The sequence below is a fragment of the Scleropages formosus genome, chromosome 23 (assembly GCF_900964775.1).
Source record: "Scleropages formosus chromosome 23, fSclFor1.1, whole genome shotgun sequence".
Taxonomy (NCBI): Eukaryota; Metazoa; Chordata; class Actinopteri; order Osteoglossiformes; family Osteoglossidae; genus Scleropages; species Scleropages formosus.
Window position 1 is genome coordinate 16196276 of NC_041828.1, and position 144179 is coordinate 16340454.

At 46.1% G+C, this 144179-nt stretch overlaps 1 protein-coding gene across 3 annotated transcripts; it reads right to left on the bottom strand.

Annotated features, from left to right (window-relative positions):
* Positions 1-4572: 4572 nt before the first annotated feature.
* Positions 4573-64615, bottom strand: runx1t1 (RUNX1 partner transcriptional co-repressor 1). Of its 3 annotated transcripts, none has more exons than XM_029248370.1 (11): positions 64242-64615; positions 26415-26552; positions 24703-24944; positions 23003-23092; positions 18286-18467; positions 15055-15305; positions 14254-14339; positions 13175-13391; positions 12572-12640; positions 9493-9683; positions 4573-6837 (listed from the first exon to the last, which is right to left on the bottom strand). In XM_029248370.1, the coding sequence occupies exons 1-11, from the start codon at positions 64267-64269 to the stop codon at positions 6559-6561; spliced, it is 1773 nt and encodes a 590-aa protein (XP_029104203.1). In that variant the 5' UTR covers positions 64270-64615; the 3' UTR covers positions 4573-6558. The 3 variants fall into 3 exon arrangements, with proteins under 3 accessions (XP_029104203.1, XP_029104202.1, XP_018582750.2); XM_029248369.1 differs by having other exon boundaries at positions 14245-14339; XM_018727234.2 differs by lacking the exons at positions 4573-6837; positions 9493-9683 and having other exon boundaries at positions 12352-12640; positions 14245-14339.
* Between the last annotated feature and the right edge of the window lie 79564 nt (positions 64616-144179).

Sequence of the window (144179 nt, forward strand, 5' to 3'; positions counted from 1 at the left end):
CATCAATTGCTTGTGTGTTGAGGTAAAATAAACACCTACCGACCCTGTGGGACCCCAGGACCAGGAGTGAAGACACAGGCTGTAAGCTATTGCAGGTACACTGTAGCACAAAGAACCTGAAGCTTATCAAAAGCTCTGCAAGTTCACTTCAGTGTCATTGTAATTTAATATTTTTGTGCATATTAATTTCCAATTCCATGTGGTTGGTGGTATTTGTACTCTGTTTACCACATGAAAATGCTAAGCTTGCTTGCCCTAATAAGGACCAGCACAAAATTAATGGCACACAATGAACTGCTACAGTACATAATGTTAGTAGGTTTGATTAAAAAAACATTAAAATCAATAATGATATAAAAAGGGGCAAATTTTATAATAACACAAATTTTGAGAGCTGGCAGTTCCTCAGTATTCTGGCAAAACAAAATTAATTGGTATCGGACTCCCAGTGATGTTTTAGTTTCAAATACACTTGTATTAATTCAGAATTATATTATTATAAACTTAGCTGACACCTTTGTCCAAGGTCACTTACAATACTGGGTTTTTACCGCAAGCTTCTTATGATCATGACAGCAGGGTTTTCTTACTGTGCCATTTCAGGATGAATATGTTGCTCAAAGGTCCTACAGCAGGAGGGAGATTCGCACCAACACCTTTGGTTTGCGAGGCGAGACATTTTTGGACATTTTTAGCCGGAGCACAAATCACTAAAGCTATTTACATCCCACTCATCACCAGATCCACGGCTGACTGGAGTAAACGTCTATGATTTCCTGTGCACTTTCATTACAGTTGTTCTCCCAACATGTGACAACTTGACACGTTGATGGAGCTCCTGAAAGGGTTGCCGGTCTAATGAGACGCATCAGTTGATGCAACCCGATGAGCCTGCAATGGAGCATTAACTTTGTGTGCTTCGTGACCTCAGTTCACCCACCAGCACCACAAGAGTTACTCAAAGCTATCGCCCTATCCATACCCTTCAGTAGCTTTATCCCAGAGAGCTTTCAGCAGCTCCACCTTTTCCTTCTAACTCTTGGCATTCAATGGAAACAGCCTATCTGAATGAGGTGAACAGCTCTGACTGGACACAGCAACAGCATAAACCATTGTACTTTTAAACGAGATATTTGTATGTAACATATATCAGGTTTGCTGTAAAGACATCTACATATACAGTATATACATATTTACGCACGCATCATCTGAAACCACTTGTCCCATACAGGGTCGTGGGGAGCCGGCGCCTAACCCGGCAACACAGGGTGAAAGGGTCGAGGGGGAGGGGACACACGCAGGATGGGACGCCAGTCCGTCGTAAGGCACCCGAAGCGGGACTCGAACCCCAGACCCACCGGAGGGCAGGACCCAGTCCAACCCACTGTGCCATCGCACACCGCATAAAAATAAATATATATATATATTTATACATATATACATATTTTTTAAAATTTCTTTCCACACTTCATGAGTAAAATACGTGGTGTCAACCAGTGACAAATTCTTAATGCAATGAAATCCTTTTGATTTTTTTGAGTGGCAAAATGCGATCACTGTACAGAGCTGTGCAGACATCAGGACGCACCGGAGAATGTGAGCTATTGCTGCCGCCGATGTGAAATGGTAAATAAGAGTCAAGAAATGTAGTGTTCCCTTAACAATTTAAAAATAAAAACGCTTTCATCATTCCTTTGACTCTTTATTCTGTATCTCCACAGTGCCGCAGAACTAGCAATACACTCGTTTTACTCCCATCTCCTTCTCCATGCAAAATGAGGGTGGTTTCAGACCACAGAGAACCAGAAAAAATTGTAATTCGTGTTTTTATCAGCTCTTCAGCTGGATGGCAAACTGAAATGATAGTATCTACTTTACGGCATTATGAGCTTACATTATTTTTGAGGCCTGGAACTTCTACAGCTGATCAAAAGCAAATGGTAACCCTCTCACTGCACACCTCAGCGACCTTCTGAAAGGCTCTTGCTTTCATCGTGATAACCTGGGAAGTAAATGGTGTATTTCAAAGCAGGGCTGAGATGAGCATGCCTTGGTCAGCCAGTGGAATTGACCATAATCAGGAAAAAGCACAAATAAAAACAGGCCTTTGGTAATGGTACGTAGGAAAACAATATAAGCTACAAATGAAAACTTCATGCAAGTTTAAGAAAAAAAATTAAAATATTGAGACGCTAGTGATTTTGAAAGAGTTGCATCCTGGTATCAGGCAAATCTTCCACATCCTGCATCTAAATGATGTGTTTTGCCAGTACATTCTCAGATGAGTAAAAATGGTTTGAACTACATTAAACAACAAATTGTCTGAGACCTCTAATCCTTTCCAGCCCAAACGAGTGCGAAATTTAACATGTATTATTCAGTTAAGGGGATGGATACAATAGATGAAAATGCACATTTTTCCATTGGAAAGACTTCGGCTGACTTGGGGGGCATTTTGTTTTCTTAGCAGAACTGCAGCGAACAGTGGGTTCACCACACCAAAGATATGATTTCTTGAGAAATGGAAATGAAAACGTGCGAAACATCAAAGGGCTTTGTTTGAAGTTTTTGGGGCTCACCAGATTATCCAGACTTCCCACACAATGGAGAGATGGCTGACCTATATAAAAGCCATTTCACTGTAACAAAAAGAGTGCCAAATCCAAGACTGCAGGAAAAAAAAAAAATCACAGGGAACAGAACGTGAGACTCCAGAGAATGCAGGTATTATTAACATATTTATTACACAGTAAGGAGTACAACAATACCAGAATAAACTTCAAAGATTCACAGGTTGACAGACCATACATTACAGTCCAACTAAAGAAAAAAAAAGAAACCAAAACGAAAACAAACAAACAAAAAAAAGAAGAATAAACAGGAAACCACAGTTCCGACAAATTAGACTTAAAAGCTCAAGAGTATGCCAACAAAGCGAGACGCAGGCCCACCCCGTGTCAGTCTACTCTCCACTTGTGGCACATGTCTGTATTCAGTATTGCACAACCACTTCAATTCCTTAGTTTTGTTTTGTTCACTATAGAAATTTCAGGACTCCCCCCCCGCCCAAAAAAAAAAAAAAAAAAAAAATCACAAAAACAGTCTGCATTATAACCTCGTCAAAAATGCAGTCCACTCCCCCCCCCCCCCCCCCCCCCAACCCTTTATTGTACTGTCAAAACAGGCATGTGTCGTTGACTGGCAATATTTATTTTTTTCAGTCCCCTAGACATGAACCTTAACAACACAGAAAGGCGGCCCAGAAGGTCAGAGAAAAGAAAGCGTGAGAAAATGAGGACGCCATACTTTTTGTCAGCGCTCACCGATTGGACAATATTAAAACGGAGTCAACGCATCCCTTGAAAATCGTTGCTGTTTCCGCGACGTGTCGTACAAATTATACCTCAATGCAGTTCGTATAAGTGACAAGCATAAAGGAACGTAACAAACAAGTTTTTTTTCTTTTTATTCTATTCATTTAGGTTTATGAGGTCTGCATTGTTACCAAGTAGTGATATGGTTTCGCAGCTGTATGAGCTTCAACTTTTGGTTTTCCTGTTTTTCTCGTGCCCATTTGGTTTGACTAGACCAGCGTCTGTTCAGCAACTGGTGCTAAAAATGTGCTGTCAGAGGTAGAGTGAGACTTTTGCCACTGAGGAAGGTTGTAGCAAAACAGGAGTAGAGAGAGGAGATAGAGCGTCGGTTTTTTTTAAAGTCTATTTATTCACTTTTTCTCATTTTATTTTACCCAGGTTGCCCTGAAACGTACTAACGACATACTAATCCTTTTATTTAGTATTTTTTTTTCAAATACAATACACTAGTGTTAAAACAGCTTTGCTGTCTCACATATAATCACAGCTTCTGAGGAAACATTAAATGGGTGTCAGACACCTTTTTGGATTATTTAACCCTTTAGAGTCTCGAACGTTGGCTTATAAAAGCAGGAGTGGAGAAGAATCCCACCATTCAGACTGCCCACAGCCCTGATCAGGCCATCTCCGTGAGGTTGAACGTCAAATACATAGCACCATTATCTTCTGGGCGAAGAACGTTCTGTGTGTATCTGAGTTAAGTGCTTGGAAACTCCCTGTTCCTTCAATCTGATCAGAACGTGTTACTATTAAAACTGAACGAGCGGTGTTTTCCTTTCGGCACTGCCAATGTAATTACAGGGTAAAATATGGTGGCGTTCCACAGATCACGGATGTCAAAGTGCAACTCTACTCTTGAAGGTACTATCAGAAACTGAGGAATGCTGAGATGAAAGCGAGACTTAAGACATAAATTAACGAAAATGGGTAACAAATGGGGTAATCTTCCTTGTGAGTAACAACTGAACGCAACGCTTTGAAACTGCACACTAATGCTACCTTTGACATTATTGCTCATATTTTTTTACGAAGAAGCAACAGTCTGAAACAAAACGACATATTTCATTCAACACAATTTCCCCCAAGCCTGATGAGTGGTGCTTGAACTGGTTCTGGACAGCAAAGGGTTAAAGATTTTCATTAAAATGTTGCTGAAAGTAGCTTCACCTGACGATAGCTTGGATAAAAACGAAAAAAAAAAAAAAAAAAAAAATAGTCGTGCACTTGAGCATCTATTTTTTTTTTTTTTTTTGAGTTGAATAAAATCCGATTTTGGTCCTTCATGTCCGTCTTTGGCTGACTTCCGTGTTTTAGGTCATTTGTAATACTGTATTACCTGGCGTTCAGCACTGTTAAAGCTGTCTATCTACACCTCTGCATTTGGAACCTTCGTTTCTTTGTGTTTTTTTTTTTCTTTTTTTTTTTAAACTTTTTTTGAAAAACAACAATACTTAGGAAACGTTCAGCAATGTCCATGCACTGTCCTTAATTTAAAAAAAAGAAAGAAAAGAAAAACAAAAAAATGTAAAAACCTTATGCGGTGTTAAATTCCAAACATTACTACAGTGGGGTTGTTATATATTTTTTTTTCTTTTTCCAGGGAAAAAAAAAAAAAAAATCACAGATACACAAACTACAGGTAAAATTAAGTGAGAAATGGCTCTATACCGAAAGTTTGCTAAAAGAAGCATGCTTAGATAGTCATTGTGACAGTGCAAATACATTTATGTACATCCCTTGTACAAAACATGTATGTTAGCATTCCATGAAGCATGCCGATGCTCAGAAACAATCCGAGAGGAGAGTCATAGCAGCGCTGAGATAGCTTGTGTCTTTTGAGTACAACAAAAAAAAAAAAAAAAAAAACAAAAAAAATCCTCCTTTTTGTACTACAAGAGAACTAATCACTAATACATACAAATATAAAAGCAGCTCGCAAAGACTCAAGATTTCGCTTTGCACCGACTAGGAATGAGGAGGCTAAAGTGGTGGCCGTGAATAAACTACAATGTATCATCACAACTGTCCAACACTTATACAATAAATCACTATTGGAAACGGCACAGGACAAAAAAGTGTGATTACACACTGAGAACTAGCTGGTGGGGGGGGGAGGAAAGGAAATGGGCAGAGGGTCGGCCGGGCGCGAGTCGGAGGGGGGCCTTGAGTTTGAACCCGAGAATTGTCGGGTTCCTCTGCGACGTTCCGGCCCTGCGGGTTCGACTCGATGCGAAAGCAAGGATGCTATAGCCTCACCTGGTCAGGCAGATGTACAGGCGCAGCTGAAAGGGGACAGATGGTTGGCCGACACCCCCCACCCCCCGCGCCCCTTCTCGGCTGTGCCGGGAGCAGAAAATATTACATATAACATCGTAGCTTCCCCCGTCCGGCGCCGCCGTCCTCGGCGAGCTCGCGTCCCGCTGCGAAACAGCTTTCGCCCCTCAATCCATTGACCTGGATATTATTACGCTCCTCTCGCAAATGAAGAGAGGAGGAACATCTGCGTTTCTTTCCAATCTGGTGCACATCTGCACGGCATGTCGAGGGCCTTCCGAGTTCAGTCAGTAACCCAAGGATGCCATTCATCTTCCTGGTAAAAAAAAATGTCTGCGCTCCATCCCGCATTGTGCCCTTGAGGGCGTTTTTTTTTTTTTTCCTTCCTTCCAAAGTTGTTATTCTTTAAAATTTTCTGCTCTCCCCCCGCCCCCCATTCATATTGTTCAAAACAAACGTGTCTTTTTTATCACATGAAACATTACCAGTTTTTTCTTCAACAGCAATTAATTATCCCTTGACTTGCTGTTGGGTAAAGCATCTATTAATGAGGTCGACTAGTTTCACATCTCAGCTACTGGAAAAGAAGAACAACGGGGGAGGGTCAAATGTACTCATTTGCAATTCTCGGCTGTCTTCAGTTTGTTTCCTTGTATTTACAGGCATTAAAATAGCAACGACGACGACAATGGCAACAACAGTTAATATCGAGAGTAACAATAAAGACATTAATAACAAAAACAAAGAATATCTTTGTGTTCTTAATCATGGCAAGTCAATATGACCCGTTATTGGCCTTCTGCCGTAGTCTCTACTCCAAGACCAGTCATCTCTCTTCGTAGCATCAGTTTCAAATCTTTGATCGATCGAGGGAGGCGAAGCAGTCCTGCCGGGCGTGGCTCGTGCCCACCTAGCGCGCGGTCGCATCTATGGTGGCCGGCGTGCCCGGGGTGGCAGATCGGGGCGTGGCGGCGGGCGGAGTGTCCACGGGGCTGCTGACCCCGCTGCTGGGCGTGGCGGAGGAGCTGACGGCCACGGACGCTTCGCTCTGCGCCTGGGCCTGCAGCGTCTGACCGCACACGTGGTGATGCTTCTCCCAGTCCTTGTGCTGGCAGAAGGAGCCGCAGTAACGCGCCGTGTTGCAGCCGCTGCACGTCTCGCTGGCCTTGCGCCCGCAGTTCCAGCAACTCTACGTGGGGGGCAGCAGAGAGACAGCGTTGACCGTATAACCGGCACCCTCCTTCGTCCGAGCCGATCGCAATATTAACCTGCATTCTGGAAGGCTCTCGCGCAGTCCGCTGCCTCCAGTTTGGCAAAAACCCATTTTTAAGACAGAACATTAGGGGGTAGCAGGTACAGTAGCAATTAGAGCAAACCCCCTTTGGACTTAAAGGACCTGGGCTTGAATCCCACCTCCTGCTGTAGTACATTTGATCAAGGAACTCGCCCAGAACCAATAAAGTAAAAATTACCGAGCTGTAAAAATGAGTTTATCAGCGTGAGTAGCTCAATACCGTCATTCGATTTTGAGAAAAGCACGAGCTAAATGAATTAAAGCACTCCCGCTTGTCCAGCTTCCCTCTCGCCTCCCTTGTCTTGACCCGTTCCTCACACCTCCTTTCCATGTCCGTCCAAACACGCCGTTTCATATTTCCATGTTCTTTTGCATTATTTCAACTTTCATTTCTGCTGCACTGTCAGCCGTTCTGCTCCCCTGCAGAATCCCCCAGACGATTTCCATCTCCGCCAATATCTGACTCTCGCCGTGTCCTTCTCATCTTTCACCTCAGTGGTGTATGGATTCAGTCATCGCTCTGAGATTTCTGAAGTTAGCTACATTACCTTAAATCGTTTTTCATCATGCAATTGGCACAATTTGTTAACCCCACTCCCCTTTTAATGCCTATGTTCATAGTGGTTAGAGCTACTGCCTTTGGACCCAAAAGTTGCAGGTATGAGTCCCACCTTCAGCATGTAGTACCTTTGAGCAAGGTACTTACCCTGAATTGTGCTAATAAAAATACCCAGCTGCATAAATGGGTGAATAATTGTAAGCTGCTTTGGAAAAAAGCATCAGCTAAATACGTAAATGTAACCCATGTGATATTTCTAATGTAGTCGTACACTGATAAAATGCACATCTGAGGCTGTGACAATTGGACTTTGAGGGGCTTCATTCAAAACCCCTAGGAAGGAGAAAAGAAAGATGTAGCAGAGAGACCTATAGATGTGCCTTGGGAAAGGAGAACAGCTGCTGTTGGGAGGCATCCGAAAATTGGCTTTTGTAAATATAAAGCGAGAAGAAGCCAACATGCAGGTCTTCTTTACAGGTATAGCTTGGCTCACACCGCCCTAAGTTCTCACCCTCCATTAGCCCCCGTCTGCTAAATTCACCGGTGATAATCTCAGTGGTCATAGCCCCCGTTTGGACTGTCCAAACCATGTCCGCTTGTTTGATGAGTGCGACTCATGTGCATCGTTTCACTGATTTCTTTTTCCTTTACCATTCTGTTTTTGTTAACCTTTAAGGCTGAATGCATAAACACAGAGTATCATATACAGAGTACATTGCGAGTGTTTGTTAATCGTACCGTGTGTAACGGCTAGGGAAAAGCCGAACGAGCGCAAGCAGGCAGCCGTGCAGTATAACAGAGTAAATAATGAAGGGAAGCTGCACTGTTATGTTGTGTTAGGATAATTATTGCTAACTACTGAAATAAATGTGTCTATTTTATGGGATTTGGTGATAATATAGCAAAATGGTTATAAATTTTTGCTGGCTCGGGAACACTTCAAAATTTTTACCAGTGAAACTAATGGTACCTGTGTCTTTGATTTGTGAGAAATCACCTTACGAAGGGTTCCTCAGTAAAAAATTACCTCTGTACGACAGAACTAGACTAATATTGCAAACCCCCTTTACATTTCTCTTCTCTGGTGCTTTTCTCGTTCCTCTTTTTTTTTTTTTTTTTAAATAAAGTGAGAAGTGCTAAATTCCGGGTTATAGACACTTTCTTTATGCAGATCTGCCAGGAGAAAGATCTAGCATAAGAGACCTAGACGTGTTCCTTGGGGAAGGAGACCTGCACCTTACCGGTGATGGGAGGCAGCTCTGTTGGGAGGGAGGGAGGGAGGCAGGCAGGCAAACACGGCCTGTGCAATTACTCATATGTGAGCCCAGCTCAGAGCCAGTTGATTAAACCCAGTGTTCCCCTGCAGAGATGAGACTCTGGTGCCCCTCTTCCAATTTCCCTGCTGCTGAGGCGACATCTCCTAAGGCGGCTAACATCCAAGCCAAGCAGAGGTGGTCTTTATATTCGACCGACACAGGGACGATCCAAAGGAGAAGAAACATCTACCCGTTTTCACCTCTGATGACAAAACTCCATGTAAATTTCCCAATGGATAGACTTTGGCCAAATTTATAAAAATTCAAAAAAAAAAAAAATCAGGAACACTGCTTGGCCCAAAAAAATACAAATCTGCATCTTAAACACTGCTGTGCGCCCTAACTTTGGATACTTTCTGCTTACAAGAGTCTTTGCTATTTATAAGTGTATCGAAAAAAAAGTCTAATTAGCTTACAAGCCAACTTTAAATTTCATGCTTGAGATTAATCTTGCATCATTCGCACCATTACAGGGTAATCCAGTTTAGCTTGATAGGTTGTTAGGGTTATGGGCTCGTGCACCTCAAAGCACAACGCCTCATTAAAAGCACCGCTCTACAGTTGGCCAATACGGCAGCCAGTAGTGATTGCGCCGATGTGCAAAATGAACCAATCGATCAATCGGTATCGATCTCATCAACAGTTACAGAGCACATCCCACTCATTTTTGCTTACTTCGCTGGAGTCCTCCTGCTGATTGATGACGGAAAGCGCGTCCTCGGCCGCCTGCCGCTTTGCCTCGGCCACCGTGCGCTCCATCTTGGCACGCTCCGTGGTGATCAACTCATGGGCCTTGCGCTCCGCCTCCGACACGGCCTTCTGCAGCTCCGACATGGCCTGCCTCTTCACCTCGTTCACGGCCTCCTCTGAGGAAGAAGAAGGGAACATGGCGTTCTGAGCGAGAGGTTCCCGCATGGCGGCACAGAGCGCTATGGACCACCCTGCCTTTCCACCTCGTAGAGATGGGATCTCCATCTAGCAGTGCCTTGGGTTCTCGGTTCCAAATGCGTTTGGACATAAAACCCGGTGTTCCCGCACCCTGCCGAAGGCCCATTTGGTTGTTCAGTCGTCTTGCTTGCTCCCCAAAAAAATCAGGAACTCGATGAAGACGACCGCTCCTCCGAATTGCACGAGCGGTCGTAATACCGCACACGTGCCTATGTATGAACTTATCCTGCAGCACGGCCTCCTCTCATCCGTGCACCCACTTAGACTCGCCTCTAGAGCGAGGTGTCCCCACGCGACGTAGACAGACAATGCCTCTGAGCCCTACGACAAATGTTAAAGCAGCGGGAGGAGGAGAGGAGACAACTGCCTATAATGATGTTTTTGAAAAAGCTTTCTCACTATTCTCTCAGATTTTTTTAAGGTCTACATTTGGAATAGAGGCAAGAACAATAAATATTATTTTTTTACATTATATTTCGTACGTAACTTTTTCATTCCACTTTTACAGATTGAGAAATTAGTTAAACCTGGGAGAAGCTAAACCGTCATCTCATAGAGGGGTTGCGGTGGCACAGCGGGTTTGGCCGGGTCCTGCTCTCTGATGGGTCTGGGGTTCGAGTCCTGGTTGGGGTGTCCTGTCCAAGGTGTGTCCCAGTGTTACCGGGTTAGACTCTGGCTTGCTGCGACCCCCACTCGGGACAAGCAGTTTTTTTGTTTGTGTTATTTTATAGCTGCTATTATTAGAGTGTGAGCTTTTTGCTGAAATTTCATCTTTGTAGGGAACCCCTGCAAACATGAAGAGTCAGGCGTATTTTTGAAAAAGCCAAACGGCCAGTGCCTTGGTACAGAAAGGTGTCAATTTTACACCTGTTTGCAGTCACTGGGCACCTCCTCTCAGTGCAATGCACTGATACACGATACACTTACAACACAGAAGAAACAGAGAAGTGTTGAACTGCTGAGACAAAAATAAAATTAGCTGTGTTAAAGTACAGCATTAATTTCAAAAACATTGAATAATTGACATAAACAAAATAGCAGCCTACCGAAAAGGAAAAAAAAAAAATCTATACGTAATCAATTTACTTATCCTTTCCATTCATCTGTGGATAAAAGAGCAAATTAAGGAAATTAATATACAACTAAATAGGTAGCAATTATTAACTTGGCAAATACAGTCCCAAATTAAGGCCCTTTTAAAAACTAATTGCAGCGTGTTTCATTGAAGTGTATAAAGAAAACAGATGATTTAATCCACTTTAAAGCGTTTTCAACACGTTTTAGGTTTAATTACAAACAAGCATTTCTAATTAAAGAATAAATTGGATCACTGCCTACCTTTTGTTTCAGACAGGTAAAGAGGGAAATCAAAACATTTTTTCATGGAATTTTTTTTAAAGTGCGCAAGCCAAACATAATTTGTTTACACGAAGCTGCTTTTTTCCATGCCGAATGTATAAAACTAATATCATTAAGTCACGTCTGCATCCTTACACCTCACATCCTTTAAAAAAAAAATACAACCTGAATCCATTTTGCTTTGAATTTTAAATCAAGGTGAATTAGAATTCCATCAAAATGGCAAGAGGACAACACTTTTGTGCTCTGATCAAGGCTGCAGCTTGACTAATTGTATATGTAAATAAGGCAATTTATATTCAAATTATGCATTTCTATTGTGGTCCCAAAGGCACACGCAGATCAGTAAATGAGAACTGGTAGGACATTGTGCAAGGTGCTTGAATATTTATCACCAACTGTAAACACTGTACAATGGCTAGGATATTTTTTTCCTCTCCTGGTGAAAGTTTTTTTGCGGCGCTCATTAGGAGACAGGGAAGAGAATTAGGCAGCGTCGAACCTTCCCTGCACTTGCAATAAATAACGCTGAACTTGATAATTTATGCATGCAGAACAATATATTGTAATGTCAGACATTTCAGACCAAATAAACCATCTTTATTGGTTTTCACCTAAAATTATTAAAACCTTGTGTGTTTCTGCATTTATAGCTTAAACTCAAGTAGCACACAGAACCCACAGATGATCCCCAGAAGGAGCATGTGCCCGTATACAGATACAGCCAGAACTAGAATAACTACTTTCATGTGGGATCCTTTGATTTCCATTCTTGGTCTATGTATGTGGTTGTTTTTATTATTATTATTATTATTATTACACATACATAGAATACAAAGGATCCTGCATATTATTATACATAATAAGAATATTACTAATACTACTACTAATAATAATAATAATAATAAGAATGTCTCCTGCAAATATATGATACTTCCCAACTGATGTCCCTTTTCAGTCCTTGGGATAACAACAACGACATTACGATCACATCAGTTAATCGGCATGTTGCGCTCTCCAAAATCCCTTCTGGAGTATTACGTTCCATAAGCAGAGCAAAACTGCATCCAGGAGTCTAAATGATTTAAACGCTGTCTTATCTTCCAAGCAAAGCAAACCATTTTACCGTCTGACTTCATATTCTGATGCGAGCAACTGTTTTCGGCAAAAGGTTATTTGTCGCCTACCACACATTTCATGCAATCATTTCAAGTGCCGCCTCCCGTCTGCTGTAGCACACAGATGTCAAGGTGACTGGCCCAGGTTTTAAAAGCTTGTTTTATTCAAAGGCAGCACAAAGCGTGCGCTTCAATTACATTCTCCTCGATTTTCCATTTCCCTGCACCCACGGGCCACTCCGCACACGACTCGCGCTGGATGGCGCCGCACCCGCCAGCGGACCTGCCCGTTCCCGATAAAGCAGCCTGCTGAGAATGGCAGACCTTACCGGCTTTTTTCCAGATCTCCTCGGGCATGTATCCCGACAGCGGTCTGTGGAGCAGCTCCCGGTGGATCTCTGGAGGACATCGGAATGTGTGTCATTTAAACTCCCAACTGCACCGCACAAGGTCAATAAAGCCATTATCTGGGCATCCCACAGTCCTTGTCTTAGCGAAGTCTAACGCTAAATAAATTCACGTGTTCCCGGCCGCTGAGGACACCGTGGTACCGAGAGGCCGTGCGCCATACGGATGTAATGGATGGCCTGCACGTGTCAAGTTCCAGCAGCTCTGCCTCTGGACCCCCGGACAGAAGCCGTTAATGTTCCTCTGTTCCTGGAGACTGAACTACATGGTCTTCGTGGGACCAGAATGGTGATCATTATTAATACATGCTTAACAGATGCTTTTGCCCAAAGCAATGGAATTTAGGTAAGGTTCCAGTTTCCAGTTATATATACAGCGTAACAGCTGTTCCTGGGATTTGAACACACAAACAGCTGTTCGCAAGCCCAGTTCCTCAGCTACTAGGTCTGCAGTGATGTCAGTCCAGATTTCCCTGAGAAGTTCCTGTTTCAGAGCCCCGGTCAGGAGGGGGCGCCGGCGGGTACCTGGAGCGGGGGTGTCTTGGCTGGCCGGGCTCTGCTGCCGGGACTGACTGCTGCTGCTGCTGCCGCCGCCGCCGCCGCTACCCTTCTTGAGGTCCTCGGCATCGCTGTAGCGACGGATCCAGTAGTTGAGCTCCTCGCGGTCGGCCTCCTGGCAGCGGCGCAGCACCGTGAGCGAGCGGCGCGTCTTCTCCACCATGTCCATGATGCAGTTCAGCAGCTGTGGGCAAAAGATGGGGTAAGCGGGCAGGCGGACAGACAGGGGCTGTGACACCAGGGTCTCAGAGCACAGGGGCAGCAGTAGCCAGACAGAAGTTGGATCAGTAGATTTAGAAGCATTCCATCTAAACACTATAAATCCATTCTTAATGAAGACCATTGAACATGCATATATGCACACACAAACATTAACAAAAAACAAAAAATCTAATCGGAAAATGCTAATGTGGTAATCATATTTACATACACATTTATGATTGGCTCATGGTCTCATTAAACCTCTGCATATTCATTCCTCAGGGGTTCCTTCATCCCTGAGCCCTGGAGGCTTCATCCCTTTTATTTCAAAACCATATCCTTCACCTAAATTTAACATTAACTTCATTTTGCAGGTTTAGCATAAACCCGCTGTTTAGAATAGATTCCCATATTAAATCAAATCCCACCTCCAGCGCAGCTCCGGCTCTGCACACACGACACCCTACAGTTGAGTTCAGAGAAAATGCAGATGGAGAACCAAATTTCGGAGCCTTATTTGCATTGTAACCTTGAACTGCTCTTTGGCAAAATTCACCATCCCTGTGGTTTGCGTTGTTGACACCTTTGAAAATGAACCTTTACAAACAAATCTAAAAATCTATTTGAAATTTGCATCTGTATTAATCATAGCACAGGAGCTGCTATGATACATCTGGGATGTTCCTGATGCTGGTCCAGTTCATGAATATATTGACCAGTTCGGTTTCCTGTTAGAACTCTTAAATTGTCTCCTTACTCTAGATATACTTCACCCCCCTCAAACACACAAAGACAAACACACAGACATACATTCTTAGTAATAAAAATGTTATTACTTTTCTTACATGGTCAAGGTGCTTCCACTCCTCTGCCCACTCTCTGTCGGTGAGCCTGTGGTCGATGACCTCCTCCTGTCGTGTGCCGTGCATCCCTGTGCAGGACGGGAGGACAAACGCATTCAGAGCATGACACCCCCCCCCCCCCCCCCCCCCGTCACTGCATCTGTGCTGGGGTTCCAACCCTGAACTGCACCCTAGGCCAAAGCAGCCCAACCATCTATACACAGAACACTTCCATTCAACCAACCACACCTGACTGCTTGTAAGCACAATCTAGAGCTCCCCATTCTCCCAATAGCACCCTGACCCCTCCCACACTCCCCTCAATCACACCCTAACCCCATCACCCCATCCACACCCAGAATACTCCTATCTAAAAATAACACTTTGACCCCTCCCATCCCCAACCCCACCTGGACCACTCAGTAAACTTCCAACCCCCCATACACATCCTCTACATCTTGGCTTCTTCATCCACAATTTAACACCTCCCATTCCCCCAACCGCACCAGTGTCCCCAATCGGTTTGAAAGCCAACAGTTTGAATCCCAGCTTTGTGTGTACTCTCTTGTATTAATTATGTCAGCGGGCAACATGCTACTCTGATATGAATTCGACACCCTTCAGGACTTGGCATTTAAAACTCTTATAAGCAACTCTAGCACCTCCCTTTGATACCACTGATACGCTGCGCCTGAACACCTTCAAAATTTCCACATGTATAGAGCATGATGGCGGCGATGCTACTGCTCCACACCAAGGTGTCACTTGTCAACCCGTTTGCCCACATCGCACCACTTTCCTCACCCAGCGGCCTGGCGCGCTCCCTCAGCTCCCGCGAGTTGGGGTGTCTGTAGGAGTCCCTGTAGTGGTGTGCAATGGCCATGTCGTCCAGGCGGTAGTGCTGTGGTGGCGGTGGCGTCGGGTGCGGCAGCCCGTTGGGCTGGTAGGACAACCCGTTGCTGGGGCTGTAGCGCTGCCCGGGGCTTATCGTGCAGGGCCTCTTGCTCGGGTGCTCCGGGTGCAGCGGCTCGCGGTCAAAGCCGTTCTCTTTGGTTCTGCAGTGGTGCGAGAGGACAAGGTGAAGGAGGTCACTATGCAGAGCACACTGACACCACAGGATGGCAAGTCGGGAGGATCGGGAAGACCCAGCAGGAAGCGAGCCAATAATAGCGGCGAACAAGGTCTATTTTTACATTTACTTTTATTTGTTTAGCAGATGCTTTTCTTCAAAGTGACGTGCAACTCAGAGTAAACAAAAGTTCAACAACCGACAGGGAAGTAGAGCTAAAGATGTGATTCTCAAGAGAGAGCCAGTCTAACAGAACCGTTTTTGCTAGCACAGATTACAATAGCTATATATACAGTAGCTGCTATATACAGTAGCTATTCATAGTAGGTCTATATATAGTAGCGATAGCTGTATCTATTCACTCATTTCCAATAACTGCTTGTCCCGATCCGTGATGCGGTGATCTGGAGCCTAACCAAGAAGCATTGGCAAGGTTGGGGGGGGGGGGGTACACCCTGAATGGGACGCCAGTCCACCGGAAGGTTAGCTGCAAACTGTAACTTTACACATTGTAACTATACAGAGTAGCTATTGCTTTATATACAGTAGCTGCACTGCATGTGGATTTTTATTTTAAACCAATAATGTAGTTCGTGTTTACGGAGCAGATAGAGGATCGAGAGAAATGGGTCCGCGACACATGCGTCGAGGTCCGTCTCGAACGTACAGCAATGACAGTGCCCATCTTGTGCACGTGGAGCAAGGCTGCCAGCGGTCCCCCCAAGACCTTCACGGAACATCTATGCATCGAACCACACGGTTAATACCGGAAACACAATCCTACACGTTTCCAGTCTCTGGCACACACAATAGAGGCGTCCTTCTGCCGTTGATATTAATCAGAGTGCTGAGACGCCGCATTGTGCTCTATGATTAAGACTAGTTGCTTCCAGTTGAAATTCTTGCGTTGGAGTTTTTGCTCGTAACAAAGCAAAGCCCAGCTAAGCAGAAACAGAAGAGCTTAGCTTGGCGGATCGGCAAGGCGCCTCATCAGTATGTGCTCACTCCCGCGTCCCCAGGCTCGCTCCGGGTGAATTTCAGGTGTCAGAAATATGCAGAAATCACAGAAAAGGGATCACGCACAGGGTACCCGCAGCCTGAGACGATCCTCATTAACACCATGTACTTTTTACACATTTTTTTTTTTTTCCTGGAGAGATGATGCAGGTTTTGCTCAGCCCCATCGGACCAAAGCGGTTCAGTTTTTGCAGCCCTGCTCTCCTTTGCTGTGATTTACACCCCGGGTACAGCAGCAAACGACAAGCACTTTGTGTGATTATTTTCAGCATAACCTGGGGTAAAACAGGTGTATCTAAGTGAGCTCTAGACACATGCGCATATTCGAAATAAAGCCGTAAAAGGAAGCAATAAAAACCGACTGTACATTAAATGGGAAAATTAATGGTGTTTCTGCTAAAAATTATTCAATGACGCACTTCGAAAGTTTTCTGGAAATACATTTACGCTTATTTTTTGAGATGATGCTTCTCTCCTAAGTGACTTGCAATATTTATCTACTTACACTGATTTACCCATTTATACAGATGAGTAATTTTTTTCGTATCAATTCAGGGTAAGTACCTTGATCATGACAACTACAGCGAGAAGTGGGATTCAAACCCGGACCCTTCGAATGTAAAACAGCAGCTGTAACCACCAGAACTGGATTACCCATTAGAGATTGTAGGCACAGTGCTCTACAAAATATTAGCTCCTAAAAGGAGAGGAAAAAATTTAATAAGCAGAAAAATAAGGGAAAAAAATGGGGATAAAGACTTGAGTCAAATTTAATGCAACTATAACTTCAAAACTTCATTTTAAAAACATTGCTTCAGAATTTCAAAGTGTTTCTTCCTTCGGCTTCTCCATCAGTTAGGCGATATAGCATTAAAATAGCTTTAAGTGCATCCACACGGTCAATCCACGTAATTCAGTTGGTGTTTACCCTGTTTTGGCACATGTATAAAGTTCCCAGCACTACAGACCCCTAATCCAGGCCCGCTAACCACTACGCCACATGACACGCTATAGCAGCATAATGCCAAAGGCCAGTCCCTCCTTATCATCCACACTCGGCCCACAATTCCCCAGAAGCATCCCGTTCTGCCCTATTAGGGAGTCTCTCCACAGAAGGCAACGGGCCGCAACATGGAGACACGGAGCAGGTAATGATGCGCATGCTGCCGGCGCTCCTTCTTCCCGGGGAGTCGCTGTCTGCAGTTGATATGGCAACAGCCACTTGAGAAGATGGGTATTTTTTTTTTTAAAAAAAGGGGAGCACAAAGAAGGGACTGTTTGCTAACATGGGCCTTGGTAGGAAGGGGAACCACAGGGAGCAAATTGTGAGCTGCGGACAGGAGGAAGCCAGTGGTGACCCTGTAGACAAACGTGACGTTCCGCCGTGAGACACGGGGCTCGTACCAGAGTATAATATTACCACTGGGCTTTAGAGGACAGCCAGAGAGGTAACATATTCCTCAAACAAATTTACAGTTTCTAATAATCCATCACCCTCGTAAACTAATCCAGTATACCCAAAATAAATGATAAGTTTTTAATTATGATTATATTGAGCTGTAGGTGGCATACTGGTTATTGCACATACCGCCTTCCAGTCGAAGGTCCCAGGTCTGAGTGCTGTACTACCCTTGATTAAAGCATTTACCCTGAATTGATACAGTATAAGTCATCCAGCTGTATAATTGGGTAAATCACTGCAAGTACCTTAACAATGTAGGTTGCCTTGGAGAAGCAGCTGGAGAAGTAAATGTAATTAAGCAGCCAGAATGTTACAGAATAATGAATGTATTTGTAGGTGCAAAATGCCACTAAACAGCTCAGCTGACAAGTTGCAAAAGGTTCAATAGAAAAAAAAACACAAATGGTGATGATGTGCACACCCACCACTTCCATCAACCTATAGGTGGGAGAGAGAAACCCCCCATGAGGAGCAGCACCCAGCTCACCTGTCGGGGGTCCTCCTCTTGCCGTTCTCGTTGACGTCCAGCAGCAGCTCCGAGGAGTCGACGGGTGAGGTGGTGCTGGTGTCGAGCAGCAGCTGCTCGTGCTGGGCCAGGTACTGGGCCGGGTTCTGCTTGGCCAGCCGGGCGCAGTGCAACAGCTCCCTCTGCAGGAGGGGCAGGTTGGCCTGTGGTAGAAGGCAGGTAGGATTCACTTATGGGCTGTTCCAACAGCGCCACCTTAGCCCGCTTCACACCTCAAAACAATTTGTAGCCACAGGATGAATTATTAGATTGTCCTCGACTTACAACACATGCGACTTACAAACAGCTGGACTTGTGACGGCCGTCCCAGTAACAATATTGTATTTGAGTCCCGAAATTTGTTCGTACGGATGAGCGCTCCATCTCTTGTACGATAACATCGGCTGTTATTCTTTGGGTCTCAGCCAGTATTTGTGTGACCAGCGGCGACTTTGTTTTGTTTACAAAACTTTTCATTTGCGACTCCGTTCAAGTTGTTTCCTATTTACAGTGACTAGCAAGAGAAAAAGTGAGTGTTCTGCTGGTGCAGAAAAGGAAGAGCAAAAGAAAACAGATTTAGAGATGAAAGTGAAAACAGCAGCGGGGATATAATAATAAAACTGCACTGTATTTACATTGCTGTTCTTCTGTATCGGTGTTATTTTACCATGAATAATGCGTAAAATTAGTGGAAAAAATATAACAAATCCCTGTTATACAAAGTATCATTCACGCATGTTAACTGTTTACAAATCCCTATGGCTCATATAACAAAAAGCTTTCTTTTTCAGCTTTTGATGGAGTCGACATACGACGAGGTCGTCGGAACAAAGCGTTGTAAGTCGAGTACCCCCTGCATTATTATTTTTTAGGAAAATCTCTAAAAAAAAAGTTCCGTACCTCCTATTTTACTCGTCAGCTGAACACACATGCCTATTCCTAATGTTATGCTTCATCTTCCTTCCATCCCTGCTCACCTCTCTGTATTTCCCCGCGTTTCGAGCGGCGACACCAACAGCGCACGCGCGTCCAGCCCGAGCGCCCCGAGACCCTTCCCGCACAGCGCCACCTACAGGCGGGAACACGGCGTCCGGCTAGAGGCGGGGCGCGCGCGCCGTCTCCTTCTCCACCAGAAGGAGGTAACTGTGTGTAAACACTCGCGGGCGAGACGCTGGAGTGCACGAATTCAAAGCAATTCCATCAAGCGCTTTACAGCGGCATGAAAGCTTTTCATTATTCCGTCCAGGGACATCCACGCTATTACCGAACCCTTAATGGTACGGGATGCCACCGGAGCCGTCCAGAGCCGAGGCCTTCGGAGAGGCTTCGATAAAAGCTCTCGAGGCCCTCGACCGCACTCGAGCGAAGCTCCTCGCCGCTGCTGCTTCTCCGGGCCGCTGTCTGCAGAGCTGCAAACCATCAAACCGTTTTCACACTTTGAATAAGGCACGGAAACCCGGGGGATGTTCAAACCGATACGCGAACGGATCCTTCCGGGGCCAAACAACATTTTGCGCGCGATCAGGATCAGCGTGTCGGGCATCTCGAACCCGATGATGTGAACGCAATTGATTCGGTAGGCCGTTTACACTGACGTTTATTCATTTAGCAGACGCTTTCCTCCAAAGAGACGTACATCTCGGAGAACAATGCAAAAGTGTCTTACATCAGCAAAAGGTGCTGCTAGGCCTGGCGTCACTGCGAAAACATGAGCGATATCTACATTTATTACACTGTTCTCCAAGGTAACTTACAATGCTAAGCTACTTGCTCAAGGGTTCTACGGCTGAAGGGGGGATTTGAACCCGTCCACTTTCAGTTGAAAGGAAGTGGCTCTGACCACTATGCTACCAGCTGCCCCTACGCCTTTAATAAATTTCTGATTATGATTTTTGTTGGGCTGCAGCTGGTGTATTGATTAGAGCTACTTTGTTCAAGTCAAAGGTCCTGGGTTCAAAGCCCACCTCCTGCTGTAGTACCCTTGACGAAGGTACTTGCTCTGAGCTGCTACAGTAAAATCTTTCCAGCTGTGGAGGTTAGAGCAGCTGCCTTTGGACCCAAAGGTCACAGGTTCAAATCTCACCTCCAGCTGTAGTACCCTTGAGCAAGGTACTTATACTACATTGCTCCAGTAAAATAACCCAGCTGTATAAATGAGTAAACAACTGTAAATAGATTAACACCGTAAGCCGCTTTGGAGAAAAGCGTCAGCTAAATGAATAAATGTAAATAGGCAAATCACTAAGTAGCCTCATGATGTGGTCATGATCATGTTAATGTATAAAAGGCATTTCAACGCACACGTATAACAGGAGTCTTTATTTAAAAAGGTTAAAATGCTTTAATCCACATTATATCAAATAATTACTATCCAAAAGATCTGTGGAGTTAGGAAATATACGCTCCTTCTATCATGAACCACGCTGCCTAACTTAACGGCCCGTTAACGGTTTACAGTGCAAATTATACAACAATAAAGCACAAGAGGCATGATGAACGATCATAAAATTTTTCCGGCAAAAATCGGCACGCTGCTGATCGGATGGAAGGAACGTTCGCTCACGGCTCACTTGGGGTTAACGGAGCGGAGCGTGCAGGGGAAAGCGCGATCGAATTCGGGGGCCGACACACCGACGCTGCCCAACATCTCCAAGAAATCTTTTAATATTTTACCGTAGAGTGTCCGCTGCTCTCCATTTACCGGTCTGTCCACATATTCCAGTTAAATGACGTAGAGTGTGTAACATTTTGTCGAGGGGGTGCGGTGGCACAGTGGGTTGGACCGGGTCCTGCTCTCCAGTGGGTCTGGGGTTCGAGTCCCGCTTGGGGTGCCTTGCGACGGACTGGCGTCCCGTCCTGGGTGTGTCCCCTCCCCCTCCTGTGTTGTCGGGTAGGCTCTGGTTCCCCGTGTGGGACAAGCGGTTTGGAAAGTGTGTGTGTGTGTAACATTTCCCATCTCTATTGTGCTGATTGTTTCCCCAGCTAGGCTGTTGACTCTTATGTATGTTATGCGGATGCAGACACTGACACGATGGCAAAAAATACACTGATGCTGCTGCAAGGACGCCCCTGTCCTCGGAGAAGACTGACATTGCAGGCATCAGAGAGCGTGTGTCGGCGCGCGTGGGGTTTTTCTTTTTCCCGCCAGCAAATCCACCAAATGTTCTCTTTTTGCAAGAGCGTTTTGTGCATTTGATTTGTTCTGCTGGAGGTCCTGTGCCCGTGCTTCTGACGCACAACAATACAAATTAAGAAGCTTTTGAAACAAATCAGCTTAATTTACTCACGCCACACAAGCAAAAATTTTTCCAGTGTGTTGGGAGGGGGGGGGGGGGGGGGACGGAGAGCGACACAAAGCAGGCGTCTCGGCTCCTATTCGGAAAGCGGACCGAACCATCGCCATTGTTGGTAGCACTGGCGCAGTAAATGTTCCTCTGCGGACGGGGGCACGGGGGGGGACGGGGACGAGGGCCGGGGTGGGGATGCGGCATGAGCCTGAAGGAAAGAGCAGTGTGACGCGTGCGCCATCGCAGCTGCGTTCCAACACACTCACACAGGGCCTCTTCTGCTTCCATATGGACGCTGTCATTACAAGGTCCCTTTGAGGGAGAAACACCAGAAGAAGAAAAAAGGAAAAGGAGAAAAGCTGTGTTTTCCTTGTCAGGCATCCCGCTTCCCATGTAGAGCTCCCATATGGTGGACAGCGGTGAACACTCCGCGTGGGACGCCCGCCCACCCCCCGAGCAATCGTCGGTTCTCCGTGAACCGTTGGAACCCCTGAGGAGCTGTGAGGGCCCGAGTCGGCGTATGACTTGGCGACGAGGGTACGAGAAGAGGAAGGACCGATACACGGGCTCATTTAGGGGTATAGGTGCCACTGCTGTGTATTAGCGGTGTAACCATTGCATACATTGAGGAAAAAAAGGATTTACATTGTTACTATTTTCAAGTAGCACAAAACATTTGAAGTTCAAAATAAATGATAAATTTCAACTTCAAAAGTTAAATGTCAACCAAAATAAAACTACCCAACAAGCCAAAATATTAGAAGAAAAGGCATAGGTTTAATTATAAACCTATGCACATAATTTAAAATTATAAACAGACATACCATAAATGCAAAACTGTCAGTTGAGGAAAAATATATATTTAAAATGGTGTATAACTAAGAAGTAATTAGAACTGAATTAATGTTACATCGAAATCTTCTATTAAAAAAAAAAAAATCTGATGATGCAGAAGTATTTGGAAAATCTGTCCTAAGTTAACGGCATATTTTGGACACGTAGTTTAAAATTAATTTGAAATCCAAATTGCACATTTTAAGTCACAATGCATAACTTGAAGTACGCTAAACGTCCGCACGATGGAAATATGCACGGTTGAAAGAATTTCATGTCGCTCTCGAAAATGTAACTTGGCCACATAGCACTGAAAAGAGCGGGGAGCCAATTTAATTGTACTCCTGCACAACAGACCGACGAACCTCTACTTGTTGCAAGGGTTTTAGCCGCTTTTTTCCCTGTCCAAAAAAAAAAAAAAATCACAGGAAATTCAGTGGGTCTTGTAAAACCATGCACTTTTTTCTCCTGCCTCCTTTCTTCCACACGCTCCTAAAAGGCCCGAGAAATCGCGCACATCTGCGCCGCGGCTCCGCGGACTCTTTAAATAGCTTCCAGACCATCGGCTTGCGCAATACCTTGAGAAAGGGGATGACGAAGGGTCGGAGCGGGAAGTTCGTCGCTTCTTGCAGCTTGGAGTGGAATTCCTCTATGGTTAACGTAGAGTTCTGAAAGGGGAGGAGGGAAAGAAAAACAGAAAAGCAGAGAGATGCATAAATGCATGTGGAACAAATTATGGGATAATATTGCTTATTCGAAGGCAAAATTGCATCCTGCTGGAGACTGAGGACTTCAGGATGTCGCAGCTTAATGGGGAGCACATGGAGCTTCATGCCCTCATGGTTCTTCCTTCCAAATCCATACAAACATCAACTGTGTATGTTTTCATTTCAGCTTTGAGTACCAGCACTCAAAGTTACAAGTACAGTTGGGTACAAAACCGTAGTGAAGCCAGCATAGCGTCCATATAGCGCACACGCATCCGCGCGTGTGTGTGTGTGTGTGTGTGTGTGTGTGTGTCAGAGACACTTACTGTATACTGTTTGTTCGAGAGGTTTTGATCCAATAGCGTGCGACCGATATAGCTGTGACACTAAACAGGGTTAGCAGTCGAAGGACCTGGGTTCAAATCCCTGCTCCTGCTGTAGTACCCTTGATCAATACTTACCCTGAATTGATACAGTAAAAATTACCCAGCTGTTTAAATGGATATATTATTGTAGCCTTGGACAAAGGTGTTTAGTACATAATGGGTAATATTCTTCTTTTTCTTCTTTATTATTATTATTATTATTATTATTATTATTAGACCTCCTTTCAGGTGGGCCAGAACATATCTACCCCGGTGCTGGCCCGACTTCCACATCGTTTAGCATCTAAATGAGGACATTTTTTTCAAAGTCTGTCCCCAGCTTGTCTTATTTAAATCGACAGGCGGGACGGTGACACTCTTTTTCAGTTTCGGATTGATATTTTCAAAATCCACAGCCTCCGTCCTATTTCCCAGACCTGAATTTTGTTACATTAGTCTTACATCTGTTCGCCCAGATTGCGGAGGCCTGTTTTGACAGCGCAGCAGCCCCCTGAGCCTTTCCTTTCGCTTTGCCAGTGCTAATTAAGTGTGTCACTCTTTTCAATAAAGCGGGGAGGGGAGAGAATTAAAGACAAGGAGGGATGGTGAGGGTGCTCTGCACAGCCTTCACAAAGCGACATGAGTGTGACAAGTGAGCAAGGTGGTGAAGGAATTAAAATTATGAAATAATGTAGAAAAAAAAAACGAAAAATAAAGAACGATTCCTAAAGTGATACCTGCTTAGTATTCGCTGTTGCTTTGCAATCTGAACGTTAGGGCTCCGAACGCCACCTCCAGCTGTAGTACCTTTGATCAAGGTACTTGCCCTGAATTGATACAGTAAAAATAACCCTGCTGTATATATAGGTAAATCCTGGGAAGATGCTTTGATGAAAAGTATCTCTAAAATGAATAAGCGTAAGAGTAATTTATTTGAAATGTGGACTCAGCTGAAAACTTAGTTCAACCTGAAACACATGCCTTTGGACCGTGGGAGGAAACCAGAGCACCCGGAAGGCGGCACATGCCGACTCGGCACAAACTGAGCCGGATTCAAACCCGAGCCCAATCCCACAGCCCAGGTGAAGGAGCCAATTCTACTTCTACTTCTCGTCTTTTCGGTCTGCCGACATCGGGGGGCATTTCGGCTCTCGCTTTCATTCATCCAGGCAATGCTACACGGGTACGTCGTGCTCCCCCGCTTACCACGAGACCCAGCACGAGGGTGCGAACCCGCTCGCCGATCTCGGGGGAGATGTCGTTGCCGAACTGCTGCAGCGTGGTCAGGAAGCGCTTCAGCTTGCTGAGCTGTCGGGCGCCACAGGCCGGCGGCAGCTGCTGGTTGGCCAGCGAGGAGGAAGAGGAGGAGGACGGGCCGTTGCTGAAGCCGTTGGGCGGGGAGGGGGCGCCGTTGAGCGCCGTCGGAGAGAGGCTGGTGCCGTTGGTCACTGCGGAGGGAAGCGATGGGAAAACATGTAATGCATTTCCACGTAGAAACGTCATGGAGCAGGACTTGTTTTGTACGGTTGGGATGTTGACAACTAAATACATATCGCAGAGTGTGGAGGGTAAAAACTACAGTCGCGCATATAAGGATGCGAAACGTAACGGCATCCTTAATGAGATTAGGCCATGTGTGCGGCTCCCTTCCCCCCCCCCCCCCCGGCTCTCCCCAGAAACAGGACACTGAAAATACCTCCGCTGCATCTGGTAACAATTACATGGAGGAAAATCAAAGCGCTTGCTTTGTTAAACCTTCAGAATTTATAATTAGAGCCTGTTTTCGAAGAGCGCTCATCGCCGCGCCGCCAGATCCGGGGAGCTGCCGAGTCCCGAGGACCTATTTTAGGGATCTGGCGTCGGTGGCAACGAGCAATTAGAGCTGCTGTCAGCGCACCGCTGCGCGCTTCCGCTTCCAGACAGTCCGCATTTCATATCAACGGCCGTACACACGCGACGTACATCGCGCTCTGCCGTAGCGGCGCCTGTGCTCTTATTTAGAGATACAGGTGCGGTAAAAATGGGGAGTAAACAAAACAGCAGTGGCGCTGTTCCGCAGTGGATTTCCAGCATTTATCTTTATTTATGGGACAAGCGGTTCCGAAAATGTGTGTGTGTGTATTTATAAATATACAAATAGACCTACAATTATTCTACTGTGAGCCTAACTTGCACATGTCGACATTTATTATTTGTCATACTTTGATATTCTATTTATTCATTTATCTGACGCTTTTCTCCAAAGTGATGTACGGTGTTAAGATACTTACAGCTATTCACCCATTTATACAGCTGGGTAATTTTACCGAAGCAGTTTTAGGGTAAGTACCTTGTTCAAGGGTACTACAGCTGGAGGTGGGATTTGAACCCGTGACCTTCAGATTCAAAGGCAGCACTGTACCCACTAACTGCTGTTTATTATTTATGTTGTTACTTTTGTCAGATTTACTTTGCCTTTTATTGTTTAGCCATTAATTTTGTTACTATTTGTTTATTATTTTGCCTGTTTACTTTATTAGTGTCTAGTCTGTTTATTTTATTACTATTTTGTCACTATAACAGCGCACTTTATTATACATCATGTTGAGCTGCTGTGTGTGAATTTCCCTGCAGAGATTAATCAAATACTATCATGTGTTTATTATTCTATAACATCAGCCATCTATTTACCTTTATCTAAGTGATGCTTCTCTCCAAAGCAAATTACGGTGTTAAGATACCTAGAGCATATTACCAATTCTGAAAGCTGGGTAATTTTTTACCGGAGCGATTCGGGGTACGTACCTTGCTCAAGGGTACTGTACCAAGAGGTGGGATTCGAACCTGGGTCCTTCAACTCCAAAGGCAGCCGCTCTAACCACCACGCCCCCTAATGTCCCTGCACGAAGCCACGTGCTCCTCTGTGGAGGCTCACTCACGTGTGGTCGGGGTGAAGGAGCTTGTCCTGGGGGCTCCCTGTGTGGTCGGAGGAGGCGGCATTGTGGGCGGCGTCAACCTGGATTGTGTTTTTACATCCGCAGGTGAGTCGGGCATGGTGGAGCGCTTCTCAGTGCGATCTGTGGAGAGAGCAAGAGAGACGTACAGTTACACAGAATATCTTACACACACACACACACACACACACACACACACACACACACACACACACACACCCCTCCACAGCAACTTACTGTGTTAAGCTACTTACAGCAACTTACCCATTTATACACCTGGGTAATTACTGTTTTAATTCTGGGTAAGTACATTCATCTAGGATACTACAATAATAGATGGGATTCGAACTCAAGCCCTTCAGGGTAAGGCAGCAGTTCTAACCACTACACCACCTGCTTACCCCAAGTACCCTTTGCCAGCCTATAAAAACCCCTAGAGAATCTGTACTTCCCAGTCTCCTCGTCCCACTGGACGCTACAGGTCAAGAGGTTCCAGACCCTGTCTTGCTGGTTCAGTTCCCACAACCAGACCCTCCCGCTCTTATCAAATGGGTGGACAGTAACAGCAGTTCACAGTGCAATCTCTCGCGATACCCAACACAAACATCAAAAGCGTTTCAACCTAGGCGTGACCGCAGCGCTGCCCGGGCGAGACGGCACACGGCGCTTCGTCTCCCAGTCGACGGCACGCAGGTTCTGCGCCATGCCGCATGGCTATCTGACCGCGGCGAGATACGGGAAGGGCAGGACTTAGGGTGGCAGACGGGAAGGGATGGAATCCTACAGAAACAGCAGCGATCGGCCAGTGGGAATCTGGCGACCTCTGAATGTGTGTGTTTGTGTGGGACCTTAAAACTATCACCTTATGGAGCGAAAACCACAGCACCAGCCCACTGTACCTTAAGTCATGGATCACCATAGCCGGCTCTCCATTTTCCTAGTTAACTTCACGCACGCAGCCCCCGAGGCCAGACATACAGCCCCAGCAACTGGAAGCAGGGGCCGTAGTGGTGAGAGCTGGTGCCTTTGGACTCAAAAGACCCAAGATCAAATCCCATCTCCTGCTGTAGCACCCTTGATCAGGGTACTTCCCCCTAAAAATGACCCCGCTGCACAAATGGGCAAATAATGCTGAGTACACACTCACCGCCTATAACTGCTCGACCCAAGCGGGGTTGCGGCGAGCCGGAGCCTTGCCCGGCAGTGCAGGGGCGCGGGGCTGAGCGGGGGAGGGGACACACCCAGGACGGGATGCCAGTCCTTTGCAAGGCACCCCAAGCAGGGCTCAACCTCCAGACCCGCCACACACTGTACACTGGTAAAACCCACCGCGCCACCGCACCCCCTCAACGGTAAGTAGTTGAACACTGTTTGTTTGGAAAAAAGCATCAGCTACAATGAATAAATGTAACTGTAGAAGGGAAAGTCAAAAAGTATCCGCAATAATATGCTGTCAAATGATCCTTAACTGCGGATGTTTTTGAGAGCCTAGCAAATGCCATCGAGGGACCTGGCATGAAGAGCAACTAGGACCAGTCTGATGAGCAGGTGGAGAAGAAGCATCAGCGACGTGAACAACAGCAGGAATTACACACATGGGACCAGCAGTTATGCACAAGTTTTATATCTTCTTTTCACTTTTTCCAGACCGTTTTTGCGGAAAGTACATCGGGTCCAAACGTCTATAAACCATTTTTTCCTGGCTTAGCAGTAGATTACACAGGTGAGTGTATTGACTGCTATAACGAATGGACATATTACATTAAAAATATTTTATGTAACAACAAATACATACTGCCCCTTGCTGATACTACAGCCTTTTAGCTCAAAACAGTCAACATCATGAGCTCTCTATGAAGACAGAAGAACATCAGAGGGACTAAGGTCTTTCTCTTGGACAATGAGACAGGTCTGTCCATCCCAGCCTTTGGTCAAATGGTTCAGGAGGGTGACAATGGGCACAACAAACCCAAGACTCACCAGCTGATGGGTCATGCACTCTGAGGGTCATCATCAGAGTTTGTTGGGAGGGTGGACTATAAACGGGCTTCTGTTCCTCAACCGGAAAGACTTATTTGGGAAGAGCTGAAAATTTACTTTATTATGTAGAGACAAGAGGAACCCTGTAAGGGGCACAGTGTTGGTTCAACACCGCTTCTTTCACAAAGATTGTAATCATCACTGAAAGCCCACGTCACTTACAGATTCTCTTGCTGTTGGTTTAATGAGGTCTCTCTATGTTCTGCAGGTTGCAGGTTCGAATCCCACCAATTGCTGTAACACTCTCAATCAAGGTACTTACCCTCGATTGCTCCCTTAAAATTTCCCAGCCGTATAAATGGGTAAATCACAGTAAGTGTCTTTGGAGAGTAGGGTCAACAAAATGAATAAATGTAAATGTGATGTGTGGAAAAAATCCATCCTGACAGCGACACATGGAGGCAGGCCATGATGTCAACCTGTCTTGACCGCTGCTGCTGACTGGCTGCACCGTCACAAGAAATGGTTCTGGGGTTGTGGACAGTCCACATCATAAAGGCGACAGAACACCTTGCCTGAGCCAAAGCGCAGCGCAAACCTACCTCAAATCAAAGTGTGTTTACCCCCAACAGCCCCCTTCAAAGGAGAAGCTCCTGCAGGTACCTGGTTTATTACCTGGGATTTACAGTCTGACCGAATGTTATGGTTCAGTTCCAGTCCAGGGTGTGGATGTGAGGACCACGACCCCACAGCATCTGTAACTCATCCGTGGCTCCGCAGTGACGGAGATGGATGATAAAGTAATGAATTTATCCATTACTCTGTAAACACACACACACACACACACACACACACACACACACACACACACCCACCAAGAGCCTACAGGCCCTCCCCCAGCTTGTGGACCACAGGACTGTAGATAAATTCAGTCAAGATGGCCCAGCGCGCCACTATCGCCCTGTTCGGGTTTCATTACTCGGCTCGCCGCCGCTCCCCGCGCTCTCCAGCAGCATCCCCACACACGCCATTTATTAGTGCCAAGATGAAACGGCTCTGGTTACAAGCGTGAACTTGTGTCCCGATAAAATTGAATCATCACTAGAATTGCTTTTTTAATAAACAAACGGGGGCAGGACATAATAAAATGGCGGGAAAAATCGAAAGCTCTTGACACAAACGCTCTCTCATTCCAGGGTAGCTGAACCGCAGGGCTACGGCAGAAATTAAAAAAGGCGCGTGTGTGGACAGTATACTGTATTATATACATTTCATATATACTGTGCATGTGCATGGGACCGTATAACAAATATGCAGTATATGTGAAATACATAGTGTATATATTTTATAATATGTCAAGCATAGTTTTATACTGATAGTATATTACAGAACACGACATCTAGACAATTATATACTATACAACTGATGTAAAGTATAAAATGCACGCACTATTTATATATATATCATACTATACAGTGAACATACAAACGGTATATACTAAGCGGAACATATATTGTGTGTGTACATTTTACACTATATGTTAGTTACTTCTATTGTACCGTAAGAATGCTACGTAACAGTGTGTGTGTGTGTGTGTGTGTGTGTATATATTATATATATATACACACACACACTTACATACAGTATATGTAAACGATTATATCTATTTTTGTAATACAATATACAATTATTAAATTATCGTATGTAAAAATGATCTATTTACATCCACTTGTTCTACGGTGCACTGCGACCGATCATTGGGGGATAATAAATACATGCAACCAAACACAGCAACGTGAACGGACTATAGGAAGCTGCCTCGTAAGTTAATCAAAATATTAAGCACTTTAAAATAACAACTTAAGCTTTGAACAGCAGAGGACACATCTTCAGAATTAATGCCCAAAATACATTTATCTGGCAGCTGCTTCACCTTTAAGACAGCTAAATTAATGTAATGGCAATATGATGTGGAACCAAGAGCAGAATAAATAAATACTCTGTGGGTCAGGACTGATATTGAAATGCAAAGCGATTTACTGGTACTCAAAGAAAGGAACGTGAAGTGCTTTCAATTTGCCGCGCAGAAAGATTTCTTTTAATACATTCTGAAATGTGCGGGGGCAATATGGATTGCCATTCAGTGAGGGCATTGAGCTGCCAATTTTGAGCAGAAAAGACCTTAACTTCACTTCTCTCCTAATGCATTTCATTACCTGCAGGAACATTACTGATTGGCTTTTTACGCACGGGATTAAAGGATCAAACGTTTATTCCCCGGTGACGCTGGACCTCGGCGGCTCAGCCCTGGGCCCGATGGCCTCTGCCGCTCCTCGCCCCAGCTGCGGCTGCCGCTCCTAGAGGAGCATCGCGTCGCACTTCGCCGACTCATGAAAGTCAATCCGGGGGATCGATGGCGGGCCCCTAATGAAGATAAATCCTCTTTTGCCAGCCTCCTTCCTCAAAGGGCTCAAGGATCCTCTCTCTGCCTTTCAAAAAGGCCCAGCACCACCCAAGGAGCTGGGTTGTGCACCGGCAGACCTATACCGAAACGCGGCATCCTTAAATGGCGACAATGACGCGTCTGCGCCTATCTTTCTTTCCCTTTACCCTCCTAGGTAAAAATGGCTCAAATAAACAAACAAACAAACGGATAAATAGGGGCTCTAGTTGGCAACAGCAAAACTCATTCAATGCCCACAATGGCAAACATTTTCTGCATGTCAAAAACGCTAATTTTTCGAGACAACAAACACGTCGACATGCGTTGAGCAGCAGAAAGGTTGTGATGCTGCACATCTCTTAGTTTTGGGTGTGGAGACGTGCGACGGGCGTGGACGGGGAGGATGGGCACGTTTCCCCCCATTAAATGGCTCAGCTGTTACCATGGCAACCTGCCAAAAAAGCTGCGAGGCTGCGGCTCGTAGGTGTCTGAGCGTCGCTATCGAGAGCTCCGCAACGCAGGACCACGAAGTGTAGTTTATTCATGAGAAAGTTTGTTCAAATTCCCAGAGGGGGGCAATCAAAGAGGCAACTTGACGATGCACTTACGAGCGCTAATGCCACCATATGATTCAGAAATCACAGATTTTTGAAGAACCGTAGCGTTCGTTTAATTTGATAATGGAGCAAAATGGCAGTTCAAATTGTGCCAAATAGTTTGCTTCTTAAAATGAAAGAGAGAAAATTGTTCAGGAGCAAAATCTTTATATTAAAAAAATTTTTTTAAAAAAAAGAGTCAACTAATGATGTAGAAAATGGCCAAAATAAATAATTAAATGGGGAAAATTCATTTAAAAGGCATCAAAGTAACAACTGAAACATCTTTTGCTTTTTTTCTCCATTTGTTTTGCTGGATGCAAATGCTTTAGTTTAATAATTCATAGGATTCTGCTTTATGAACGTGGATGAGAGAGCGACTGTTGTTGTGTCTTTTATGGCTGCAGGGAAATAACTGCTCATCGATCTTCCCCTTGCGGTCCGACCCCCGGCAGAGGAGCCGCGTAAGAAGCACGCTGCTGGTCCAACACGGTTTACATCACACAACACCAAACAAGCATGCAGTCCTGCTGATCTCAAACCATGAAATTATGATTCCGATGATCTATTTCACTTTTATTTCTTTAGGCCACTTTAAAAGCTTGCAATCGAACGGCCACGTTCACACGCAGGCATTATTGCGCACTGCCAGAATGATGCGGCCCCCTCTTACAATTCAGGTTGAGATATCCTCTCTAAAGTGATCCCAACTTGACACAAAGAGAACAAATGATATTTCGTACGTAATGCAATGGCCAGGCATTATCAACAGCGAACATATGGTTTTCGTTTTAACCGCTGTATGGTGTCAGCGCTCGAGCTGCGAACGGGGCTCGGGTCGACAGTACTAACGGGGGGGAAACACATTAATAATGCTCTCCCGGAGGAAAGAGAGATGCGCAAATATGAAAACACTCATTAGTTAAAACCAGTCTGAAAAGTCCAGTATAAACCAGTTGGCTGATACTGTATGAAGGGAGTATGTGTGATAACTGGCTGGTACCGAATCATGTAAAATGTGGTGGTACATGACCAGTTCCAAACACAAAAACCTTGCGGAGACCTTGGCTTCATCCTGGGGTTTCGATGTTTGCATTTCGACTGGGAAGCGATGTGTGGCTGAGCTCAGAACATCTGCTGTCCAGCACTAACACGCTTGGGTTCGAGACAACGTGTATCAAATGGAATAAATATTTGCCCATGAAATATTAACCCAAAATATATTGCCTGGGAAGGAGGCTTCGCTTCTGGGCTCCGCCGCGGATCGAGCCGAAAGAACACGGAAGCGCGGCAACGGAAACGGGCGCCAAGGTAACGGCGCGCCAATGTGAGCCGTGCACCGAGACCCCCCGGTGGAGACAGCCATTCCCCAGTGACTCACACATGGGAGACAGAGAACATGATGCCATGTAAGCAACAATCAAACTGAATGAGGGAAATTTTCATATTCACGTCAACGTGCAAGACGTGTTTTTCTTTTTTAAAAAAAAAAAAGCCCAAGAATGCGGGGGAAAAAAAAAACATTGCTGTAACAGCTAAAGCGGCACTGATAGCAGGTGTGCGCCTGTGCGCTCGCGAGGGAGGGAGGGAGGGAGAATGATTAAAATTCCCGTTTAGTTCGGAGCGATCGGGCCGCTCCATTGGTATGCAAGGCGCCGGAGCGCAGGAATACATTATGAACTCCCCGCGCACTAATACGCCACGCAGTCATCAGCGCCAGATGGAACAGTAAGTAGTACATGTCCCATCAAAGCCCTTCTGCTTGTCAAGACGATGTATTAATGGCCCTTTCCCGGGGTTTACTCCCTCCCCTCCTGCCCACGCTTATTTGTTTCCCCAGCAGACACCCCTGTCCCTCTGTCCCCTAATACAACCCCATCTCTGTCTGGGACCCTGGCCCTCGAGGTCCCAGCGGGGTCCTTGGTGGCTGCGGCCATGTGGTGTTCCATTGTCCCCTTCCCTATTACTTAGCAGAGTAGGGTTCGAGGCCTCAAACCCATGTTCGCTACTGGGCTCCAAAACGGGCAGCGGTCAGTAAGATGGGCATCCCTTGGCTTTGGGAGACTGCACCCATGCCCCGTGTTCGCGTGGAAAGCTCGGGATAACGCGAGCCATCGAGTACAGTTCCGCAAGCTACCGGCGCGAGGCTTTAATCAACTGCTCATGAGGGATAAACCCCTCGACTTGATTTCAACACGCAAGTATTTAGTCATCGTGTAAATGGATTACGCGTGCGGAAGCGTGATGCATAAACTCAGCAAGGTTAAGAACCTCTCTTGCATCCGAAGGTTGCTGATTTCAATCCTACTCCTGCTGCAGTACTTTATCAAGGTACTTTTCCTGAGTTGCTCCAGTAGAAAATAAACTGTATAAACAGGTAAAATCAGTGGAAAGTTGATTATCCATCACTGTATGTCAACTCGAAGATGTCACCTAAAAAAAAGGTTGTGGTAATAATAATAATAATAATAATAATAACATAATTTGAAAAAAAAAACAATAATCACACACACACACACACACACACACACGTTTTCTGAACCGCTCGTCCCATACAGGGTCGCGGGGAACAATAATCACAATAATAATAATTCAGTTTATGTCAGCAAAGAGGAGCCTTGAGAACAGGGTTTTGCTCCAGAATGGAGAGAGCAGATAGCGGATTAAACCCCATATCCTACTGACTGGTTTTGACTTTCTCAACTCAGCACAGTAGCGCCGACTTACTTAAGTAGTATTTCCATCCATATACAATATTACCAGCTTCAGTGAGCATAACAAATATGCAGGAGTAAGAGAACAATATTAGACACTGTGCCCCTGTTCTGGGTTCGTAATCTGAAATATTACAGTATAATGGAAGTGAATTGATACATATAATGGTGTAAAAAATGTGCCTCTTCTGTTATGAATTTGAAGGTTTGCGGGTGATTTCATACACCTGAGAACAATCTGCGTACGCTTCAAAGTAAGGTAGCGAGTGCACGCACGCACACACGCGCACACACTCTCTCTTCCCGAAGACCAATAAGACAAATGGCACCTTTCAGAAAGCACGGCTCCCTCTCTCCACAGAAATGGATTTATAGTAATGTCTGTTTTAGCCATCTGTTGTGATGATGCCTTCCTGACACGGAGAGGGAGAAAGCGGGAGCCCAGGAACAATAACGGTGATTCACGGTTCAGCGGCGTCTCAATGCACTGTCATTGAAAGCTTTACGATTCCTGCCTGCTTTTTTGTTGAGAGGCAAGGGGGGGAAAAAAGTTATTGGCAAAAAAAAAAAAAAAAAAAAAAAAACTACACCACAACAGTAAGTACTGCCTTACACAATTGATGGATCACCGCGAAAAAATTCATAATTTTGCATTTACTCAGATTTTTGAATATAGGATACTTTACCTGCATGTACAATTGCCTTAACAACTTGTAAAATTGGCCCCTTCTCAAATAGATGCAATTGTCGGCAGAAGGATATTGAAAAATGAAAAGGCGGGGTGTGCTTATGATATCACCACGTTTCAGTCCCTCATTACTACTGAGCTCGGGGTTCGAGTCCGAAGTGCAAGGGCCACCGGTGGTCACCATGTTGCTGAGGGAGGTGTGGGACAAACACAGGCCACTTGGCACCACGGGGATTCGGTACCTGAGAGGGGGGGGCCCCAGGGGCCCCTGAACCCCGTGGCCACACCGGTGTATTCACTGCCACCAGTGAACCTCCTTCACCCACTTCCAACCCATCGCTATAAGCGACAAACTCATTTCCAACAGACAACAACAGGTTTTAGCTTTCCCTTTCGCCACGGCAACCAAAAAACATACAACCCCACTAACTGGAAACACCGACACAAGCAAAGAACAAGAATGAACCCGAAAGGGGGGATAAGGCAGCGGGATGGACCGACCCTTCTACAGAGGACTCCATCTGCAAGCGTTTAGACAGGATCACATGACCGAGACCATGTGTTAAAAATTATAGCCAGTTAAGTTCCCTGCTCAGAAAAATATGTAGACAATTTATGAAATGTGGTTCGGGATGGCGATTTCCTGAGTGGAACCAGATTCAGAAAACAGCCTCTTCTCTTTTTGCTGCATCGTCCCTAAAACCACTTTAAAAAAATAAATATATATATATATATATATATATATATATATATATATATATACACATTTTTTTTTTAAAAAAAAAAAAGAAAAAAAGAGGGTCTTAGTCACATCTGGCAAGCAGGACATGCCGAAAGTGGCGCCGTGACCTGATCGGAGGGCATTTCAGACAGGCACAATTGGCGGGTTGCAGTACCTGCGGCCGCTAATGGCTTTGAGTGTGGGGCGGGGGGCGAGGGGGGGTCTCGGGGGCCCCGTCAGGCAGCGAGCACAAGGTCGCCGGCCACTCACAGGAGCGGACGTCAGGACCTGGTGCATTAATGCCTCCGTATGCTCTTCAGACTTACCTCTAATGCGGGGCCTTCGCAAGCACTGCTATGGCTGAGCAAATAAAAGGCAAGTTCTCTTCAACATATTGCTGTATAATGCCATTATGCGATGAATCTTAAATGGCTTCTTTCAGGGGTCTGACCTGCAGAATTTATGTGGGGTTCTTGGGCTGGATGAGAGGTTTTGGTTTCAGACAGACATCTCTGTGTCAGTGGCCATGAGATCAGCAGGTGGGTTAGGGTCAGAGCTGCCACCTCTGTAGTTGGCGGTTGCTGGTTCTGGTCCTGTCTCCTACTGCGGGGCCCTTGAGCTGGGAAATCACACCAGCTGTATGAATGGGTAAATCGGTGTAATTAACAGCAGCTAGAATGAATAAATGTACAAGGGGACGGTCAAAAAGTACCCGCAACAGTACGTTTTCAAAAAAACGCCGCTTACTATGGATGCTTTTTGTCCGGCCCTTGCGAACGCCATCGAGAGGCCTAGGCTTGATGGCCCCCTCAGGGGCGATTACAGGATTTTTTTAAATAAGGTAGCACGGGGGGTCAAGAACTAGTCGGGGGGCGGCACGGGAAGTCTGCCGAAGTTACGTTAGCTAAGCTAACTAACTAGCTTCGTAATCTTATAATGGGACTCTTGGGAGCTTTTGAAGCTGTTATACCCGCGAGGGTCGTCTTTCGTAGGCCAACGGAGGCTTCAGTAGCTACTGTCGCTGTTATCCGGAGTTCAGCTATGCATATTCTTGCAGCAGAGAACAACAGAACAGCACCCCAGTCCACATGCTGCATTTGAAAATATATAACCGAATGTGTTCATAGCATGAAGAGAAACGTGGTCTCTGGTCGAGTCGAGAATCTCCTGTTTGAAAAACGTGGTACCGTGATTCCGCATCGTAAATCGAGCAGCTACGGACAGCGCTCCGATCCAACGGAGCTGGGCGTTGTCAAATTGACAGTACTCTACCCCAGGGCGTTGGGGGGGGGGGGGGGCGTGCCACCCCGTGCCACCCCTTTAGACACGTCCCTCGACCCACTTAAGGTGGATGTACGAAGGACCAGTCTGTTCAGCAGGTGGAGAGGAAGCAAAACGGCATCAGCTGAATCCACAGAGGACCCTCGTGCACAGCAAATGGTAAATACTTCTAAATAAATAAATAAATAAACATTCCCGTGGGAATTCCATATTCATATTCTGCAATGTTCTGTTCAGGAGCGTGGAGGGAAAACACATGTTGAAATATGCATTCGACATTCGTTACGATAAAAAAAATCACACACAGGGCTAAGGTGAGCCACTCTATTGTTGGGAACGCACGACCCCCTCTGGACAGCCCACGGGGCCCCGAACCCCTGCAGGGGTCTGAACTCTTCTATGTGGAGCACATCTAGTGCTGATTGAATGTTGGAGGAACACCACCGTATGTGGTCTACACCACCTACCCCACGTGCCCACCCACCCACACGGCCACCTGCAGAGCTACACACGGAAGCTGTTACGCACCCCCACGGAAATGACACAGCACACGTTACAGCACGTTCATCATACAGAGTGGCACACACTCTTGGAGTGGTGCGGCTCGCAAGCTAACTAGTGCCGAGGAACAAGAGGGTCACCACGTGTCTTTGAGTAGAAGAGTCACCAACACACAGAAACACAGAGACATACAGTAAGTAAGACAGCAGGGCAAACCCCAATTATTGAGCTGGGAAACTACAAATGATCACACTATAAGTGCATAGAAATCACACCTGTTCTCATAACAGGGTTAACCTGTTTAGTAAAAATCACCCCATTAGGTACAGTCCCATTGTGGGGGGCAGAGGGAGGATGTCTCCTAAAATTAATGAAACTACCAAAATAAATGGTAAATATAAGAGAACATATTTAATATTTTATATTAAAAAATATTTCTACCTTGTCTTTCAATGTTATTGACTAATGACAGTCTGTCCAGTGCAAGGTTCTCGAGGTCCTGAGTCCATCCTGGAAGCATGGGGTGTGAGACAAGGTATAGCTTGGATGGAAACTTTTTTGATAATTTGGCTGTAGTACCCTTGATCATGGTATTAACCTTAATTAACAATGTAAAATTACCCTTTTGTATAAATGGATTAGTCATTGCAGGTACCTTAACACAGGTCTGGGCTTTGAGTCCTGCTTGGGGTGCCAAGCGGTTTCAGACAATGTGTGTGTGTGTGTGTTTGTGTGTGAGGTACCTTAACACTATAAGTCACTCTGGAGAATTGCATCGGCTAAATCAATAATATTAATATTATGTCTGCTGTTTCACTTGTGACATTAGATTATAATTATCAGTTGTGACTGGTTGAAACTATCAATGTGAAAGGAAGTAGAAAGTATGTATTTGGTCTTGTTATGGAAGAAATGTCACCACAGTAATAAACTGATGGAAAACCGGGAGACTCACACCACAGGGGAACAATCTTGTTGATTTGAGGTCCTGAGTGTGTCTCTTGCTCCCGAATCTGAGGACCAATATCTGATTCTAACCAGTGTTCAGAATAAAGCACTCGCTGTAAAAGCCAAATGACCTCACAATAAGCAAAAATGCTGTTGTACTGAATAATGAGGCTGTTGTATGAAGAAGGCGGTATATATGGTATATCCCCATAAGTCGTCATGGTAGTGTTTTGTTGTACAAGACCACATTATACGAGGCTTCAGCGTGTATTAACACTTGCTATGCATGCATCACTTGTTTACCCTTTAGTGCAGTTATAGCATGGTACAGTATTGAGTCACAGTGTAAAAATAACCCCTGGAACTCAGTCACTGTTGTGCCTGATGGCTTAACATGGTGTTGCCATTAATCCCCTCAACATCCTTTTCTGTCCTCCACTGTCCATAGGATCAGCACCTGCGGCTCAGATGGCACTGGCGGCGGCCCAACCGTAAACACTCTCTCTCTCTCTCTCTCTCTCTCTCACACACACACACACAATGCACCCAGGAGAGCCAGCAGAGCCTGTTCCACAACACCATCTGTGAGGTCCCTCCACTTGTCCTCAGCTGACTACTGTTGGTATGACCAAAGAAAAGCCTCACCCCCGGAACTACCATGCGCTTCCCTCCCCTTTACCCTTGACCTTTGACCCCTATTAGCCCTAACTTCCAAACAGTTCAGGGTATAGGAGAGGAGTGGTGGCTGGCAAGTACCCATGTCTTTTGATGAAAACACCAGTGGAGGACATACAACTATTTAGCGATGCTTCTGGTGTTAATCTCTCGCGCGCGCGCGCACACACACACACACACACACACGCACACACACACACACACACACACACACACACACACACACACAAAGCCCCCGAACTGCAGCTCACCTGGTATCCTGAAATGTGGGAGGATTACTGGGGCAGCAAGGTGACCGCTTCAGTCTAGAGCCAAGCTGTCATCTTCACCCAACAGACACACACACACACACACACACACACACACACACACACACACACACACACACACACTCCTAGTCAGCACTCCGTGCTCCGCGGTGTGCTTTGGGCACAAGGGCTGGCGTCTGCCATTCTAGGCCAAGCGGGGACAGATGGAGAATTGCCACTGGGTACTGTGCTGTGCTCAGAGCTCACAGAGGAGATGTGAGGGGTGGGGGGGAACTGGAGGGGTGGGGAGGGGGGGGGGGGGGGGGGGCGTGTGTCCTCCTCAAGCAGAAAAATGACAGAGAGATGCATCATCTCAGGCACCCGCAGACCTCAGGCCAGCTGACACACAGCAGCCACACGTTTCCACGCATAGAACGGAAGTGGTGGTGTGTTGGGGTGGGTGGGGGTGCCAGCTGTGGTCAATCAGAGGTCCGTTCGTCTGCGGTTCATCATGTGACTCAACAACAACCTTGATGGCACAGCACAGCTGCCACACCAACAGACGACACGCGGTCGCTAACTATACCTCTAGGGTACTGAGGTTCACACACACGCAGTTTGGATTTTTTTGTCTTGATAGCCCTTATGACAGTAGGTGGCGCAGTGGTTAGAACCTCCCTGGTTTCTCAAACTCAAACACCCAGGTTCAAATTCCGCATCCTGCTGTAGTACCCTTGAGCAAGGTACTTACCCTGAATTGGTACAGTAAAAGTTGCTCAGCTGTATAAATGGGTGAATCAGTGTAAATAGCAGAGTATATAATAGTAACACTGAGTCACATTGAAGAAACACACACACACCGTCTGAAACCGCTTGTCCTGAGCAGGGTCGCGGCACACCGGAGCCTCAACCGGCAACACAGGGTGTAAGGCTGGAGGAGGGGGGGGACACCCAGGATGGGATGCCAGTCCACCACAGGGCACCCCAAGCGGGACTCGAACCCCAGACCCGCCAGAGAGCAGGACCCAGCCAAACTCGCCCCCCACGTAGTTTATTCATCTATTTGCTATTATCTTTACTTCTCCACTGTGCATAGTACATATGTCTGTCTGCATAGATGTCGTATAGTGTGTGATACTGCAGCCAAGCACAGTTTAGCCCTCTGGGATTTGTTTCATTATTAGTAATTCGTGGCATTTTTTACTAGAATAATGTGGGGTAAGTGCCCCGATCAAGGGTACTACAGCAGAAGTTGGGGATTCAAACCATCTGTCCTTTGAGCGCAAGTCAGCAGCTCTAACCACTACGCCACCTGCCGATCCCAATATTAATAACATATAAACAAGGTTGCGACTAATTTCTGCCACATTCGGTTCTATGACTATTTGAAATGCGGCGAGGAGAGCAGATGCTGGGACTCCGTCTGGGCGTTGTGTCGCGCGGGCGCCATCGATCGGGCCCGTCGGCGACACGACCGGCAGCGGCGGCCCTGGCAGCTTTGTGGCTTCGTCAAAAACAAAAGGGGAGGGGAAAAAAAAAATCAATTTAGAGAGTCCTAACAAAGGAAATCCTTCCCCACCCCCCTCCTGCTGCAGCGTCTCTGGAGCAGCCCCCCACGGCCCCCCCGGCCGCCATCAGTGCATGTGATTAACATATGTCTGGCTTTTCGGTCGCTGTCAGCTTGAAGGCATCTCTCCATGCAGCCGCCGTCGACGGCAGATGAATTCCATGTGGGAAAATGGTGTGGAGAAAAAGGAAGGTCCCTCCCATTGCCGTGTTTCCATAATAACAGCCTCACACACACTCCTCCCATCACACACCGCTGGTGGAACAGCATGTGGCGACATTTCAAAAAAAAAAAAAGAAAAAAAAAAGATGTCAGTACGCAAACACTTTGGTGGCAATAGCCTGAGAGCCACACCTAGCGCTGCTGGGCTTGTTTCTGTGTGTGTGTGTGTGTGTGTGTGTGTGTGTGGTCTATGGAACTTGTCTCTCACCGCCACCCCCAGGGAGCAAGCCTCTTCAGTCTCTCAGACAGCGACAATCAGGAGTGCTGCTCGCTTCTGCATTATGCTTTTAGCGTGCGCACGAACACACACACACACACACACACACACACGTGCTTGCACAGTAATAAAGCACAGGCATAAAGTGACTTTTGTTAACCATCACAGCAATACAGCATCCCAGTTGTACATACAGTACATACAGTATGTATGTATGTATGTATGTGCACACTTATGAACAATGACAAAAGGAAAAATCATGTTGATGTTCATAGAATTTTATGCATATAAGTTGTCGTATTACACGTCACAAGTAGTATTACTGATGTAGATCTATACTATTCTACATCATGCGCCATCAGCATGATTATATAGTTTTTTCCCCATTAATTAGCATTATCATCATCATTCATTCATGTAACTGACACTTCTCCAATGTAATGCACACACACACACACACACACACACACACACACACACACACACACACACACACACCACCTGAAACCGCTTGTCCCATACAGGGTCGCAGGAGCCTAACCCGGCAGGACAGGGCGAAAGGCTGGAGGGGGAGGAGACACACCCAGGACGGGATGCCAGTCCACCACAGGGCACCCCAAGCGGGACTAGAACCTCAGACCCCCATGGACAGCAGGACTCGGTCCAACCCACTGCACCCCCCTCCAACGCAACGTATACTGTTAAGTTTATACAGTAATTTACTCAGGTGAGTAATATTTGCTGTAGGAGAGGGATTCAAACCCTTGTCCTATTAACAGACAGTGTGAACCTTTGTCAAGAGGCCATGTCAGGATTATGAATTATTTTTTGCTGTTATGCTTCTGCTCCCCTGTCCACCTCCTAACCACTGACCCATGGCAACCAGCAGGGGGCGGCGGTGGACTTGGGGCTCCTCTGACCTGCAACCACCTCCAACCCCCAGCAACCCCGACATGCACCCCTCAGTCAGGACCACCTGCCCCCGAACCACAAGTGGGCGAGACGCTTGTGAGAACCCTGCCGCTGCATTTCCTGGAAACTCAGAGGAATACCGTGGTATCTGCCCACACTTCCATTTACATCACATTTACATTCATTTAGCCGAAAACGACTAACGGCGTTCAGCTATTTACGCAGCTGGGTAATTTTTACTGTTTCAGTTGAGGGAAACTACCTGTATCAAGGGTACTTTAGCAGGAGGTGTAGTGGATTCAAACTTGGGTCCTTCCTTTGGCTCTAACCGCTACACCACCTACTGGCCTTTGCTGAAACCACAACACATTGACTCATACTGGTCAGCATCATGAGCTCTCCACAAACACAAGAGAACATCAGGAGGACTAGTCATACCCCGAGACACTGAGCATGGAAAGCGTCATCACTAACCACTATGCCCCCTACTGCCCTGAATGGGTGTTGGTCATGGTATGGAGAAGCTGAGCCTGAAAGTCAGACTAACGGGTAAAAATAAGCAATGAAACACCAACGGGATGTTTACACCTGTGTACACAACACAGGAAACACACACACACACACACACACACACTCTACTCCTGACAACATATTTATCATTTATTTTTACACACTGCAGCGGTTTACAGCTTCACCCCTTCATCAGGCCGCGCAATGGCAGTGCCCTCTTGGGATTTAAACCAACAAATGCACGATTCCGTACGGGGGCCTCGATCACAAGACGACCTGTTGCCCCCCGCCTCCCACCCCCCCAACCGTACAGCCAAGTCCATTACAGACAGTCTTCCTCCGCATGCTGGATAATGGGAGCCATATTTCCAGAGTTAACGCCTATGCATATTTAAAAAGAGAGAGCTGAAAAGAAAACACATCATAACCACACGCACTTAAACCATCACTTATCATCAGTTGGCGAGGCCTGAGTAGGCGTACCGGTGCGCCACAGCATCTGCACACACTAGGAGGGGGGGACAGTTCGCTCCGCATTTACCCCCCGCAGATCCCTTCCGGTGGGAGCTGAACGGCTCCAGCCGAAAGCCACGAGACCCAACTGGTTATTATCATTTTTATTATTAATACAGGTGGGCCTTAGAACATATGTGACTTACGAACACCTCAACTTACAACAGCCACCCCATTAACCTTACCGTATTATTTTCGAGCTCCGACATTGGGTCGTGTCGCCTAAGGATGACCCTGCATCCATTGTACGAGAGCATGGACTTACAGCAGGCGAAAAAGTTCTGGTGGTGCCGAAGAGGAAAAGTAGGGAAACTAATAGCGCAGCATGAAAATACTGTAATATATTTATACATGTTATCATTCTATATTTGTATTATGTTAGCATGACTAATGTATGAGACGTGAGAAATTATAACAAAGCCCTATTATACAATGTAGCAATCCCGTATGTTAGCTGTTTATATATCTTTATGGATTATACAGCAGATTTTTGACATATGTCAGGTGAACAAGAGAACCCTGTTGTAACCAGAAGACCAGCAGTATTCTTCTTCTTCTTATTATTATTATTATTATTATTATATCCAAGGTGACTTAGTGTTAGATACAGTAAACTCCAAGACATCAATGTACAGCAGAGCAGTGTAATACACACACACGCACACACACACAGACACACACATAAAAATAGCAATTCAGACTTCCCAATTCACCTCAACTCCATCTCTTTATGGCAGCAGGAAACCAGAGCACCCAGGAAAGGTCCACTCGAATACTGGGAGAACATGCACACTAACCCTCAGTGGTGTTACTGGGCAGCAAGGCCACTAACCAGCACTCCATCTCGTGACCTCCTCCACACCCCCGTCCTGCCTCGCCTCGCCGACACACACACACACCGTCTTCCCAGTATTACGCAAAGTGTTTGAAACGATGCGCTGAGCACAGGCAAACTGTACGAGCTGTATGCAGGAAGGACCTCCATCGGGAACTGCCACCGCGTTATTGGGACAAAGACACGTCTCACACACACAGGCAGAGACAAAAGCACCGGGCTAACGGGGGTTCCGATGGACCCTGAACTACAGCACCCACCTCTGCACAGTGCAACAGCATCTCTTCTTGGCTCGGCACCCAACGACAGGCCACGCCCCCATCCAGCCTCCGGCCCCTCTCCCTGCCGCTGGCGAACGGGGGTGCCCGGTCGCGTCCAGGCGGCCCCTCCTTGCTTTCAGGCTGCTGACCGCCAATCGGGTCTGACGCAGGGTTGGGGGGTGTGCTTTGTGGCCCACTGGGGCAGAACAAAGAAGGCGAATTAGCGCAGCTTCCCCGTGCCGCCACTCCCCGCACTGCACCCGAGAGGCCCGATTTTCCACACAGCTGGAAGCTATTAGCGTTTTGCTCCAGCGACCCACGGGAAAGTGAGGCCGAGGGAAGGCGGCGTCGGAGGGGGTGCGCGAGGGTTATTGCGCGGAGAAGCGGACCTGGGTCGGCCTGTGTGTCCACACCCCCCCGTTCGAACCCGAAAAGCTGTAAGTGCCAATTAAGGCCATGGAGAACAGCGAGAGAAGGAATTGATCACAACTCTAGGAGAAGAACCCCACACCGGCAAGGCGAGCTCCCGGAGTAGCTCCGCCCACAAGACCACGAGTGACGGGTTCCAACCCCGCAAAGTGGACAGGGATGGGACAACAGCAGCCTTTGACAGAGAGTCAAACTGCCCAAGCAACAACCTCAAAGCACCACTTCCTACAAAACGCAAAGCGAGGCTCCAAAACACCCACAAAATCGTCCTTTAAAGGGGTTTAAACATGACCCCCCCCCCCCTTCCCCAGATCTGCTGGGAATCTATTACATCCCAACATTTTATTTGGGTCACGGGACAGAAAAAGAAACCCTCCACGCACATTGTGAAGAATGGCGGCGATATTAGGAACGTTTGCCATCGGAGGTGTCCGCGCACAGCCCCAGGACTCCTCTTCACAGGACAGGATAAACGGCGCCGCTTAAGAGACATCGTTTACACGTGGCGACAAAGGCAGAGGCGGAATAATCCCATTTTCCCCACGCTGTAGAGGAACGCTCTTTACTGTACTTCCCCGGCTTAGCGAGAGCATCCATGCGACGCTCTACGAGGGCCCTAATTGGCTTAACAGGTGCTGCGCGGCAGATAAAACACGGCATCCCAGCGGCGCGGGGACGACTCGCGGCACAACGCCGCGGCGATCGCTCCGCCGAACCCGAGGCCGAACACAGCTGACCATCGGGGCTGCCCTCGGGGTTTCGGATCCCCGGGGTAAGAATCGGGCCGGAACCCTTTAGACTTCCTGCCTCTAAATTAACGCACATACAAACATATACTATATGAAATATGTACGTATCTTACATGTAAGATATAAGACTATAACCTTGCACTAGAAGGAGTGTTGATGACCGGATAAACCTTTACGCAGCTACTCCTGTAATGTAACGTAAATGTTTTTATATGTATTTTTTAAAAAATTACTAGGAAGGTGATTGGAAATGTGTGGGGGGTGTTGATGGGGCAGCGGGGGGTTTGGCCTGTGCCTGCTCTCTGGTAGGTCTGGGGTTCAAGTCCCGCTTGGGGTGCCTTGTGATGGACTGGCGTCCCATCCTGGGTGTGTCCCCTCCCCCTCCAGCCTTACGCCCTGAGTTGCCGGGTTAGGCTCCGGTTCCCCGCGACCCCGTATGGGACAAGCGGTTCAGAAGATGTGTGTGTGTGAGAGATTTGAAATTTTTGATATTCAGATAAAGTTTCATGCAGCTACTTGCGTGATAAACGTCGGTTCATATAGTGGAAAGTAACTAACTGTACTTAAGACACTTTGTATCTTCTATGAGACGTACGTCACTTTGGAGAAAAGCGTCTACTAAGTGAATAAATGTAAATGTATGTAGATACAGACCACGAAAGATGAAAAGTCACTTTGAATTTATGTTTTTGGAGTTATTTCTTCATGAATTATAACACATACGTGAAATTGCACAGGACACAAAGTTATGGAGTAACGGCTGAAAAGGAAATATTTTAAAGACTGGTTGGTTAAGGGAACTAGTAGCGATACGCTGTTTAGTGCAGGGAGCGACGGTTTGTTCCATAGGAAACGTCTCCTACAAAGATTCACATTTCAAAGACATGGGCAGCAATACCTTATACAGCGTTTCCGTCATACTGTATAAGGCAGCACATCTTCAATGTTCTAATAAAACTTTATCATTATGCAAGGCTTTCATTGATGTTTCCCCAAAATTACCATTTATTTTTGATTTTTGTCGCAAATTTTGGAGCTCCGAAATTTCAGGGCCTCTAGGCGGTTCTCTAGGTTCACCTAATTATGAAACCGGCCTTGTTGGCCAACACACATTTTTTTTAAAAAACTGTTGGCTGCTGGGCAAAGCTGCACTTTGTGATCTGGACTCATTTGTGGGGGACCTATGTATCACCGCTGGTGTCCTCATGGCAATAAACTAATGAGACAAAACAAATGGCAGTGGCTCATGGGCAGGGAAGCGCGGGGGGGGGGGGGGGTGGTCCACCCAGCTACACACGCACACTCAGACAGACACACTGCTGCTCACAGCCTGTGATCGTGTCCATCAGAGGAGCACGATGCAGCCGGTCGCTGTTAAAGACGCGTGAGACAAGTGGCTCGTTTGGGATTCTGTGCTCAAAGGGGTGTGCGGCAGAGTGGAGCAGAGGCAGTGCTGGTGCCTCACGACACCTGAAACGTGGCCTTAATCCCCACTCAGGCTACGTGGAATCTGCTTGTTCCCCACATGTTTGCGTGGATTTTCTGCAGGTGCTCTGGTTTCCTCCCACACTTCAGAGACATGCATTTCAGGTAAACTGGTCGCTCTGAATTGCCTATAGAGTGTGCGTGTGTAAGGGGGCGCGGTGGCGCAGTGGGTTGCACCGGGTCCTGCTCTCCGGTGGGTCTGGGGTTCAAGCCCCACTTGGGGTGCCTTGCGATGGACTGGCGTCCCGTCCTGGGTGTGTCCCCTCCCCCTCCGGCCTTACGCCCTGAGTTGTCAGGTTAGGCTCCGGTTCCCCGCAACCCCGTATGGGACAAACGGTTCAGAAAGTGTGTGTGTGTGTGTGTGCGTGCGTGCGTGCGTGTATCAGTGTGCAGCAGTTGCTCTCCAGCGCTTAGCTCAAGGACCAAAGTCAGAGCAGCACAGACCTTTACAAGAAAGGGGTGTGTTCCACTCCCCCCCATTACAGTTACTCACTTAGCAGAGTTGTCTTCAAAATGTCTAACCATGATTTACTCATTTTTGCAGCTGGGCAATTTTTACTGCATCATTACAGGGTAAAAACCTTGATCGAGGACTAGAGCACCAGGTCCTTCAAGCACAAGGCAGTGGCTCTGACCACTGTGCTACTTGCTAGTAGACGCTTTTCTCCAAAGCAATGTACATCTCAGAGTAAACACAAGCATTATGCCAAGAGACACAGAGATGACCGTATCTATAACTTCTTGGATGACTGACCACCATCTACAGCTCAGTCTCTCCAAGGCCGAAATCCTTCACCTCCCGGCTGCTCCGTCCACCTGTCAAACTAGACAGAGATCATCTCGCTTGCTTCATGGCTGTGTAAGTAACAATCGACTCCTGTCTATCCTCCCCTCAACACACTGCTGTCACAACTCAGCCCTGCAGATAATCCTGCACAACATCCCAGGATCTCACAACAAACTACACAACTCCTGGTTCAGGCCATGGTGGGCCATATCACATCGGGGCTACTGCAGCTCTCTCCCACCTTGTCTTCTGGCCTCCACCATCAGCTGATCCCGAATACCATAGTACGAACCTACCAAGGAGTTCCCATGCATACCCCCTCCTCGTCTCTCTCTCCTTCGGCTTCCTGTAGCTGCTCAAGATCATGTGTCCGACACGTCAAAGCCACGAATCGTTTATGAAGAGCAAACCTCCTGCTGACGTTGACCACCAAAGCGAAGGAAGAGACCTCCTACCACCTGGCAACCGGAGAAGAGCAGCCATGAAGCCGGGGCCGGAGCAGTGCGCGTCCGCTTCACCGCTTGGGCGTGAGAATACACGAAGAGCCACAGAAAAACATTTCATCCCGGTGCGAAACACGGAGTCGGACAGCGGCGATGGCACCCCGGCACCGGTACACCGTGGGTTCGTACGGCACAGCGCCGCCCAGCCCCGTCTCTGCGCAACAGCCCTGGGGGAAAGCACAGCTGGTCCGAGCCGGTCACAGCTGGCCGGTGGCGCGACTGACGTTTGATCGCCCCGTCCGTCACCCCCGACCCCCCGTGTGTTTCTGCGTCCTCCTCAGAGGAGGGAAAAAAAAGAAACACAAACCCACAACAAAAACAAGAGAAATCTGTCAGCGAGGCTGGAGCTGGCGGGGCTAGAGCGCAACCACGACAGGAACCCCGGGTTCCTGGTCCAGCCCTGCTCAACACAATGCCTGGAGAATAGAAGGAACCGGAGCCCGGCAGAGATAGGCGGCTGTCAGGAACCGGCCGTGACGCCGCAGGACGGACAGTGCCCTGCCCCCGAGCAGGATGCGAGAGCCGCGGCCTGCGGCAGCCAGATATCCCGCGTTCACACACCCTCCTCCGGGATGTTTTGCTCCTCAGGTAATTAGCGTCGGAAGCCCGCCGGGGGGGCCCGGCGGCACTGGGGTATGACTTTGCGGTCGCGGTTCTGCTGCTCGTCCTATCTGACTTCCGCAAGCGCTGCCCAGGGCATCGCCGGGCCACGGCTGCCTCCGCTTGGCCTTGTTACCGTAGACAAATAAATAAACGAAATTTTTAGAAATCCCAGGAGCTGGGACCAGGGTTCATATGTCTATTTTTTTTATTTTAACAATGACATATTACTTGAAAACATTTTATGAATAAAACTCGACGCTGCTGCTCTGCCCCTATTTACTCAACGCTGTGGCCGAAAGCGAGAGGCGACCCTCTTGCGAACGCGCACTGCGGCACTGGATGGACAGCAGTGTGGTCAGGGCCGGAGGACGGTGCCCTGCGCCGTCTGACCATCTGACAGTGATTTACGTGCCCCCTTCCGCCCTTTGTTTGTATGGCAACGGCCCGGCGACAGCACTCATCACTTCGCGCCAAACGGTGCCGGTTCTCGCTGCCCTGCCTGACGGCGCGGTTTCAGGGGACGGCGTTAAACAGGCGGACCCCCACCCCACCTGCTCCAGCTGAACCCGGGCAGTCTTCTGGCCTCAACGCTATACTTCTGGAGCATGGAGATAGATGCGGGGGGGGGGGTAATCGACTGGTTGGGTCCACTGCTGTTTCCATGGCAACAGGTACTGCAGCTATGCTGTCTACGGCCCTCCAAGCTGTGAGCACTCAGGCGGAGCGCACATTATGTGTGTGCAATATGCTAAATAAAGTTACTGTCACCACTGGGGGAAAAGAGGAGAGCAGGAAAAGGGGAGGGGGGGGCTGAGGGGGTTAGAGGAAGAGACGGAGAAAAGGATGGAGAACGAGCAACATTTCCATTAATAATATATAGCGGCATGCGCTGAGGGATAAGTTATGTCCAATGCTGCCCGAATCAGAATCGCCCCATGTCTCAGTCGTAAAATGAAATACTCTCCTGGAGCAGATGTGGACCATTAGCTCCGAGCCCACGGGTACAAAAAAAGCTCTCAGCCACTAAATCAAACCCCGGCGGCAAGGGACAGCCAGGGGACGAAGAGGAGCCGGACGGAGGACCGCGGTCGCTCCCACGGCAGGAGCCACGGGCCGCGGTTCACTTCCGGTCACCCGCAAGGCGAGCTGAAACCACCCGGGAGCCTTCTCCCGCCGCTATAAGGATGTTTCCTGAAACCCACCGCTGGTGATTTACGACTTGCTCTCTGCAGCCTGGAAAATACCATGGTAAATCAGGTACAAATCAGCAGGAGACCACAAGCTGTCCTTTTTACATACACACTTTTTACTTACCTGATTCTTTTCTCCAGGGTGACTTACAACAGCAAGATACTTCCAGTCGTCTACCCGATTTATCCAGCAAGGTAATTTTTACTGTATCAGTTCAGGATGAGCACCTTGATCAAAGGAACTACAGCAGGAGGTGGGATTCAAACCTGTGTCTTTTTATTTTAAGGTAGCAGCTCCAAGCACGAGGCCACCTGGACACCATCCCTCCTGGACAAGCGCAAAGACAACCCGAATGAGAACGTGTGACTCTCATCCAGGATGTTTGGGCTCGGAATCGATCGATTTACCCCACTGACCCGAGCGGAGAGCAGAGCACTCTCCCTTTCACTCACACACACACACACACACACACACACACACACACACACACACACACACACGCAGACACACAGAGTTTCGTGTGAGGCTGGGTTGTACACACACCACATCGCTGTCCCCATCGAATTTCCACTGGAAACAACAAGAGCCAACGAAGAGCGAAACGCGGAGCGGCGCCCTAAATGGATGCAGACACAAGGAAAAGTAATTTGGCCCCGCAGAACGGAGCGGCTTATATTGTCACCAAGAATTACTGTCAAGTTCCAACAGAAAAAAAAAAAAAAAAATGCCTTACGACTCCATCCGTCACAGTTCGCTGCACTAAACACATAGCGAACATAAGGAGCCTTATGAAAATACACACATGTAAGTTTATAGGGTTGCTGGTATTTAAGAATAAATCATGCTTCTCTTATGGGGACATCTCCCCGTACCTTCGCTGCACTGGACAAATTATTCGGTTAGAAAAAATTTCCAGTCTAACACCGCACGCACTCACCTCACTTATCTGGCTCCTACTTTGAACGTTGCTGTGTATTACTTTTCCCGCCACCGACATGAGCCTCAACGCAAAACACCCCATTTGAATCGATCCCGTCCGTTTCCTCCGCAAGCTGCGAAAGTTTCCCGTTTAACGCTCGGCTTTCCGGAATAAGGAGGAAAATACCCTTTCCCTCTGAAGAGAAGAGTAAAGCCGAAAGGGTGCGGGGAAAAAAAAAAAAAAAAAAACTGATATGTACAAACACCCTCAGAAGCACGACGACTTAACGCTGAAGGTCAACGCTTGGCCAGAAATGTTAGAAGTTATACACAGTGTAATTCAATATATTCACACTGAAGAGCAGAGTCCTGAACTGCGAAGGCTGCAGACCTGCCCTTTACCACTTTGGAAATATGAGAAACTTTGCGTCGTTTGCCGCGCGCTCAGTTTCGCACTTATGGCGACAGATCGGGGAGCGACGCGGGCGCAACGTTCCTGCTACTGTTTTGGCGTCGCGCTGCTCCGTCTCTGGCCGCTCTCGTTTCCGGAATGTTCCGGCGGCCCGTTCGCGTTTGGCCCTACCCCTTGCGGGAACGGAGGCCCCTATCCGCCGCCGACAGGGACGTTAAACTGGCCAAACAGATTAACCTGATGCCATTGCCATCTTGCGTACAGGTGGTTTCTTTTTTTTCTTTCTTTCCCTTAGCTTTGTTTTCCTTAAGTGCACACGACCATGCAATCAGCATTAAATGACTTCTCGAAAGAGGCAATTTCACAGTGGCACACACTACGTCCAGAGGGCTGAAAAATATATCACTGCATTAAAGCCAGTGAGAGCCGCAGCCCTGCACTGAAACGAAAAATAACACCTCCTATTCATCAAACGCAGAGATATACACACACACACATACAGTATGTATATATACACACACACAATGAACTATATATACACACACACACACATCATATATATGACGTTTATATAGTTCAGTACATACTACGGTTCAGTATGCGCACTAATTTATATACAGATGCTCCTCAACTTGCTATTTTTTCGACTTTACGATGGTGAGCTGGCAATAGACATTCAGTAGAAACCATACTTTGAATTTTGAATTTTCACAGGCAAGTGATATGCGGTGCAATACTCTCTCGTGATGCTGGGCAGCAGCAACAATCTGCATCTCCCAGTCTGTCACGCAGAGGTGTGTATTAAACGCATTTTCGACTTACGATGAATTTCGCGGAACATAACCCCATCGTAAGTCGGAGACCATCTGTATATACATTTACATTTACTCATTTAGCAGATGCTTTTCTCCAAAGCGATGTCCATGTCATAGAAAATACAATGTGTTCATAACATTAGCAGAAAGAGGGACTTAGACGTAGACGCGTGATTCTTAAGCACACTTAGTTTGTTTCTTTCCGCCATATGAACCAATGTTCGTTACACAAAAAAAAAAAAATATATATAAACATTTAAATTTGCATTTATTCATTTAGCAGACGCTTTTGTCCAAAGTGACGTACATCTCAGCAAAAGTACAATTTATGCATTACATTAAGAGAAGATGTTACATTACAGGAGTAGCTGCGTGAAGATTGATCCATTGTTTTATATATGTATATATGTGTGTGTGTGTGTGTGTGTGTGTGTGTGTGCGCATACTGAACTGCAGCACACCCTGATAGAAATATCTCCTGCTCAGATGTAAAGTTGGCTGCTGCACCATTTATTCATTTTCCTGATTTACTTGGCAATGCTAAGTTACTTACACTGATTTACCCATTTACTATTACTATTTACCCATTTATACAGCACGTGGCTTTTGCTGTATCAATTTATTTTAAGCACTTTTTTTAAGCATACTAGAGCTGGAGGTGAATTATGAACCCTGGCTCTTTGAGTGCAAAGGCAGAAGCTGTAACTGCTATCCCACCTGCCACTAGTTGCTCTTCTCCTTTGGGATTTTTTCCAGGGCGCACCGTGACTACACCTGTGCCCAAGGCACTTGCACCCGCCGCCTGTCCTACTCCTCTCCACAGCAGCCTCAGCGTGCAACAGGGCCGTAGTGACCTTTACCATGAATCAACATGTATAAATTCCCCAAACTGGTCAGTTAATAGCAAAATGGTTACAACTACTGCCTTTGGACCTAAAGGTTGCAGGTTTGAATCTCACCTACCTCTGTAGTACCGCTGAACAAGATACTAACCCTAAATTGCCTCCATAAAAATTACCCAGCTGTATAAATGGTTAAATTGCTGTAAATATCTTAACACTATACGCCGCCTTGATGAAACGTGTCGGATAAACGATAAATATAAATGAGATATGGAGAGCGATCTATGAGATATGGAGAGACAGCTCTATATAACGGCGCAAGGGCCTGAGCCATTAGGGCCAACTGATTGATGCGGCCCCGTTTCAGGCCAGTTCCATGATCGATTCGCCGCTGACCCCCATAAATGATCCAGTGTGATGTTAAATGCCGCTCCGTTTCATCTCCCCCTCAACGCGTACCCGCGCGGCGCTGCTCCTCGGCGCAGGGTCCGTGTGACGGCAGGCGGGCCCTGCAGCGGCGAGAGCCTCCTAATGCGGCGTGTGAAACTTAGAGCGCAATTGAGTAATTGAAAACAAGTGCGGGGATTTGCATGACTATAAGCTCTCTTTCATATGTTAATCAGGAACAAAACAGTTGTTTGGAATAAAACCCATTCTCTACGCTAGAAATCCTATGAAGAGGCGAATATGGTGTGAATCGGCAATAAAGCGGCAGCTCCTTTTGTAGGAGTAATCCGCAGCTCGTCGGCGCCCCCTCCGTGTGTGTCCGATCGGTGTGTGTCCGCAGCGTAAGCCCCAACGCAGCACCTCTCGCACTATGCGTAGAGCCGTCCCCAAGCCCACGGGGGGACCTGACGTCCCAAACGTTACCTTTCCCCACCTGGGTGTGATGAGGCCCTTCAAGTAACGCCCACCACTGTCTCAAGTTCAAATTCGAGTTCATCTGCAGAAACATCCCGAAGCGAAGCACGACTCGCTCCTCGTCCACGAACGGCCGTGACCCGAGTTCTCGGAAAAAGACGGCGAACTTCCCGCTGAAACGGGCTTTCCGGAAGCTTTTGCGCAGCACCGACGATTAGAAAACGAGATAATGGCAAACCTTTAACTCACCCCTGTATTGCGTTGCACTCCAGTTCTGCGTATTCAGTCTGATCCAGGAACGAATTGGCCGTTGCTCAGCAGTGCCAGAACTCAGCACCGCACTGTATAAATGGGTAAACCACTGTACCTTAAGTACCTTAGAAAACGGATCTAAATTCTATGGCTCCTTGGAGAAAATTGCCACATGGACGAATTTATTTTTTCAGGTGATTCTTTCCTCCAAAGCAACTTACAGTGATTCACCCATTTATACAACACGTTATTTTTACTTATCAGTTCAGAGTGAGTATCTTGATCACGGGTACTACGGGAGGCTGTATTCAAACGCAAGTCTTGGGTCCAAAGGTGGAGGTTCTGACCATTAATCCTCAGCTGTCCTAGTTCTAAAACTACATATTGCTGCAGTGATTGCAACGGAACACTTCTGTTTGATTTTATTTATCCAGGATGGGACTCTGGAGAGGGAGAGATGGGCAGCAGTTATTGGATGGTATCAAGATGGGCCAGCAACAGGTGAGGAGAGGAAAACAAAAAAAAAAAGAAAAAAAAAAAAGAAAACGCAGCTCCAAGGGAGTGGAAGAAAATAAACTTGTCGATGGCCCGAGTTCCAGTGGCTGCCCACCCCTCCTTGTGGGCAGGAGCTCATTCACTCCAGTACACCAGCAGGAGAGGTAAAAGTGGGGCCCGTACATTTATGATGCGATGTATATCCATGTAATGTTACAAAGTAAAAGCCGGAATCACACGATTCTCAGATGGATTCGGCCCGACTGCAAATTGCCAGAGTTTCCCCATATGGTGTCGAGAGTAAAAGTAAGGGGGAGGGAGGGGAGAAAAAAAAACAGTTTAACTTAAATTCACAAACATAAAATTGCAGCTGCACCATTACATGTGATCCCTGTGCAGCTGTGAAGTATTATGTGCACAATTTAATACTGCCAAAGAGGAAATGGCAGATTAAGATCATATCTTTGTAACTGTGCCAAATAGCGCACGCATTCCCAAATGCAGCAGTAGAGAGGGGACTGGCTTGCCACCGACGCATCCCTAACCCTCCACCCCCCCCCCCCCCACCCACCACACCAGAGTGCCCGGTGGGATGACGGACTGGCGCTCCCCTAGGACTCAGAGGAACATGTGCTGCTTCGGGTGGCCTGGTCTGCGGGCTCTGCATTTCGCCGAAGAGCCTCCAAAAACAGCGACGAGCGAGAAGGGGAGAGGGAGCCTGCAATTTGTCCAGCCACTGGGAGAACATTAAAAACAGACCCCCCGTTTTTTTTTTTCTTACAGTCATGGAAAAAGTGAAAAACACGCTTTTCTCGAAATGTTATTACATTTTATAAATGGTATGGGGGTAATGGCAAGCACATGTGAATATCTGGACTCCAAGTGGTAGCCAAGGCTGGGCTAACGGCAGAAACAGACGACGGGGCCCTTGTCATATAAAGGATACTTGTTGCTGAACTTCGGCAGAGGAAAAAAAAAAACAGATGTTGATAAAAAGACATAAAGGCAGATGGAAAAGAGATTACTGGCAGGCACAAAACATCTTAAAAAAACATTTTTAACCTTATATGGCAACGCAGATTTATACTCCCTACCATTTATTGTTTTGTAAGAGGAACTGCGTTTTTTCTTTTTTTTTTTTTTGCACACCGTAGTTACTGTCTCCACTGAATTGATCAGAACCTCCTGGGAACATCAGCCGAAATCCATGCTTCAGCGGAACGGGAAAGCGCAGAAACTGCACATGAATGCTGGGGCGATCGGATTCTGCAAAGTACCCGCTTCATGTGGAAGTGGGAGGAGGCCCCACGTGGGGCGTGAGTTTGCTCGCCCACTCGACACATGTGGCTGTCAGTGAAAGTCAGTTGCGTGTCCAGAGCTGGACGCTGGCACAGGTCACTGGGAATTCTGTGCCTCAGATGGGAGGCTGATGCTCAGGCCTGGAACACCCCCGCCCCCTTCTTTGCCCAAGGCTCATCCTCCAAGTTCACAGCTAGCAGCTGGGATGCGCCAGCTGTGGTCCTGGTTTCACGTCTGGCTAAATGCTGAGCCAGAGAGAAGACCGCGGGCCACGCACAGCTGTCTGACACTCCGAAAGTCACACGGATGTGCTGGTGCTACCGCACAGCGGGAGACCGGGGGTCCGCGTTCGGTCCTCAAACACTGCAGATCCATACCAGCGGCCTCAGAGGGACGGGACAGCAGGTGGCGGGATGCTTAGAGCCACCACCTCTGGAGTCTGAGGTCCATGGTTTAGACCCACCTCCTGTTGTCTGAATCCCACCTCCACCCTTGATAAAAGTACTTAACCTGAACTGATACAGTATAAATTACCTTCCTGTATAAATGGATAAATCACTAAGTAGCTTAAGGTGGTAAGTCACTTGGGAGAAAAGCATCAGCTGCATGAATAAAGTTAAAGGAAATCACTGTCACATGTGATGAGCTTTGCTCTCGTATCCAGGGATGCAGGGAGCAGGAGCTCAGCCAATGGCAAGGGGAGATGGTAGCCTCTCAGTTGTGCACTGTATGTACCTCTTAGGTTCGCATCCTTTACATTGGAGGAAAAGCTCTACGGAAAGCACCTTGCCAAAGGTAATGTCAGCGGTCAAGGGCCCTTGCTGAAGGCTAGAGCAAGGAAAAGCCCCCCGTGGTCCTCAGACGCTATCTGCTGACTTAGAGCTTCTCCTTACTTTGGACTCATAGACAAAGTTCATCCTCTCATGTCTGAACTAATAATGTTAGGGGGTCCAGTCATATTACTTAAGTAACCCTAATCTATACGATACATTAGATTTTTAAAAATTGTTTTTAAGTGACAGTGCAGCAAGTGATTTCTCTAAACAATCTGGGCTTCATTTTGCCCTATTGGAAGACGGCAAGAGTTTCACACTTTATTTTTGTAACATTACACAGCTGTATAAATGGGTAAATAATTGTAAGTAACGTAACACTAAGTTGCTTTAGAGAAAAGTGTCAGCTAAATGAATAAATGTAAATATACATAATATGCAAGTGTCTGTCTATCAAAAGCATAATATAGAAAGTGCAGAAATTATGTCAAAATAAAATATTTCTCCAAACATAGGATATACGGTGATCTTGGCACCTTTTCAGGCTGTTTCCGTCTACCTCATGGCCGAGCTGTAATGACACGTAACATCAGCCCACTGGAAAAGGCTTCCCGTGCTTCAGCGCTGCAGACCATCAAGTGTTATTGTCCAGCACGGCTAAATCCAGCAGTTGCGACTGAGCACATGCAGCAGCAGTTTAACAAAATGGCTCTTTTATCTGAAGCCCTTGCAGAAAGACACTCCCCCACCAATCTGGCTCCTTCTTCTCCCAACACCACTCTGCGGCACTCTTCTACGTTTTAGAAATAGCCCCCCCGGCAATAATTGACACTGGCCATTTATCTCTGGGGCGCCTGCTGATTGTTCTGAAACACAACAATTTTCCTCCAGTACACTCAGGGACCCCACTATCCCAGCGGTGTGTCTCTGACACTAATGGCCGACAGCAGGATGACCCTGTTCTTCCAAGCTGCAATTTCGACCAATCGGGCACAGGAGCCTGCTATAAAAGACCAATCTGGAATGGGGCCTGCTGTAAAGGAGCAGCCAATGGAGCACAGGGGTCTGCTTTGAAGGACCAACCAATGGGGCAAAGGAGCCTGCTTTAAAGGAGCAACCAATGGGGCAAAGGAGCCTGCTTTAAAGGAGCAACCAATGGGGCAAAGGGGCTCTGTTTTAAAGGACCAATCTGGAATGGGGACCTGTTTTAAAGGACAAACCAATGGGGCAAAGGGGCCTGCTTTAAAGGAGCAACCAATGGGGCGCGAGGGTCTGCTTTAAAGGACCAATCTGGAATGGGGACCTGTTTTAAAGGACCAACCAATGGGGCAGAGGGGCCTGCTTTAAGGGACCAATCTGGAACAGGGGCCTGCTTTCAAGGACCAATCTGGAACAGGGGCCTGCTTTCAAGGACCAATCTGGATTGGGGACCTGCTTTAAAGGACCAACCAATGGGGCACAGGGGCCTGCTTTAAGGGACCAATCTGGAACAGGGGCCTGCTTTCAAGGACCAATCTGGAATGGGGACCTGCTTTAAAGGACCAACCAATGGGGCACAGGGGCTTGCTTTAAAGCACCAACCAATGGGGTGCAGGGGTCTGCTTTAAAGGACCAATCTGGATTGGGGACCTGCTTTAAAGGACCAACCAATAGGGCACAGGAGCCTGCTTTAAAGGACCCACCAGTGGGGCATGGGGGCCTGCTTCGAACTACTAATTGGGCAGTAAAGACCCAGGCAATAATATCTCTCCTTGGTACTACCCATTTTTGAAACAGCAGGTAGTCCACTGTTTAGCGCAGCCACTTTTGGATTCAAAGAACTCAGGTTCGAATCCCACGTCCAGCCATATTACTCTTGATCAAGGCCCTTAACCAAACATTTCTCCAGCATGAACTACGCAGTGTTTAAAGGGGTAAATCACTGTAAGCAGCAAAACACTGCGAGTCACTTTAGAGAAAAGCATCAGCTAAGTGAATAAATGTAAATGACAACAGGTTACTGTTGCCTTTTGATTGTGATTGCAAAGAATGGTGAGATTTTACTTCATCCTGGGTTCCTTCTGATGCCAACATGCACATAACTAACAATTAAGCCCTTCAGGAGGAGCCGCTTGTCTCTTCTGAGATCTGGCTAATGACTGCCACCTCTGCATGACCGGCTCCCCAAACAATAACTGACACATCGATACATGCAGTCAAAACAGAAGGGGCCCATTGCCTTGAACCTATTGATCGCGACTTTTGGCAGGGTCTCCCTGGTGAGCCGAAGGCATATTTTAATTGCACTCCTCTTTATTGCGCTGCTGTGGCTTCATTTTAGTTGGTGGTATTTTAAGTAATTAACATAGATATAAAATACGGAAAAATCAGGATCGTTTGTGAAGCACAGAACAATTGTTCAGTTTTCCTTGACAAACACACTTTTTTTGAATTCTGAGTAGATTTCAAACCGAATGACGCAAGATAAATTAAAACCATAACCCTAGCTTAACATCATATTTCTCTTATGGTACAAAATCATTAATGAGATAAAACTTTTTTCATTGTTTTTTTAAATTTAAACTAAAGACAAACTGGCCGACACAAGAAAGATTTCAGCATTCAACCCATGCAGTTGATGCATGTCTGTCACAAAGACAAAAAAAGCTCCAACGTAAAGAAATAATACCCTGGGGAGCACAGACCTGCTGAATACGTTAAATTTAAGAGGGAAAAAAAAAAAATTGAAATCAATCACAGCAATACACCTCATCAATCACATTTATCTAGATATGTCAGTGGCCAATACTTGCCATCATCCATTGTATCATCTACTCAGTCAAAGCTTCTTCAAATCCATAGACTGAACTCAATTACAGATAACTATGCGGCAAAATTGATGGTCAAAAAGAAACGGTCGACATAAGGAGAGATGCTGCAGCAGTGAGGCCAGGACCGAAGGCCATGAGAGGGAAGACAATGCTTTTCCTTCTGCCGCAGGCCAGCCCTCGACCGCCACCAGTCCACCCCCCCACCCAGCCAAAAGCACCTTCAACCACCCTGAATCCTTTACCCTTTTACAGCTTATCTTTAAATGTAAATTCTGTGACAGGAAAATAGAGGAGGCGCAAGATAACAGGTTACATCTTCACTCCTGCACCGTTATCGAGTTCTGCATCACTGAAAAGCACCTATTCAATAAGATTACCTTCTGGCAGAGAGCAGGGCGACACACAACGGCTTTGTATTCATTAAACACACATCCCCGGCTTATCTGAAATAAAAAAAAAGGCTTGTCAGGATGGCACATTGTGTGTGTGTCTGAGGGGAAGGCAGTGTGCGTTAGGGCGATTACAATATCAGCCCGGTCCAGATGGAGGCAGGAAAATAAACACTGAGTGAGAGGGTGTGTGACTGAGTGTGTGTCTGCGTGTGTGGGAGAGACAGAGAGTTTGCATGTGTCTGCACGTGAGTGAAATAAAGCAACAGAGAGGAGTTAATTGGCAAGTCAATTTGGAATTAAAAGGAGATGCTTCTGTGGGCAGGGTGTTGGGGGTGGGGGGGGGGGGTCAGGTCAAACCCCTGGAAAATGGGGTTCTTTTCCACTGACCACGGCGACTCTACAGCTTTCTCAGGGAGAGAGCAGCAAGGAAAGGTGCAGACTGTAGAGAGCACTGCGAGGAAAGTGATGCTTAAGAGCGTTAAAGAAATCACTCTAAACTACGGCGACGAAGAAATGGCACCAGTATAATGTAGACCAGAATACCACGGTGCTGTATATCTCCGGACGCAGCACACAAGACTGAGCATCCTTTGAAACGCATGAACGCAATACTGAAGAACCATTGCCTGTTAGAAGCAAAAAAAAAAAAAAACGTGTCATATCTGGACGTTCTCCAGATACTTTTCTCCAAAAGGAAAACTACAGCTTTACGCTCTTCATGAATACTTTATGAATAGAAGCCACTTTGTTCCATCAAAAACGCGTTATGGCGAAACATGTCCTTTATCCTGCCCATTATTAGTCTTATGATTCGCTGTGTAAAAGTGAACAAGCTTAATAAATCTTGTTTCTGGAGTTTAAATATTTTCTTTTGAATTATACAAGACCTTGTAAATTCCGGCACTGCAACAGAATAAAGATCCCCCTCATCGTCTCCATCGCATTATACTTTCATGAGCGATGTAATTCAATAACCGCTGAGCCGAATCCCTCTCACGGATAAATTTGTAACTATCAATGCCCGCCTATTGATTTTAAGCCTATACTCTGGGAGATACAGCACCTCCATCAATAATTCATCTTCTGCTCTCTGTGGGGACCGATGCCGAGATGAGTCAAAGGGACTCTGCCTCTCCTAGCGCACAGCTCCGCAACCGTGAACGACCGTTCGCTGACATCCAGGGTCGGGGTAAAGGGAGCCTTCGGCCGGTAACAACTGGGGCTCACTGAAAGGCCCATTCGGAAAATCATTAAGCTCTCTGTGGGCACAGCTGTCTCTCGTAGCCACCAGATGAGGAGTCCTCACCTTCCGTGGCTTTTAAGCCTTGTACTGCACTTGCCCAACAAGTTACCCATTTGACAGTGCCTCATATGAACATGCACACAATCAATATCAGGAAAAATTATGGAGAGACCACATACAAAAGGTGGTCAGGGAGAAGAGGAAAAAGTCAGAAATAAGCTTAAGGTGGCAGGAGGTAGCATGGTGGACTCCTAGGATCCAGGTTCAAATCCCACTTTCTGCTGTAGTACCCTTGATTAAGGGACTTAAACTAAGGTGATACAGTAAAAATTACCCAGCTATATACAGTAAATGGGTAAATCACTGTACGCAGCTAAACACTAAGTCCCTTTGTAGAAAGGCGTCAGATAAATACATAAGTGTAATGTAAATGCGCGGTAAGCTAGGAGAAACTTTAAATGCCATGCAAAACAGCTATAATTTTTCCGAGTCAGTGAAAAGATGTTTGATATTTAAATGTCACGTCCTTCAGACCAATGAAAAGGGTCTTCCACCTGTTCTAAAGCCAGATGACGCATAAGGTCCAATTCACGTGATGCCCCCCACGTACCCCGAGCACGGTGGGTCCGTGGTGCGAGTGTGCAGCAGACTGCCTGCTGTGTAGACAGCCTACACCCCCCCCCACCCCCCCATTTAAACAACCACACCGATAACCTGCGCAGCACTTATTGCATACAATTACCTCCCACGACCCCTGCTAATGTTTGCTTTAATGAAATCGCCACCGCTACCACTCTGTGTAGATGCTGTTGGATGTTCCTGCTTATGGCAAAACAGAGCACCGGTGGCGGCGGAGGGTGCGCACTGATGCCCAGTTAATGGTATGTAGATTAGAGGGGGAGTCCTAAAAGCACAGCTGCTGCCAGTGTTTATGGTTCCCTGTCCATCGCTGGCTTCCGTGGGGACAGACCAACGGACCTGCGCCTCACGTCGCTCCGCACACACGCTCATGATTTTTCTGCTTCCGTTTATTTCGTCGCTGCGAGATAAGGCCAGCTGTCTCAGTCGCACGAAGGCAAGTAAAGTCACAGAAAGGATGAATATATGGGTGCATTCCCTTTTTTGCAAACACACAATAGTCCACATCTCCCTTTGGGGGGGGAATCAAAAGGCTTGACATTTTTTTTCTCCTGGATTTTTACATGTTCGGGTTTTTTCTAAAGTTACAAAAATATGTGAAGCCTTGTTGACACTCGGTGTGATGAGTCAAAGGTTTCTCACGGCTTTCAGGCAGGGGTTTAGTCACTCGACCCAATCTGTGAGAAATGGTACCAAGGACAGGACCCACCCTGCCCGAGCCTGGTCCTCTCAAGGCTAAAAAGGCAGGAGAATCACCAGAGAGAGGTCTCACAGCAAAAAATAACATCACCCCCTTCATTTCAATCTGAGTTCCAACCCCCATGCCCCAAAAACATTTCAACTTCAATTTCAGCCTCACTTCTTTTTTTTTTTTTTTTTTTTCCTAAAGTCATGTGAAGATTTGTCCACGACAAAGTCACAGCAGGGAAAAGAAATAAACATCAAGATGGATTGAGGAGATGCGTTTGACAATTGTGACTGGGTTAGGTTTTTCAAATGCAAAGTCCCCAGATGCTAACCTTTCAGGAGAGCCCAACCCCTGGGAGGAAGCAGGCGCTAAGAGGCTCCGCGAAGCGGCCCCAACACCGGGCGCCTGTCAGCCGATGTTTCCCTCTAATGGGAGGGGGAAAATCTGATCCGACAGATCAGAACCGGGTGAGAAAGAACAAACAGGCCGGCAGACGATGAGCTTTGGTCCGCACCCCTGGTACGGGCCTTTCTGACGGGCTCCCCGAGACCCTGCTTTCGCCATGAATTAATACATTTCTTGAATCCGGGCAGACAGCTGACATGTATATTGTAATTCAATAGTGCACTCAGCTTTTTATGGGAATTGATTTTAATTCAAAGAAGCTAATTGTGCACAGAACAGAAGAGATTTTTTTTTATTCCCTCCATAACTCTTCATTTGGGGGAAAAAACTGAATACCCCCCAGGGCTCACTTTTTGTCCCTTTCTTTCACATACATCATCTTAATTACAGCAGTCCAAATTAACACACAGCCAGTCTCAGTTCATCAGCCACCTTTAGTGAAGAGAACTTTTTTTTTGCCTTGAATTGCAATGGAGGGAATTTCACTTTAAACGTGGTTTCATGTAAATTTTATGCATCACAAAGCTACACCTTAAGCCTGCTAATCAGTGAAAAAAGCCTTTTATAATGTAAATTTGCTACAGAAATTATCCCGAATTAGGACGAAAAAGTGCATTTTACAGCCAAACAACGTATAACGGGGACCATGATCTGCACATAACGTTTTAACAGCACGGCGGAGCTTCTTAATATAATTGCAGTAACAATAAGTGCAAACGCGCGCGAGCGCGCGCCTTTCATTAATAACATTCGCGTAAAAGAGAGAGAGAGAGAGAAAAATAAGAAAACAAAACAAAACATGATCCAAAAGAAACGAAAGCCAAGATGCCAAACATGATGATGGGGCAGATCTCCTCGCGAGCTGCCCACCTCCCGCAGCGCGACTCCGCGCGCCCCGCATTCCGCCGCATTTCCATCCAAATTCATCGGTCGAATTTAAAACCCAGAGCAGCGCGAGCGAAGGCTGCGCTTTCTCACTCCACGCCACGGGTCAGTGTGTGAAGGGAGGGTCACTTTTGTACTGAATTGCAGACCAGTGATCAAGTTCCTCGCCGCAGCAAAACAGGCTTTCTAATAATAATAATAATAATAATAATAATAATAATAATAATAACGTTGCTGTGTTGTCATTCTTAGCGGAAACAATCGCCGTGCGTGCCAACAATGTGCTCCACATTTCCAACAACATGATGATGTACTATAGTCTATGCTGCCATGGATCGACGCTGTCCGTTCCGTCCGCTACAATACACTCCAGTGTAACGGGTCACTCCGTGAGCGCGTGCACGGCGAAGGCACGCACAAAAGTGGCGTCTGTAACAGCGCGTCCTGCCCCCCCCATGCACTGAGGAGCAAAACGGGAACAAATAAAATGAAGAACGGCACTTACACTGGAAGGGGGTAGAAATTCCCACCATGCGCTTTGTGCTTCTGAAGGCAAAATTAATGTCCAGTCCGAGGCTCGGATCGGATCGTCGGATCGGAGCGGAGCGGAGCGGAGCGCAGCGGCGATACACGTCCACAGAGCGGCGGAGTCCGGCAGCAGGCTGGAGGCAGACGGAGACGCGGGCGGACGGACGGACGGAGCCGGTCCTCGGCACACGGCGGACTCTGGAGGCGCTCGCCTGCTTCGATCGCTCGGGATTTATTTATATTCTCAGTGAGCGCGGCTCTCCGGCGAGCGGCAATAAAGCGGCTTCCAGCGGGAAAAGAAGCAGGAGGCGCGGAAGGAAGGGAGGGAGGGATGGACGGACGGTTCGCTCGCTCGCTCGCTCGCTCGCTCGTTCGTTCGTTCGCTCGTTCGCTCGCCCGCCTTCGCTGCGCTGCGCTGCGTTGCGCTGTGTGTCTCCGCTCGGCTGCGCTCTGCTACCCCAGGTACGGAGTGGGCGGGGCCGAGCGGTGGGAGGCGACTGGCGCGGCGGGCATCTGTGAGCGAGCGCAGCGAACAGGTTGGACGGGTCAAGTACGTGCGAACAATGGGCGCGATCTCGTTCTTGCGGACAACTGGACGGATTTCAGTCTCTCTCTCTCTCTCTCTCTCTCTCTCTCTGTGTATGTGTGTGTGTGTGTTTGCGCGTGAGCGGGTGTGGGCGTGTACGCGCCCGCGCCTGTTCCGCAGGCTGTGCCCTGTGCGAACCCGCGGCCATCTGGAGCTCATGGCATCCCCGAGCCCGGTGTCACAGAGAAGCGGGAGCGGCTCCTTTTCCAGCTCAAACAAACAAATACATCGCTCAAAAAAGAAGGGCTCTGCTGCTGCCAGTTGCGTTGTTCCAGTTTTGTTGTTTGGTACCCACATTCTTCCATCCTTTTAAAAAAAAATCTGCACACTGCTGAACAGAGGGATCCAACTGTTGTGTTCAGTGATGTTGTGAGCAGCAGGTGGCGTAGTGGTTAGAGCTGCCACATCTGAGTGGTCACTGGTTCAAATCCCACCTCCTCCTCCAGTACCCTTGATCATTACATTACATTACTTCATTTAGCAGACACTTTTTTCCAAAGTGACTTCCAATGAACTCTATGCAGTGTTATCAGCCCACACACCTTATTCACCGTGGTGACTTACACTGCTAGATACACTCCTTACACTGGGTCACTCATCCATACATCAGTGGAACACACTCTCTGTCACTCACACACTATGGGTGAGTCACCAATTCACCTGAGCAGCATGTCTTCTAACATGTCTTTGATGAAGTTATTTACTCTGGATTGGTACAGTAAAATTGCCCAACTGTAAACCATTGTATGTTGCTTGGGAGAAAAGTGTCGACCAAATGAATAAATATAATTAAGGTAATTCTGTGTTTTCATTTTAAAAACGTAAATGTCACTGGCGCAAGAGTCCTCAGGGCAATTGAACATGCTGCTTCACAGACTTTTGAGCCATGCTGAACCATTCCAGCACTTTCCATGGTGTCTGAGTGTAATGTTTCAGCACCCAACAGATCTGACCACACTGGTCAGGGTTGTTACAGTGAAACGGACAATTAAATAAACAGAGAAACCGCTCGCTTTGCCCCTGCCCTTTTTACATTTATTTATTTATTTAGCAGTCGCTTTTCTCCAAAGCGACTTCCAATGAACTCTACGTAGTGTTATCAGCCCACACACCTTATTCACCCCGGTGACTTACACTGTTAGATACACTACTTACTGTACACTGGGTCACTCATCCATACATCAGTGGAACACACTGTGTCACTCACACACTATGGGGAACCTGAACAACATGTCTTTGGACTGTGGGAGGAAACCAGAGCACCTGGAGGAAACCCACGCAGACACATGGAGAACATGCAAACTCCTCACAGTTTTTAGAACCTGCTCTAGAACACACGCCACTGCCCTTTAGTCCATCAGAGAGACAAGCCTGTTCTGAAAGCACCAGAACAAGTACCAAATGTATGTTGAATATACAAACTACGTATCAAATCATTTTAACCCTTTGGTTGTGTTCAAGACCACTTTCTGTTTTTGGTGCTCCTGTCCATAACTGGGTGGCCCTTTGTAATTGTTTATGAAGTATATTTACAACATCGACAATCACCTATTGTTGTGTTACACCTTTTAACTAACTCCATGAGTATTACACTTTTTGGAAATTATGGTCTATAGACCTTTGTAACCTGAAATGATACCACTTGTGTATGTGAGTATGTGTGTGACTGTGCACTCCTGAATTTAGCATTTATCACTCTTTGCTCTTTATTATAGTGTCAGTGTCTGACTGCACACACCGTATGTGTACAATATGACAATAAAACTCATTAAATTCAAGGAAACTGGTCATCATTAAGTTTACATGTTCAGATGCCTGGTGTGGAGGATGTCATAAAGCCTTATGGCAGCCAGGTGAAAGAAACCATATTTCTGATACATAAAAGTTGTAAATGGATCACATTTGACTGTAACACAACATAAGGGTGAAATTATTTCATATGAAAACTTGGTAGATGTCTTTGTTGTTATGTCAGAATAATCCAATGGATTCGCTTTCTTCAGCCGACAGCTAGCGGTGGTCTCAGCTGTTTCCCAAGACGTGTGAATGTGGCTTTACCATTATGGCAGTGATCTAAACAGCGGATCTTTGGTGCTACATCTCACAGACCGCTTACTGAAGCAAGGCTGTTGGCCCATAATTTGGTGCATTTTATATTGATTGGCAACAGCAACAACAGCGGGTCACGGCAACACATAAACAGCAACGCAGAGATTCTGAATACATCCACATATATAAAAAAAAGACAAAAAACTGCCATACTTCAAGTGTGATCAAGCGCCATTGTCCAAACAGTCCGCTGTCCAAAGACATCCAGAGTTCGTACGAGTTATCATACAGATCAAAGATTAATTTTTCTTCTAGCAGAAGAATATTCTTCACTTGGGTCATCCATGTACTGTTTTTACAAATGGAACTTCACTTGTAGACCACAACAACAAAATATTAATACCGAATTATTAATGCTGAAAGAAGTAAATGTAACACAGGTCCTTAAAATGTGGTGCTTCTACTGCTCGTAGCCTGTGGTCTTAGGCAGCCCAGTGAGTTGCCATGACTCCGCACAGTTTACATCACATCAGCAGAGCTGTTACTGGTAACCCATCGCTGTTACCCTGGTACTAAAAGTCTCAATCCAGAATGTGGCTACCAGATGACACCAGTCCTCTGTTCCAGTTTTCCAGGAGTGCAGGAGGCAGGAGCTCTTTGTACAAGATGTGTATGACCATTAGTGAATCTGTCGGTATGGCGACTTCGCCAACAATAATCAGCACTACAGCAGTCCGACCGCACTCCTGCCGGCGGTTCCAGAACAGCCCATCAGTGCTTTCTCCAGCCGTTGCTGGGCTCAAGAACCAATGCTTTCAAAATCACCTGGACGGAAATTTAATTTTGCAACTAAACATCGCTAGATGGGCGTTGTCGAACAGTCTGAACATGAGGTGTGCAGTCCTTTAGCAGACACTTTCTCCAAAGCGACGTGAAACCCAGAGAACCAATAGATACAAAAGTCCAGAAGAAGTGTGTTTTTAGACACTGCTTGAAAGATGAGTAGGATTCAGCAGTTCTGAGGAGGAGAGGGAGATTATTCCACCGCCTTGGAACTAGAACCATTTTGTCGCACGGACTCCTTTGAACAGAACATGTTCCAGCACGGAAACGTGAATACTGAGCGGGGTGATTCCTCAGGAGTTCTTACTCTGTCGCTTGGGCCATTTGGTTCTGCTACAAGAACACCTCGGCAAATACCCCCTTAATCAACGAGAGTGTGTGGAATGGTCGGCTCTGAAAATCGCTCACGCACACAAGTGGACAGACAGGAGGTGAATAGAAGCAGAGCCAGGAGACCCAGTAGGAGATGATCCCTTACTCTTAGTGAGTTGGAAGTGTGTGTGTGTGTGTGTGTGTGTGTGTGTGTGTGTGTGTGTGTGTGTGTGTGTGTGTCTGCACACGCATGCATGTTTAGGGCCTTCCTTTGACAATCAGACAAGAACATCTTGTTGCCACAGGCACCGAGACGGCCGCTTTAGGAAGAGCAGGTCCTGGGCACGTCTCGCTGCCTGCTCCTAACGGTACACAGAGCCAGGAAACAGTCGGACTTGTTTTGCCCCGGCGGTTCCTGAAAGCCACCGGCTTCTGTGCACGCCGTGACTCGCGTACCGGATACCTCGCCCGAGCGAGGGAAAACCGCCGGGGCCGACACGCACGGACGCACACACTTCCTCCACTTCCCTTAGCCCCCCCTGCCCCCCAGCTGCTGCCCAAAACATTCCCCCCAACAAGTATCCACCTGCAAGGAACAAACACGCAGGGCTGTGGCTTTCATTGATTTTCATTTTAACAGTGTGGTAGAGGAGGGGTGGGGTGGGGGGGGGGGCACAAGTATTGCAACCCCATAAAAAATGTAGGAAATTTTAGAGGCCAGCTGTTTCTATAAGATTTATACATTAATAAGGATCCTTTCACCCTCCACAGCATTACCGTGCTCAAAAGTGACTCTATTGTCTGGAAATTTAGAAGTAGCTACTGAGTAAGGGCTGCAGACATGGTCTTATTAATAAGAAATATGGTTATAAAAACAATTTTCAGATAAAATATAGCAGAAAAGGCACTGGTACAGAACTAATAACATTTCTCCCATAGTTTGAACATTAATTTGCATGGAATTGGCACACTGTCAAAGGGTTTTACAGATGCATTAATACAAACAAATATTAATTATTCCAGGACACAGAAAAAGCCCTCTGTACGAAACCCATTTTTCATAATATTTTGTCTCTCACTGGCAACTTTTATTTATATGTATTGTATTTGAATACAATAAATCATCCTGCTATGGGACAATAGTTCTGTGCATTTTTTTTCGTGAACATACCTGCTTCATTCGAAGAAATAATTTATCACCAAGCGCAGCATTATAATAAGTGAGGTATCAAAGCCCTTGGATTGGGCAGGTCTGTAGAATCTGCAGACCAAACTCATGAGATACAAACTGAACAAACTAAGGGAGGCACGGTGGTGCAGAGGGATTGGCTGAGGCCTGCTCTGGCTGGGTCTGGGGTTTGAGTCCTGCTTGGGGTGCCTTGCAATGGACTGGCGTCCTGTCCTGAGTACGTCCCCTCCCCCTCCAGCCTTGCGCCCTGTGTTGCTGGGTTTGGCTCCAGTTTGCTGTGTGTGTGTGTGTGTGTGTGTGTGTGTGTGTGTGTGTGTGTTATGCCTTTATAAGAAAACCTTTGGAACTACCAGAATGGTGAGTAGAAACATGGCAAAATGGGCAGGATTTGTCAATATCTTTATCAATAACCATGTGACTGGCTGGCAGGATGTACCCGGCTTAGGCCCTGTGCTTCCAGGATAGGCTCCGGACTGTCGCGACCCTGACTTGGACAAGCGGTTAAGGAAAAGCAAGCGAGAAATGTATCAATAAAACATTTAATATTCAAACTGCGGAATTGTTTTAAAGGTATTCTATGTAAAAAGTGTTTTTGTTGTTATAATCCACTGGCTTGGGTTTCTTCAGTCTGCAAGCAGTGCAAGTAACGTCCACACAGTGTGCCTGTGTCATGACTGTAGGGAGAGTAAATAAACAGGGCAAAACCTCCTGGCGATTCGTGTGTGGTCACTCCAGAAGCGCTTTTTTTGAAAGCACACCTTAAAAACAAATAAAAAGCAACAAAAAGAAAGAAAGAAAGAAAAAAAAAAAAAAACACCCACGAAACGTCTGACAAATAACGGGTAAGCACCCTTGCAAAAAACACACACGCAGCACATAAAACAGCAATTTGCGAAACAAGACACAGCGAGAGGTAACCCCACTGCGCGCCATCAGCCGGGAGACGCAAGAATAAAACGTGAAATAATCCTCAAAATGCTGCGGTGAATAAGAGCCGCCAGAGCTGGAGTACTTAGAGCGAGAACTGAATGATGGGATATCATCTCCGATTCACTATTTATACAGATATCAAGTCTGCTGGGAGATCACATCAGTCTTTGGGGTATTATTGAATTTGAGCGCCGTATGGTACCTTCCTCTTTACCGACTAAAGGGGAAAAGCTAAGTGGGGGGAAATTGACAACCGTCCCTGCATCTATGATAATGCAATTAGTCCCCACCTCTCCAGAGCCTTTGTTAATTCACAAAACAGCTTCTGTCGGCACGTCGTAAATATATTATCATTTTTCACACTTTGCTACGCCATCGTGCCTCGGCGCGTATCAATAAATCACCGAGCCGTTCACCCTTCCCCCTCGCGTTCACCTGACATTTCGCGCAATAATATATCAGCCAGGCTTTTCTTTGTGCGCCGACAGTAAGGAGGGAGAGAAAAGGGTAACATTTCCCCTCGGATCTGCCGTAAGTAGATCAGCGCACGGTGGCAGATGTACGAGTCTCTCGCAGGCGGCGCTCTGAGGGCTTGCGGTCCTCCGGGTGCCCGAGTTCACAGACCCCTTTGAAGTACACGCATGCGAAAAGCCCATCTCCCCCGCTTCTTGCCACCGCAGGCCCCCCCAGCCCACCGAGCCGCGCGGCGACGAAACTGACAGACAGGGGACGTCATGTGCGACATCGCCTCGTCTGCCAGTCAGATGCAATAGTTTTACGGCGGGCGCCCCCAAATACGTGCCATTAGTCAACATCAGACGCAGGGCTGCGAATTCATTTTCCACCAGGCGCTTGTGCTGTAACAGTTGGAGCCGCGCCGCTCCCAGATGTGCGTGCGGCACGTCTCGGGAAACGAGCGAGTCCGGGATGCAGGCAAATTGTAAGCGAGAAAGAGGCACGGCAACATTGTTTATGCTGGCGAAGGGACGTTGGTTCGTCCGCTTGGAGAGGCCGGCTTTGGCAGCGCAGGGAACGGGGCAGACATAGTCACATACCGGGGCCCCGAGCGGCTTAAGAGCAAGTGCCAAAGTGCCAAACAAATGATATGATATGGCAAACAAATAAATTTGTGTGTGTGTGTGTGCAGGGAACGATAAAGTAAAGTTGCACAGATGAGTCTGAAAGCCGGAAAACGCGAGTCTTCAGATTAGCAATGAAACGCCGGCACCTTCCGTAGATATGACGTCGGGTCCTAACTGTGAGCCGCACGCAACAACCGCACCGGCCCCGCACACACACACACACACACACACACACACACACACACACACACGCTAATCAGCTATGCTTGTCTCCAACCCTTCTTCCCCGTAGGCCTGCTACTCACGAGCTGAGCGGCGTTGCAAACATCTACAGTGCAAGCGTCCAGTCGTAGAGGAGAAAAACAAAATGAGAATTAAATTGTACCGACCGTCGCAAATTACTGCTTGAAAAGCGTCTCTCCGGTGGTGTTAATTATTGTCATCGATATTATGCGATATGTGGCGCGCCTTAAAGTGGAACATTTCTTAAAAAGTCGTGCGGAGAGTTTCATTAACCGCGGCGTTCAGTTTTCCGACAAAGACCAAAACCGCACAGAAAGGGTGACGCGATCGAGATGCACCTCTGGAGGCCGTGTAGGCTGTAAAGAATTAAGTGTGATTTTACCAGAGGGACACGGTTACCCTGTTAACGTTGGGGGAAAAAAGGCAACACAAGAGCAAGGAAGATATGGAGTTGGGGTTGGAAGGAATGAAAAGGAGAGAGAGGGAGAGAGAGGGAGGGAGAGAGAGAGGGAGGGAGAGCGAGCACAACCCGCGCAGAGGTCATGCAGCTTGGCAACGGTCCTTCTTGCCATTCATCAAGCAAGCTCAGGCTTCCCAAATCATCTACCAGATGGGGCGGGTTCCTCACTTTAAACACCTGATGTGAAGCCATCCGTCATCCAGTAACGTGGTGGCTAGGAGCCTACAGCTGGTCCCCCGCCCCCCCCCCCCCACTCCCCTGCCCCTCGATCGGCCGAGCCTGACTGCATCCGTGATGGACTGGGGACGGCGCGGCAGCGTGCCCCCTCTCTGATAGGTTTCGCAGCCCTCCACTGGACCGTGGAACAGGTGGAGGTGGGGGGGGGGAGGAGAGTGAGAGAGATAGAGAGAGAGAGGGAGGCGGGGGGAGAGAGGGAGGAAGCAGCCATGTGCTGAGGGGATTAGGAGCCTGCCGCTGGCCCCGTCCCATGAATACCAATGATAGCGCAACCTTGACAGCGCCACGCAGCTCCTGCGATGAACCCCTCCACCAGAGAGCACCTCTTTATGCGGTCGTCGATGCCAAATCTGGCAGGGCGAGGCACTCAGAACCTGCAGCCTGCAGGTTGGAGGCTTGGGAGGAAATGTTTCACACTCCGCTGAAAGAGCCACTTGTATTTTGCAGAATTTCTCCACTCGTTGTTTGCTTGCAGTTTTGGCGGTACGTCTTTACTGTTGCGCGCACACACACACACACATACACACACACACACACGCTGTCAGTGTTGACTGCGACTCCAGCCCCAAGCAGGCATTAAGCGCTAATTCGTCCGCTAAACAGTTAGGGGAGACTGATCCGTTGCATTATTTTTAATGAGTACAGTCAGGTCACTCCTCTCAAAGTGGTGCCAGGTAAAGGTCGCCATGGTGACACACGACTGCTGTCTCCTTTCTTTCACCCACCTGAAAGGTGCTCTGCAGATATACGGTGACCGTATTTTTGGTAGGATTCATAAGGACTTTTGACTGTGTCAGAAGTCACAGTCCGATGTGGTTCCATGAGGCCTCTGGATCACCGGCAAGCTCATCCAAGTTCTACATAACTCCCTACATAAAATCAGTAAACGACATAAGGATGTCCGAAGTACTGAAAGTATTTGAACATTTAAACGTATTTTTCACTTTTCTCCGAAGCAACTCCACTAAGCTACCTGCAGTGATTTGCCCTTTTATACAGCTGAGTAATTTTTACTGTACCAGGTGAGGGTAGGGTACCTTCCTCAAAGGTACTACAGCAGAAAGTGGGATTCGAACCCCGGTCCTTCAAGTGCGAGGCTGCAGCTCTAACCACCACCCAGCTTGTTTCAAAACTTAATTAAGCTCATAAAAAATAATAAGAAAGCATCACATTCAACTAACTAGCTAAGCAACACGCATTTGACTAAAAAGAGCAGCTAATTTTAACGGCGATGTAAGACATTCGGAATATTTGACTGCAGATCCTAGTCTTTCTGCGCTGCAGCACATCAGCTATGAGCAGAAGATGTGTACGGAGACGATGCATGGAGCTGAGATGGAGCGACGCAAGGGCAATACGAGTCCGTACGATCGCAGGAGTTCATATTTCATATTTTATGCCATTTTGACTGTACATCAGATAACTGGGAGTTGCGTCAAAATGTAATTTCCAGTCACAGATATTCAAGTGCATACAAGCACAAATATAGCTGATAATTCGTGGGATACATGCAGACATGTGCTCGCTTAGACCATTTTCGAAGAGCTTAGTTCCTACTTGTCTGAATCCTCAGTTCCAACGAAAATTGATTTTCTTGACATATCTGCACACAGTAAACACACACTGTAAATGCACACAGTAAAATTGTCTGGGTTAAATCGAGGGAACGTGTTTATATTGTTCCTGCGCGGTCAGCATTATCTTCCCACAGAGTCGGCATAACTCTCTCAGAGTTCATTTAACACTGGTGATTGTACTGTGAAGCGTTTTTACAGCCCTTGTTGATTGTTTAACTAATTTCGGGATTTAATGGGTGTTAAGAGTTTTTTCCTTTAATGTTATTGCTTAACTCCTGCAGTTCAAGTCATGTATATGTGCGATGTTTTTGTTGCTGTTGCTCACTGAGGTTATATAGTTGTTATTCCCAACCAATTTCCATGTTTATCAGGAACCTCTGAACAGCATTTGAAAGAAGATGTAAAGAGGTGGTGTTGCGTGTGCCAGTGTTGCTTCCACACGCCTTTGCCGTGCTGCATGTCAAAAATAATAATAAAAAAATAAAAAAGACGGACAGTTAAAGAATACAGATGCTCCCCGACTTACGGCGGTTCAACTTACGATTTTTCCGACTTTACGATGGTGAGCTGGCGATAGACATTCAATAGAAACCGTACTTCGGATTTCGAATTTTGATTTTTTTCCCGGGCAAGCGATATGCGGTGCGATACTCTCCAGTGTATTAGGTGCGTTAAATGCATTTTCGACTTACGATATTTTCGACCTACGATGGGTTTCGCAGGGCGGAACCCCATTGTAACTCGGAGACCACCTGTATGGCATCTAAGAAGGTCGCCGTTTCTGCCCCCTATAATGCAAAGTGCCTTTGGCTGGTGTTCCAGCACTCATAGGACTGAGCATCAAACGCAGTAAAGCCGGAGAACACGGTGTGCACGATGGGAGGTACATCACACATGAAGCTAATTGGTATGGTACATGGCACAGCGTGGTCTTCACGTGACACCTGATTTAGAATTTGCAAAACCTTTAAGAAAAACAGGGCACATTTTTACATTCCGGCTGTGTCTGCCCCTCACGAAGAAATAGCCAGTTCCCTTGATTACTGATTTTAAAAGGTGGTTTTAGCAGTGGAGCACAAAGTTGCTTTTTTTTTTTTTTTTTTTTTTTTTTTTTTTAAAAGTGCAGCGGTATATAAAGGGAAATGTCAGCTGAATTCATGAAATGTAATTAAATGAAAGGGGCGGGAAGTGCTTTATGGTAATAATCCTCTCAGTAATTAAGTGAATACCACCGCCGAGTGCTAGAGTCACTTTTAAAGAGCAATTTGTGAGAAAGATCACGCAATAACCGTCCAGTCAAGTTCAGTAAAAGTTAAAAAAAAGGGGGGGGGGGGGGGGGGTATCTCTGCGGGTCCTGCAAAACATGGCACCTGTATCTGCCCTTGGCAGTCCTGATAACAGCACACACGGATGAAGGCATCCCCAACAGGATTGCATTATCGCCATGAACACACATGAGTTTATCACACCAGTGTATTAGGGAAGGACCTCACTCCTCACCAAATCCGAGAATCTGCAACTGCCACGAGTGCATACAAGTGACCTACCCCCCACACACACACACACACACACACACACACACACACCCATGAACACACACATGCACCACAGCCCCCTAATTAAATAAGTACGAAGTGTCAGTTGTCTTGTGGAAAAGTGTCAATTATTTATCAAGTCGGCAGTGTTCCCAGTTCAATCTAAGCGCAAAGCTTTTAGTCGGATCTTTTCGACTCCGTGCGTTCGGCTTACAAGCACTTTCCATTTTGAGCAATCATTGAAATTCATTCCTGGACACAAGGTTGTGATGCCTTTGTAGGTAATGCAGGGCCCATCAAACTTTAAAGGGACATGCACTATGGTAAAGCTGTCTGTATTTATTTATTGCAGGATCTTACTCACATAGCCAAACACACTAATAATGTAATGGACATACAATAGAATGATTCATGGCAGTAAATACACGACAGCAGCGATGGCCACTCAGACATCCAAGCGGTTTCATAATAGCGTCAGAAATCTTATAAATGAAATAATCGATTCATCCAATTCCAGCTAATATATTTTTTTCTGTATAAAGCGCTTCCGAAACAAAGGTTTGGGGAAATCGAACATCATGTCTTCAAGAATTCCCATGCAAGAAAACAAACGCAAGTCCCAGAAATCTTCCAAGAAGGATATCGAGACTACAAAGTCAAGACAAGTCAAGTCAAAGAGGCTTTATTGTCATTTCAACCATATACAGCTGGTACAGTCTACAGTGAAACGAAACAACGTTCCTCCAGGACCATGGTGCCTCATAAACACAGCAAAAAAACAGAAGATATTACAATATGATAATAAATACTATGGATATAAACATACTAATTAGCAGCAAAAAATACAATTGGACAGTATAGTGGAACGGTGAAAAAAATTTCAAAGGGAGTGGAATGGTGTTCAGTGGAGTATGGGTGTGTGTGTGTGCATGTGTGTGTGTGTGTGTGTGTGTGGGTGGGTGGGGGTACATCAAGCTGAGGTCCTAAAAAATATGCTAGTATACAAATCCAGCGATAAGTTCTAGAGCTAGGAAGGAAGAGAGAGGTGAATACTTACAGGGACGCGAGAGGAGCAGACCTATAGTAGACAGTATGTTTGCTTATACACACACACACACACACACACACACACATTTTCAGAACCGCTTGTCCCATACGGGGTCACGGGGAACCGGAGCCTACCCGGCGTTTGCTTATAGCCTCTGCATATTCCAGAGGTGAAAGGTCACAAGGTCATTGTGACAACATGGTATTGTATTGAGCCACAGTGCACAGCGAAGGCTTACTGGTAATAGTACGGTAGCCAATGGCACCGGAACAATATGACCAGGACCGCCAACCCAGGACCTGTCCCGAGAGCAATAGGACAAGCTAATAAATATTATTTTTTTTTAATCACATAGACAAAGTGAGATGGTGTTGGACTGTTTGATGCTCGGTATTACAGCACAAGAAAAACCTTTTGTGCCAGTCCATATTTGTCAACATAGGAAGAAAGAGGTAGCTTGTCCGCACCCGGTTATTGTTTCTATTGCGTTATTTTCTAATTTTGTTTTTTAAAGTACACTGGTAAAAGACATGGTAGCCCTGCTGCAAGTGGTGTTGTGAAATACTAGGTCTTTGCTAAAAAAAAAAAAAAAAAAAACTCGCTATGATGAATCTGTGTATTTACAATAGATTTTTCTTTATTTCCACCGTCTTCAGAGTGTAATGGGAAACATTTTGAGAAATACATTCCATTTATTTTAAGGATTTTTATGTATCCTCAAAGACCAACTAGTGTCACTGTACCTTAAGTGCCACCTGTTTAGGGTTTCAAAACTTTTTAAAGAGTGTGGTAATTTTAGTTATTTCTCCTGGACTACCCTACGAAAAATCAGAAAAGAAACGCCAATTGTGGAGGAATAGCTTTTGAAGGGTACCTTGGGTGAAAGCTTTATGCCTTTAGCGTGATGCTCTCACGAAATGATCACAAAAAAGTAGGAGACAAAGCCCGAGCGCCGAGACCAGCCGGTTCTAATGAACACCGCTCACAGCATGAGGAACGGCCTGGGGAGATAATTGCCCACGAAAAGCTTAATCAAAGCTGGTGAACCACTTCAAGAGCTATAAACCATTAATTCGCTAACTCCTGTGGCCCTTTTTCCTTTAATATTCGTTTGCCAGCTGGCTTGTATTACTCCATGCTCTCGTTTTCCGCAAATTTCTCGCAACAGAGAATCGATATCGGCCTCTTTGGCCTCTTCTTCCGTTTTCACCGGGCAGGGGGTGTTTGGGGGGGCTCGATAATGGAATTCTTATTTTAGTAAGCAAAAAAATCACCACTTTGCATGAAAACCTGCACCAGACTGAAGATGGTTGCCTTCAGACCCCTGTCACATGTATTAAACTCTTACTTGGGACAAGGGCTCCAGAACAGCAGTGGCCACAGGTCCCTGCAGTCCAGCCAGAATCGAGAAGGTATTCAATGAAAGAAAACAATTATACACATGCATTACTTGGGATGGGTATAAGCATCCTCTTAGAATCACTATATCATACGGCACGTTCAATGATAGCTAAGTAGTTATTGATTTTGGCTAATTTTCGTAGGTATTAATTACTTTATTCCAAAGCAATTTACATTGTAAGCTACTTACAACAATTTACTGACTTAAACAGCAGGCTGTTCTGACCATAGTAATTTAAGACATGCACCATGATCAATGGCACTACAGCCGGAGGCTCTAACCACTATGCAACTTGCTGCCATGTGATGCAAAGGATGCATTCAGTGAAAGGGATGGGAAAGATGAGTATGCTGCGGCCTCGACTTACAGATTTATGAAGATACTAACATTTCCAGTTGATTAATTTTTAATTGTATTTTCTTCATTCGCCCATTCTTAGAAAGTTGTTGCAGAACAAGTGTCACCCACATCTTTGCGAACTACCAATAGTTGGCAGCAAAACGCACCCAAACAGAAAAGGAGGGATTAAATTCGACTGGCTTTTACAGCGGACCAAGGTAGATGGTGGACTATTGACGGTTGGTGAGGAATAGCAAGATAAGGAACACTGCTTATGTTTGTGAGCGACAGTCGGAAGTGAATACTGCGGGACGCCTTCTGTATCTTTGAGTTTTTCCCCTTGATGTCATTGTCTTTGGTGGATAGACCTGCTGTCATATCAAAGATATCTGACGGTAAAGTTCAGTCGGATCATATCGTAAGACTTTGTGGAGAGCATTCGGAGGCCAATCCTGGACTTATCGGCAGTATAAAATGAGTTCAACACGTCTTTCTTTCATACCAAAAGCAAGCAATGTTTACATTCATAAATTTTTGATATTTCTACTAAATCTACTTTCTATTTATACCTTAATATTGCGTTCTGTGCGTTACTATTAAGCTACAACAAAAGTTACACGATATCGATGCGACGATCATCGCTGCTATACTATCGTATGAGCCTTTTCGGCGTTGAATGTGGATAGTTGCAAAACGAAAGATGTACAGTGCTTTAACAAACGATACGAACATTAATTTGTAAACCGCGGTGACGTTCTTTGCAGAAAACGGTGGTAAAAACCGAACGATGTTTTCGTCCTTGGGTGGTTAATAGAAGTCCCATTTTGCCACCACGGGCTCGTTTTCAGCTGCCTCTCCTGCTGACGGCGCTCATTGAGGCAGCTCAGCATGGATGGTTATTCAGGCGGGTGCGAGGCTCATCCCCGAGCCGCGCAAGGGGCCCTGCCGCTTCTGGAAAGCGGGAGCCACGCGGAGAGGCCCGAGAGGCGCGCACGCGACGCCATGCCACGCCACGCCACGCGCCGCGCCGCATATTGATGGATTGCCGCTAACGCTGGTGCATTTTACCCCCCGCCCGTCTCTTTCTATCCCTTTCTGCAGTGAATTTTTCGCTCCCTGGGATTTTTAAAACGAAGCCGCCCCTTTTGGATGTGTATTGATTGGAGAGGAGGCGCGATCTGCACCTTTAAAAAGACGCTGACACGGAGCAACTCTTCACATGTAGATTTTTTTGTATCAAGTGCTCTATTTGTCATAATTATGTGGTTGTGGGGGATGTCTGGAAAAGGTCTAATCAATCTGATTTAATTAAGTGCAGTCAGTCATTTGAATTGTGCAGAATAGAATTAATAAGCACATTTAAATCTGCATTTTAAACTCCACTAATTATACCAGTTCGAGCCACTTACGAGCCTACCCTTCTCACTGTATTTTTTCCACAAGTAAGTGAAAGATTTATTATTTCATTCTCCCCTTGAATGAAAATTCAAATTCCATTTGCACAAGAATGGATGCGATTTAAGACGTTTAACAGCGTTAAGACTCCGTATTGATTAAAATGCATTTTAATAACATTTCTCCGTTTCTTCCTCCCCTGATTTTGATCATTTTAGTGCTGTATCACACAATAAAAGAATCTCATCTGTGTCTCGTTGTTTCTTACTGTATTTATGTAATAGAGAATATTTATCATGATTTCAGTGGTGTCAGTGGCCCAACTGTCTGTTTATCTTGATTTTATGGTTTCTTTCTGTGCCAACAGCAGCAATGGGAACGTTAACTGACGTTTATATGCTGGGCGATTTGTGCTCAAGGAATGTAAGCAGGCATCAGGTAACAGAGTGGTAAAAAGGCCCTTCTAACCTTTAGGTTGCTGGTTCAAGACCCACTACCTGCTATTGCTTTAGTGCCCTTAGAAAGGTACTTATCTTCAATTGCTCCAGTAAAAATATTCAGCTATATAAAAGGGTTGAATAATACAAGTCAATTTAATTCACTGCTAAGCAGTGATTGAATTATGATGTAAATCAGAATCCCCCAGTCAAAGTGGACTGTGTATGTTCCACAGCCCTGCTCTGAGCTACAAAGCTATGAAATAAAATAGCCAGCGTCCTTCCAAAAAAATTCCCAGCAAGTCAAAATAAATACAAAATGAAGCACGACTAAAATTCTCAAAAGATCTGTATGCTGATTCGTATACATACCTTTTCTTCACCAAGGGGAGTTAAATCATTCTTTGAATTCATTCCATTCGGAGAATTTCTGTTCTGAGGGGGTAGAATTACCATTAATTCTTATGGAAAATTTATATTATCACTTCTCTGACCAAAAAGTATCTCAACTTTAATTGAGTACAATACTGAAAATGAGCTTATTTTAATCATAAAGCTGTTGCATAATATTCATAGCAAACGTTTTGTTCTTAGTTTGAATTTTAATATTTTTCATTCATTCCACTTGTGAAATGCAGGGCTGTGAAGTATGAGACAGGGTACGCCCCGGAGAGAGACATTTTTACTGTTTGGGTCATATATATTAATGATATAAAGGCGTAAAAATGAAAAGATCACTGCCTTTGTGTTTCACTCTGCAAAGCAAATGGTCAGGGTTCTGTCAGAGGTGTTATCAACAAATGTCTAACCTCTCTCATGCTGTTGTATTCTTGTTCAAGGTAGTTTACCTGAATTGCTTCAGTCAAAATTACCCTGCTGTGTAAATGGGCCAATCTTTGTTCGTAGCTTTACATTGTAAGTCAGTTTGGACTTTGTCAGGTAAACAAAGTCATAATTTTAATAGTGCTAAATGTGCTATTTGTGTAGCGATACTAGATTTACCATAATTGTCCATTGTGAACGGTTCAGATTGTCAATGTGATGGGCAGTAGGAATCAAATACAGCAGTTGGTTTTGCAGTAAAAAAGTGTGGTAATAAACCACTTGAAAGAATATTTTTCTCCATGCAGCACCTATAATAAAAAAGATGACCTCCATCATCAAGACCCACCCAAATTTTTGATACAAACTGTGCTGCAGAGGTAAAACGACCACCGACAACATACTATCTTACTAAATAATAAATGAGCGAAATTTTCTGATAAAATGGGTATACAGTTGCATTGCAACATTTTTTCATTGTACAGGATCCTGTTATATGAAGGCTGAGGGTGTATGTAGTAGCCATTGTGAAGATACATCTGAGAAATTACAGTGGGATGTAAGACAGTGAAAAATATGAGATGTGAAAATTTAAATGTAAGAAATCTGCATGTTGCATGGGATTCCAGTAGAATAATAATAATAATAATAATAATAATAATAATAATAATAATAATAATCACAATCATCATTGTTATTGTCATCATCATCATCATTACAGTCATCATAGCATGCTCTAAGTTGCTGAAAAATAAGGAGTTTACACAAGCGTGCGTGCCAAAAGGAAACTTGGGGAGAAGCAGATGCAGCACTCAAACAATCGTGGGAAATGCTGTCGCAGCCCAGCACACACAATGAGCAAAACCACGAGCGCAGCCACAGAACACAACAACAGGCCCTCCAACAGCATTTGCTGTCTCGGTGGGGAATAAGGCATTCTAGGTGAGTTAAACGAACATCCCTTTCTATTCTCCGGATAATGATTTGACATTATCACTGACAGGCACAACAAGAACGGCTCCCTGCCAGACTTCACGCTTTCACGATGGCACTAAATAAGATTCCCGTTGTCAGCACAAAACAACACAAAAACCGTCGTTATGAATCGAAAATTGCATTATTCTCGTCAAAGCGTTTGTGGCCCAATCTCCCCGGTTTGAGCGGGGCCTTAGTGAACATTGATTTAATACGAGCTGCTGAACAGCCATACAATTATCTTTTCATTTCTCAAAGGACATAGGCGAGTGAGCTCTTATGCTAAATTCATCTTAAGTATAGATGTTGCTCTATACATACTTAAACCTTAAAACATAATCTGCGTCACCGTGTTTGGTGGTGACAAGCTGCTCTGCAATGCTATGGCGATGATTTTAGAGAAGGCGCAGATTTATTATGAGGGAACGGGCAGGACTTGGGGGTTCTGCACGAAAAATCACGGTGAATTAAACTATTATTACTGCTATTATTACATTTTTACACTTTGATTTAGGCCGAAAGCAGACAAATATGGACACAAAATGTCCTGCAAACGGTATGTCGTGAATGAGCCGTTTCTAAAATTCGAGTCAGAGCTGAGATGTTTTTGCCCTCTAACTTTTTTTCTCATTTAGCTCATTTAGCACATTTTTTCTCATTTTCTCATTTAGCTCATTTAGTTTCATGTAATTTTTCCATCAAGATCCTGGTTGATTAATTTTATATACAACTCGTTATTTGCAGACATCACAGAACAAAAAATACACCTTCACATTTATACCCAACTGTTTAATTAATTAATAACATACAGCATGTTCATATTATTAGTGAACTCACAAGGCTCTCATTTCATTTCGTATCAGGTTATGTCATTATTTACATTTCCTACGTGCTTCTTAACTTAGCAAATTTATCATCCACATGCACTGTCTATGTAGTTCTCATGCTAGTAATTGTACTAAAAGATCCATAGACCAAATATGCACTATGTAAACAATACAATATGTTCTCCTCTGTATGTTCTAAATAGTGAAAGATGCTCACAGATACTATGGTGCATTGTAACATGATAATCAGGCTTTGAGTGAAAGAAGTGTGTCCTCGATAAGCGTAAAAGGACTTTTACCTGGTCCTACCCAGAACATCTATTTCAGGGAAAATGCCATCGGCCAAAAAGCGCAAGCTCCCACCCAGCATCTCTGGAGCTACCACCCATCGGGCCTCCTAATGGGTCTCCATGCCAGGAAGCATGCTCTCCTACTACCGTGTTACTTTTTCATTGGCTACCCATCTTGCAAAATCCTCAGAAGTAAGAATACATTTTTTTTTAGATGCAGATGGACCGTGTTTCCTCTGTGTGAAATGGTTCAAGTTCCCATGTGTCACCTGTAAAGTGCTCATCGGTGGACCTGGGTCTCTCACCTCATGTCAGGCACCATAAGATTCCCCACACTGCCCAAGTGAGCACAGCATTGGGCAATTTGAAGAAGGAGTTGTTTAAAATTGTTGCACACCATATTCAGTACATTAAAATAATCGCTGCTGATTAAAACATAATCGCGATGTTTTTTCCAAGCCTCTCCGTGCCACCGTTGGAAAGAGAGTTGAGTGCAAGTCACAGAAGAAGGTCAATCGAGAGTTTGTCATCTCTCTGGAACAGAGAACAGCTGGTGCTGGAGAGACCGGAGAGAAGTCCCCGAAGCCGCAGAGAAGTGATATGTTCATCGGCTCCCGAGAGCAGGAAAGTCAAGGTGACTGTTGGAACACTACATTTGCATGACTGATCTGGTTCAGTTGCATCCATTTGCGGGACACTTGTGTGGAACCCGTGGAAAAAAAAGCTTTACGCCCCTCTCCTGTGCGGCAAAATGTATGCACCTGCTCAAGCCTATTCACCGAACGCCTTTCGCTTGTGAAGCTGCTTTTGTAGCTGTTTGAGCAATCTGTAAAAGACACAGTTTTCTGTTGTCCCCCTCCCCATTTCTAAGTATTTATAGAAACGCATCCTATGAAAAACACTGTGATAAAAAAGGTGTGCTCAAACTTTTGAACTGTACAGCAAAAAGGATAGCACAGTGAATACAGGCATTACCTTGGGACGTGCAGGACCCAGGTTCAAATCCCACCTGCTGCTAGCACATCCTTGACCAAGGTACTCACCTGGAGTTATCACAGTAAAAATGACCCTACTGTATAAATGGGTCACTTGTATGTAGTTTTACACTATAAGTGAAAAGCATCCGCTAAACAATTAAATGTATTGCAAAGTATGCATCAGTTGAACGCATTGTACATTATGCATTAAAATACATTAATTACCTTTCAAATGCAGTAAGTCTATAAGCATAAGATGAAAACATAATGTCAAAGAACCACTTTACAAATAGAAACTGGAGCCAATTAAGAATGATATTAAAGCGATTAGGAAAAATATTACTGTGCCACTGACATCCGTTAATGAATGGCAGCAATCAGTCTGGTAGGATTTTGTCAGTGAGTATTTTTTATGAAATGCAACCTCATGCTGCTCCGACGAGTCCTCCTGACCAGGGAGAAGAACTGTCTGCATGCCATGAATGCCCCTTCTCTTCATTTACTCATTTCGCATGTATCAGGACGCAGCGTGGCATCAAACCATTTTCGCTTATTTGCTTTGCTTATTATTTTTCCTTGGTTATGGAAGTTCTGCGGCGCAGCGGCGTGGGTTTTGTTCACCGCCGTCTCACCGGGCGACTCGAGAACGTCTCAGATGAGGTGCGCCGCTCCTCGTCACGGTTCCCCTGTATCCTTCGAGACCCCCCTGCGTGACAAGACACTCGGTGCACCCTCCACAGGAACAAACCCCGAGATTATCGACCGACGTCGTTTATCAGAGGACGCGTCTTCGACTGACACAGTTTATCATTTCCCGCCCAACCCAGTTACGCCCCCCCGAACTGTCCCATCCTCTCCCGAATTAACAGAGAACAGGTGCAAACTGGTTAGTTTAAAATCTCCAGGTGGTTCATCAGCAGGTTTTCAGGATAAAAGAGGGAGAATAGCAGAAGCAGGGGCTGCTGGGCTCATTTTAATGGGTCTCCAGGGATATGACTCCCATCCTTTATTACCGCAACTTTCAAACAGCAGGTCCCCGTTTGTCCTTCACCGTTTTTACACTTTCAACAAACGGGGGGGGGGAGCGTGTCCTCCCATCCATTCCCACTAAGCACACGTGTGCGGAGCCAGGTTCCTACTGTACGTCGCAACCCTTTGTCCTTTGGACTTGCACCCTCAAGAACCACTCTGAGATGTGAAATACTGAGATGGACGTGTTGTTTCAATTTTTCCCCTTTATTTTCTGAGTGGTACTTCATGCACACCAGATTTCCCTTGTGGTGAATGTAATTTTTAGTTGGAATTCAAGAGGCTGAAATTAATCAGCGCAGTTAATTTGTTTTTCTATTCTGCACGGGAGTTGTCGAGCAGAGCCGGCCTCGCTAAATTTGCTGGCCTTCTCTCCCCGTTTTTTTTTGACCAGGCAAACATGCCTGTTTACCGAATGCCTGCTTTCTGCTTGGTAAATTTTACTATATAATTTGCGTTTGGGCAGACTGGTTGTGTTGTTTGGGGAAGCTGGCCCAAGTTGCCCCATTTGTGTTGTTCTCCTTGCTTACAGACGGAAGACCGCAGAAGTGCAAGATGTCTCTTTCCCTAATGGCCGCGCTCGTTCCGCGTGCATCGGCTAATGGGCGTGCTCTGAATTATTGAGCAGAGTCGGCTTGTGCCAGCATCCTGAGCCACATTACCAGTTCTGCCAAATCTTTTTTTTTGAACCCTCCCTCCTTCGCTCTCTCTCAATGCTCGTAATGCGAGGGAGTGCCAGGAAGCACTCATTTACATTGCTTTGCAGACACACGCAAGGCATCGCATTGCACAGGCGCCCAAAGGGTCATTAACGGGCCCTTTAAAAGCGAGCTGCCGAAACAGCCGGGCCGACCCAGTCCCCGAGTTACCCGGTGGACCGGTGCCGACGGCCCTCCGCCACCACGCGGCCCCTGTTTGTACCCAACAGATGACATGGCGTAACACAACTGCTCTGACTCGAACCATGGCCTGAGTCTTTACTGGCCATGTGGGGGGGCCCTGTAGAGCGATTATTTTGCAACATCTGTCTTAGCTGGAGAGGGGGTGCGGTGGCGCAGTGGGTTGGACCACAGTCCTGCTCTCCAGTGGGTCTGGGGTTCGAGTCCCGCTTGGGGTGCCTTGCGACGGACTGGCGTCCCGTCCTGGGTGTGTCCCCTCCCCCTCCGGCCTTACGCCCTGTGTTGCCGGGTTGGCTCCGGTTCCCCGTGACCCCGTATGGGACAAGCGGTTCTGAAAATGTGTGTGTGTGTGTGTCTTAGCTGGCAGTTTGGGAATACGGTATTTTACGATAAATTTGCACTGGACATTGAAATGATGTAGATGAAATTCTAAATTAGTTTTCGAAGGCTGAGGGACTTCGAATTAGGAAATCAAAGACCCGTTACCCATTCGTGTGAGTATGTGTTTATTTAGCCAACAATTTTTTCTAAAACGGCTTAAAACGTTAAGGTATGTACAATGATATATCCGTTTAAACAGCGAGAGAATTTTTACTGTGATCAAGGACACTACAGCAGGAGGTGGGCTTCGATCCTGCAACCATCGACTCCGGAGGCACCTGCTCTTCCTAAGCTCTAAAAGTATAATTTTTAAATGCACAAATACACATTTATTAAACTACAAGTATTTATGTAAATACCTCCTTCATCCATGTAACACCTTTTCAGCCGACTACATTCGAACCGAATAATTACATATGAATTGATCTGAGAGAGGTCCTTTTTTCTATCTGGATTATTAATCATAAGTAGCCTCCCAGACCAAAATCAAGTAACATATTATTGGTCCCATAGGAAGCAGGGTGGGTCAAAGGCCATCTGACCCAGATGGGGTGGAGTAAGCCTGCCCGGTGAGACTGCAGCTGCCAGTGTCCACAGGCTGCCTCCCAGACGCACACACCACCAGCCAGTCCCTGTAAAGTGCTCCCATTATGAAAGTGTGTCCCAATCAATAATCATTGGCTTTCAGGACACCGGGGAAGAATAATGACTCAGGGGCCCAGATGAGACAGCTATGAATGGGAAAACAAGTCCAAGCTCATTTAGGGCCATCTTCGCTGGATCCCCTAATGAATATTTGAGCGTAAAGAACAGGGACTTTGGAGAAAGGACAGGAGGTTACCACCTGACACTATACTGTCTACAGAAGGCCGTAACACAAATAATCCAGGTATACGAAGACAAAATGTTGTTTTTAAACTTCGAAGTCGCACGTGTTTTGCATATGAGAGACGTGTAGGTATGCTGCACCTATTGGACAGAGCTTACCTGCCGTTAATACGGTCAATTTCAAAATGCGTTGCGTGCAAGAACAAGACCCACCATTTGAATTTGACCACCAGTTTAATTAAAAAGGGAAGAAAAAAAAAAAAAAAACTTTTGGCAGACTAACAAACGATACAGTTGCCAGTAGTCATTTTCCAATAGATTTTTCAATCTCAATGCTAACTAAAGTGCTAGTTAATTTTTTCTGGTATTACTGGCGTTTGACTTGACGGCGTTGTCTCATCTCAGCGCTAGCTTGCGTGCAAAATTCCGCAGTGATTTTCTGCTCCGATTCAAGGACTAGCCTGAATAAAAGCGAAATGAATCACAAGGGCATTCTTGTAATGAATCTGGAAATGTTTACAACAAGTAATTCTCCTGGTATAAAAACTACACAAAATACGGTACTTTTCGCCTTTTCAATCGCACCAGTGGAATTGCCTGGAGCGAAAAAAAAAAAGGAAAATTACAGCAAGATGCTGCAAAGAGCTGCGGGTTAGGAGACAGATGTTCAATAAAGACAGTGTTTTCCCTCTGAAGAGAGATGGGTTAGAAAAGAAATTATATTTTATTTATAGGGTCATGCCTGTATATTTTGTCGGTGTGTACAATGTGATGGATTTGTTTACTTAGATTTATTTTTATTTCTGACTTAATAAACATAGTGACCATTATCTTTGAAGAGTCCACTTTAATAGCAGTGAAACAAAAGAAAAAAGGTTTATTTATGGGTGGAAGGGAGGTGGCACAAGGGATGTGATTACTGAGGAGAAGGGGATGCTTCTGTAGAGAAGGTTATGCCCTCTACAGTGTGTGGAGGAGGGCTTTTCACACTGGGGTCTTGCCTATAGCATTCGCTGTGCCCTTGTTAGCGTTGCGGAACAGATGGATTTCAAGGTTAATCAAGACACATTAAAACAAAACAAAACAAAACAGAACAAAAAAAAAAAAAAAAAAAACGTGGTCACGCAGTTAAGGGGCTAAGGTTTCTAACAAAAGGAGTTTCTGCGACACGCCTGAAAATGTGGCAGGGGACACACAGGTATTTTACGCTGGCAGACAACTCACCTGCAGATGCAGACCTCAGGCCAGCTGAAACCGAATGCGAAGATCGAGAACGCAGGATGTAAGGTGGAGCAAAATACTCTGAAAAAGCTGTTTCAGTTGAGTGAAAAATAATAATAATAATAATAATAATGTTGCTGGTTCACATCTGACACATCAGGGAAGAACACTGATATCTGATATGACTGTATACATCACATACCGAATAAACATTTGTTTTCTGACATAATATATCAGCCTGACATAAAAGCTATAGTATAACTACCCCATCAAATCACTGGCGCAAGTGTAAACACACTCCCATGTGCATGCCATTTTCCCGCTGTGATTTATTTATTCTTAAAAACAGCCTACAGTTTTTTTTTTTTATTGACTCTGATTTATACAACAGCTATACATGTTCTTCACAACAGCGCTACAATGTATAGAATATTAATATGTGCGCTCATTTAATTACTACGGTATCTTGCGGATGCCAGCCTCACAGCCATTTCGTTTTAGCGAGCTGAGTGTATAACTTCCAGAGGACTGGCATTAATTTTTGAAAGCATTTAAAACCATTAAGTGAGTTGGCGGAATGATAAGAGCATATCTTCCGCATTGTAAACTGAATGTGTCATAATAGCTTATCGTCTGTTAAGTAAACAGAACAATAGGAATGCTCTACATTCCAAGGATTCCTGGAACACGGCAGCCAGCAGTAACGCGCATTAATGAGTTACTGCTGCTCTTTAACAGTCATCAATTATTCAAGTCTATCGTTTCAGTATTTTTAGCCAATAAATTATTCAACGTGTAGGATCTGCCTTTCTGCAGAAAGTCATTGTTAGCCGCTGCGGGTGCACGAGCAGATGCGCGCACGTGTGTGTCCTCAGCTTTCTTTTGACCTGCGTGTGCACATCTGCAGTCAAGGCCTCACATCTGGAGCTCAGATTTTCCTCCGCCGCTGCCTGGTGAGTGGTACGGCGCTCGGACCGGGGAGGGAACAATCGAGGCATTGTGACGGAGCGACCCGGCCCGCCGAGACGTGGTCCTCTGCCGCTCGCTCCCTTCGCCGTTTCTCTCCATCTCTGGCTCTGACACAGGGCCTCAGGCTCCCACCCTCCTTCCATGTGGCACGTTTTCAAGTGTTTTGATTTACTGGTCGAGGAGTCAAGCCTCCTCAAGCGGGCCGTTGCATTCATCAAGGCCGGCGTCCAGCTCCGCTTACCCCCTTTCACCTAAAGCAGATGTTCGCCAGGAGCCCTTCCAGATAGTTCTCCTTCTGAGCACCGACCTCAGAAACTCAGTAATTGGCAAAATTATTTGCTGTGGTGTCTATAAACATTCCCCGAACGACCAGTTCACTTAGTGCTTCACCGCTGCCGGGATCCCTCATTTGAACTGGGCAAAAGCACAGCGGTGAGAATTAACAGGAGAATGCAGAGCCAGATGCGGACACTCATACCGGCGATGCCGCTTGTTTCCGTCATCGCCGATGGATCTGCGAGGATTCGCTCCGACTGAACGTTTGCTCCAGCTTCCTTCCTATACCAAAGCCACAGCGACAAAGGGTTTCCTTAACAATGAAGCAAGGCATTTTTCTGCCTGCAGAATTCAGCAGGGCCTGCGCACCTCGAATGCAGGAGATTGTGCCCCCCTCCCGTACGGCGGCTCTTTGATCGCGCCTCCGCATGGGCCGCTCGCCGGACAACGGGTGTCGTCTCGAAGTCGAAAGCGACGCTAATCTATTGGAAACGCCGATGCTCAGCCCGCCAGCGCAGCCCTTGCAAGTCCTTCTTCTGAGGATTTGAGAAGGTCTCGTTGCAGCGCTCTCCAGCGGCCCGGGTTAGGGTTCGAGCTCTACGTCGCTTTGCAGAAAAGCATCTGCTAAATGAAGAAATCGAATGGAAATGTCGGAGAGCGCGGCGAAAACCCAAGTAACCTTTCAGCCCCCAACCCTGTAGCGAACATGGGAAGGGATGCATAGCTGTAGCATACAAGCCAAAGTGAAGCTGGCTAAGTGTGTGGTTCACTGTGGGTTTGGAGCGGGTCTTCCGGACATACTCTGACAATTTGATTTTCACTTGGATTGGACATTGGCCTCTGATGGACACAACCAGCCATCAATCCACAGTCATGTATGGCGTTAAGGAATTCTCGCTCCCTCTTTAAACCACCTCTGCCGCTGGAAACTCTTTAACAGCTCAGCCACACTAGCAGCAATGTGTAAAGTATTAAGTCTTTGGCCTGGGAAGCACTAAGCATACTCCTAAAAAGCATTTGCTCTCCTGTCCTCTGCTCTTTCCATCACTCCATCTCTCTATCTGTCTTTACAGGCTAACCAGAACATTTATCCCTGGTAGGTGTCAGTAAGATCCTTATTGGCGAGAAGCATGTTCTTGTGTGTGTGCGCGTGCGCGAGCGCGTGGGTGCTTGCCGCTTTACATATCTCCCGCTGTCAAGACAAAAAATAAATTGCTTGATTCTGACTTCTGCGATTACCCTTCTCTTGATTACCCCTTTCTTCTCGGTTGTAGACAGCCCACCAGCCAGTTCATAAAATATTAAAGAGAGCAGTGTCTATTGATGCTGTCAGGGCAGCTGAAATATGTGTGATGGATTTATTCTGTTGCAGGAGAGCCACACTTGCACGCCCCCCCCCCCCCCCCCCCCCCCCCCAACGCCCCTCGGGACCTCTCTCCAGCTGTTTAAACGATATTTCCATTGCAGGCAGGAGCGGCTCGACCTCGGAGAAATGTCTTCATTTTCCCCACACAGCCAGCCTAAGTGGCTAATGGGGCCCTTTTGTAATGATATTAAAATGCACGGAGTGGAGAAATTTGCACAGGAAGGTCACCGTTGTTAAAAGGCAAACGGGGAGGGACAGCTGGGACATAAGTGTGGACACACACACACATGCACACCTTACACACCCCTTTTATGCTGACTGAAGAAGTCTAGAGGCTGCGTGCTCCGAAGAGGAGAACAGGATTTTAGCTTAACCCTGATTTATATATTTACATTAAACCACAAATATAATGCATTCATGAAGGAATCATATCAAGTAACATTTATTTCGAATATACATGTATATAAGTAACACACAGCACTGAAACCAGATTTTGATAACACTTGCGTCAACCTGGCAAATAATGAGCACGTATATTCTGTGCAACCGGCAAAAAGCTCTTCTTTCTCCCTGCTCGTACAATTTGCTCATCATTTGGCTGTGTGGGTATTGATGACAAAAGTATTCCTGACTTCGATGCTGATTGAGCGAGCAGGACTGATTTCTCAGGTTAGTGACAAAAGGATTGAGCGTCTGAGAAGATACAAAGAGGGAAAATGGAAATGTTTTTTAATAATTTCATGCAATCAAAACCATTATAAAAGAAACACCTCCACTGTTTCCATGTCAAAATATTGTACCCAGCGCTTTAAAGCAGCTTGGCTCGACTGATGCGCTGATAAACTGAACCAAAGCTATACTGAGAGGGAGTTACAATGCAATTTTTTTTAAAATATTCGTCTCTAAGCACAAATCCCAGGTTGCTTTCAGACACGTAAACCTTAACATTAGAACGCGACGAGCCATGTTTTCCACTCAACAGATTGCATACTGGCACAGAATAAAGAGGTAGGACAAATCGCAGAGCAGATTAAAAGCATCAAAGGAGGGTGCAGAATTTATTACACGGAATCCATTGTTGGTTTGGCCTTGGCATGGGAACATGGGTACAGTAATTATGGGAGATTGATTAACTGGCCAGGCAACACCCACATCCCGCATGGCGGAGGAGAAGGGGCAGGCGGCGACGCAATGCACCAGGTTAATTATCCACGCGAGCCCGGCACTAATAGAATCTCTCACTGCACGCACCAGATGCGCTCTGAATCATGTCGATGATGTATCCCGGGCCCTTGTCCTGCGGGTGTGGCCATGCTGCTCCGCAGGGGTGCGAGACAGGCTGCGGACGGGCCTGATGAGAGACCTCACACAGAGTAACGGGGGACAGAAAGAATAAAATGGAAATAAAAATAACAACAAACTACCCCCCTCCCCCCCCCAAAACCAACCTGAAGACACAGGTGTGCAAGTCGTTGGATCACACCATCTCTTCACCTCTTTCCCTCCCAAACAATTAAACACCCATTTTGGATGTCATTAATCAGTAGGCGACATAGCAAGATCTAATTCATATCTGTCAGAAGCAATGGGCAGAAACTAATAGGAAAGTAATTAGAGAAGTGGGGCTCTGTCACGAAGATCATCATATGCTTTTAATAACACAGTCCATGTAGCAGGGCAAGGAGAAGTTGTTGGGTTGGATGCTTGTGATGGGAAAAATGAGCATTTCAAGTTTTTCCATAAGAAAGGAAAAACGTTGAATCGTAGTCACCTGTCTACAGCCTTAATGGGACTGAACAAACAGTATGAGATTAACATTTCCTTTTTTCCTTAAAAAGAAATTATCAGAGCTCTCGGGCATTTTGCTCCCCAAACATCAGACTGCACTAAATGCGCAGAATGGATTTCTAGACAAAAACAAATTCCATGATGGTGGTAGTGATGCAAAATCAACGGTGTATTAAGCACAGTTAATTAATTCCCATGAGCAATGTGCCAAAGTGACCAGAAGTGAAGTAGGTATCTTTTTAATTTGCAAAGACAATCTTTGAAAAGCACAAAAAGGTAAATATCTATTACAGATACCTTTCATGCCAATGTAATGAACAATGTCCTTCTCATTTTCGTCATGGCAGCTAACAAATCCTTTCGATGTGCACATCCTCTTGCAAAGGAGCTTCTCGTGCACAACTTCAACATAGCTTTTTAAGTTAAACTAGTAAACTAAACTGACAGAACAGCCAATTTTAAGGGTCATAATGTATTTTTAAACATATTGTCTAGCTATTACTCATGAAGTGTTCTTGACTGCTGACTGTTGCACTACGGGAACATGATGCAAAACACTTAACCGCATTTAAGACCCCGAAGACTATATATAACTTAAGAGCGCAGGTTGTTAATGTTGCTCCTTCTAAATGGCATATTAACAACACCCCAGGGGAGTTTGTAGGACTTCTTTTTTAACCTGTATTTCTAAAAGACGAGGCATCCGCTGAACAACAAGAAATAAAACCTCATTTCTTGAAATTTTGCTCTGCTTTGTCTTTTGTCGCAAATTCCCTAGTCACATTTGTGATAAAATGATTGTGTGTAACCAGGTTGAAAGTAACGTGAAAACCACGGAGGAGCTCCGAGGTGCTCGAGAGACTAGGAGTACACACAGAACATCTTTGGGCCGAGGTCTAAGCCCTGTGGAACCCCCAGTGGAAGTCATGAAGAGAAGGGCGTACAACTTCAACTGGAACATTTGGCAGAATCCATATGGATGGCATTAACAAAACAGCCTGTGGTCTGCAGCTAGGTGAGGGAGGACAGAAAGATTGAGTGATCCCATGTGCTAGATGTAGAAGAGAACTCCAAAAATGAGCCTGTCTTTGCCAAGCCAGCATCGGACACTGGCGTGTTTCTCCATGTCTGGGCCATAAGCTTGAAATAATACATTCTCGGTAGAGTATAACATGTCACAGTAGACATTTTATACATTGTATGTTTATGTATAATGCTTTTCAACATGCCGGACTCTTGCGTCCAGATGCAAATTATGAGAGCTGTACAACAGTGATGAACCCAGTGATGCAACTTCCCAAATGAGTTCAGAGAGCTGGAGAGGAAGGTTTTATAATCACAGCCATATGTAATACAGTGTAGAGCAAGTATTTCTTCACAAATAAACATGGTTTATGAGTCATGCATAATCGTGGCGAGCTCTGGTTTCTTTTTGAAATGTTCCCTGGAAAACAAATAAATAATCAGTCATGCCCATTCTGGGCTGCTCTGCTCATAATGGCTCTGTGGTTTTTATTAGCATCCCTAAGAAGGCGGAATAAAATGTTTCTCATGAAAACATTCAGTGTCTGTCTCTGCCAAACATGCTGGTCGCAGGGAAGAGAGGTTCCAGTAAAGAGGATATGCATTTTTACAATAGAAGCCACCCCAAAGTTCATTACTGACGTTAATACTTCTAATTTTGCTCGTAATTGCACCTAAAATTGATGCAGATCCGAATTAAGATACACAACATATTTGCAGTTATTATTAATTTTGTCAGCCGATAACTAAATGGCTTCGGCGGCCTACGCTTGACAGGTTTTATTTGTTGCCAAATCAGACCCGAGTACAATAAACGGTTTTGAAAATCCTTAAACTAGTTAAAATTTCGGATTAGACAGGTATCATACCTGGCGTGAATTATGTCGGACAAGCGATCGGTTTCTTCAACTGCGGGAATGCGAACCGTAATGGCGACGTCAACATGTATTTAACGTACCTTAAAAGCTAGCGATATGGTTTTAATTTACACTCACTCATTCTGGAAGTGTTTTATTTAACTTCATAGTGCACAACATTAATGTAAAGTGATTCCCTCAACTTTAGTAATGTGCAATACATACATTATTAATCCCGTGCAATTACCCACTGAACTCACTGGCCATTACAATACTTCCCTTCAATGCCTGTATGCATTCTTATTTTCTGAACACATCTGATTTTGCATAGCACCAGGAAGTGTCTTAATAATGGGAAGTAAATTGCAGTAGGTCTGAGCAATTGGACAAGTTAATAGCTCCAGGATAAGGTAATGGAGGGAAAATGAGTATGGAAAGGTCAAGCTTTCTGCTACACGGTTTGTACGCACCGGTGAGAAACGGGTTCTTTTTTCTCGCACCCGAACTCCACGGGCCGTCACCCCCTCTCGGTAACCGGGAGCAATCTGGCCGAGTAATGTGACAGCACGAATGTGCCTATTTTTAAAAGTGCCTCAGTACGTGAATGTGTTCGCCTTGCAGATCAGGCCCCCCCTCGCTCTGCATTTTGCACTTTGTGACTTTGACCAGAAGACAAGAAAGTGGGCTTTGCACGGCAATTTGAGAAAACCGAAACAATGAGAAAAAAAATGACGGCAGGGAACAAAAAAATAAAACACGACGGTCCGAACACGCGTGTGGCTATGCATGCAAATTATGCTTCATTCGTTTTTCATTCTGTAATTTCACAGAATATAGCAACACATACATATCGTACATTCTAATGAGGCGTACACATTATCGACGTTTTGTTTTTATTTCATTGGGAATATATGTAAATAAGAATAAACAAACGTACACAGAGATAAATGCGCCAAACGGAAATGGAAATCTAACACGCGGCATGTGCATGTGTGAATTTAAAATCGGACATAGAAACAACCTGTACCAAAATATCAAGATTTGTGCGTATAAAAATCAAGGTTTTAGTATAAAATATTTGGATCAGGAATACTGCATTAGATAGCTTAAAGGCACTGTTTTATGTTGAATGAGATTTGAATGTTATATCGCAATATTCAAGGATCCCAATGAAACAGGAAAATGAGCAATGATGCAGATTATTTACGTGGCTCCAGTCTTCGGAGAGCTCGGCTTTGATCGCGCACCTCCGACAAATGTTCCCATAGTAAGTTCACATGAGACGTCCATAATGAAAGATTACACCTCCCCGACTGCGAGGCCCATGATTTTCCTCTGAATGATCTCATGCTATTGTGCTGCTGGCGTGGCACAGTGGTCAAGCTTCCATATCTGGTGAAGGCAATCGATACGCTCGGCCGAGATTAGATCTCGATTGCGTCAAATGGTCTGGATAACAGTCTGCTTCTTGAAAGAGGGGGTGGAGATGACCGGAGCCCACAGGAAAGCTGAATCACCTCCATCCATGGCTGGGTTAAATGGGTCCTTTTGGGCTTCTTTGACTCCACGAGATCCCCCCGGGTTTGCGCTCCCAGAACTCACTCTTCCTCCACCCTGGCCTCCCGGTATTTCCTGCCCCAGAGTCCCCCCTTTGCTGCAGACCTTCACCACCAGAATGCAAGTACTTCTCGGCGCTACAGCGCAGAGCCGGTCTGCAAAGGCTTGGTGCAGATTGTAAGGTACTGAAACTGTCCTTACTTTGTTAATTTTACATGTCGTTCAAACACAGCAACTAAGATATGTCATTTTTTTAGTTACACAGTCGCACTCATATACATCATTTATATCAGCTGTGTGATTTTTTTTTTCATGAAGGCCTTGGTTCAACTAAATGAATAAACCGCACCAATAAGCGATGAAAAAGCATATATAAAAAATATGTTTAGTTCTATTTAACTATTTAATGAGTCACGCTCATGAGCGCATTCAGTCGCCTGGATCCCTGAGAATGAATGAGAGCGACGATGTCTGACGGTGGCTAGAGCTGAGCGACCAATAGAAGGCTGTCACTCGGATACACAAGAAGCCCCAAAAATTGGAAAACATTGTAGTGGGGGTGCAGTGTTGTTGGGTGGAGAACCAGGCAGCCTGGGCTGGAGAAGAAAGCCAAGGGAAGACTGGAATGGAGCCAGGCTGCATGCTGAGAAGGTGCTACAGCAGCCAGTCTGCTGCTCAGGCATTTCAGCTCCATGTGCGGTGGACCACAGGCTGCTCCTGATGGGAGCTTGCTGGAGACACATGGTTCTGACTACAGCTCACCACTGAGAAGTCACTGTGTCTCAGAAATGATTCTATTACAATATTCTAAGCTACTTGGGACAAAGACATAAGCCTAACAACAACAATAATAATAATAATTGTGGTGGCACAACGAGTAGTGCTGCTGACTCACCTCGCCTGGGTGGTGCGAGAGGACAAGGGTTTGATCCTTGCTCAGTCTGTGTGGAGTTTGCATGTTCTCCCCGTGTCTGTGTGGGTTTCCTCTGGGTGCTCTGGTTTCCTCCCATAGTCCAAAGACATGCTGTTCAGCTTCACCCCTAGTGTGTGAGTGACAGAGAGAGTGTGTTCCACTGATGTATGGATGAGTGACTGAGTGTAAGTAGTGTATCTAGCAGTGTATGTCACTGCGGTGAGTAAGGTGTGTGGACTGATAACACTACATAGAGTTCATTGGAAGTCACTTTGAAGAAAAGCGCTTGCTGAATAAATAAATGTCATAATAATACGGGTGGCAGGTGTAAAGTGCAGCCATCTGCATCTAACCGGGTGCAGTTTTGGACCAGGGTCAGAGCAGATCTTTTCACTTGCTCAGCTCCCTGGTCACAGTGTCTCGTGTTGCATCACAGTCCCATGAAACGGAGGCACGAACAGAGGCTGCAGCTCTTGGCTACGGCTGGGTGGTGCACAGGTGGACTCGCACCGCATGGGCGACTTTGCCTGTCTGCTGAACGGACCTGTGCACACACAGCCGCAGCGTTACGCACAATAGGCCCGTGAACGTGCACATACCGATTCAGTCACATCCCCAAGTGATGACTTAAAACTGAGAAAAAAATTAAAATATGTGCATGAATTAAACAGTCAGTTAGCAAAATGATTTGAAAATGTCTGCTGCTACATACTGGATAATTCCAAAACATTGCCTTCTGTTTATTCTTGTACTAGAGCAGCACTACACAAAGCTGGAATATCTTAGGTAAACTAAGAGTTTTGATACATTTATGAAATGTAAGAATATACAAATCACAAAATTAATCCATCCTTAACAACAAAAAAGACATTTCCAATACCTAAAACCAATTTTGCATTATTTTCAATGGAAAAGAAATCACTGCCATCCAATTCAACCCCAAACAAAATTTCCCAAATATCACTAAAACACTGTAGAACACCTATGTAAATATCGACCCAAGATGCTTGATATAAGACATATGATTATCAAACACTTAATGAGGTCATTAACAGGTATGTTTATAGGCAGTACGAATGTGCGTTTTGCTTATATCCAGGAGATAGCGATGAACATTCAATAATTAAATTTGTTACATTATTAAAAGAAGTGCAGACAGTTTAAAATAAACAAACAAGGCAATTTACCGTAACATACTGTCACTGTAGTCACCAAGTGAAAAGAAGGTCAGTTGATTGCGAGTTGTGGGTGGAGGAGGGAGAAGACTTGGCAGTCATTCTTGCACTGCTATTGCACAAAGCAAACATGAGACAGTAAACCAAGAGGAAACAACTGATGGTACACTGGCGCCAATTCCAGCACATTAGTACACTTCTGCTTCACTTATTTTGAATAAATTTTGTGGGTTCAGTGATTTTTCACTCTGGAGACTGAAAAATGGGCATCAAAAGACGAAACAAGGAAAATTCGTAAACTGACAGATGACTGTACATCGGCTGGGTTATATCACACAATTATGGATAGAACAAAATATTTTGAATTGCAAAACAAAAAGGACCAAGCTATAGTTTTAAAAGACAAGCACCGCAGCATTTTCTCTCTCTGTCAAGATGTACCAGTATGAACCGTTTTGGTAGTCGTAACTGTAACCACCCCCACATTCAGAAATATGTAACTGGACCCCCACAGCCCCACTCAGATTTTCATTATCCATGATTATTTCATGATACTGTATGATCTGTGACCCCGATTAAAAATATATATGAGCATAAATTAAAATGTAATGTCATAGAATTTAAAAATTAATATTTCACAAACTGTCCTACCTTCGACCTATGCAATCCAACCAGTTTTCAGTCCTGCATTTGAAAACTCAGTGCATCTACTTAAGTCCGGTCTGTTTACAAGAGTCTTCTGATTGGGAAGTCGTTAAATCAAACCGAACACTTTCCACAGTGCTTCAGAGCTAATTATAACGTACTCAAGGTGTCCCTACCTTCTTATGTCATCATCAGCTCCAGCATGATTCACTCTTGCTTTTAAAAACGTTGACGACCTTGAGCTGTGATTGTATGGGTTCTATAGATGTTAATTACTAAAGCTATTAATTAGAAAAAAAGGAATAAAAATGGAGGCTATACTATTTTTTCCTTTCACTTTACCTTGTTCAAGAGGAATAGTCTCTTGTAGACACACAGCCTAGAGAACCCTGCTTTGTCTGAGACAAGAACATCAGCAGAACATCTCCATAGCAGTCTGCTAGCAGTCGGACTGAAACAGAGCCGTTTTGAATCAATGCAACTAATGCCGATACCCGGGACCCTACAGTCGAAAAAGTGCCACTGCTCACCAGGGCAAGCAGGATTACTTAAAAAAAGAAAAAAGTAATGCACTGGTACAATAAAAAATACTGCATAAATGGGAAAGTTATTGTAAGTAGTTTAACATGCTAAGTCACCCTGGAGAAAAGAATCAGCCGAATAACAAAATTTTAACATGCAAATATGTGTGTGATGTGTGTGTATTTGTAGACAATGTGGAATCTTTCAAGTCATATATTGTATACAAATATGTGTGTAGTAAAAAATTATCCGCAATGTCCATTATCTCACCAAAAGCAAATCGTTGGGGATATTTTTTGACTCATCTCGTACGTGTATCTCCGTGTTGCGCCTCTAAAAATGATCCGTCTGTATAAATGGGTCAATTATTGTAAGCTGCTTTGGAGAAAAGCCCCAGCTAAATAAATGAATGTCTATTTATGTCCAATAAAAGCATCATTTTAAATAGAATTTTTAAAAAAGTACATTTTTTCGAGCTTCACCTATGCACACAAGACAAGCCTTGGTTTTGCAGCACAGTAACTGATCTTAGACTTCATGTAACAAATGTTTGTTCTTCCGACTCTGTCAAAGACATGAAAGGGTGTTTTTCCGCCCCTCCGGAAGCTGTATGTCAATAAACTTGTATTTGCATCGCTGTTTTCCAGTGGGATTTTTCATTTCCTTCATATTTGCTCTCGCGAAGCTTATGAAAGTAGGTGTGAATCTCCACCGGCTGATGCTTCAAAGCAAATCAGTAGAAGTGGACAGGAGACAGACGTGCGGTGTGTTCTCTACAACAAAGACCAGATGTTGCTGGAGCCCTTCCACCTGGTCAGGCTCTGCCCTCAGCGTGTTACAGTCCAGAACCAGGCCGGTACAGGATCCGTCATCAGCCCTGCAGCGAAGGCAATGAGATAATGCTGGGAATAGAATCACGGGGTCCGAAATGTCACCAAATTGTTTTTCTTTACACATAACGTGTAGCAGTGCTGCGGTATCAAATGCCAGAGAGTGCAAACTCCACCGTCGCGCTGCAGATCCCGTTCCTTTGACATTTACGAATTCGCACCTTCGAGAAAAACCTACACGAAATACGCTTTCTTAAAGCTTTCCATAAATGCGACCTCACGAGGAACTGCATTAGCAGACCATGACCTCACTTCTGTAATTAACTATTTATGCTCTGTTATGAACACACTCTCTTCCAATGAGCAGCAGCAGCGCCGCTCCTCCTAATGGTGAGAGTTCCATCTGAAATATTATCAGTAACATGCATTAGGCTGGTAAACGGTCAGTTTGCATCATCGCATTTTAGTTTTTTTTGCAAGGAAACAATTTGAAAATTGAAACTAGAGCCATGCTTCCGCACACTCACTGAAACCGCTTGTCCAGAGCAGGGGCCTAACCCAACAACAGAGGGTGTAAGGCTGGGCACACCCAGGACGGGACGCCACTCCATCACAGGGCACCCCAAGTGGGACTCGAACCCCAGACTCACCAGAGGGCAGGACCCAGCCAAACCTGCTGCACCACCGCACCCTCTGCATTTGTAGACTCTTTGCTCTTATTACTTGGACCCATGGCGAGGTTATTACCTGACATTTTAATTTCCCAAAGATCACTGGTGTTCTTCACTTCAGATAGACTGTGCGTGACGCTCAGAAAAGAGTGAAATCACACAAACTTGCATGTATGTGTATAACTAACACACACACACACACAGCATGTGGGTTTTCCCAAAGGGACGCGGAGCAGCAGTGATGATACAAGGAGGGGCAGCAGAGACAACAGCAAGAACAACAACAAAAAGAGAAAAGATGGCTTTGGACGGAGCTGCTGCTCAGCCGCTCGGGGAAATGTTGCGTGCCTCTTCCTTTGAGCTTCCTGGTGCCGAACACGTCTCTGATTGGGCGCCGGCAGCCGCGTGCTTGGCCAGGTACCAAGTCGTACAGCTATTTTCAGCTCCCTTCCCTCTCTTTGGCAGATAGCAACAGCAATTGACACAGATGTTGAAACCGGGAGGTTTTTTTTTTCCTCCCGTCAACGTGCACCTGTGCGCGTTCGGTGCCAAACTCCTGTTGTGTCTAAATGGGAGGTCCAAACATTCCCTGCGCTTACAGCACCAAAGCAAATATCACATTATCACTTATGAACAGGCTCAAGGGTGTGTTTTTTTTCCCTTTCTTTTTTCCTGTTTGGATTTGAACCAGTGTTTAAATGATGTGCTGGGGAGGGAGTTGCTGACAAAGTGTCGATACAAAGCAGTTTACACTGCTGGGTTAATCACAGTGTGTGGGAACACCGTCTTCAGCCTATTGGCAAGATGAGCAAAAGCACAATGATTTTTACAGCGGTAAGAACGCATGTGTTCCGGCGTAACTCAAAATGTGTTCGTTGATTCCACTTTGCGTTCTCACGTATTTGTATTATCTCTTCTTATTGCTCTCATGCAGCCACGAGTGCAGTGTGTGCTGGTATCACATGTCTGCATGTTCATCTCTTCGTCTGTTGGTGGAATCCACTTTCGCTTGGGTGTCTGCAAAATGAATACACGTAAAGGTAAATGTATGAAATTACACAGTGTAAAAATCTAGCAAGCCGCCATTTCTCCGTGACTAAAACTTCTCCCCGTAAGGTTTTACCCTCAAGCTACATGCTCTTAATCTTTCAACATGTCAGCATCAAGCATACGGAGATGCTCTTGTAGGTGCTGCTGCGAGGATGCGAAATGTTGAGTTGCCCAAAAGAATTGGCCTTGCTATATTATCTCGAGGGTATGTGTACGGTCATCATTTCGGTCATGATTATAATCGTACGGCATGCTACGAGCTGGCTGTCTAGAGTGTGCCAACAGACAATGGCGGTGGACCTTTGCCCAACGCTGCGTGCGGGGAACAGACGGAAGCTGGTGCAACAAAGGGAAGGGGGGAGGGAGGACTCAATCTATTGTCGTTCCTGTAGCGTGTCTGCAAATCTATTAGCCACTTCCTCTTCTCGCACCTTCTCTCTCCCTCCTTTGGCGTGTTCCTCGCTGCCGGAGTGAGATCCACATCTCCAGAGCCTTTTCTGATGGCTGTCCCTGAGGGCCCGGGCTCCTCTGTCCGGCCCCGGCGCAGATGTTCCAGGCACATTCCATTACACCGACACGCCATTACTGCTAATGGGCTCTCTGGGGTGGGGGGTGGGGGGAGCGCTCAGCCGTGATGGGGCAGGGTGGGACGGGGTGGGGCTCACCGGACTACTGGCATCTCACTCCCATCCCCGAGCTCCAACGGGCACGACCCGTGTATGAGAGGCAATGGCTGGGAAGAGAGAGATCCCGTCTTTTACAGCATCATTATTTTCCTCCATAATTTGCTCCTTGAGCTTCTGACATGAGAGCTGCTGTCCTCCCTCCACTCTCTGCTCTTTACGCTGGAAGCCTCCAGAGTAATTTTTACATATCTTCTGAAGCCCTCTGATGTTTCTTCAGAACACTGACGACTGCGCTCCAGCTATAGGATAAAGTGGTCGGTGTCTGACACCTTTACGTAGTCCTTCGTCTATAAAACCCTCCGCTCCCTGGATAACAGCACTTCACATCTGGTAAAGGTATTTTGCTTCTTATGCGCGGTATTAACAAACATTTCAACATTCTAAACACCACACCCCCGCACGAACAACCGTGTCTGTTTTAAGCAGTGCCGAATGAAAAATGGCTGCGAATTGACGATGTTGATGGAGCAGTCGCTGCTGTCGGCGGAAGAGACACCTTGCATTCGCGGGGTGTGCCAAACACGCAGCATATACGTGTGCGCTGGTGGTGCAAAATATAAAAAAAACAAAAAAAAAAAAAAAAAAAAGGTGTGATGCTGGTTTGGAGTAGGTTTGTGAATAGACAGCCCGTCGGTCCCAGAGACGCCACCCTCATATTAACATAGATGACAATCTGGCGAGGGGGTGCTGATCAAAGATGAATTCTGCACCCTCGCTCCGCATTCTCTAATTACACCATCTGTGTCGTTGTCCCGCGCGTTGTGCCGGCCGAGGGTCTGTCACATGCAGCTCTCCTGCGGCGATGCGCTGGAGAATAACCGTCAACCCCCCCCTCACACAATCATCCTTCTCTTATTTTCAATATTGGAAGATGTAAATTTCAGTGAATTCGCCTGTGCTCTCATCGACGAGATATTTCCACGGCCCCCAGAGCAATTGGGAATGATGGGGGTCATGCTTTACGGACACGGGCGCCGGTGCCCCAAACTGGGAACGGTGTGAGGTGTGTGCATTTTTGTTCTTTTATCTCACACTTTTCTCCAAAGTGACAAACACTTATTTATGCATTTATACAGCTGGGTAATTTTTACCGGAGCAATTTAGGATAAATACCGTGCCCGAGGGTACTACAGCACTAGGTGGGATTTGGAACTATACTCTTCGCATGCAAGGCAGCAGCTCCATCCACTACTCCACCAGCTGCCCCAGTGTTCAGATGACAGTGGTCTGAATGCATCACGAAGAAAGGATCACTTCTGGGAATAGATTTCAAAAGATTTTTGCAAAAAAACTACCCTATGTCTATGATGGAATTGAAAGGCTAAGCCTAAAAAAGAATAAAGGATGCAAGCACCCAAGTGATGCGGGGTCATATGTTATAAATATATTTACTGTCAGGCACAGCGAGGAGTAGCATGTGCAGCGAGCGATGAAGGGATATCAATAAATCACAGTTACAATACCTCCTCACTGTATTTTCCCTTACAGGCTTAACCTTGAGCTGAATTCCAATAAGACTTATTTTTCTAAGGATTATCCGTAATAGGTATTACCATAAAACACAACGTCGGCGCGTAACGCGTTATCAAACTGCTCTTTCAAAGTGGAGAAGACTGTGGAGAGTTTGATCGCGAGATGAGTTGTTTAAGATGATCTTCGAGCCACATGGGACGTCAGCGTGTTCTGAAGTTTGCACTTAAAAGTAAGTCTAACAGAATACATGTTTCGGTATCACACAGTGAACATTTTAATGCCCCACGGCTCTCTCTGATTTCTGATGTTCACTCGCAACGTTTGAATAAAGGATAATATTTGTTCTGGCTGTACGAAAGACAAAGCAATGCCTCATTTGACTTATTTCACTGCTGTTATCCAGATACACATATTATTTACTAAGCTTAATATGGATACATGTGGTAACACTGATACTCGTTCCAAGTCTTTTCATGAATTTACATTCATACATACGGATGCACCTTCTTTTTTACCACAAACTGTCCCTGTATGTACCTACGAGTGACTACGTGCCTTTGCCTTTTCATTTTAACAGTAATAAAAATGTTTATAAATGTCATCCCCTATGATTATCGATGAACATCATTTTGACTTAGCCTTATTGCTTACTATCCTATCCCTGAGCAATAAAAAAAAAACACACACACAAAATAAACCTCTTGTTCAGGACGAGTTTCAATAAGGCTGAGTGTTTTCTATATTATCACTGCCAGGATGATTTATAGACATCATCCTATAATAGCAATTAATATATTTAAATGTATAAATTGGTACGTCCGACCATTATCTCAAGGATTCAATATATTTTAATCATTTTCATATATTTCCTACAATGCCACTCATAAAAGCCAAGCATAATGGCATGATGAATTACGGTGGGAAAATTGGTGGGTTGTTTAAAAGATGCAATTACAGTGGTTACTTGGCAACTGACAAATGCATTAATATGTTCTACAGAAGAGAAGGGCTTTGCAGCTCCTTGCCACAAATACAGGCATATTTCTATATATTAGACCGTAGCTTTGCAATAGGTGTGAGGCTCACAATATTTAATACCGGATATGTGCCGTCTTAAATCTCGGAGGATTCGAGAGGGGCTAGGAGTGACGTCCCTCTTTATTTGTACACGATAAAAATAACACTTGTGTTTTTCTTTGCCTTATCGCGGCTGCTTTCGGAGCCCCGATTGTCTCGGAGATAGCCTGCAAACAGCAAACGGCAGTGACAGATTGCGCAGAATCTGTTTCCCCTCAGCGAAGGAATGCTGCGTCACTCGCCCCATCAACAGTCGGCGCAACTGGAGAGCAGCGAGAGTCACGCGCCGCCCGTGGAATGGAAGCCGTTAGCTAGACCCTTGTGGTGGGGAGGGAGCGCCAAAGCACACGTGTGCATGCGTTTCCATCGCCACATGGGAGAAAACACACACGCGCACAGATCGAAAATTTTTGCATCCATAAGGCCGCACTGATGTCCTGGTTCGGGTGACGGCGTGGCAGGCGGTCACACTGCACCCCGGCTCCGGACTACGCGGAGCGCGCGGTAGTATGCAGAGCGTGATCGGTGCACCTACACGGAGGGAAACGACTCAGAGGACCAAAGGCCAAACCCAGAAGGTGTGCTGTTTGCATACAGTACCCTCAACAGGCACTACTCCAGGCTCAGGGATTAGCACAATTAACACGGACCATAAATCTGAACTAATTCAGGGAGACATGAGCTAAAAGATTTTGATTAAATCTCACACACACACACACACATTTTCAGAACCGCTTGTCCCATACAGGGTCACGGGGGAACCGGAGCCTACCCGGCAACACAGGGCGTAAGGCCGGAGGGGGAGGGGACACACCCAGGACGGGACGCCAGTCCGCCGCAAGGCACCCCAAGCGGGATTCGAACCCCAGACCCACTGGAGAGCAGGACTGTGGTCCAACCCACTGCGCCACCGCACCCCCTGATTAAATCTCTATGAGACCAAATATTATTTTCGATTTATGTATTTAGTATTTCTTTTCTGTCTTTTCACAACCTAGACCATCATAATCTGATTGCTCTCTTGTAACTTTATAAGCCCTTTTTGCTTTGTTTTAAACCCATCTCCATAAGCCCCCTTGGTCAAAAGTATCAGCAAAACAACAACAAGGATAATAATAATAATAATAATAGTTGGTGTTGCTCTTATTAAATAGAAAAGTCAAGTATTAGTGACTACATAGGGTGCTTCCAAGACTTGTGTCCTGCACTTGTGTCCTGAGGATTGAAAGTAATATGTCCATTGTCGCTGTGATTGAGTCCATCATCTGGTTGCTGGTTCTATGCTTCTTTATCCTTCAACTTTCCCAAGCATTATAGTATTTCCTAAAGAATATAGCCTTTGCATGGTGGGCCCAAAGTATGGTAACTTTAGTCTCATCATTTGTTTTTGCACTGAGAGCTATCTATTGATTTGACACAATATCCACCTGTTTGCTTAGCTGGGTGTCCATGGTTTCCTGTCCTCTTTTTCAGTGTCCAGCTTTCACGTCCATATGGTGTTGTGGAAAACACCATTGACTGAACATCTGTAGTCATGGTTCTTGCGGAAACATCATCGCATGTGAGCACCTTTTTCCAGGTGCTTCACTGCAGCTTTGCCAAGTGCCGGTCTTCGGAGGATGCCTCGACTGCCAGGTCCCTTGTTTTTTGTTGATCCGAAGCGACCAAGTTGCCAAGGACTTTTGTGTCTTCACTGTCAGCACTAAAGTATGTGGCTGTTCCAGCTGTCATGGTTTTAGTTTTCTTCAGATTTATTCATAGCCAGATTCTTTATTTCTGCACCTTGACTTTTTAAATAGCATTTTAAAGTCTTCTTTATCCTCTCCTATTAATGTGGCATATTGAGACTGTTAATGTTTGTTTCAGAACGACTTTTCTCTTCTTTTGCTGTGGCTCCTCTCATAATACCTTCAAGTTACAAGCTAAAAAGGATGAGAAGAAGATGTGCAGCCTTGTCTCACTCCTTTGCCAGGTGGAAACCATTTATTTTCTCTCTAATCTCTTTTAACTGTGGCCTCGGGTCCAGTTTGTCATCAGGATAGTCAGGTCTTTCTGATACCCTCATTTTCCCTCTTATAAATGTTATTATTATTACATTTACTCATTTAGCCAACACTTGCCTCCATAGCAACTCACATTGTTAAGTTACTTATGATGATCTGCCTATGTGTACAGCTAGGTAATTTTTTTTGGGTAAGAACCATACCAAGTGTAATATAGTAGTATATAGTATATAATATAGTTGCATTCAGACTTGCAACCTCCAAATTCAGAAGCAACATTTCTAACTCCTATGCTATCTGCATTATTATTATTATTATTACTATTGCTGTTGTTGAATACATCGTAGATGTAATGTGTTGCAGATATTGTACCTATGATTGTACTGTCACATATTGCAAAGAAATCCCTCGTCTCCACTGGTTGGGAAAATAAACCTCCTGGAACAAGAACAACAACCACAACAAAAACAACAGCTGAAATTCAAAAAACTTTTTTTTGTTGTGAATTCAGTCATTACTCCAGGGAAGCTGCACCTTGGGAAAAGCGAGTTAAAGAAAGCCAGGCTGGGGGTGGGGGTGGGCAGGATGTTTCTGATTATGGTGCAGATTCCAACCTGCTGATGAGTGCGAAAGTCTCCGTGTCTCCTGGAGATATCCCAGATGGCCCACAGAGCAAACCGCCACCTCCCCCACCCCAGGCTGGGGGCACTGCCAGCGGCCCTGGTGTGCAGGCGGATGTGGGGACAAAGAAACTCTGCAGAGGTCACACTGACAAGCAAGGAGCTCCAGGATCTTAGCAAGGGAGCTGATCCACCTCTGAACTGACCAGCTGAAGCATTCCCATGTGCCGCCCCCCCATCTCTCTCCCCTGACTTTCTGTAGCTGCCTGCTCAACACACTGCTGACGACCTACAGGACTATCAATGGATCTGTTGCCTGACACCTACAAGACCTGATCTCTCGCCACACCCCAAACAGACTGCTGCACTCCCCCACCTCTAGCTGCTTAGTAGCCCTACTCGCAAAACAATCAACATCAAAAGCCTGAAGGTTCTCTGTTCTGGCTCTGATGTGGTGGAATGACCTCCTTCTGCCCCTCAGAACTGCTGAATCACTCTCAATATGGAAGAAGGGTGTCAAAACTCAGCTCTTTCAGAGCCACTTCTGCCCTGATCTCTTAAGTGCTCAATAATAAAATGTTATCAGTATAAAAAATCCATATACAGCAACTCCTGTAATGTACACTGGTTTACAGTTACATGTATTCATTTAGCAGATGCTTTTCTCCAAAGCAACGTACAGTACATCTCACAGAAAATACAATGTGTGGTTTAAACGGCGGTGTGTGATAAACTATACTCAAGAATCGTGCGTCTGCATCCTAATCTCTCCTGTTGGTGTGATTTACTGTTGTGTTGTTCTCTGAGATGTACATCACCTTGGAGAAAAGCATCTGATAAATGAGTACATGTCAATATAAATGTGAATCATTGACGTGACCCATGGATACCTGACAGAAGGTGGGAGCACACACACACACACACACACACACACACACACACAGATACACAAGCTCTATCAGTGAACCGCAAATCACATAAAGTTTTCATTAAAAAGAGTGACCATGTTAGCAGTCTACGACACCCATTTCTGTTGGGAGGGAAACGTAGAGAGTTAACGGGAAATAAAAAGTTGTCTTAGTTCTCAAGCAAATTCTAAAAAAGTGAATGTAAAATGTTTCAATGGCAAAAAAAAAAGAACTTTTTGCAGACTGCAGGTGGATTTGATCTGATGTCAAGGTGACATTAACCGGGAACAGAGCACTAATAGCTCAGTGCCCATTACCAGCACTGGTAAATAATGTTGCTCTCTGACTACCCCACTTTGAATATGTTTTTGAAAGGTCAAATTCACAGAACTCCCTAATTCTAACATGATTTAAAATAATATTGTCAAGATAACATAAATTAAATTAAACCTTAAAAGTACTCTGCCAGTGTGAAGCTCAGATAAATTGGGTCTCCGTGGATTTCTGCCCATTCAGAAGAACAGGGAGAAATGAATGGGAAGCAACCGCAGCCTTAGAGCGTCCGCTGGGCCTAGAAACCCCGGCCTGCCGCCACCCAACCTAGAAAAACTGTCTGAAGTCAAAAGCATAGGGCTTATTAATTCACACAAATCCCATCTTTGGTCTTCCATTTTTCTAAATAACACTTAACGCACATGTCCAAAGGACAACCTGACTCACCCCTATCCAACCGTTCAGCCACACCATTAAATAGTCATCATGATTATTACTTACTGAAGCTTCTATTGAAAGTGACTTGCCTAGCCTGACATTTTAAAAAATGTTTAATTACTCATTATACAGCTGAATATTCACTGAGGAAATTCAGGATAAGAAGCAAAGCTCTTTATAGCACAACCGCTGTTTCGAAGAGCAAAAATGGGATTTCTATCCATCCATCCATCCATCCATCCATCAGTAACTTCCTATCTAATTCAGGGTCATGGTGGTCTGGACCCTTTCCCTGAAGAATAGTGGATGATGCCGGGTACACCCCAGATGGGACACCAGTCCATTTCAGGGCAAGCAATGTTATTTTACCCTAGAAACCTTGATCCTCTACATTGCTATTAGAGAAAGGTATCCATACAAGACATGTTTTAGATAGCATCCAATCTGCACAAATCTGAACCTCATGTGGAGCAGCAGAGCTGCTGCTTTTGGAATCCAGAGAAAATAGGTTTGAATCCCGCCCCTTGAATCTATCTATCAATCTACTAATGAAGATATTCAACCCTACTGATCCCTATGGTGTAACTTCTACAACAAACAACAGCAAACATTTTCTTTAAAAGATGGGAGCAACGTCATCTGACCACTAAAACACATAATTGTTTTAACTGAATGCAAAGTGACCGTGTGAATAAATGGTCATATTTGTGTTGCGAACAAACTTTAAGGATGACACTTGAAGCGGATGGATCAATTAGATGAGTGTAGCAGGACATCAGCCTCCTAGACCTGTCTCTATACCTACCAGGACTTACCAGGTCTAGGAATGTTCTGGAGATCAAGTGCCATTGTTTTTTAGAGTTTGAATCTCATGGAAGGGTGCAAATAGGGAAGTAACTGGAATAAATTCGAAACTCCGTTTATCTCCAGCATTTAGGCGCCGCTCTGTGACTACACTGGTAGCCACGAAGCAAAAGAAAAAAAACGCACACTGGCTGATGCCGAAAAGGGATCAGGCGAGACAGTTGTGGATTCATTTTTAAGCTCCCGAAGTACCGCACGTTATATGTCAGGAGGTAGTAAAAGGAAGCCGAGCACATTCAATTATGGCAGAGTAAAAACAGAGATCTGCACAGTCCCGCGTGTCTGCTGGGGTGTCTGAAAGGCTAGTAAATGGAAAACTGATGCACACTTTCCTACGAAAGTGCCCAAGATGACAGCGTTGTGCTCTGAAAGCAGAGGCCCGGTGATGGTGCAGAAAGTGCAGAAGAGTGAAGGAAACCACGGGCCACGTGAGAGTGAGCTGTGAGCGACGTAGCGCTGCTATAGCGAACGTACGTGTCCATCAGCTGCAGTTTCAGAGTTTATCCCAACAAAATATTAAATATCCATTTAGTGTGAAGGTATGGTTGTCTGGTGAATATACAATATGCAGCATGTGCTTGTGTTCAGAGTTGTACAGTGAAAGTAAAAATTAGGGAGAAGAGTGTTGAACAGTTTTGCAGTGCAGAGTAATGTCATTCCATCTGATTTCATGAACCATTTGTCCAGTACAGGGTCACGGTGGTCCAGAGCCTATTCTGGAAGCATAAGGCACGAGGGGGTGATACACTCTGGACCAGAGGTCAATAAAATGTAGATGCTCACACTAATGGCAGTTTAGAGCCACCAATGAACTGGAAATGCATGTCTTTGGAATATGGGAGGAAACCAGAGCACCCTGAGGAAAGTCACGCAAAACTGCACAGAGGAGGAGCTGAATTGAAATCCATATTCAATCCCTGAGCCCACATTTGTGTGGAACAGATGAGTCAAAACACAAAATTTGATTCATATGGCCAAGTCATATAATTAACTTTTGATGTCTGAGTAGCAAAGAAGACATTGTGTTTGTCTCTATCCGCTATAGCGCTACACTGCTGCGCACTGAACATTGCACAATTAAGAAGGAGTCGCTGCTGAATCCTGGTACTCGGTCAGGAACCTTTTGCCCTTTCCTGTTTTGTTTCCTGTCTTGCCCTGAGCAGGGTGGTGGGATCAAAGTGAGCATCATTTCCACTTTGTACCCGAAGCTCCAGTTTCAGATGGACTTTTGTTCACTGTGGAACCCTGAGCCCACGGCATCCTTCTCTCACCGAGCTGCTGGGCAGGCTGGCTGCCATGTGCCGGCTCCAGCTGGACATGGGAGAGAAGGGGCAGTTGGAGGAGGTTTGTGCGCGTGTGTGTGCGTGTGTGTGTGTGTGTGTGTGTGTGTGTGTGTGTAGTGGGGTCTCGAGGTGCCTTTTTGTCTTGTGTATCAGCAGATGCAAATGCCCAGCGAGCGGATCCAGCTGCACCTGTTGGACAGGCACCATCTGCCAGCCGAAGTGCTGCCGAGTGCCGCTCCGGCCTTTCCTTGGCGGCAGGACGGCTCTGCTGTTTACCCCGAAGGCACCAAAGAGAGAGCGCAGCGCTGCCGCCGGGGCGAGGCATAAAGGAGCGGCTCGGCACACAAAGACACATTCAGCATGAAGAGCGGCAAAAGGCGCGGATTAGCCCGCTTTCCGCCGACGGCTTTCACTCCGGACGTGGGAACGAGAAGGGGTCACCGGCTTGCTCGCGTTTGCCCACTTCAACCAGAGCAAGTGATGCTCATGAGGAGGGTGGGTGGGGGTGGGGGGGGGAGTAGCTCATTAAAGTTGATGATTAACACATACACGCTTTAACACTTGTTGTGTGGAGCGCAGCCTGTCCCGCGGACTCATGCTGCACCGATGATATGGACGCTGCCAATTTCATTCTATATTTGACACAAGAGTCAACAAATCAGGTGAAACTGTAATTCGCCGCAGCACTTTAAAGTCATCTTTACGTCACACGGTGCAGCATCCGTTGCGCTTTCACGTTACGTGCTGCGTATGGAGACCGCGGAAGACGTGCGAAGAACATATCCTCTACGTGCGCCCGCTTCCGAAAATTCGCCGGGCGGCTTTTAAATTTTGCAGCACTCGAAGTAAATTAGAGCCGAATTAAGCCCGGCGGCATGACACGCATGGGATACAATTTAACGTTTTAGTCATAGTAAATCCGTCCTCGACTTGAGTTTACTGTTCCAGTGCGGTGCACATCAGCAGAGCTGCAAGGGACTTACGGTGATTTTTGGCCTGTGAAACGACCACTTTGCGAGATCAAAAATAAAACGGCTCCGCATCTCCCGCGGCCTCCGCCTTCAGCGGCACCGCGCTACACGTGACCTTTTACCGTAACATTTCATTTGTCACGCTGAAGGTCAAATTCAGATCTCTTCTGTTCGCGTGCGTTCAATTCGGAGGTGTCAGATATGAAAGAGTTTTCAATTACAGCAAAAAAAAAAAAAAAAATGACTGTTTTTCGAAAATGTATATTGAAATCTGCAATAATTCAGCTGAAAAGGACCACGCTCGCAATGCACAGCACAGCAACACAAGGACCGCTGTGAAAAATCGAAATCGGCGCGACAGGAGCGACATATGAGAAGCGGTTGCCGTTAAGGCCGCTCTTGTACGAAACGCCTAACATTTCAACGATGCATTCGGCGACTGAGCCCACCCTGGAATTTAATATGGAATCGAAAAAAAAAAAAAAAAAAAAAAAAAAAAAGTTTAAAATAAACGAATAAAGATAGGAAACTGCAGAAATAAACATCTCGACCAATTACGTGCCGGTTATTCATTTGGATAGAAGCCTCATTCCAAATCCATTATGAATAACACACAATGCACCAAGGTGTAATGACACAGTGTGAGGAAGCTGTGATACAGTGGCATATGGCTAAACTACACTACATTAAACATTTTGGAGGCTCCACCTCCCCTGTGCTTACATGGCACCATGCCTCAGTAAATAAACCATTATACAGCCAGAGGATGACTTATCGACTCGCGCTCCGCAGACGCGGGAGCGTCTGTCCCGGCTGCACGACACACGCGACCCTACAGTGCATTATTAAGGGAAACAAAACACACCGATACACCGGCGTGCGCGGACACGCCGGCGGCAGCCGCACGTGCGCACCCGCGTGTATCCGAGGCTGCAGCGAGCGCAATTATGAATAATACATCATAGGAGTCAATGTTGTTGTTAAAATCCTGTAACGGCTGATTTGTTTTCTCCTGCTCGTTCTTGCATTTATGCGCAACGTGTGCCAGGAAACCGAGGTCGGCGGGCATTTCACGGCTGATCTTCTCTACCTATCTTTTACACCCTCCCTTCTACTTCCTCCCTGCGTGGAATCGCTGGGCCCACGTCTCCACACTTCGGTACCTAATAATATCCTGGACGTGTAAATGTATTCATATTCATGAAGGCGCAGATGCCAAATTAACGGCGGCGGGGAAACATCTCCGCGCGCTGAGGCTGCTGTCTGCTCCCTCCTGTTAGAGGGGCACGGAGGGGAGAGGAGGAGGGAAGACAAAGGCCGAGGAGGAGGAAGAAAGGAGGATGAGCAGGAGGAGGAGAGGACAAGGGAAAACAAAGACGGGCAAAGAGAAGAGGAGGGTGACAGGGATGAGGGAAGAGGAAAGAAAGGGTGAGAAGGAGAGGAGGATGAAGGAGGTCTCCGTATTCAAACCGAGCGGCGCCACCTCCGGGCCGGACCCGCTTGGTCTGGGGTTTGGGGGGTTGGGGGGAGAGCAGGGGCAGATGGGAGGGGGTGCAGCGGTGCGGAGCCAACAGATGGCCGCTCCAAACTCCATATATGAAATTAATAACGGCGCTCAAATGGAACTCCGAAACGGGAATACATTACCCAAATTAAAATAACCGATTGTTTTTGGTATACATTACCGGCTAAACGGAAAACACAGAAAACAAATATGTGGCAGTGGCAAGTTTCCGTTATTCTACTGCTGTGGAAGCTGAGTTGAAAACAGTCGGACGCTGACTTGTGACCACACGGGGAATATGACTAAATGTATCCGGAAGAGGCGGACACTCGTGCAAACTCGCCATCGGGAACCGCTTAGCCAAGTGCGGGTCGCCGTGGTCCAGAGTCTATCCCGGAACCGCAGGGTGCGAGGCTAGACAAGAGCACACCCTGGACGGGATACCGGTCCAGAAGTTGTTGCAACACGTGCAAAATTAAACGATGCTTTGTCTTATACTGTACAATGTATATATTGAAGAAAGAGAAGATGGATTCAGCTTATCGGGATCAAGGTGAGGGTCTGGGTGCTCGGAACCCCTTGGTAGATATGACGCTAAGCGGGAGAGCACGCGCAAGCTTAAAGAAGTCGCTTTATTTTTCGGGATGGGGATGCTGATGCAGGCATCCTGTCGAAACGCATCCGACCCATGTCGAAAAATAAAACAATTTCCGTTACCATCCTTGCTTTAGCTTCAATGCACAACACATTCAATCCACAAGCAGAATATATAAAATAGATAACTGGTATAATCAAGGCTTTCAAATACTTTTTCCTTTACAATTTTCAGAAGCCAGGATTCTGGTATGTCACAGAAACTGCACACATGCACACACACACACTAAGGAGTGAAACAATACCTTAGCGAGATTTGACGCGCAGGAACATTAAGAAAAGTTGGGATGAAATGCAGTTCAGTTAACTACCAGTGCAGGAAGGGGACACTGAGAGCTACACAGCTGAAAATATTCTTGAGCTGCTTTTGAGTGCTTAGGGAAGGTATCAATTAAACTGTGTTAAAGTCTGCTCTTAAAGCAGAGCGAGGCACTTTACAGCTGAAAGAAAGCCTTCGCTTTCACTGGAAACAGACCACCCACCACACTCTGTTTGGAAGATCTAATGCCGAATCACATGTGTTTTACCGCAGTATTAAAGGCGCTGGGTTGCGTAAAGGCTGAACATTTCTCAACAGTCCATTTATATACCTCTTCGTATGTTGTGTGTGTGTCACTTGTTAAGTCGAGTATGGCTTCCCCTTAATCTTTTCATTATAAACCCAGGCGGTGGAGCAATTATGCGCAGGATGGGGGGCGGCCTCTGTGGGGGGACGGGACCAAGACCACTCCCACCCCCAGGATGCCGAGTCGAGCGACGGATTCCGGCAGGCGCGGCCAAGCCCCTCCCGGTTTCCCGTCATGTTGCCATCAGAAACGGACGCCGATAAGGAGCCGCCGCGGCAACGTCGGCTCGACCCTCCCCGGGACCACCGGGGAAAATTAGCGAGCGGCCCGCTCTCAGATAGGGGGGTTGGCCGATTGCAGCCGGGGGGGTGCAGAATGCCGGGCGTATCGCGCCGAAAGTGCAGTCGCGCGGGGCCGAGATAGTGACACGTGGCCCTGGACAGTGTCTGCAGGCACCGGAGAGCGCGGAGGATTTCCATCACCCAGCAGCTCTCAAAGAGCCCTCCATTATTACCATGCATTATTTATTCGTACAGCTTGAATCACCTGAGTTATTTATCCAGCTGGATATTTCGGTGGCAAAATACAACTTTCTCAAGGATACGGCAGCAGTTGCTCGATGAGCACCCAAAACCACAGATCTGGTTTCATAAGTCCCAGGAGAGCAGGTGGCGCAAAGCGCGCCGTTGCTCAAATGAGCGTTATAAGAAACCGCACGTCCAGCCGAAGGCGTGCGCAGCGGCCGCAGCTCTGGCCCTGCGCAAGGAGCGCCCTTCGCACGTGCATTCGGGATGAAAACGAATTTCGTTTTAACAAACGCGCAGGACTTTGCAGCAAGGAGTTCCTTCCTCCTCACGCTGTCAACCTGTTCGGCGAGCCTTGCTGAGTTGTGTAAATTCGGAACGAAGAGATGCGCCGTCTGACAGCGGGAGGGAAGCCGAGTGCGGGATGTGTTTGTCAGACTAGCGCGGCGCACAATCGCACGCGCGGCTTTGAGAACGCCGGGAAAACAAAATGCAATATGTGATGCAAACTGCGCAATATGTTTCAGCTGACACGCTCCACTTGGACCGCGGCTGGGAGGGGTTCGATTACATATACCAACAAATAAAGGAAAGGCACAGCTCTGGCGCCTGGCTTGGATATACTCCTAAGTGAATTTTTCTCTCAGATTAGATTATTTCTGTGATTAAATATAGCAGGGAGACCTACTTGTAATAAATTTTAAAGCAGTCGAAGAAAAGCGCCCATCTCCCGTTCCGAACTCATTTTCACCTTTTCCTGCAGCTCGCATTTTCTTCGCCGCGCCACCGTTACGGGGATGTCGCGGGAGCGGCGACTCCCACGGTTTGATGCACCGTGAGGCCTGTCTAGTTAAGCCTTTGTTCACAGCGGGAACCATTCGGTTGTTGCTCCGAACAAACTTGTGCAGAACGGTAGAAAGGGAACACTGCTAGCCTACGCCTTCATCCCAAATTGCGCTAATTAAAGGCGTCGTAACGAACGCGTCCTCGGCGCCAACCCGCGTTGTGTCTCGGTGCCCCCACGTTTGGTCTGGGACGCCGGTGTTTTCCGGCCACCTCTGAGCCGCTGCCATCGGGGATCCGGCAGCTGCGGATTATGCGGCGGCGTCAAGGTGTGTCTCAATCCGTGGGGTTCGAGTTCCCGAGAAAACAGAAGGCAAAGTTGGCGAGAGGCTCCGCGCACTGAGAGTGTTACTTACTGGTTATTGTGGTGGTCATGCTGCGTCCCGTATGGCACTGTATTAATGAACAGCATGCAAACACCTTCTGTTGAAACATCTGCGACGGGCGCATTTTTAGGCCGTCTTCCAAAATAAAAGAGAGGAGACCTCCCTCCCTCCCTCTCTCTCTCTCTCTCTCTCTGCCTCTCGCTTTGGCTCACACTCGATCTGGTCCACAGTGTGAGGATTCACTTGTAGATGTCACAACTTTTCTCAAGCAGGGAAGAGCGTGCTGTGGATGTGGGCCAGAATGCCAATAAAACACTGAACACTTAAAAAGGACATTATATCGAAACAGCTGAAAAGCTGCAGTATTCTGTTTTACAGTGAATCTTTCATTTAGCAGACCCCAGTTGAACAGATTTAACTGACAAAATGCTGTAGTTCAAATGTCGGTACTTCCCGCTATGTGGTGGCTGATATGTCGGTATGTCGGTATGACCTCAAAATAGTCTGGATGACATTTCGGTGTGCATTGCAATTACTATTTTCTTAAATACATTTATTCATTTAGGAGATGCTGTTCTCCAAAGTGCCGTACATTCTTACGCATCATACTTTGTGTATATGAAGCCCACATTTGTAATTTTTCACATAAATATGGGTGGTGTTATGCTTCAAGATCAATATATCATATGATCTTTAACAGGCTTTTGGTTTTATATAGACGCTATTTTACAGACATTTTGGTTTAACAGAGACTTGGCAATATCGGGCACGCTCCCCAATCTTTGAGTTGAATCGAGGACGTACCGTATTAGAAAGATGCTAGAACACCAGGGTGATCTATTCCAAAACAGTGGAAAAGCAGTACGAATAGAGCTCATTTGAAAATCGTGAAGTTCAAAACTGCTCATGGTACTGAAAGAGAGCTTAACATGGAAGCCACAGGCACTGTTTGCGTTTTGGTGTCTGTGGTCTGTCCTCAGGAAGGCCATCTGCTTTCACGTTCAACGGCACATCCCCGGCAGCCACCTCTACACTACAGAAAAATTTTATTCACATTTCGCCAGGATGTCCAGCAGGGGAGAACATGCAATGAGTCAGACTGTTGCCTTTGGACCCAATTTGTTCTTCCATGGTTTTGCGTTGCTGGCCTTCTCAAGGTACAATACCGACAGCTGTACTTACTTTCACATGGCAAAAGTTTACAGGGTCATTAATTGTTGCTAGGTGGTTCCATTGCGGGGGCTGCCATGGTGTGGTGGGTTTGGCCAGGTGCTCCTCTCTGGCAGGTCTGGGGTTCAAGTCCCACTTAGGGTGGCTTGTAATGGACTGCTGCCCCGTCCTGGGTGTGTCCCATCCTGGGTGCGTCCCCTCCCCCTCCAGCCTTGCACCCTGTGTTGCCATGTTAGGCTTGGGACAAGCGGTTTCAGTCAATGTATGTGTCTGTGTGTGGTTCCATCGTTTGCTAACATCTCCCTCTACCCAACTCTTCCTTCCCTCATATTAGAGGGCTGTGGTCCAAGAAACAGGGGATGTATGACCTGAGTCCAGCAAGAGCTGTTGGAACCTGTTGGTTGTTCTCACTTTGGTCAATATAATGAACAAAATTTGTTGTTTTGAGGTTTTGTTGATTGTTAAAAATTATGTAATATGTATAGTGTCTTGAGTCTGTAATTTATACTGTATCATTTTATGCACATTTCTATGTTGGCTTTGGGTCTGTCACGCGGAACACAGGGAGCCGGGACGGCTGAACCCAAGCGCACCGTTGTTCGTCTGAAGTTGAGGGAAGAGGCAAGCTCTCAAAACCAGGGACAGGCGAAGGGTCGGTCGATCGGCGAACGGGACAGGAAACGAGGATCCATGGACGTGGTCGGAAAATTAAGCAAGGGGTCAAAAACCGGAGATCGTGAACAGAGAGTAGAGTAAATGTGTGTGAGAAGTAATGCGAGGAAGGGCGGTTGTCCCAAACGAGATTCCGCAATGGTACGGGAGCTGAAGAGGATCTTTATAGGGTGAGCAATTACTCAGGAGCTAGTGCGGAGTCAGGTGTTGTCGCTTGTGTTGTGGGCGTGGACGTGACAGGGTCATGTTTTGAGAGGTTTTCCAGACCTATTTTGTCTGTGTAATGGCTAAGAGAAGAGCGAGACTTGCAAACTAAATAACTTGTGTCGGTCTGTAGGACAGTATTGGGATTTGATGCCAATGTTTTGCTCGAATCTCACTATCAGGAATGCATGCCTTGGGAGGAATTAAACAAATCAGTTTTTTTTTTTTTTTTTAAATTTTGCTTTAGCATTGCATCCCGTTAACAGCTCATTGAATGAAACTGTGCTTTAAATCTCCATTTTATAGTATTGTCTAATGTCTTCTGGATCTCCGCCCTCCCTCTTGGCGAGAATATACTGTTGGGGAGCCATCTGAATAACAATAATGTTAGCAAGAAAAAGGGATTCAATGGACCCCCACTCTGAGAACAATTATTTTTCAATTTTCTCCTCAGCACTCAATGGAATCTGCTCTGATTGCTCAGTTTTATCCTAAGCCTGTACTGGTTACAATAAAACATAAAAAAACCACTGCATTGATCTGCAGGGAAATTGTTTATTATTATCCAAATGACGACTGTTATTTAAGTTAAAGCAAAAGAAGGCTGTATTTGGCTCTAAATTATTCTCAGCAAACTATCATTTCTGCAAGTTGCATGTTTGTATAAAACCACAAACCAAAAAGCCATCCATGGTTTAATATATATAACGTATATGTTTCTGCGTGCACTTTTCGGTGTTCTCTTTTCGTTTGTTTCATGCAACCGTTCCTAACCCTATAGTTTCTGTACCGATAAACCTTACCTGTGAAACCAACACACCTCTGTTGTACAGCTACTAAATGATGTGAGAAGGCACTGGAGTTAGACAGTGGATTATCCTGCCAATAATCCCAAAAATTCCCGAACATTGTTTAACCCCTCCTATCCGTAAGAGTTCCCAAACCGCTGCTATGCCTTTGCGGTCCTGTGTTCGCTCAAGCCGGTGACCTGTCGTACGAAGATGTTTTTCGTCCAAATGTTACACGACCGGTTCGATGCTGTGTACACAAGTGCTGGGCACGGAGACGCACAGCTAGTCGAGGAGGCGCCTGTTACAAAAATACACAAGGAATCGCGGCCGGAGCTCTGCTCTTTCTCAAGAAATAACGTCATGCATTCCTTCTGTTTAGACTCATTTTCCAGCTTTTCACGTCTCCCCCCCCACCCCCAACAAGACTTATAAAAGACATCCAATGTCAGCCAATTATTTTTTACTTTGAAGGTCATAAATCAAAGCTGACTAATAAAATGAAGACAGCCAAGTATAATTTCATGTGTGACTCTGAGCGGATTAAAACGAAACCAGATGGGCAGGGATACGGCCACTAAACATTTCTGGATCCGCACAATACATGCCTGTCCTTGCCTTTTTTGCGACGCGCTAAATTACCGCATCCATTCGTTTTCAGCTGCGATTTTTAACTAAGAATTTTTCCGACAGTTTTCCCAGACAGCCTCATGAATAATTCACGCGCGGCTACCAGGGACTGCGCGACTGTGTTTTTATATTATTAAGGGATTCACACAAGTGTTTCTATTTCCCTTCTCTTTCTTCCAGAGACTCAATCTGAGCAAACAAAGCAGCCAAAGAAATGGCGACACGTGAGGCGGTAGCTAGAGGACCGGCTGAGGGAGGGTGGGAGGGAGGGAGCAACGGAGGGAGACTGAGAATTTTCCATTTCTGTTTGCTGTTTACCCTCTTCTACTCTCCATGTTCTTGTCTCACTTTACCTCCAGTTTTAGGCCCATCTGTTCAATCATGCAGCATAAAGATGTTGCCCTTTCCACAAATGTTACCATCCATCACAGGTCTGAGCCTGTGCCGAAACCCACCCAGGATAAGGATCACCCAGTCGTCGCAAGATGCCACGGGAAGCCGTTTGTTTGTGTTCCCAGGCTGTCTGAGCAGGACGGGGCGAAAAAATAAATAAATAATAAAATAATGATTAAAACTTGGAAAAGGCTTGGCTGTTTTTCATTTGATATTTGAAAACTCTTTAGTCAAGAAGGCCTCTTTCTTGCCAAGAAAAACATAATTCCTACGTTCCACGACGGTGGAATTCTTCACCAGCTGGAGGGAGGAGGAGCACAAGATGAAATATCTTCTGTGGAACCGGTCGGACGGTACAGAACGAGTGCTGCGTAGCCTGGTGAACATCCCGGCCGAACGGCTGCGTTGGGGTATTAAGGCATATTTATCGTCTCTTGGGCTGCTTGTCTGTTCCAAGCTCGAGCCATAGCTAAAGGGAACTTTCTAGAAGGACTTCCCGCAGAGTTGAATATGACCTCGGAGAAGGACTGAGGGTTTTAAACAGGAAGTCTGATGTGGCTTTCTTATCACTTTATGCACCATAGAGCCACACTTGAGCCCCGGCCCTAAATAATCTCTTTTTCCGCAGAGGACATGTGAATAAGTGAAAGGATTTGCAATCGTGGGCTGCAGCACCTCGGTCAATAAGAGGCACGCTTGCTGACACAATGCACGTCATGTTGGCTTTGGGCGAGATGGTAGAGAGGCAGCAGGGCGTCATCGCGCAGACGAGTCATTCATCTTGCAGGCTTGGCCAAGGTGAGAGACAAAAGAACCCTGTGCTGAAACAGAAAAAGAAAAATAAGAGGAGGAGGACCTGCATTTTATCAGAAGCTTGTTTAACATAAACCAGGCACCGTCCAGCAACAAATTAGGATACACAGCCACGGCCTCTCCGCGCTCCCTGTCACGGGATGGTGACGAAGTCCAGCGTAGACCTCCAGCTTTTCCTACGTGTGGCCCGTGACAGAGGAGGAGCATTCGGCCGGGTGCCGGAGAGGGAAAACGACTGAAAACGGGGTGCGAGTGGATGCCGGGACGGCAGCATGGGAAAGTGCTTGAACTGTGAAGCTCGGCCTGGGGTCCAGCCAAACTGGGGGAAGGGTGGGGTGGTTTGAGGGGGGGGGGGGGGGGGTCTCAGCCACTGCAGTCTTCGCACTCAGTCCCCTGTGTACCTAACACTGTGTTCACAATTCACCATTGCATCCAGTGGAAGAGAATGTGCCGTGAGTCACACTATTTTCCTTGGACCCGCTTCATTTACCCATACTTTTGGCCCCTTTTTCATGTGAACAGTACAGTACCTGGTGTGAGATGCTTCCTGTGCACATTGCAACTTTTGCCACACACCGTGTTTAAAATATACAACAGCTATGTCGGAATATGAAATTATTATTATTATTATGGCATTTGCATCCATTCTCGTATAATTGTCTAGCAAAGATATAGGGTTCGGTCAAACTCTTATTTTGTTTATCCTTGAACAATCAATGCATCTCATTTTCAGGCTGTGTTGTCAGTTTGCGCTGCTCACCTGACAGTGTTAGGTACAGCACATACTAGTGTCATAAATACGTTATTCCTGAAGTGACTTCATTATTTCACTCACACACACACACACACACACACACACACACACATTTTCAGAACCGCTTGTCCCATACGGGGTCACGGGGAACCGGAGCCTACCTGGCAACACAGGGCGTAAGGCCGGAGGGGGAGGGGACACACCCAGGACAGGATGCCAGGCCGTCGCAAGGCACCCCAAGCGGGACTCGAACCCCAGACCCACTGGAGAATAGGACCCGGTCCAACCCACTGCACCACCGCGCCCCCTTATTTCGCTCACATCCATTCAAATACTAGCACCGAAAATTGTTGGTCAGGTAAATAGAGAATTACAAATGCATAACTGAATTATTGCAGCCTTTTTCCAATTTTCTTTTTTCCATTTACATTTATTCACTTTGCAGACGCTTTTCTCCAAAGCGATTTCCAATGAACTCTGTAGTGTTATGAGCCCACACACCTTATTCGCCAAGGTGGCTTACACTGCTAGATACACTACTTACACTGGGTCACTCATCCATACATCAGTAGAACACACTCTCTCTGTCACTTGCAAACCATGGGTGAACCTGAACAGCATGTCTTTGGAGTGTGGGAGGAAACCAGAGCACCCAAAGACTCACACTCCTAGATACACTACTTACACTGGGTCACTCATCCATACATAATCAAGTTCATAAAGTAAAACTGTAAAATCACTTGTCCATGTTACAGTCATATAGCTTTGCACAAAGCCACTGCGTCAAACAACTGAAAACATGAGGGATGTGTTGATAAACAGGGGCTTGAGGTCATCCTGAGCCTGAAACACCTGGATCTGGTGACAGTGTACAGTGCATAAAATCCACAAATACTTTGTCCTTTTTTCTCCTTCAGAATGAAATTCTCCAAATTATTTGTATATTTTTGTCATACTTCATATATATTAGTAAGAGATAGATAAACAAGCGTAAACAAGGGTAGTACTAGTCCAGAGTGAGAGATACCAAAGATTGTTATGACTTGTTGCGGCACACCAGGGCATGCGCGGTTCGAGGAATTTCCATACTTGGGGTGTTTACAGCTGCACTTGCAATCATTTTTAATTTAGCAGCTCCACGTCGACCCGACTCAAAACACAAAACTGCTCAACTCAAACAAGTGAGAACAGAAACTCTTCATTCCACACAACAAAACTCAACCTCTAACCACAGCAAACAACACCGTCGATAACTTCTCCAGCTCTGTGGGTCTCTAAAGTGAGTCTGAGTGCTGTCAGTGGCCACACCTGGTGCTCATTTTCCAGCTGTCAAACTGGGAGGGATAAGGGCACGGACAATCTCCATCCTACCACACTCGTGTTTTAAATTCTCTGCCCTTCTTCTGCGAGCCTGAGAGCAAACACCCGAGCGGGACTTGTCGTTTCACACCGGTGGTGGTGGGGTCCTCCTGTTCTGCAGTGATGAACCTGCCAAGTTCTCTGGGGTGAAGAGCTGCACCCCTCATTCCTACAGCCGGAGAGACAAAGCAGTGGAGCTGTGTGTTAAAGATCCGTGTGTGTGTGTGTGTGTGTGTGTGGGAGGGATTGCCTGTTGCCAACAGCTTCTGTAACTTAGGCCATATCGCACGCTGCATATTTTGACAATGCTTCAGACATATGATTTTGTTCAGTCCTAAACTGGCCCATTTCAGTCCCCTGACAACACAGCAGCTTTTTCCCAATAAGCATTGCACTATTAAAATCATAATTACAACATAATTGCTCTGCAGTGGATGGCATTAGTGCAGATTCACCCTGATTTTGCACAAGTGCACGTTTTTACCTATTTTTCTCATAGGAATAATAAAAAGTCAAAAACACAATCTTTACCATTTCCTTATTTTAACCGTTTTGTAATTTCAATTTCATTTTTCTGCTGTTCTTTTTTGGCGAAACAAGTGCTGAATTCTTCCCAGATGGAAAAGCTGGGTAAATCTGGCCCTTGGAATGTACTTATATGAAGGGTTTTTAATAAAGGGCACACCTCTATTTTATTCCTTTCCACACAAATCATTATAAGAGCTTAACTATTTTTTTTTTCAGTCTCTGCATTTGTTGCTGCTTCTTGCAAATATAATTAAAGCTGGTTACAGTTCTAATATTCCTTTGTGGTTCTACATATGGTAAATTATAAATTTCTGAATTCATTACTCTGCTGTGAATACAATTAAGAAACATAATGTTTAAAGTGAATAACAGGCGGCCCTCCTTAAACAGCCTGGAAACTTGTAGTAAATGTAATGTTAACACTGCCTGACGATGACAAATTGCTTCTGCTTTTTGAACTATTTCCTTTGCAGTCTAGTGAGAAATAAGTGATTTTTTTTTTTTTTTAATCGCTTACCGCTTTTATTAGTATTTTACCCTTTCCGCACAATTTCACCATTGTGATAAAACCTGTGTTTATTTTATTATATACAATACAAAGGTAAGCACTTCCGGGGACAATTCGTGAGAATTGTCGTTGTTTATAGAACGACCTGAATGCTAGAGAGAAAAGCCATAAAAATGGAACGAACATTTTAATAATATGTCTGTATTATTAGTATAAGTATTAGTGTTGTTGTTGTCTTTCAACACTTTTTTTTGATAAGCTTGAATTTGGCTTTGGCTGCCCGTTAGATGAGTTTAATGCATCAGTCCGATACTTTTAAATGGTTTCCTCGTCTGCATTGCCAGGTTACCACAAACTTACCGTTAGTTGAGAACATTTACCCAAGCTAACCTGTGTAAACCTACAGTAAATCTGCAGACTGAAAAAAAAAAAAAAAAAAAAAAAAAGTTATGTAGCTCCTTATCTGACAATATTATAAATGCAAAAACTCTCTTCTGTGACTCAAAATGTTTTTAAAGACTGACTTTCTTTAAAGACTTTCAATTATATCTCATTTATTTTCTTCTTTATCTTAATGTCTCATCCCATTCTTTAAAATTCCCTATTTTGTACTCCTTTTCATTTTTTTATGTTCCTTTTTATCATAATCTGATTTCTTTGCCTTGATGATCTGCCTTGTTTTTCCGCTTTCTTACAGTCTGTTTTCTTTGTATAGTGAAGTGCTTTGTGTGCAAAGCTGCGGAAGTGCTCAGTAAATAGTTTTATTATACATTATATTATCAGACATAAGGCCGATTACAGAGGATTTTAATTTCAAATCTTCAGACAAAGCCTTTCTTGCTTCGACAAGCGGGAAAGCAAACTTCAGTTGCCGAACTGCCGAGAGCTCGACTTCACCTGAATGTCAGAACACAAGTACTGTACACGGAAGAAATCTAATATCTGCAAGAATGAGAATAAGAAGCTCGGAAGTTGGGTCTGGACTAAAGTGCGGGTGCTGAATCCAGTTGTCGCCTTGCAAAACCGCGCCGGATCACGGCCCCATAGCTCTTGAGCTCTCGTTGCTAGGATATGCACGTAACCTTGTTTCCTGGGGGCTCTCGACTATCAATTAATAAAGAACGTATTACGTGCGTTCTTTATTGAATCTGTTTTTCACTGTCAAAACTTCTGCGCGCTGGATATTGTAAAATAATAACTTTTCAATGGAGTGTTAAGCCCAAACACTGCTTTTGGCATGGATTTTAAATAAATAAATAAATAAATAAATAAATAAATAAAAAGCTGGGCGTGGCCTCTACTTCCAAGAGAAATTAAGTGTTTACTCCCAAGCTGGTAACACCACCAGCTGTGCTTGCTGCTCAGGTGCTCCTTCGCTCACGACCATATCACGTCTGCACCAAAACAAGCCCTGGATCACGTCAGTGGACTCCTTCCCCTACTCCCTACCCCCTGCCCCCTTAGCCACGGCGGGGCTCCTGGATCCTGGCTCGCTGCTTTCTTCAATTCTGACGCGGCGGCGTCGGGGCGACACCCTCCGCACGGTCCGCAGATAGCCTATCTCCAGTCCCTCTGGCCTGGCTGCCGTGTACCCGGCCCCCTCCCGCCGTGGCCGAGTTAGAGATGGGGCAACCGCGGTGAGAGCCGCCCCAGACGACGCCGAGGCTCAGCCCTGCGTATGCAATCAGAGACACAATGAGGCTGTGAGGCCGTTGCCATGACAGCGCTTTTAGCCCCAAGGTGCGAGAGAGAATCATTTTCTACTCCAGAAGTCTTGAGGAGTAACCTCTAAACAGCCACGGGCTATTTACCCAACGTGTACCAACAGAAAGGCAATGAGAGCGCGCCGACGCCGACAGGAGGGTAGGTCGGTAATTGCCACACCTGGGGGAGCAAAAGTAATCCTTGGGAATTGCTGATTATCCAGTTGTAGCAGATTAACCTTTGACCCGAGTTGCAGACGGGTGCATTTTCATTTACATTCCTCGCTTCGAGATTCACGCCGGAGAATGACGTGATGTTAGGTTGGGGCTCCTGGACTGTTTTTCTCTCTAGGCGTCAGGGATGCAATGTGTGGCAGCTGCCCCCCCCAAAACCCCCCTGCTTCCGCACCGCAGCCATATGCGGACCTACCCACGGCCCATCGGCGGAGCATCGCGCAGAGCCCGCTTCACATCCTATTAAATCAGCACTCAATCACTTTTACTGGGGAGAGCGGGCAGCGGGGCTGTGAGACGCAACATCTGCAACCGCTCTGCGTGTCACACACACACGTACACACACACACACACACACACACACACACACACACACCCAGAGGTACGCACACACACAAAGACACACGCACAGTGCATGGATGTGAGACGTTAAAAGCCATGAAAACAATGGCCAGCGAGAAGGAGCGAGTCTGAGAAAACACACCGAGCCGAGATAAAACACAGTAAGTGGAGCCCGAAAGGGTGCTTTGAGCTCCGTGGTCGTTTTTGTCGAGAAGGCAGATATTGTCTCAAATGCTTGCTTTCCAAATCGTTCCGACACCGCACGTAAGCCATCTATTAACGTTTGATTTCATTACCCTTTATTATTTTAAAATTCTTAATTTATGTGTCATTAGTTAATTATGCATATTTGAGCAGGAGATGTGTCTAATTAAGCAAAAATTCAGGTGTATGATTAGCTACACAACTATATTTTCAGTTGCATCAGCATTAGAACACTGCCGGTGTTTCTTTCTAAGGATGAGGAGGCGCGCTGAACTGAAACGCCGTGACGACACAGCGCCGTTCTTCCGGTGAGTCTAAATTAAATGGAGCCACCCACGGTGCTCATGAAATGCAGAGCATACGTGTGGCGATAATAGGACTGAAACGAACGGCGGTGGTGCTTGTGTGGAGCCAAGGTCTCAACTCTCACGTGCCATCAACAACTCGAGCAACAAGGCAATGGAGGACGCGAGTCAGAAAGGAAAGACTCAGCACTGGAAAAGGGAGGCAGAGCCAAGAAGCAAGTGGTGAGAATTTTAAATATCACTGGACCAAGAACGGTGCCAGGATGCTCGCGCGAGGTTCAATACGTGTGTGTTAGGCCATGTGTAAAGGGCCAAAAGCTGAGGCCAGAGCGAACGGTCCAACATCAAGACCCACTTAAACACCGAGTGTCCCTGCGATACGCCCGGCCAAAGGCAGCGGGTTGGTGTGTGCGGACGGGGGCAGGAACGAGTGTGGGAACACTTTATCCGCTCTTTTCCGCTGCGCAAACAAAACGGCGCACTTTGCTACCAAAACAGCCAGGAATTCATCCCCCGACTCTTCCGGGTGCGGCGGTGCAGCCAGCGACCGTTCCGCTTCTACTTAAATGAAGTGCATGCTGGAGAGCGGATCTGATCGCGTTAGCCCCTCGCAGCTGGTGCCGGTGTCAAATGCCGCGTTTAAGCTAGCTGAAATGCGCTAACATGTGAACCGTGCCTCCCAGCCGGGCGCGCTGCAACAAGCATAATAACGTATTTCGGTTCCTTTTGCGAAAAAGATCGCACTTGACCCCTGGATCACAGCTGACATCTAAAGCTGCCCTTCGCAGCAGGTGGCGCGGTGATTAAGGGTGCAGGCTTGTAACTTGAAGGTTATACTGCCGTGGCATCCCTGAGCAAGGTCTTATAACCCGAACGGGTCTGGTAAAATATTCAGCTGTTCAAGTGCACAAAAATCTTAAGTCACTCTGAATAAAACTGTTGGCTAAGCTACTGTATAATAATAACATTCCCAGAAAAATATGGATAAATGCATCGGAGGTTCCCATCATTCTCCGTGGCTGACAGAAACCGCGTTGGGAGATGTAAGGCTTGGAAGTTTACTTTTTTCAGTCCATCATTACGCTGTAGAACCAATCGTACAAGGATCTGAAAAGGTCCACACTATATAGGTACGTGTGTGTGTGTGTGTGTGTATATATACACACAAACACAAAGTAATTGCAGACAAAAACTTTATCTGCAATTAAAAAACAATACAGTCTGTGTTGTTTATGGCGCCGCTTTAAGTCATTAATGATCAGTGCACAAAATTGCATTTTTAATTGAATCCAGACAAACCAAATGGGCTTAATGAGGTTTAACAAAACATTTTGCCATCAATAGAACTTTCTGATGGCTTCAATTAAAAAGAGCTACTACAAATAAATAAATAATAATTAACTTGGGGGAAAAAAAAAAAAAAAAAAAAAACACATGTCCACATTGAAGGCTTTCCGTCGCTTCATGTTTTGCAGAACTGCTTCAGCACTTGACCTTTTCCACACCACTCAACACCCTTCTTCTGCGACTCCATCCATTTACTCTCGGTTTTGTCTTCAGTGATCATCTTCCAAGCAGATATTAGCGCGAACTGAATCACGCTCGATCGCATTCATACCCAGTCCTTGCCTGTATGACCCTCTACGCAGATGTGTGTATCACACTCGCGCCTGCCCTTCACTTTCTGACCACATTCACGGACAGCTGTCTCATCTTGATCACATTTATAACCAAATTTCAGATTTCACTGGTATCTATTACCCATTCCGCAGATACACGGCTGCCTACCATTTCGTCTATAGGAACAGTTCCGGCATGGACCCATGCAGAGAAGAGCGAATAGGAAGTATAGGTGGGATCACGTGTGCAAGGCTGCCCTAAGATGAGCCCGGCCTCTGGACTCATCCTAAGAGCAAAAGTATGCTTGTTTGCTTCGGTGAAAACGCGGAAACTGTCTAAACGGTAAAATAACTATACAGACAACATGTGGAAAAAGATTGTTTTATGTCTGCGGTGTAGAGGTTGTCCTCAAACCAAAGCCAAAAAGAGGAATATTTTGCGATTTTTTTTTTCGTTTCGCAGACTTGGATGCTCTTCGTGCTCCTTAACACTGCAGCTCCCCACCCTCGCAACCAGCGAAGATCAAGGTCGACTTATTTTAGCAATATCCGCAAACTGTGGAAATGTGCGCCGCAAAGATGTTTTTGGTGCCGAATATAATGTAACTGCATAAACTGCTTTGTTGGGAAATATGTTTGAACATCTGCGAATCCACTTTGAGTCACAGCGCTTTGGTCCTTGGAGATAAAGAAAATATTGTGAGCATATTGGAATCGAATTAAGGCCAGATCTCAGACGCAGTGTTGTTAAGCTCTCACCAAGAGTTGTCTGTTCCAGTCATCGTCTCCAGACTATGTGACCTGGCAGGGAGACTGGGCTTTACGTACGAGCTGCATTAAAACATACCAGAGATTAAAAGCATTAAATTATATTACAAGCCATTTAAGAAGCCTTCATCCCACATTCGTTTCATTCCAAGCACTGTAGAGAAATAGATTTTTTTTTTTTTTTTTTTTCTTTGTGAATATCAAAAAAAAAAGCATTCGACTTGAGATGCTGGAGCGCACAGGATGATCTTGGAAACTGGCGAACAGATGACGGACACCCCTCCCAGTGCTGCGCTCATTCCACAAAATGGAGCCAGATGTCCCCAGGCTGAGAAGCAGGTGGGCAGGAGCGTCTGCACCAGTCGAAGCTGGCAGCTCTTCAAGCCTAGTGGGGATAACCTTTAATTCACTGCTTCCTTGGCACCGAGCAAGGGCGCCATCTGGCCGGCCCGGGAGATGAGGGTACGAGGCCTGCTCACGCGTAGAGAGACCGGGGAGCGGCGTGTGGACGGAGAGCGGGGACGGCGCGGAGCCAGAACGAGGATGATTTGAGGGACACGCTTGTGATGGCATGCGGACCGAGAGCGTGGGACGAAGCGCGGACAGGGAGAGGGCGTGAGGAGTATAGACGAACACACACACAGCACCCAGTGTCCTGGTCCCTCGCACCACCCCACCCCACTAGCGCCCGGCCCAGTGGACAGACGCCGTTGGCCGGAACGGTCCTCCAGGTGGACGTGGGGAACCGGGCCGTAGCCAAACATTATATTTCTTAAACAACCTTCAGCATCTGAGGCTCCCAGATACGGAACCGAGGAAAGCGTTTAAGATGTCTTTGATTAGGGCACCGAGCGAAGTTCTGCATTTTATTTCCAAAGTAAAAATTGTTCCATGTAGCTAATTGAAAACAACAACTGCCTTCAGCTGTTGATTTTTAACAGCTGCAGGAAGACAAATTACTCTGCTTTCCTTTACTCGCCGAAGCTGTTTTTAATGGCATTCATATGGCTTTAAATGCTCACGATGCGATAGAGGCTACAGAGTAAATCTGCCCGTGTGTCTACCGCATGAAGCGTTTGTTTTGTTTCGGTATGTAAATAATGGACTAACCTCTGTGTTGGATGCGTTTTTTTTTTTTTTTCCCTGCAATAATCAATATTTACACGGCTTTTGTAAGCTTAGCGGGCCGCAGACTGAAGGGTTTTTTTTTTTTTTAATTCTACAAGAACTGGCCGTATTTATGAAGGAATATGAATATTTGATGATTTGAAGATTTCTTTTTACTCGTTTTGTTTTTTTTAACAATATCAAGCGCGAAACTCTGAAGTTCCACCGAAATACCAATGCCAGCAGAGCGGACAGAGGCACGTCGACATCCCAGTTGAAGGCGGAGGTCCGATTACTTCTTTTACCTAAGATACTGGGAAAAAAATATATAAAATTTCCATTGCATTACAGAAAACTCACTTTTTTTCCCCCCATCAATCGTTCAACGCCAAAATTCATTTTTACGCCCGTGTGTTTCGGCAGGTGTCGCAAACCATTTTTCGGGCCTTTCTTAATGAAAACAAAAACTGCTCTGAATAAAGCACTGCGGCGCGCGAAGAGCGCAACAATAGATAAGTCCAACAGCCGCACGTATTTCAAAGCACATACGGGGAGAATAATAACAGTAATAATATTGTTCTCATGATGAGAATATCGCCGAGAAGTCGGCTGCAGACATTCGCGTACCGGAGCCGTGGCTGTTTTAACAGAGTAAACACCGCAGCTAATTGTTGTGTACGTAATCACGTAATAATGGCTGATCGGAAATAAAATCACCGGGCGCCTTTTGGCATCTCAGATATTGTTCTCGGGAGCAGTAAGTGACGCAATGTCATCTTCGGGACGGAGGGAATCGTGATTGAAAACGCCATCGGCGTCTCTTTGCTTCCCTTCATGCTTTGCTGCTCCCGGTCTTGCAGCGGGGGGGTGCCGGAGGGGGGGGGGGTCGGCGGCCCCCTGGCGCACGGTTATCACGGAGGCCCATCATTCAGCTAATTATCGCGTGTGCCCCACCCCCACCTCATCGCCCCTTCCAATCCCAAGGCACCGCGTTCCAGAAATGAACCCTTTGTTCTCCCACGCCCCGACCGCGGAGATGAGGTGTGATGCAACGCATTTTACGAGATTGCTCCTCAGAAATTGCCCTCTTTCCCCATACTATACACACACCCCCACAGAGAGAGAGATGGATATATTTGGGTTACAGTTCCCAACAAAATGTAAATCTCTCCCTTAAAAAAATATCATTCATTTCAATACCTACATCAATATACTGTACATATTGTTTTTCGGTGTGCTCACTATATGCAGATTTGTATCCAAAATCCCCTTTTTTTTTTTTTTTACCCCAGAAACAGGGTCTGTTTGTCTTAGAATGAACTTAATTTTAACATGACACATAAGATCTGTCACGTACACAACCGCGCCGCACTGACGTTATCAGTGATGACACGCGGCAAAATAATCAAGGCTCTTAAAGAAAAGGAAATTATACCCTTCAGACAAAGTCCTCGCAGAGACGCGGTCACTAAAGCAGCGACCGCAGAGCCTGCGGTCTGAGGACTTTTAAGTGTGTTGATTGCGCCTACCTGCGTTTCAGCTGGAAGCTCCTCTAACGGTGGCAGCAACAGGCCGTTCCCTCCCTCTCTCATTTATTCCCATCCTGGAGAACTTCCGCTCCCCATCTCGACGTTAATTAGAGTGAGAAGAACCTGGAGCAAACGACAGCTTTCAAGGTGAAGCCTGGACCGCAGCTCCTCTGCCCCGGTGCCGCTTACCCACCGCGAGTGCTCGTTTTTGTTCCAGCCACTTCATTAATTAGGCTAACCGGGCGGATAATTGAACGTGAGCTGGATTAGACACCTCTCGACAGATTTAAGCGTACAGGCAGTAGCCGGAGGTGCGCTCGACGTTGAACCGCCCGTCGACCGAGCACCGCAGCCCTAGAAAGCAGAGAAACCCAACTGCATGGATGTGTATGTTCATTAGGGTTGGGTTTCATGGTCACTGGTCACTGGTTAGGGTTAGAATTTTCGAGTTAGGGATAGAAATTTTTTTCTCTCTTTTCTTGGTGTTTTGCTGTCGACGTGTAAAATTTTATCGTCGATGATGGATGCAGCTGCTGCGATGCAGATTCCGGAGAAATATGACAATAAAGTTCAGAGATATACTATGAAGATATGAGCAGCCGTATTCATGTCACATGATTACCGTAAGACAACTGAAATGCAGCCCTAATCTCAGACTTTAGTGTGTTTCTCATCACCATCTCAGGGACATGTTGAAGTAGACTTTTTTTTTTTTTTAAGAGTCATCTCTCTTCCTTTCTATTTTCTCTTGGTTTTTAATTTTTTCCAGCAACTTAATGTGTAAACAACTTTTCTGCAATTCTTCATGATCACATTGGAACTACTAAATCAGCCCTTCTCTTAATGGATTTCTTATGGGGTGTCTTTGTGATGTTCCTTACGTCACTTGAGTTAATTCACTTCAGTTTGGTCCTGTTCTCAGCATTTACGTTTATTTATTTAGCAGATGTGTTCCTCCAAAGCGACTTCCAATGAACCCTATGTTTTGTTATCAGGCTACACACCTTATTCACCGTGGTGACTTACACTGCTAGATACACTACTTACACTGGATCACTCATCCATACATCAGTGGAACACACTCTCTCTGTCACTCATACACTATGGGTGAAGCTGAACAGCATGTCTTTGGACTGTGGGAGGAAACCAGAGCACCCAAAGGAAACATGCAGATTCCACACAGACTGAGCAGGGATCAAACCCACGTCCCCTCGCACCACCCAGGCACTGTGAGAGAGCAGCTCTACTGGCCGTGCCACTCCGCTGCTCGGAAAAAAAAAAAGACATACTCAAGGAAGGACGGTAGAATGTTGGACGGAGCACAAAGGGACACAATTCATTTGCAGAGCAAACCTTGGCGAGCTCAGTAAACCTCACATTTCAAATGCGTACGGGTTCGGACGCATAATGTGATATATGTGCCATTATCTCAAAAAACCAAAGTCTGCACTTTGTTATGCCTTCGTGTTTTTTTCCTGGAGCGGGTCCACGGACCCATCGAGGCCCGGCCTTCTCAGCCCCCCATCGCAGCAACTGTCGCTCGGGGGCCGCGGTCATTTGATGTTTACCGCACGACCACACGGTCCTTTCACGGACGATTCGATTTCCTCAGCAGCGTGCAGGAAAATGATGTTCCAGCTGCAGTTAACATCCCCTGAAAACAAGATTTTTTTTTTGAAGATCCTTATCGGTGGGAAGATGGCCGCTGTCTGGCAGGTGCCCCGCTGCTCGCTGACAGACATCGGGCCGGAGGGGATGTCTGTACTATGACTAATAGCTCCGAATACAGGATAATCAAAGATCTTGATACCTCTTACCAGCTGAGCGCTCAATTGGCAGCGCGCCCCTGGAGCGCTGGGGAGCGCTCCCCATTGAACAGCTCGCCGCTGCAATTTGAGGGCAGTTCAACAAATACTTCGGGCAGCGGGAGAAAGCTGAAATAGGCGCCTATTGTCAGCCGAACATGTCTCACAGCTCTAGAAAACTCGCAGCGCACATTGTTTTTAAGTTATGCAGGGATACGGTTTGGGCGAGCTGTATATCTGTGATTGTAGATACTGGGGAAGCAGGTGGCAAAGCACCGACTAAAGTCACAGCCTTTGGAATCAAAGGATCCAGGTTTGAATCTTGAATCCCATTTCCTGCTGAAGGTACATTTATTTATTTATTCAGCAGGCGCTTTTCTCCAAAGTGACTTCCAATGAACTCTATGTAGTGTTATCAGGCCACACACCTTATTCATGTCTTTGGACTGTGGGAGGAAACAGGAGCAACTGGAAGAAACCCACACAGACACGGGGAGAACATGTAAACTCCACACAGACTGAGCGGGGATCGAGCCCACAACCTCTCGCGGTGCCGCCCATTGATCAAGAACTGAACCCATGATCAAGTTCCCTTGATCAAGGTACTTTGCCTAAATTACCACAGCAGAAGTTACCCAACCGTGTAAATGGGTGAATAACTGTCAGCTAAATAAATGTAAGTCCTCGATATTGCGGCGTTTGGGTAAAATATAAATGTCCAGATAGCCAGATTTTAAATACCGATGCGCTCTACTCTAAGTTCTCATCCGGCAATTTAAACAGCACAAGACTGTGGTTTGAGCTGCCGCCTCGGATCTGAAGGGCACCGGTTCCAATCCCACTTACTGCTGTAGTACCCTTGAGCGAGGTACTTACTCTGAATTGCTCCAGTAAAAATTACCCAGCTGTATAAATGGTAAATCACTGTAAGTAGCTTAACAATGTGAATGACTTTGAAGAAAAGTGTCAGCTAAATGAATTAGAAGTAATGTGCAAGTTTCCCCAGCTGAACCTGGTTGGCAAGAAGAGGCAGAGAGAAATTTCTGGAAAATTACCTTGAATGTGTCGCTTGCAGGGGAGTTCCGTTACACGTGAGTCCGGGGCTACGGCAAAAGGCGTGGCGCGAGGATAAAGCTGCTGGTTGCGTACGCGCGACGTAAAGCGGATCCGGCGAATCTTAGCACGTCAGGGGTGCAGCGGTGCGATGCGGGGGCCTCGGGATCGCCGGAGGGTGGCAGGCGGAATACTAATTAAGGAAGGGGGCCCACAGCAGCCTAATCGTTGGCAATGGCCCTCGCATAAACAAGTCCAGGTGTAAATTCAAAGCGAGCGTGCACCACGGCTGTGCCCTGGCTCCAGATGAAGTGACTTCGAGGGGGGGTCTTTGTCGCATTTCCCCATCGTGCTTTGAGAAAACACCCAACACATATTGGCCAAATAAAGGCCACACTCAAGAGCCACAATGCGGGCTCAAGTGTTGCCCTCGGCGCTGTTAGAAAGCGATCTCCATTAGCTCATGCGACCCATTGCGGCGGGTGTGTTGGCGCGGGATCAGGCAAGGTGGCGCTTCGAGAGAGCGCCCTTCCCCAGGGGGCCCCGGCACCGTCCTTATGCCAGTTCCCACCGCTCGCTCCAGACTCGGTGTTATTGTTTACAGTCCTTTTCACAGCCCGACGAATTGGCCTCCTTCTCCCGCGGCCCTCATCCGCCGCAGAAGCGGTCCGAGCAAAAGGAACCGGTCACGTGAAGCCGCAATTATTTTTGGCACAGCGAGCGCGTCGAAATCGCGAGCGCCGTTCCCCTCCACCCCCCGCCCCCATTCCCGAGCCCCTGCCCTGTTAACCTTCGGTGGTCCCCGTTTTCCTTTAAACACGTGTTTAACCAGCAGACGTGTGCGCTTTGACAGCTCCCCGCAGAGACGCAACGGGACGGCGAATCACCGCAGCCAAGAAAAAAGGCGCCCGACACCCGGCCGCGTCCGAAACGAAGAGACGTGACGCTTGGAAATACAGAAAACTTTAGCCAGAATTAGGTAAATGCAGTTTTGGATGCCATCTGCACAATTCCGACGCACGAAGTGAACCGCTGGTGGAAAATTCCGAAAAAGATCAAAAGGCAGGAGATCAAAGCTGCGGGTCGCTCGTTGTTTCATTTATATAAGAGCGAACGAATGAAATTAAAGGCAGAATCGGAGCCTTCGCATTGTAATTGTATCCAAAAAGCTCACGTGTGCTGCACCGAGGCCTGAGAACAGTTTTTTAAAAAAAAAAAAAAAATTAAAAAATTAAATTTTCGCTGCTGTTGTTATTTTCCGACCTCATGTAGGTTGAATTATAGTTGTATTCCAGATACTCCAGGGGCTGAAACTTGGCAGTAGGAATATTTAAAAAGGAGACTTGTGCTAGTTTTCAAACATTTGGAGCTAGCTCTGGTTAAATCATTAAAATGTTAAATGGCTCCGTCGCCGGAACGCCTCCCACGTCGCAAGGTCCCCGAGTAGCGAAGAATAAATAGACGGCCGTAGCTCGCGAGAGACGCCCGTGTCGGGGACCGAGGCTCCCATCCCGAGGCCCCTGCGTCGCGCTGCCGAGAGATCAAAATGACGCGTCAAAAGCCAGCCCGAGTCGAGGCTTAGGACATTACGAGTAAAGCATTCGTAAAGGACGCAGAATTGCTTTCATTTCCCCCCGCTGGATATAGCCGCCTCTTAAGTGTCTTACGCGAATGCCTCGCAATCCAGGTTTCGTTGAAAGGCGCAATTGTGGCTTTCAGTGTGACAATGTTAAGGGAGATGAAAAGGCCATCAATTTCACAGAGAAATTCGCAGAGCACGCTCGCAAGAAATTGCTTTGTGGCTTCAAGTGAGTAAACATGCATTCAATTTGCTTTCCTTCCCTCCCTCCCCACCTAAGGCAAGAAAACTCTTCTGTTAACATTAAACAGTAATAAACACATTTTCACAAAAGCAAATTCGGTGAGCATTTCCGAGAATCTCCAGTACTCTCGGACCGCGCTACGACACGGACGACGGGACCGGGTCGGACGTTTTTTTTTTTGCTTTTCAACGCGGCGCCATAGGAGGTGGTAATTGTGATGACAGTGTTTCCTGTCTATTTATGCCTGTATGGCTGGTATTCTATTATATGGCATTGTAAATCATACCTATGAACATAACATTTATTGTTGGCATGTGCACGTCGTCCTGCGCGTGAATACAATAGCAGTGGCGGGCGGCTTCAGTCCCTCCCTGGGTTTGAATCTGTAGGGATTCTCAATATGTTATTTTGATTGTGATTTTTTCCCAGAAAAGAAATCCCCGCAGTTTTCCCAAATTTGCAATACGATTTTGATCAGCAAACATCCACCACTCTGCTCTGACCGCATCGATCTTTCTGCCGTGGTCTGTGCATCTTACGTTCGCAGCCAGTTAGAGAGAGGGGTGTTCTTCTACAAAATTATTATAAAAACACAATTTGTGTATTTCTTTGAATTGGTATGTTTCATTTTATTTATTTATATAGTCATTTAAATTGCCCTGTGATGGATTGGTGCCCTGTCTAGTACATGTCCTGCCTAGTCTAGTGTCTTATGTGTCCAGGAGAAGCTTTTAATCATTGTGACCATCCATAAGGACAAGCAGTTATCATATGAATGAGTGACTATTTTTTAAAATAATTTTAAATATAATTTTAATTACCTGGTGTCCCGTCCTGGGTGTGTCCCCCTTTGGCCTTGCACCCTGTGTCGCCAGGTGAGGCTCCGGCTCGCCACGACAAGCGGTTCTTGACAATCGATGGATATTTTAATTACTGTCTTCCTCTAGAAAAAAAAGGTAAGATGGCAAAGATTTAGGAAGAAATATATTTAAGAGACAAGGGGTGCGGTGGCGCAGTGGGTTGGACCGCAGTCCTGCTCTCTGGTGGGTCTGGGGTTCGAGTCCCGCTTGGGGTGCCTTGCGACGGACTGGCGTCCCGTCCTGGGTGTGTCCCCTTCCCTCTCTGGCCTTACGCCCTGTGTTGCCGGGTAGGCTCCGGTTCCCCCGTGACCCCGTATGGGACAAGCGGCTCTGAAAATGTGTGTGTGTGTGTGTGTATATTTAAGAGCAGATTTAGAGTTAATCTGTGGGCAGTTGCTAGTCATGTGATCTTTGACTGGAATATTCTTTAGTGTTTTCTGGCAATATTATTCAGAATTTGATGGTATTTATTCATATTCCTATTTTACTTTGAAAAGCTCCTTGAGATTATTACAAGTACACTCCAAATGATCTCTTTTAGGTGTGGTCCTTGGGCAAAGACTTATTGTCTTCCAAGTTAGGCCTGCTGCAGCAAACCCTGAGGCCATTGGGTGGCATAGTGGTTTGAACTGCAGGTTTGAATGATGCCTCTTGCTGTAGTGCTCCTGAAGTACATGAGTAAAAAAAATGACCCAGCTGTTTGAATGAGTAAGTCATCGTAAAAACCTTATTGTGAGTCGCTTCAGAGCGTCAACTAAACTAAAAAAGTACAATAACAGGCAATGAAGGGGACGGATTCAAAGATCACGGGTACCTTGAACGAGGTACTTACCCTAAATTGGTTCAGTATGAAAATTACCCAGTTGTATCAATGGTAAATATCTGTAAGTAGCTTAACCTTATCAGTCAGTTTGGAGAAAAGCGTCAGCTAAATAAATAAACTGAAATCTATGTAATATAAAGCGAGTTAAACTGTCTCTAATTTGGGGAAAACGGCAATGTGCTCAACTATCACAGGATCATCCTGTACAGGACATGTGTCAGCATTTTCCTCTACTTATTCCCAACCCAAGGCGGCTCATAGAGAATTAGAACACGGGGTGGAGGTGAGCAGGACGTGTCACGAGGGCCTGAGGAAAGCTGATGTCCAGCAGTGTGTGTCCAGCCAGAGGATAGCAGCCTTCCAGGGGTGCTGGAGACCCTCCCCGAATGCCGCCAACCGCCACCGCCAGCTTCTCAGCGGGGGCCATAGAGGAAGCGGCGCCCCCGAACCCGGAGAGCCGGGACTTCGCGGTAAATGGGTCACAGGTGGCAAGCTGCACAGTGGCCCACGTTACAGTGTTTGCCAAGGGTGTGTGAGGAGACATCGGCGCTCATACGCTCCACAGGTGGCGAACAGGCAGTTCTGAGCTGTGTCACATTTGAGCAACAAAGGACAAGCGCCATAAACCCCCTGACCGGCCGCTCGCAGCAAACAAAGCTTATAAACAAGCATCACGCGAGTGCTGTTAAGGCCGCAAAGCCGCTTTCGCGCGCAGGTACGTCACCCCGGCTCAACTCGCCGTAACCACGGTACGTTAACCAGATGAGATTGCCGATCGTTGACCGAAAAAAAACAAAAAGGGAGAGAAAATGAAGCCTGAATCGATTCATGAATGACAGCTTTTGTTATGAGAAAATAATAAAGGGCCACAGGTGTGCCGCTTCCCCTGCCATCATTAAAGAGGAGCCTGGCGAGGATGGGAGGCGCGGGCGCTCACGCTCACAATGGCCCGCGCAGCTGTCAAAACACATTATGCTTCAGACTCGCCCACTTCCCGAAAATCAAGGGATGCGATTAGCCAAATGTACAGTGGATTAGCGTAGCGGGTGGGCGGGCTACCTGATCACCGGGGGCGGCGGAGGGGCAACACTCGGCATCTTTCTCAAGGTTTGGCTATGCCTGCGCAGGAGGCGGGCCGGACCGCGGGTAGCTCCCGATCCGAAAGGCAGGGAGCGGCGGAAGACGAGGCGGCGGTTCACGGCGAACGCTCGACGGGCCTCTCCAGCGCCTGGCTTCGTGACAGCTGGGGACAGCTGCCCCACGGGAGGGTATTTAGAAGTCAAATGCAAATAATGGAGGCGGCTTTTACGACGGACTCGGACACCTGTGCAAACGGCGCCGTTGTGCACGTGCCAATAAACGTTTACTCAGGTACTTGGGAGAGGCGGCCGAGAGACAGCGAAAGCCATCGGCTCGTACAGATACCGGCGAGGCTATTTGTGTTCGGCCGAAACAAAGACGAGCTTCGTTTGATTATTTGAGAGCTTAAGGACCTCGCCGTTAAGGTTAATTGCTGTCTGCTGTTCTCAGTCACACGAAGCCCATTCTCCTAATTGCATCCGATTCATTGCGGCAGTTGGTTAAAAAAAATTCTACTTCATAATAGTTAATATAATGAAGTAGTATTATAATAGTAAAAACTAATATTAGAGTTGTATTATGATGGTAGAAAATATTTCTGACCATGGTATCTGATAATTTCGCTGTTCAATGAAATTATTCAATGATGTTAAAAAGATGTCACTGTAGGGGGTGGACAGCTGGTCACAGACAGTCATCAGAGCCGCAGCTTTCGGACTGTTTTGGAGGTTTCGGGTTCGAATGTCACCTCCTGCTGTAGTACCCTTGATCAAGATACTCACTGTGAACTGATGCAGTAAAAATTACCCCGCGATGTAAATGGGCGAAATAATCGTAAGCGGGTGAAAACTGGAAGTCACCTTGGAGAAAAGTGTCCAAATTCAGTTGTCATTAATACAGTCCCTCGAAATCTCAGTTTAATCCCTCTGTAAAAACTGTCCAAGAACCCCACAGTGAAAAACAATCCGGCGATCCGGAAGCATTTCTGACATTTTACACAAAAATAAGGCTGCATCCTCTTCACATCAATTTTTTTTCTTCTTCTTCTTCAAAAAAAGGTCACTTTCAAAGTGTCCCTTAACTGCAGGCTTCTCGGTGCCCGTACATCTGTGTCCCAAGAGGAGGGCGAACGGATAAGAAAGAATGTGGAGAGAAAAGGGATCCCTTTCTTCCTTTAGTCTGCTCCCGAGTGTCACCCCCGTGACCTCTGGAGACCTCGCAGGGATGGCACAATGGGACTGGGAGGGGGGCGGGATGGCAGCTCTGCAACAGAACCCGGCATCCGGTGTCTTTAGCCCCGTAGACGACACGCCGAGGGGTGTGCGCTCACCGCCATGTCACTCTCCCTTTCTTTCCTGACCCCCCTGCCGAGCTGCAGGTCTCACAAACAGTCCTCCGGGATGCAACCAAACCCCCCGTGTTCTCCTTCCACGCGAGTCCCAGGCAGACGGCAAGACGGGGCAGGAAAGAGAGTTGATCTGACATCTTTTTTTGTGTTATTCAGGCTCGTTACCTCCGTGTCCGCCGGCTTGTAGAAGATCGGTCTGTTCTGGGTCCATTTCCCTCGGAGTTAATGAGTCAGTGCGGGACCCATATTCCCCCTCTCCATCAGCGTATAATCTGCCGAGGCTCCGGACCAAGTGACTGCTTTTCCAAATGCTTTCTGCCATTCCCTCCGGTGACAGCTCTGCAGCCGAGAGGCGCCCAGAGGGGTTTCAAACCTTGCCTGTTCCAGTGTGCGCAGCACATCTGTATTCCAGGCCGCTGTCAGCACTCATGCGGCGCAGGCATGGGGGGGGGGGGATGGCGGCATGACCTCCCTTCTTTACCAGTGTCACCAAGCACGTGGCCGTAAGGTGCCGGGCTGAGTACGCGCAGACTTTCCACTGGGTGTCTAAGAAATGGCTTCTGCCAGACCCTTGTCCTAACGTGTGGAAGTGGGCTCGGCTCTCCTCTAGCAGAAGCCACCCGCCGTCCAGCTCAGCGAACTCTGCAAAGCTCATTAAACGCCTGCATTCCTCGAAGGTCCAGAGATGTCATTAATAGACTCCCCTTGTCTTCCTGATTGTTTATCTTACTTAAGGGTCGGTTCTGCTCTTCATTTTCCTTTTTTTTTTCCATGTTATGTACGTGTGTCCCGGTCCTGGACGCGGTCCAGCAACAGGCGACCTGCCCAGGTGGGAGTCGCCCAGGTGCACCGCGCAGCGCCACACTGAGTACAATGAGCTAGAGCAAACAGAACGAGGTCTAGAGGCAAATGGAGAAGGAGCGGTATCAGTGCACACCTGTTGAGCACCTGCAGGCCGTGTCTCCCACCCCCCATCTGCACTCACACATACACACTGAATAGAGCCTCTGTTACATCAGCTTGATGCCCCACGGGCTGAAGCGCACATGTGACGGGTCACCGCTTTTCACGTATCATAAGGTGTTGACTTAATATTTTATTTTTTTGATAAGAGGAGCACTTTTAATTTTTTATCTCATGTATGAAAGTATATTATATGCTGTTTTTTTTTTTTTTTATTTTGCACTGCCGGAGGGATCGTTTTGCAAACCAATGGAGAAGATCACAAAGACATAAAAGATGCACGGCTTTGTTGAATATTATTCCTTTTGTGAACTGCTTGTCCTTGTCAAGGTGTGGAGCCTATCACCAGGCTAGGTGAGGAACACTTAGAAGGTGTTGATAATAATGAAAGTAATAATTGTAATATTATTATTATTAGTAGTGGTAGTATTGATACTTTGATTTTCGCAGCCTATTTTACTGATTCCTCTAACTAAGCGGACTGAGGGAATCAGTTAAAAGTACTTATGACGCAGGAAATGTAAAGATCAAAATTGAAATTTCCAACGTTCTTCCTACTATAGCATCATTTATTTTTGATTTTAATTTTAGACCCTTTGGTAATTTCTCAGTTTTACACATTACTTAAAAAAAAAAAAAACATCAGGGATTAGTGAGAGAATCTTAGAATTAGATTCTCTGAGAAACCGATAAGTCTGGAATTACCATACACCTCACAAAGCACGGAGGTGTTGTAATCCACAAAGCTGGAAATCCTGCTAATATATTCAAATCATACCCATGTCTGTTTTTTTATAGAAACAGGAGCTGGTTTAATATTCATGCTGAAAATATCACCAGTGACAGCCACCAAGAGAAGAAATATATCTGAAATGGCTGAAAATGAAAAAGCATTAAATTTTCTCTCTCTGCCTGCACTATCACCTTCTGATCAGAAGTATACAATGGAAATATTTCTAAGGCACGCCACTTTCAAGGCATGTATGTAAGAGTTGCATTTTACCGTGTCCTCCAAATTTTGAAAGGTTACGCAGAGTAACAGGTGTCGCATTTTACACTATTATATGTACGATATCGCTGAAATTACTGATGAGCGCATTGGTTGTTCCGACTTGGCTGATAAAAAAACAAAACAAAAAAATGTTAAAAAAAAAAAAGTATTCATATTATGTAAAGGATCGAATAAATACCCAGGTAAGTACATCTGTCAGCTGTCCTTATCCCTCTAGTGCAGAGGAAAGGACAGCGGCACTGAGAACAGCCTGGACTACGACGTTCAGTGGGAAACAGTCCTTTGTTTATTGTACTCACATTTTTAAAGATCTGGGCTCATAACTCTGACGTCTCCCTGCTACTGAGGACAGGCTGCTCCCTTGGGGACGCGCCACATCCCCCCTCCAGCCATGGCCCTGCCCTGCTTTCTTCATTATGGCATCTCTTCTCACTCGTGCTCGACGGCAGGTGCTGCTTAAGAGCTCCTGCTTCGCTTCGCTTTCTTCTCCTTCTTTTTGGTTTCTTCCACCGGGAACCTCCTGAGATCATATAAAACAGAGCAAGTTTTCGCGCGTCTGTTTTCGAGGACAAACTCAGTCTTGAGTTCACCGTATATGAGTAGGAAGAGTTGGCATCACAACGAGAATCCATGCTGGGAGGCTGGCAGGATTTTTGGGTATCGCATTTATTTCAATAAAGCACAAAGATGATGTGTACAGTTTCACACCTTGACAAAAAATATGTCAGCAATCAGAACTGAATAACTGGGCAAACGTGTAACTTGCATCGGATAAAAGGGTCTCAGCTAAGGACTCATACCTGCGATACAAATACAGAACAGAAGCGTTCTGATGAAATTCCTGACATGCATTTGCCATTGAATCAAAACTATTATATAATTATGTTAGTTACTACATAGCATCCAGTACCCCTTAAAAGTTTCCAGTAACTGCGTGTAATAGTGTTTAA

Excerpts from the sequence above, each read along its gene's own strand:
- runx1t1 (XM_029248369.1), bottom strand. The coding sequence starts at position 64,269 with ATGGTGGGAATTTCTACCCCCTTCCAGT. Across the intron at positions 18,468-23,002 it reads TCGTCATCCCCTTTCTCAAG|GCCAACCTGCCCCTCCTGCA; the intron begins GTATTGCGCAAG and ends CTTCTACCACAG. Across the intron at positions 14,340-15,054 it reads GGAGCGCGCCAGGCCGCTGG|GGATGCACGGCACACGACAG; the intron begins GTGAGGAAAGTG and ends CGTCCTGCACAG.